Source organism: Tachyglossus aculeatus, chromosome 8, assembly GCF_015852505.1.
Source record: "Tachyglossus aculeatus isolate mTacAcu1 chromosome 8, mTacAcu1.pri, whole genome shotgun sequence".
Lineage (NCBI taxonomy): Eukaryota > Metazoa > Chordata > Mammalia > Monotremata > Tachyglossidae > Tachyglossus > Tachyglossus aculeatus.
The window spans coordinates 35,959,291-36,100,418 of record NC_052073.1 but is presented as its reverse complement, the minus strand read 5'-3'; the positions used below and the strand labels follow the sequence as shown (position 1 = coordinate 36,100,418).

Here is a 141,128-nt window from a genome sequence, read left to right as displayed (position 1 = left end):
GAACAGTGCTTTTGCACATGGTAAGTGCTTAATCAATGCCATTATCATTATTATTATTCTCTATGTCCCAGTTCCCTCATCTGTAAAATGGGGATGAGGACTGTGAGCCCCCCGTGGGACAACCTCATCACCTTGTAACCTCCCCCAGCGCTTAGAACAGTGCTTGGCACATAGGAAGCGCTTAATCAATGCCATCATTATTATTACTATTATTCTCTGGGCCTCAGTTCCCTCATCTGTAAAATGGGGATGAAGACTGTGAGCCCCCCGTGGGACAACCTGATCACCTTGTAACCTCCCCCAGCGCTTAGAACAGTGCTTGGCACATAGGAAGCGCTTAATCAATGCCATCATTATTATTACTATTATTCTCTGGGCCTCAGTTCCCTCATCCATAAAATGGGGATGAGGACTGTGAGCCCCCCGTGGGACAACCTCATCACCTTGTAACCTCCCCAGCGCTTAGAACAGTGCTTTGCACATAGGAAGCGCTTAATCAATGCCATCATTATTATTACTATTATTCTCTGGGCCTCAGTTCCCTCATCTGTAAAATGGGGATGAAGACTGTGAGCCCCCCGTGGGACAACCTCATCACCTTGTAACCTCCCCCAGCGCTTAGAACAGTGCTTTGCACATAGTAAGTGCTTAATCAATGCCATTATTATTATCACTATTATTCTCTGGGCCTCAGTTCCCTCATCTGTAAAATGGGGATGAAGACTGTGAGCCCCCCGTGGGACAACCTGATCACCTTGTAACCTCCCCCAGAGCTTAAAACAATCAATCAATCAATCAATCGTATTTATTGAGCGCTCACTATGTGCAGAGCGCTGTACTAAGCGCTTGATAAGTACAAGTTGGCAACATATAGAGACAGTCCCTACCCAACAGTGCTTTGCACATAGTAAGCGCTTAATCAATGCCACCATTAACAACAATAATGATAGTACTAATATTATTAGTTAATTAGTTATTAGTTAGTAATTAGTTATTATCAGTTAATATTATTACTAATATTATTAATAATAATAATATTAGTACTATTATTATTATTTTATTATTATTATCAGCGATTGGCTGATGGCTCATAGGGCCTTCCCAAGCGCTCCAACAGTAGCACCGCCCGGGGGCGAGGAAAGGAAGGAATCAATCAATCAATTGTACTTATTGAGCGCCTACTGTGTGCAGAGCACTGTACTAAGCGCTTGGGAAGTCCAAGTTGGCAACATAGACGGTCCCTACCCAACAGTGGGCTTACAGTCTAGGAACCGATCGATGGATCGATCGATTGATCGATGGATGGATTTGGGAGGAGGGAAAACTCACGTTTGAGGGCCGAGGCCGAGGCCGCGTCCGTCTTCGCGCTCCGCGCGCCACCCGTTGGAAATTTGAACGCGGCCACCCGGGTCTAAACGGACCAATCAGAGCCCGGGGAGTCCCGCGACGCCGCCTTCTGATTGGCCGAAGCGGGGCCCCTCCGCCGGGACCCGGATGTGGCGAGGCGGCGGCGGCAGGCCGGGGCCCGCGGGGGATCCTGGGAGATGTAGTCCCGGCGGCCGGCGCCCACGGATCGACCAATCGGCGCTCGAGGAGGGTTTGACGGGCAGGGATGGGGGCGTGGCTTCAGGGGGCGGTATGCGCGCGCCCCAGATCGGCCAATAGGAGCCCGAGGAGGTTTTAACGGACAGGGGGCGGGGCTTGGTGGGGACGCGCGCCACGGATCGACCAATCGGTGCCCGAGGGGAGTTTGATGGGCGGGACTGGGGGCGGGGCTTGGGGGCGCGCGCGCACGCTACGGATCTACCAATCGGCGCCCGAGGAGGATTTCATTCATTCATTCATTCATTCAATCGTATTTATTGAGCGCTTACTGTGTGCAGAGCACTGTACTAAGCGCTTGGGAAGTCATCATCATCATCAATCGTATTTATTGAGCGCTTACTGTGTGCAGAGCACTGTACTAAACGCTTGGGAAGTACAAGTTGGCAACATCTAGAGACAGTCCCTACCCAACAGTGGGCTCACAGTCTAAAAGGGGGAGACAGAGAACAAAACCAAACAGACTAACAAAAGAAAATAAATAGAATAGATATGTACAGGTAAAATAAATAAATAAATAGAGTAATAAATATGTACAAACATATATACATATATACAGGTGCTGTGGGGAAGGGCTTCCTTCCTCTCCCCCTCGTCCCCCTCTCCTCGTCCCCCCCACATCCCATCTTACCTCCTTCCCTTCCCCACAGCACCTGTATATATGTAGATGTTTGTACAGATTTGTTATATTTATTTATTTATTTTACTTGTACATATCTATTCTATTTATTTTATTTTGTTAGTATGTTTGGTTTTGTTCTCTGTCTCCCCCTTTTAGACCGTGAGCCCACTGTTGGGTAGGGACTGTCTCTAGATGTTGCCAACTTGTTCTTCCCAAGCGCTTAGTCCAGTGCTCCGCACACAGTAAGCGCTCAATAAATACGATTGATGATGATGATGATGAGGTAAGATGGGGGGATGGAGAGGGGGACGAGGGGGAGAGGAAGGAAGGGGGTGAGTGTGGGAAGGCCTCCTGGAGGAGGTGAGCTCTCGAGCTGGTTGTGGTTGTCGGTGGACGTGGCTTGGGGGCACTCCAGCTGCGACCCAGGTGGAAGGCAGTCCCGGCTGTCCATCACGGGCCCGGTGGGCACCACTGCCTCGGGTTTTAGCTCCACGCTCAGCTGGAACAGGAAGTTTGTGGCCCCCACGTAGAGGGTACTGGAGAGTGGGTCGCGGGCCAGGGGCCGAAAGCGGGTGCCATTGTAGGAGAAAGAGGCTGGAAATGGCCGAGCCCATCATCATCAATCGTATTTATTGAGCACTTACTGTGTGCAGAGCACTGTACTAAGCGCTTGGGAAGTCCAAGTTGGCAACATATAGAGACGGTCTCCACCCCACAGTGGGCTCACAGTCTAGAAGGGGAAGATAGACAACAAAACAAAACATATTAACAAAGGGTTTGACTGGCAGGGGGCGGGGCTTGATGGGGGTGCTACAGATTGACCAATAGGAGCCCGAGGAGGGTTTGACGGGCAGGGCTGGGGGAGGGCCCTGGGGGAGGGGGTGCGTGCGCCACGGATCGACCAATCGGCGCCCGAGGAGGGTTTGACGGACAGGGGCGGGGCTTGGAGGGGGCGCGGGCCACGGATCGACCAATCGGCGCCCGAGGAGAGTTTGACGGGCAGGACCGGGGGCGGGGCTTCGGGGGGGTGGTCGCGCCCCACGGATAGACCAATTGGAGCCCCGAGGAGGTTTTGACGGGAAGGGGGCGGGGCTTGGTGTGGGCGGGAGCCACGGATCGACCAATCGGCGTCCGAGGAGGGTTTGACGGGCAGAGATGGGGGCGGGGCCTGGGGGAAGGGTGTGTGTGCGCAGCGGATAGACCAATCAGCGTCCGAGGAGGGTTTGACGGGCAGGGGGCGGGGCTTGGTGAGGGCGCGCGCCATGAATCGATCAATCGGCGCCCGAGGAGGGTTTGATGGGCAGGGATGGGGCGGGGCTTGGGGGGTGTGTGTGCGCGCGCCACGGATCGACCAATTGGCGCCCGAGGAGGGTTTGACGGGCAGGGGGCGGGGATTGGTGGGGGGATCGACCAATCGGCGTCCGAGGAGGGTTTGATGGGCAGTGATGGGGGCAGGGCTTGGTGGCGTGTGTGGGGGCACCACGGATTGACCAATGGGCGCCCGAGGAGGGTTTGACAGGCAGGGTAGGGGCGGGGCAACTGGGGGGGGGCGTGCGCGAGCGCTACGGATCGACCAATCGGCGTCCGAGGAGGTTTTGACGGGCGGGGAGCGGTGCTTGGTGGGGGCGCGCGCCACAGATCGACCAATCGGCGCCCGAGGAGGGTTTGACGGGCAGTGATGGGGGGGCAGGGCTTGGCGGGGGCGTGTGGGGGCTCCACGATTGACCAATGGGCGCCCGAGGAGGGTTTGACGGGCAGGGTAGGGGCGGGGCTTCTAGGGGGCGTGCGCGAGCGCTATGGATCGACTAATCGGCGTCCGAGAAGGTTTTGAAGGGCAGGGGGGGCGGTGCTTGGTGGGGGCGCGCGCCAAAGATCGACCAATCGGCGCCCGGGGAGGGTTTGACAGGCAGGACGGGGGCGGGGCTTTGAAAGGCGGAACTTCCCGAGACCGACGCGAGCCGCGCGCCAAGGCCAGGCCTCGCGGGGGATCCTGGGAGATGGAGTCCCAGTGGCCGTCGCGTGTGCGCGCGCCACGTATCGACCAATCGGCGCCCGAGGAGGGTTTGACGGGCAGGACGGGGGCGGGGCTTGTGAGGAGAGTACTGCACGTGCGCGCTCCGCGGATCGGCCAATCCGCGACCGAGGACGGTTTGACGGACAGGGCGGGGGCGGGGCGTAAGGGGGCGGGACATCGTGAGCCGGAGGGCTCTCAGTAATAATCATAATAATAATAAGGTTATTTATTAAGCGCTTACTATGTGCCAAGCTTAATGATGGCATTTATTAAGCGCTTTTTTGTGCAAAGCACCGTCCTAAGCGCCGTGGAGGTTACAAGGTGATCGGGTTGTCCCACGGGGGGGCTCGCAGTCTTCATCCCCATTTGACAGATGAGGGAACTGAGGCCCAGAGAAGTGGAGTGACTTGCCCAGGATCACCCAGCAGCAGAGATTTATTTATTCAATCATATTTATTGAGTGTTTAGTGTGTGCAGAGCACTGTACTAAGCGCTTGGGAAGTATAAGTTGGCACCATCTAGAGACAGTCCCTACCCAACAACGGGCAGAGAAGTGGTTGAGTCGGGATTCACTCAATCATTCAATCTTATGTATTGAAAACTTACTGTGTCTTGGGAAGTACAATCCAGCAACAAATAGAGACAATCCCAGCCCACAGCAGGCTCAGGGTCTCGCAGGGGACAACCAGCGTGGCTCAGTGGAAAGAGCCCGGGCTTTGGAGTCAGAGATCATGGGTTCAAATCCCGCCTCCACCACTTGTCAGCTGTGTGACTTTGGGCAAATCACTTAACTTCTCTGTGCCTCAGGTAGGGACCCTCTCCATATGTTGCCAACCTGTATATATGTTTGTACATATTTATTACTCTATTTATTTTACTTGTACATCCGCCAAGCTAGCTCTCTCCCTCCCTTCAAGGCCCTGCTGAGAGCTCACCTCCTCCAGGAGGCCTTCCCAGACTGAGCCCCTTCTTTCCTCTCCCCCTCGTCCCCCTCTCCATCCCCCCGTCTTACCTCCTTCCCTTCCCCACAGCACCTGTATATATGTATATATGGTTGTACATATTTATTACTCTATTTATTTATTTATTTATTTTACTTGTACATTTCTATCCTACTTATTTTATTTTGTTGGTATGTTTGGTTCTGTTCTCTGTCTCCCCCTTTTAGACTGTGAGCCCACTGTTGGGTAGGGACTGTCTCTATATGTTGCCAACTTGGACTTCCCTAAGCGCTTAGTCCAGTGCTCTGCGCACAGTAAGCGCTCAATAAATACGATTGAATGATTGATGAATGAATGAATAGAATAGAACAGAATAAATAAAAATATTTATTTTATTTGTCCATATCTATTCTATTTATCTTATTTTGTTAGTATGTTTGGTTTTGTTCTCTGTCTCCCCCTTTTAGACTGTGAGCCCACTGTTGGGTAGGGACTGTCTCTAGATGTTGCCAACTTGTACTTCCCAAGCGCTTAGTCCAGCGCTCTGCACACAGTAAGCGTTCAATAAATACGATTGATTGATTGATTGATTGAATGAATGAACAAATACCACACTTCTTCATCCTGAGAGACGGCGGCAATGCCCCCCGGGCGGTCACTTGGGGGCGCCGTCGCGCGCCCGGCGGCCCACTGGGCATGCGCGGCCTCCGACCCTCCTGCGCGCGCGCGCACGCGCGCGCGCTCGCGGCGGCACCGGAAGTGGCCGGTGAGCGAGTTCCCCCGGTGTCTTTACGTTGTGGGGGGGGGGGAGGGCGGGGCGGGGGAAACTGAGTCCCGGCCGGACGCCGCCGTTGGAGGGGAGGGGGGAGGGGAAAGGTGTGTGGAGAGACGGAGCCGCTGGACCCCCGCGTGACTGACACTGACGACGACGCCCCCTCCCTCAGGTGAGAGCGCCGCCCCTCCCCCCCGCCACCCTCAGTTTCCCGCGCGGTGACTGGCGCGCGCCTCGGCCAATGGCGGGCCGGGGGGCCCCGGGTCCCGGCTCTCCGATTGGCTGGCGGCGGGCCGGGCCCGGGCTCGGGGGCGCCCCCCGGGGGCCGGGCGGGGGGGAGGTGGCCGGGGGAAGCCGTTGCTTAGCAACGCGGCGCCGGCCTGCGCGCGCCGTGGGGGGTGGGGCGCCCCGCCCCCCCGTCCTCGCGGCCCCGTGCGCGCGCGCGTGCCCGAGGTCAGGCGCGTGACCGCCCCGCGCACCTGCTGGCGCGCGCGCGCGCCCCGTCCAGCGCGACCCTCCAGGTAAGCGCTCACTACAGAGTTCGCCTCACGGGAGGCGCCCGGGGTAGCGCTCTCCCCGCGGTAAGCGCTCAGTACAGAGCCCTCCGCGCGGGCAGCGCCCACTACAGCGCTCGCCTCACGGGAAGCGTCCGCGATAGCCCTCTCCTCAGGGGAGTCCTCGGGATAGTGGTCTCCCCGCGGGGAGCGCTCACTACAGCGTTCGCCTCAGGGGAAGCGCTCACTATAGTGCTCGCCTCACGGGAAGCGCTCACTACAGCGCTCGCCTCACGGGAAGCGTCCGTGATAGCCCTCTCCTCACGGGAGTCCTCGGGATAGTGGTCTCCCCGCGGGGAGCGCTCACTACAGCGTTCGCCTCAGAGGAAGCGCTCACTATAATGCTCGCCTCACGGGAAGCGCTCACTACAGCGCTCGCCTCACGGGAAGCGTCCGTGATAGCCCTCTCCTCACGGGAGTCCTCGGGATAGTGGTCTCCCCGCGGGGAGCGCTCACTACAGTGGTCGCCTCACGGGCGGCGCTCACTATAGCGTTCGCCTCACGGGAACCCCCGGGTTAGTGCACTCCTCGAGGGAAGCGCTCACTACAGAGCCCTCCGCGCGAGAAGCGCCCACTACAGCGCTCGCCTCACGGGAAGCGTCCGTGATAGCCCTCTCCTCACGGGAGGCCTCGGGATAGTGGTCTCCCCGCGGGGAGCGCTCACTACAGCGTTCGCCTCAGGGGAAGCGCTCACTATAGCGCTCGCCTCACGGGAACCCCCGGGATAGCGCTCTCCCCGCGGTAAGCGCTCACTACAGAGCCCTCCGCGCGGGCAGCGCCCACTACAGCACTCGCCTCACGGCAAGCGTCCGTGATAGCACTCTCCTCACGGGAGTCCTCGGGATAGTGGTCTCCCCGCGGGGAGCGCTCACTACAGTGGTCGCCTCACGGGTGGCGCTCACTATAGCGTTCGCCTCACGGGAACCCCCGGGTTAGTGCACTCCTCGAGGGAAGCGCTCACTACAGAGCTCTCCGCGCGAGAAGCGCCCACTACAGCGCTCGCCTCACGGGAAGCGTCCGTGATACCCCTCTCCTCACGGGAGGCCTCGGGATAGTGGTCTCCCCGCGGGGAGCGCTCACTACAGCGCTCGCCTCACGGGAAGCGCTCACTACAGCGCTCGCCTCACGGGAATAGCACGGGTTAGTGCACTCCCCGAGGGAAGCGGTCACTACAGCGCTCGCCTCACGGGAAGCGTCCGTGATAGCCCTCTCCTCACGGGAGTCCTCGGGATAGTGGGCTCCCCGCGGGGAGCGCTCACGACAGCAATCGCCTCAGGGGAAGCGCTCACTATAGTGCTCGCCTCACGGGAAGCGCTCACTATAGTACTCGCCTCACGGGAAGCACTCACTATAGTACTCGCCTCACGGGAAGCGCCCGGGGTAGCGCTCTCCCCGCGGTAAGCGCTCACTACAGAGCCCTCCGCGCGGGCAGCGCCCACTACAGCGCTCGCCTCACGGGAAGCGTCCGTGATAGCACTCTCCTCACGGGAGTCCTCGGGATAGTGGTCTCCCCGCGGGGAGCGCTTACTACACCGCTCGCCTCACGGGAAGCGCTTACTACAGCGCTCGCCTCACGGGAATCCCCGGGATAGTGGTCTCCCCGAGGGAGGTGGCCACTACAGAGCCCTCCGCCCGGGAAGCGTCCGTGATACCCCTCTCCTCACGGGAGTCCTCGGGATAGTGGTCTCCCCGTGGGGAGCGCTCACTACAGCGTTCGCCTTACGGGTAGCGCTCACTATAGCGTTCGCCTCATGGGAAGCGCCCGGGGTAGCACACTCCCCGCGGTAAGCGCTCACTACAGAGCCCTCCGCGCGGGCAGCGCCCACTACAGCGCTCGCCTCACGGGAAGCGTCCGTGATACCACACTCCTCACGGGAGTCCTCGGGATAGTGGTCTCCTCTCGGGGAGCGCTCACTACAGCGTTCGCCTCAGTGGAAGCACTCACTATAGTGCTCGCCTCACGGGGAGCGCTCACTATAGCGCTCGCCTCACGGGAAGCGCCCGTGGTAGTGCTCTCCCCGCGGTAATCGTTCACTACAGAGCCCTCTGCGCGGGCAGCGCCCACTACAGCGCTTGCCTCACGGGAAGCATCCGTGATACCCCTCTCCTCACGGGAGGCCTCGGGATAGTGGTCTCCCCGCGGGAAGCACTCACTACACCGCTCTCCTCTCGGGAAGCGCCCACTACAGCGCTCTCCCCACGGGAAGCGCCTGGAATAGTGCTCTCCTCACGGGAGTCTTCGGGATAGCGCTCACTACAACACTCTCCGCACAGGAAGCGTTCACTACAGGGCTCTCCTCGCGGGAAGCGCCCACTACAGCGCTTTCCTCACGGGAGTCCTCGGGCTAGCGCTCTCTTCACGGTAACCCTCGGGATAGTACTCTTCTCCAGAGAAGCGCTCACTACAGCGTTCTCCTCACGGGAAGCACCCCGGATAGCGTTCTCCCCGGGAGAACCACTCACTACACCACTCTCCTCACGTGAAGCGCCCACTACAGCGCCCGCCTCACGGGAATCCCCAGGATAACACTCTCCTCGCGGGAAACCCTCACTACAGCAGTCTCCTCACGGGAAGCGCTCACTACAGCGCTCTCCTCGCGGGAATTCTCAGTGTAGTACTCTCCTCCCGGGAGTCCTCGGTGTAGCAGTCTCCTCGAGAGAAGCGCTCACTACAGCGTTCTCATGGGAGTTCTTGGGATAGGTCTGTCCTCAAAAGAAGCGCTCACTACAGCACTCGCCTCACAGAGGGCGCCCAGTATAGCGCTCTCTTCACGGGAATCCTCGGGAAAACGCTCTCCCTGCGCTAACCACTATCTTCCAGCGCTTAGAACAGTGCTTTGTATGTAGTAAGCGCTTAACAAATACCATCCTTATTATTATTATTACAGTGGTCTCCCCGCAGGAAGCGTTCACTACAGCGCTCTCCTCATGGGAAGCGCCCAGTACAGTGCTCTCCTCAAAGGAAGCGCACACTACAGCGCTGTCCTCCCGGGAAGCGCCCGGGATAGCGCTCTTCCCTAGGGAATCCTTCAGTATAGCACTCTCCTCACGGGAAGCGCTCAGTATAGCGCTACCAGGGGAACGTTCAGTACAGCGCTCTCCTCACAGGAAGCCCCCGGTATAGCGCTGTCCTCACGGGAAACCGCCCAGTACAGCGCTGTCCCGTGCAAAAGACAGCACTCTCCTCCCATTAAGCGCTCAGTACAGAACTCTCCTCACGGGAAGCGCTCAGTACAGCCAAACACTTTTCTAAGCGCTGGGGGGGAGACAGGGTCATCGGGTTGCCCCCCGTGGGGCTCGCAGCCCTTCATCCCCATTTGGCAGGTGAGGAAACTGAGGCCCAGGGAAGTGAAATGACTTGCCCAGGGTCACACGGCAGACGAGTGGCAGGGTCAGGATTAGAATCCACGACCCCTGACTCCCTTAGTGCTGTACTAAGCCCCTCCTCTCCTCTTCTCCCACTCATTCCCCTTTTCCTCCTCCCTCCGCCCCACCCCGCTCACATCCACATCCCTAATCCGATTTATTTCTATTTACGTCCATCTCCCCCTCTAGACTCTGAGCTTGTTATGGGCAGGAAATGTGTCTGTTTATTACTATAGTGGACTCTCCCAAGCGCTTAGTACACTGCACACGGTAAATATAATTGACGGATTGCTATTAACACCCGTCTCCCCTTCTACAGACTGTGAGCTTGTTATGGGCAGGGAATGTATCTGTTTATTGTTGTGATGTCCTCTCCCGAGCGCGTAGTACAGTGCTCTGCACACAGTAAGTGCTCAGTAAATACAATTGATGGGTTGCTGTTAATGTCCGTCTCCCCCTCTAGACTGAGCTTGTTATGGGCAGGGAATGCATCTGTTTATTGTTGTAGTGGACTCTCCCGAGCGCTCAGTACAGTGCTCTGCACACTGTAAGCGCTTAATAAACGCAACTGATGGATTTCTATTAACGTCCGTCTCCCCCTCTGTGAGCTCCTTCTGGGCAGGGAATGGTTCTGTTTTTTGTTCTTTTGGACTCTCCCAAGCGCTCAGTACAGCGCTCTACGCATGGTAAGCGCTCAATAAATGCTGTGGATGGATTTCTATTAATGTCCATCTCCCCCTCTAAACCGTGAGCTCCTTGTGGACAGGGAATGGGTCTGTTTATTATTGTATTGGACTCTCCCAACCGCTTAGTACAGTGCTCTGCCCACGGTATATTGATTTCTCTTCATGTCCGCCTCCCCCTCTAGACTGTCCGCTCCTTGTGGGCAGGGAATGGGTCTGTTTATTGTTGTATTGGACTCTCCCAACCGCTTAGTACAGTGCTCTGCACACGGTATATTGATTTCTCATGTCCGCCTGCCCCTCTAGACTGTCAGCTCCTTGTGGGCAGGGAATGGGTCTGTTTAATGTTGGATTGGACTCTCCCGGGCGCTCAGTACAGTGCTGTGCACACAGCACTCAAATACAATTGAATGAATGAAGGAATTGTTGTATTATCTTCTCCCCAGTGCTTAGTCTAGTGCACTAGCACACAGTCAGTGCTCAATAAATACAATTGAATGAATGAGTTGATCTATTGTCCTCTCCCCAGTGCTTAGTCCAGTACACTGCACAGTCAGCACTCAATAAATACGACTGATTGAAATAATAATAATAATGGCATTGTTAAACGCTTACTATGTGCAAAGCACTGTTCTAAGCGCTGGGGGGGATACAAGGTGATCAGATTGTCCCACGGGGGGGCTCACAGTCTTAATCCCCATTTTCCAGATGAGGTCACTGAGGCTCAGAGAAGTTAAGTGGCTTGCCCAAGGTCACACAGCAGACATGTGGCAGAGCCGGGATTCGAACCCATGACCTCTGACTCCAGAGCCCGGGCTCTTCCCACTGAGCCACACTGCTTCCCCATATGTTGCCAACTTGTACTTCCCAAGCGCTTAGTCCAGTGCTCTGCACACAGTAAAGCGCTCAATAAATACGATTGATTGAGTGCTTTGTCCATCATCATCATCATCAATCGTATTTATTGAGCGCCTACTGTGTGCAGAGCACTGGACTAAGCGCTTGGGAAGTCCAAGTTGGCAACATCTAGAGGCGGTCCCTACCCAACAGTGGGCTCACAGTCTAAAAGGGGGAGACGGAGAACAAAACCAAACATACTAACAAAGTAAAATAAATAGAATAGATATGTACAAGTAAAATAAATAAATAGAGTAATAAATACGTACAAACATATATACAGGTGCTGTGGGGAAGGGAAGGAGGTAAGATGGGGGGATGGAGAGGGGGACACACAGTAAGAGCTCAATAAATATGATTGAATGTAAATAAATAAATAGAGTAATAAATATGTACAAACATACATACATATATACAGGTGCTGTGGGGAAGGGAAGGAGGTAAGATGGGGGGGATGGAGAGGGGGCACACAGTAAGAGCTCAATAAATACGATTGAATGAATGAATGGATGGTCATGGGTTCAAATCCCGGCTCCACCACTCCTCAGCCGGGTGACCTGACTTCTCCGCACCTCGGTTCCCTCATCTGTACAATGGGGGGGGGGTGAAGACCGTGAGCCCCCCGTGGGACAACCCGATCACCCCGTAACCTCCCCAGCGCTTAGAACAGTGCGTTGCACACAGTAAGCGCCTAATAAATGCCATCATCATCATTATTATTACCGTAATTACCATATTCTTATTACCGTAATTACCATCCATCACCCTTATTATTACCGTAATTGCCGCGAGTCGCAGCAGCGGTAACAAGGACCACAACTGTTGTTGTTGTTTTTGCGGCGGTGTAGATCCCGCGTCGACGCCCCGGAGAAAATAGAAGAAAGCGAGGAGGGGGGGGGGGGCAGGAGGAGCCCCCCCCGGCCGCCCCCTCCCCCCGAGCCGGCCCCGACCTCACCATGGACGCCCCGGCCTGAAGATGTCCCTGCGCAACCACGACCTGGTGAGAGACTTCGTCTCCTACAAGCTGGCCCAGCGCGGGCACAACTGGGGCCGGCTGGTGGACCCGGAGGCCCCGGACACGGAGGCCACGGGGGCCGAGGGAGGCCGGGCGCCGGCGGAGGCCGACGAGGCCGTGCGGCGGACCCTGAGGGAGGCCGGCGACGAGTTCGAGGTGCGGTACCGGCGGGCGTTCAGCGACCTGGCCTGGCAGCTGCACATCACGCCGGCCACGGCCTACCAGAGCTTCGAGCAGGTGGTCAACGAGCTGTTCCGCGACGGCATCAACTGGGGCCGCGTGGTGGCCTTCTTCGCCTTCGGCGGGGCCCTCTGCGTGGAGAGCGCCGACAAGGAGATGGGCCCCCTCGTCGGGCGCATCGGCCGCTGGATGGCCACCTACCTCGACAGCCGCCTCGACCCCTGGATCCGAGACAACGGAGGCTGGGTGAGGCGGGGGCGCGCGGGCGGGCCACACCGGGGGGCTGCCGGGGGGAGGGGGCGGCCCGCGCTCAGACTCACGCGCCGCTTGCCGCTGATCGGCCACTGCGGCCACCCCGAAAAGGCCTGCCTGGCTTTCACAGATCGGCTTCCCCGGCCTTCACAGACCGGCCTCTCTGGCCCTCACGGAAGGCCTCCCCAACCGTCATAAATCGGCCTCCCCAGCCCTCAGAAAGAGGCCTCCCGGGACAGACCGGACTCTCCGGCCCTCACATACTGTTATCCCTGATCCTCACAAATCGGCCTCCACAGCCCGTCCTCTCCGGCCCTCACAAACCCTCGTCCCTGATCCTCACAAATCTCCCTCTCCGGCCCTCACAGACTGTCGTCCCCGATCCTCACAAATCAGCCTCCGCAGCCCGTCCTCTCCGGCCCTCACAAACTCTTGTCCCTGATCCTCACAAATCTCCCTCTCCGGCCCTCACAGACTGTCGTCCCTGATCCTCACAAATCGGCCTCTCCGGCCCTCACAGACCGTCGTCCCCGATCCTCACAAATCGGCCTTCACAGACCGGCCTCACAGACCGTCGTCCCTGATCCTCACAAACCGGCCTCTCCAGCCCTCACAGACTCTCGTCCCCGATCCTCACAAATCGGCCTTCACAGTCCGGCCTCTCCGGCCCTCACAGACTGTCGTCCCCGACCCTCACAAACGAGCCTTCACAGGCCGGCCTCTCCAGCCCTCACAGACTGTCGTCCCCAATCCTCACAAATCGGCCTTCACTGACCGGCCTCACAGACTGTCGTCCCCGATCCTCACAAATCGGCCTCCGCAGCCCGTCCTCTCCGGCCCTCACAAACTGTCGTCCCTGATCCTCACAGTCCGGCCTCTCCAGCCGTCACAGACTGTCGTCCCCGACCCTCACAAACGGGCCTTCACAGGCCGGCCTCTCCGGCCCTCACAGACTGTCGTCCCCGATCCTCACTAATCGGCCTTCACAGACCGGCCTCACAGACTGTCGTCCCTGATCCTCACAGCCCGGCCTCTCCGGCCCTCACAGACTCTCGTCCCTGATCCTCACAAACCGGCCTTCACAGCCCGGCCTCTCCGGCCCTCACAGACTGTCGTCCCTGATCCTCACAAATCGGCCTCTCCGGCCCTCACAGACTGTCGTCCCCGATCTTCACAAATCGGCCTTCACAGGCCGGCGTCTCCGGCCCTCACAGACTGTCGTCCCCGATCCTCACAAACCGGCCTCTCCGGCCCTCACAGGCTCTTGTCCCTGATCCTCACAAACGGGCCTTCACAGGCCGGCCTCTCCGGCCCTCACAGACTGTCGTCCCCGATCCTCACAAATCGGCCTTCACAGACCGGCCTCACAGACTGTCGTCCCTGATCCTCACAAACCGGCCTCTCCGGCCCTCACAGGCTCTCGTCCCCGATCCTCACAAACTGGCCTTCACAGACCGGCCTCTTCGGCCCTCACAGACTGTCGTCCCCGATCCTCACAAATCGGCCTCCGCAGCCCATCCTCTTCGGCCCTCACAAACCCCCATCCCTGATCCTCACAAATCTCCCTCTCCGGCCCTCACAAACTGTCGTCCCCGATCCTCACAAATTGGCCTTCACAGGCCGGCCTCTCCGGCCTTCACAGACTGTCATCCCCGATCCTCACAAACCGGCCTCTCCGGCCCTCACAGTCCAGCCTCCTGGACCCCCACAGACGTCCCATTGGGAGCTACCTGGGTCTGAGCAGATATTGATGATAGATAAATGGCAGGGTGGGATGAAGAGCTCGCGTTGTGCTAAGCCCTCAGGGACGGAAGAGAAGCCATGACGGAACCAGAACCGCCCCAGTCCCGTCTGTCAGTCTGTCAGAGCCGTACTTATTGACCATTTCCTGTGAGCAGAGCACTGGACTAAGCGCTCAGCAGTGTCCAGGACAACGGAATGGGTAGACACGTTCCCTGCCCGCAACGGGCTGATAGTCTATCAGTCCGTCAGTGGTATTTATTGAGTGCTTAGTCTGTGCAGAGCACTGGACTGAGCACTTGGGAGCACCCACTAATCAATCCATCCGTCCATGGTATTTATTGAGCACCTGTGATGCACAGAGTGAGCATTCAGTGGGATCGATTGAGCGCTTACCGTGCTCAGGGCACTGTACTAAGCTCTTGGGAGAGTCCAGTAATCCATCAGTTGTATGTATTGAGTGCTTACCGTCTGCAGAACACCGTACTAAGCGTTTGGGAGAGTCCAATAATCAGTCAGTGGTATTTACTGAGTGATTACCAACTGTCGGACACTGTACTAAGCGCTTGGGAGAGTCCAATAATCTGTCAGTGGTATTTACTGAGCGATTACCATCTGTGGGACACTGTATGAAGCGCTTGGGAGAGTCCAGTAATCCATCAGTGGTATTTATTGAGCGATTACCATCTGTGAGACACTGTACTAAGCGCCTGGGAGAGTCCAGTAATCAATCAGTCAATCCATCAATCGTATTTATCGAGCGCTCACTGCATGCAGAGCACTGTACTAAGCGCTCGGGAGAGTCCAGTACAATAGAACAGACACATTCCCTCCCCTCAAGGAGCTGACAGTCGAGGCAGGGAGATGGACATTAAATTGAAATAAATTCTGGATCTGAACACAAGTTCTGGGCGAGGTTGAGGATGGGGGGGGATATCAAGGGCTTAAAGTGCGTACTATGTGCTGAACGCTGCAGTAGAAACAAGACAGTCTCCCCCACAGGGATAGAATGATAATAGTAGCGCTTACTATGTGCTGTGCACTGAGAGACTTATAAACTAATCTGAGCGGGACTCGATACTGTTCTGCGTTGACTGTGTGTTAAATGCTGGGCTAAACTCTGGGGGAGATACAAGCTTCAGCGCTGGCTATGTGCTAAGCGTTGGGCCAAGATCTGGGGGAGATACAAGCCTCAGCGCTGGCTATGTGCTAAGCGTTGGGCCAAAATCTGGGGGAGATGCAAGCTTCGCATCGACTGTGTGCTAAGAGTTGGGCTGAGACCTGAGGGAGGTACAAGCTTCAGTGTTTGACTGTGTGCTAAACGCTGGGCTAAGATCTGAGAGAGATACGAGCTTCGCGTCGACTGTGTGCTAAGAGTTGGACTGAGACCTGAGGGAGGTACAAGCTTCAGTGTTGACTGTGTGCTAAGCGTTGGGCTAAAATCTGAGGAAGATAGAAGCTAATCTGGTCAGAATCGGTCCTATCCCGCGTGGACTATGTGCTGAGCGTTGCTGTAGAGGCGATTCATTCAGTTGGGACTGCGTTAGCGGCGTTTGACTATGTGCTGAGCGTTGCTGTAGAGGCGATTCATTCAGTTGGGACTGCGTTAGCGGCGTTTGACTATGTGCTAAGCACTGGGCCAAGCCCTGGGGGAGATGCAAGCTAATCAGGTCGACTCGATCCTTTTCGGCATTCATTCATTCAGTCGGTCGTATTTATTGAGCGCTTACCATGTGCGGAGCACTGTACTAAGCCCTTGGGAGAGGACAGTCCGACGACACGGCATTGACTATGTGCTGAGCGCTGCGGTGGAGGCGGTTCAATCAGGTGGTATAAGGTTCCCGATCCAAGAGGGGAGGACAGGCGTATGACAGTCCATCCCCATTCCCACGGTGGGATTTGGGAAGCAGGCGCTCACTACGTGCCGAATCCTGGGGCGGACACCGGGCGATCAACCCAGGCCCCATCTAAGGGGGAGGGAGGGCCCGCGCCGCAGACCCATTGTACAGAAGGGGAAGCTGAGGCCCACAGAAGGGAAGTGACCGGCCCAAGGCCACGCAGCAGAAGAATTAGAACCCAGGTCCTCCTGACTCTAGAAGGACCTTTCTAGACTGGGAGCCCGTTGTTGGGTCGGGACCGTCTCTATGTGTTGCGGACTTGTACTTCCCAAGCGCTTAGTACGGTGCTCTGCACACAGTAAGCGCTCAATAAATACGATTGAATGAATGAATGACTCCCAGGCCCCCGGGCTCGAACCATTAGGCCGTGCTGCTTCCCTAAATCTCCATTTTACAGAAGACAAATCTGGGGTCTCTCCCCCTAAAACCCCCCGGCCTAGCCCCAACTTTGCCTGTCTCCACCTGTGTGTCTCTCCCTATCTCTTTGTGTCTCTGTCTCTCTGTGCCCGTCTCACTCCATCTCTGTCTTTGTCTCTGTGTGTCTCTGTGCCTCTGCTTCCCCTTGTCTCTTTCTGTCTCTGTGTGTTTCTGCCTCTCTTTGTCTCTGTCTCTCAGTCTGTCTCTGTCTCTACCTTTGTGTCTCTGTGCCTGCCTCTGCCTCTCTCAGTTTGGGTCCATCTCTGTCTCTGTCTCAATTCGTCTCTGTATTTTTGCGTCTGCCTCTGTTCTGCCTCCCTCAGTCCGTGTCCGTGAGCCCGTTGTCGGGTAGGGACCGTCTCTGTATGTTGCCGACGTGAACTTCCCAAGCGCTTAGCACAGTACTCTGCACACAGTAAGCGCTCAATAGATACGATTGAATGAATGAATGAATCTCTGTTTGTCTCTGTCAGTCTCTGTCCTGGTCCCTGTCTCTGTCTAGATTTTTTTTTATGGCATTTGTTAAGTGCTTACTATGTGCCAAGCACTGTTCTCTGTATCTCTGTGTCTGTCTCTCTCAGTGTGTGCCCATCTCTGTTTGTCTCTCTGTCTCTGTGTCATTTTGTCTCTATAACCTCTGTGGCTGTTTCTGTCTCTCAGCCTGTGAACATCTCTGTCTCTGTATCTGTGTCTCTTTGTCTCTGCCTCTGTGTCTCTCTGTGTCTTTTTGTCTATAACTTCTGTGTCTGTTTCTGTGTCTCAGCCTGTGAACATCTCTGTATCTGTCTCTTTGTCTCTGTGTCTCTTTGTCTCTGTCTCTGTGTTTCTCTGTGTCATTTTGTCTCTATAACCTCTGTGTCTGTTTCTGTCTCAGCCTGTGAACATCTCTGTATCTGTGTCTCTTTGTCTCTGTGTCTCTTTCTGTGTCTGTCTATAACCTCTGTGTCTGTTTCTGTCTCTCAGCCTGTGAATATCTCTGTATCTGTCTCTGTCTCTCTGTCTCTGTGTCTCTGTCTCCATAACCTGTCTGTTTCTGTCTCTCTGCCTGTGTCCGTGAGCCCGTTGTCGGGTAGGGACCGTCTCTGTATGTTGCCGACGTGAACTTCCCAAGCGCTTAGTACAGTCCTTTGCGCACAGTAAGCGCTCAATAAATACGATTGAATGAATGAGTGAATCTCTGTCTCTGCCCTGTCTCTGTCAGTCTCTGTCTTGGTCCCTGTCTCTGTCTAGATTTTTTTATGGCATTTGTTAAGTGCTTACTATGTGCCAAGCACTGTTCTCTGTATCTCTGTGTCTGTCTCTGTCTCTCAGTCTGTGCCCATCTCTGTTTGTCTCTCTGTCTCTGTGTCATTTTGTCTCTATAACCTCTGTTTCTGTCTCTCAGCCTGTGAACATCTCTGTCTCTGTATCTGTGTCTCTCTGTCTCTGTGTCTCTCTGTGTCATTTTGTCTCTGTGTCTCTCTGTGTCATTTTGTCTCTATAACCTCTGTGTCTGTTTCTGTCTCTCGGCCTCTGAACATCTCTGTCTCTGTATTTGTGTCTCTTTGTCTCTGTGTCATTTTGTCTCTATAACCTCTGTGTTTCTGTCTCTCAGCCTGTGAACATCTCTGTCTCTATCTGTGTCTCTTTGTCTCTGTCTCTGTCATTTTGTCTCTATAACCTCTGTGTCTGTTTCTGTCTCTCAGCCTGTGAACATCTCTGTCTCTTTGTCTCTTTTTCTCTGTCTCTTTGTCTCTGTGTCATTTTGTCTCTATAACCTCTGTGTCTGTTTCTGTCTCTCAGCCTGTGAACATCCATCTCTGTATCTGTGTCTCTTTGTCTCTGTCTCTGTGTCTGTCATTTTGTCTCTATAACCTCTGTGTCTGTTTCTGTCTCTCAGCCTGTGAACATCTCTGTATCTGTGTCTCTTTGTCTCTGTCTCTGTATCTGTGTCTCTTTGTCTCTGTGTCATTTTGTCTCTATAACCTCTGTGTCCGTTTCTGTCTCTCAGCCTGTGAACATCTCTGTCTCTGTATCTGTGTCTCTTTGTCTCTTTCTCTGTCTCTGTGTCATTTTGTCTCTATAACCTCTGTCTGTTTGTCTCTCAGCCTGTGAACATCTCTGTCTCTGTATCTGTGTCTCTTTGTCTCTGTCTCTGTGTCTCTGTCATTTTGTCTCTATAACCTCTGTGTCTGTTTCTGTCTCTCAGCCTGTGAACATCTCTGTATCTGTGTCTCTTTGTCTCTGTCTCTGTGTCTCTTTCTGTGTCTGTCTAGAACCTCTGTGTCTGTTTCTGTCTCTCTCAGCCTGTGAACATCTCTGTATCTGTCTCTGTGTCTCTCTGTCTCTGTGTCTCTGTCTGTCTCCATAACCTGTCTGTTTCTGTCTCTCAGCCGGTGAACATCTCTGTCTCCCTGTCTTTTTGTCTCTCTATCGTTGTCTCTGCATGTGTCTGTCTTTGTCTCTGTGTCCCTATTTGTCTCGATCTCTGTGTCTGTTTCTGTCTCTCTCAGCCCATCTCTGTCGTCTGTCTCTGCCTCTGTCTTTGTCTCTGTCCTTGTCTCTGATTGTCTCTGTATCCTCATATCTGTCTCTACGTCTGCTTCTGTCTCTCTCAGCCTGTGTCCATCTCTGTCTCTGTCTCTGTTTGTCTCTGTATCTCTGTGTCCGTCTCTTTCAGTCCATGCCCATCTCTGTCTCTGCCTCCTTGTCTTTCTGTCTCTGTGCCGGTCTTTGTCTCTTCCTCCACGTCTCCCTGTCTCTGGGCCCGTTTCTGTCTCTGCCTGTGCCCACCTCTGTCTCTGCCCGGCCCCGCGCCCGTCTCTGCCACCGCGTGTCTCACCGCGGAGTCTAACTCGAATCCAAGGAAACTGCAGGGACGAGGGAGGCGGGGAGGGAGGAAGGAAAAGAAAGGAAGGAAGGAAAGATGGAAGGAAGGGAGGGAAGCCGGGAAGGAGGAAGCCAAGCCGGCCCCAGGAATGCCCTCCCCCCTCTCCCTGCCCAATTCATTCATTCATTCATTCATTCAATCGTATTTATTGAGCGCTTACTGTGCAGAGCAGTGTACTAAGCGCTTTGGAAGTACAAGTCAGCCCAGTATTTGTCCAGATGCTGTGAGGACCATCCGGATTCCTCGTAGAGCCCGGGCCTGGGAGCCAGAAGGTCCTGGGTTCGAATCCCAGCCCCACCCCCGTCTGCTCTGTGACCCTGGGCCGGTCACTTCCCTTCTTCAAGAGAAGCAGCGTGGCTCAGTGGAAAGAGCCCGGGCTTTGGAGTCAGGGGTCGTGGGTTCAAATCCCGGCTCTGCCGTTTGTCAGCCGTGTGACTTGGGGTAAGTCATTTCACTTCTCTGGGCCTCAGTTCCCTCATCTGTAAAACGGGGATTAATATTGTGAGCCCCACAAGGGACAACCTGATCACCTTGTAACCTCCCAAGCGCTTAGAACAGTGCATTGCACATAGTAAGCGCTTAATAAATGCCGTCATTATTATTATCATTATGTCTGCCATGTGACCTTGGGCTAGTCATTTCACTTCTCTGAGCCTCAGTTACCTCATCTGTAAAATGGGGATTAAGACTGTGAGCCCCACGTGGGTTCACCTTGTTCACCCTGTAACCTCCCCAGCGCTTAGAACAGTGCTTTGCACATAGTAAGCGCTTAACAAATGCCGTCATTATTATTATTCTCTGGGCCTCCTCTGACAAATGGGGATGGAGCCCGGGAGCCCCACACGGGGCAGGGAATGGGTCCGACCCAATTGGCTCGTATCCACCCCGGCGCTTAGAACAGTGCTGGGCGCAGAGTAAGCGCTTAACAAATACCATCATTATTATGATGATGATTGGAGGGCTCTGTACTGAGCACCTAGGAGAGTCCGGGAGCAGCCAGGAGACGCCGCTTGGCCCAGAGCGAGCATCTGGCGGTGTCTACCCTCCATTTCCAGGGTAACGGGGATGGCCGGGGTACCCCGGCAGGCCCGGCACACGGTCCGGGGGGTGGCAGGGAGGGGTCCCCACCCACCCTGGCATCCCCGATAACCGCCCCCGGCCCCGTTATCTTCCCGGGCCAACCACTTCCTCTTCTGAAAAACAGGAGCGGCAGCCCTCGGGCCCCGGCTTCTGCCCCCGCACCCGAACCCCGACCCTAAAATAATAATAATGATGGCATTAATTAAGCGCTCACTATGTGCAAAGCACTGTTCTAAGCGCTGGGGAGGTTACAAGGTGATCGGGTTGGCTCACAGTCTTCATCCCCACTTTACAGATGAGGTCACCGAGGCCCAGAGAAGCGACTTGCCCAGAGTCACCCAGCTGACAAGTGGCGGAGCGGGGATTTGAACCCACGACCTCTGACTCCAAAGCCCGGGCCCTTTCCACTGAGCCACGCTGCTAAAATCCGAGTCATCCCCCCGCCCCCGGGGGAGGGGGCGATAACCGGGCTCCCCCCCACAGTCTTCCCCAGGAGTGGCTGGGCCCGGGCCGGGGGAGGGGGGGGAAACTGAGGCACCGGGAGGGACCGTGAGTCAGCGAGTGACGGGGCAAGAGTGTGGCACGGCGCTGATTAGGAGGCGGTGACGTCAGCCCCCCTCACCCCAGCGGTTTCCGTCCATCTTCCCGGTCCCCAAAATAACCCGGCCCTGAAGGGACGGCCCAGCCCGAGAGCGGGCAGGGGTAGGGCACGGAGCTGACTCAGTTTACCTCTCCGCTCCCCCAAGCTTGAGGAAGAGACTGGCAGTGCGGCCTAGTAGGGAGAGCCCGGGCCTGGGAGACGGAGGCCCTGGGTTCTCATCCCGGATCCGCCGCTTGTCCGCCGGGTGACCTTGGCCCAGTCATTCATTCATTCATTCAATCATATTTATTGAGCGCTTACTGTGTGCAGAGCACTGTACTAAGCGACTGAGTGACTTTGGGCAAGTCACTTAACTTCTCTGTGCCTCAGTTACCTCATCTGTAAAAATGGGGATTAAGACTGTGAGCCCCACGTGGGACAACCTGATCCCCTTGTAAACTCCCCAGCGCTTAGAACAGTGCTTTGCACATAGTAAGCGCTTAATAAATGCCATTATTATGATTATGATTATTATTATTATTACTAAGCGCTTGGGAAGTACAAGTTGGCAACAAGTTGGCCCAGTCACTTCCGCTGGGCCTCGGCTCCCTCCTCTGCTGTTGGGTAGGGACCGTCCCTATGTGTTGCCAGCTTGTACTTCCCAAGCGCTTAGTACAGTGCTCTGCACACAGTAAGCGCTCAATAAATACGATTGAATGAATGAATGAATGGAAAACCGGGATGAGGACCGGGAGCCCCACGGGGGACTGGGATTGGGTCCAGCCTGATTCTGTTGGATCTCCCCCAGCGCTTAGCACAGTGCCAGACACACAGCAGCATGGCTTAGCGGAAAGAGCCATGGGCTTGGGAGTCAAAGGTCATGGGTTCCAATTCATTCAATCTTTATTGAGCTCTTACTGTGTGCAGAGCACTGTACTAAGCATTTATCCCAGCTCCGCCACTTGTCAGCTGGGTGACTTTGGGCAAGTCCCTTCAATCAGTCAATCAATCAATCATATTTATTGAGCGCTTACTGTGTGCAGAGCACTGTACTAAGCGCTTGGGAAGTACAAGTTGGCAACATATACGATTGAATGAATGAATGTGTATGGAAGCTGGGGGATTTTATAAATATATTTATAAATATTTATAATCAAGTAATATAATGCAATTATATATATGGGTATATGCAAATATTCTCTGATACTATTAATATATTTGTAAATATAATGATATAATGCAATTAATGTAACGCAGTTTTATATAACTGAGAAGCAGCGTGGCTGAGTGGGTTTGGGAGTCAGAGGTCGTGGGTTCTAATCCTGACTCTGCCGCTTGTCAGCTGTGGGACTTTGAGCAAGTCCCTTCACTTCTCTGGGCCTCAGTTCCCTCATCCGTCAAATGGGGATGAAGACTGTGAGCCCCACCGGGGACAACCTTGATTACCTTGTATCCTCCCCAGTGCTTAGAACAGTGCGTGGCACATAGTAAGCGCTTAACAAATCCCAATATCATTATTATAATAATAATGCTAATGATGGTATTTGTTAAGCGCTTACTATGTGCAAAGCACTGTTCTTAAGCGCTGGATTATTACTATAACATAAATATGCTATTATTATAACATAAATATGCATGAATATTCATTGAATTTATACATATTTATAAGTATTTTATATATGATCATTAATAATTAATCAATCATATTTATTGAGCGCTTACTGTGTGCAGAGCACTGTACTAAGCGCTTGGGAAGTACAAGTTGGCAACATATAGAGACAGTCCCTACCCAACAGTTGGCTCACAATCTAAAAGACTGGGCTCACAGTCTAAGTTTAATAATGCAGTTTTATGACCCAAAAATACGTATCAATCCCCCAACCTGATGACCTTGTATCCCCCAAGCGCTTAGAACAGTGCTTTGCACATAGTAAGCGCTTAACAAATACCATCATTATTATTATTATCAATATTCAGTTTATGACTTATAAATTTAAATAAAAGTGACTCATGAATTTAAGTAGAAGTGAATTGTTAAGCTATAAATTCTACTAACAAAAATTATACATTGATAAACGGAAATATTTCTAAATGTTTATGCCTGTGACCTTATGACTATATAGGAAGACGTTTTGTATCACTCTTGAGAATATGTTAAACCTTGTATCCCCCCCAGCGCTTAGAACAGTGCTTTGCACATAGTAAGCGCTTAACAAATGCCATCATCATTATTATTATTATTATATAGGTATTTACAGAGATATTTATAAATGAATCATTTTATTTATTGGTATTGATGTCTGCCCCGCGCCCTCTAGACCGTGAGCTGGTTGTGGGCAGGGAATGTCGCTGTTCCTTGTTTGATGGGCCTTTCCCGAGCGCTTAGTACAGTGCTCTCCCCCTCCTACCCCTCTCCAACCCCCGCCTTACCTCCTTCCCTTCCCCACAGCACCTGTATAGATGTATATACGTTTGTACGTATTTATTACTCTATAGGTCCTTCTGAAGAGAAGCAGCGTGGCTCAGTGGAAAGAGCCCGGGCTTTGGAGTCAGAGGTCATGGGTTCGAATCCCGGCTCCGCCACATGTCTGCTGCGTGACCTTGGGCAAGTCACTTCTCTGAGCCTCAGTTAGCTCATCTGTCAAATGGGGATTAAGACTGTGAGCCCCACGTGGGACAACTTGATCACCTTGTACCCCCCCCAGCGCTTAGAACAGTGCTCTGCACATAGTAAGCGCTTAACAAATGCCATTATTATTATTATTATTATTTATTTATTTTACTTGTACATATCTATTCTATTTATTTTATTATAGAATAATAATAAATTCCGCTCCTCCGCCGCTAATCTCCTCACCGTACCTCGCTCTCGCCTGTCCCGCCATCGACCCCCGGCCCACGTCAACCCCCGGGCCCGGAATGCCCCCAATCCCTCTGCCCATCCGCCAAGCTCGCTCTCTTCCTCCCTTCAAGGCCCTGCTGAGAGCTCACCTCCTCCAGGAGGCCTTCCCGGACTGAGCCCCTTCCTTCCTCTCCCCCTCGTCCCCCTCTCCATCCCCCCGTCTTACCTCCTTCCCTTCCCCACAGCACCTGTATATATGTATATATGTTTGTACATATTTATTACTCTATTTATTTATTTATTTTATTTGTACATATCTATTCTGTTTATTTTTATTTTGTTAGTATGTTTGGTTTTGTTCTCTGTCTCCCCCTTTTAGACTGTGAGCCCACTGTTGGGTAGGGACTGTCTCTATATGTTGCCAATTTGGACTTCCCAAGCGCTTAGTACAGTCCTCTGCACATAGTAAGCGCTCAATAAATACGATCGATTGATTGATTGATTTTATTTTGTTAACATGTTTGGTTTTGTTCTCCGTCTCCCCCTTCTAGCCTGTGAGCCCACTGTGGGGTAGGGCCCGTCTCTCGATGTTGCCAACTTGGACTTCCCAAGCGCCTAGTACAGTGCCCCGCACACAGTAAGCGCTCAATAAATACGATTGATTGATCTGCCCACAGGCAGCGCCCAGTAAGTAGGATTGAATGAATGACAGACGGCAGGGCCGCCCGCCACGGCGCGTGACGTCACTGACGTCGCGAGGGCGGCGGCCGTGACGCTATTCGCGGTAACCATGGCGACCGGGCGCTTTTTTTTCCTTAGGGGCGGGGGCCGCTTGGTTCGCGGGGACGTCAGTCACCGCGGTTGCCAGGAAACCAGGCCCCGCCCCCCACTTCCGTTGCCATAACAAAAGGACTGGGCGTCGGCCGCGGGAGGCCGGAAGTCCCCGCCCCTCCCACGGGGGGGAGCAAGAGAGCGCGTTGTCCCCAAAGTCTCGCGAGACTTGAGCCCTCCCCCCCCCCCCCCCCCCCCCATCTCTAGGCTTAGCCCCCACCGTGACTGGCTGGAGAAATGGCCGCCGCGCGCATGCGCGCGCGCTCCCGATGCCGCTTCCGGCCGGGGGGGGGGCGCGATGCAGCCTGGCGGCAGCTCCGTCAGTACGACGTCACCTCCCCGCTATATTCATTCATTCATTCACTCATTCAATCGTATTTATTGAGCGCTTCCTGTGTGCAGAGCACTGTACTAAGCGCTTGGGAAGTACAAGTTGGCAACAAATAGAGACAGTCCCTACCGAACAGTGGGCTCACAGTCTAAAAGTGGGCTCACAGTGTGTCTCCCTCAGGGCTTGGCCCAGTGTTTAGCACATAGTGCTTAACACTGGGAGAGTGGCGTGGCCTAGTAATAATAATAATAATGACATTTATTAAGCGTTTACTATGTGCAAAGCACTGTTCTAAGCGCTGGGGAGGTTACAAGGTGATCAGGTTATCCCACGGGGGGGCTCACAGTCTTAATCCCCATTTTCCAGACGAGGTCACTGAGGCCCAGAGAAGTGAAGTGACTTGCCCAAAGTCACACAGCTGACAACTGGCAGAGCTGGGATTCAAACCCATGACCTCTGACTTCAAAGCCCACGCTCTTCCCGCTCAGCCACGCTGCTTCTCCAGTAGATAGAGCCCAAGCCTGGGAGTCGGAAGGACCTGAGTTCTAATCCTGACTCCGCCCCTTGTCGGCTCTGTGACTTTCATTCAGTCGTATTTATTGAGCGCTTACCGTGTGCAGAGCACTTCTGGCCAGTCACTTGACTTCAGCACTTAGAACACTACTTTGCACATAGTAAGCGCCCAATAAATGCCATCATTATTATTATTATTCTTTGGGCCTCAGTTCCCTCATCAGGAAAATGGGGAGTAAGACTGTGAGCCCCACATGGGACCACCTGATTACCTTAGGTGTACCCCAGTGCTTAGGGCGGCGTTTGGCACGTAGCAAGCGCTTAATATATGCCACTATTTCAATCAATCCATCGATCGTATTTATTGAGCGCTTACTGTGTGCAGAGCACTGTACTAAGCGCTTGGGAAGTACAAGTTGGCAACATATAGAGACAGACCCTACCCAACAGAGACAGTCCCTACCCAACTATTATTCTTTGGGCCTCAGTTCCCTCATCAGGAAAATGGGGGTTAAGACTGTGAACCCCACATGGGACCACCTGATTGCCTTGGATGTACCCCAGTGCTTAGGGCGGCGCTTGGCACGTAGCAAGCGCTAAATATATGCCACTATTTCAATCAATCAATCGTATTGAGCACTTACTGCGTGCAGAGCACTGTACTAAGCGCTTAGGAAGTACAAGTTGGCAACATATAGAGACGGTCCGTACCCAACAGTGACAGTCCCTACCCAACTATTATTCTTTGGGCCTCAGTTCCTTCATCAGGAAAATGGGGAGTAAGACTGTGAGCCCCACAGGGGACCACCTGATTGCCTTGGATGTAACCCAGTGCTTAGGGCGGCGCTTGGCACGTAGCAAGCGCTTAACAAATGCCACTATTTCAATCAATCAATCAATTGTATTTATTGAGCGCTTACTGTGTGCAGAGCACTGTACTAAGCGCTTGGGAAGTACAAGTTGGCAACATAGAGAGACAGTCCCTACCCAACAGAGACAGTCCCTACCCAACTATTATTCTTTGGACCTCAGTTCCCTCATCAGGAAAATGGGGAGTAAGACTGTGAGCCCCACATGGGACCACCTGATTACCTTAGATGTACCCCAGTGCTTAGGGCGGCGCTTGGCACATAGCAAGCGCTTAATAAATGCCACTATTATTCTTTGGGCCTCAGTTCCCTCATCAGGAAAATGGGGAGTAAGACTGTGAGCCCCACATGGGACCACCTGATTGCCTTGGATGTAACCCGGTGCTTAAAGCGGTGCTTGACACGTAGCAAGCACTTAACAAATGCCGTTATTATTATTATCATTATTATTATTTATAATCGTGGCCTGGGCCAGGCCTGGCGGGAGAGGCAGGTTCTGGGGGTCACCACCCTGGAGCTTTGCCGTTGCCGAGCTGTAGTGGACAGAGAGTGGACATCCTGTGCCCCCGGGGGCCCGGCCGCAGGCGGTGAGGGCGGTGGGACCCCCCTGACTGACCCGGGCGCCGGCCCCCGCCGTGTCCCCCGCTGCAGGACACGTTCGTGGAGCTGTACGGCAACGACGCGGCCGCCCAGAGCCGGAAGGAACAGGAGCGCTTCAACCGCTGGCTGCTCACCGGCTTCACCGTGGCCGCCGTCCTGCTGCTCGGCTCCCTGTTCGCCCGCAAGTGACCGCGGACCCCAACGCCCTGCCTGCAAGCGAGAGCATCCCCCCCCACCCCTCCCCGCAGCAGATGTCGGGAAAAGGAACCGGCGGCTCTCCCCTCACGTTAGCGCGGTGGCTCTCCCCTCGGGGAGGGGCAGCCGGGCCCCGGCCCATCTCCCCTCGAGGTGGGAGTCCGACGGCTCTCCCCTCGGGTAGGGACGATCCGGCCCCCCAGCTCTCCCCTCGGGGAGGGACTTGTTAGCCCGTCAGCTCTCCCCTCGGGGAGGGTCACTCCGGCGTGGCAGCTCTCCCCTCCGGGAGGGACATGTCAGCCCGGTGGCTCTCCCCTCGGGGAGGGACATGTTAGCCCGTCAGCTCTCCCCTCAGGGAGGGTCACCCCGGTCTGGCAGCTCTCCCCTCGGGGAGGGACATGTCAGCCCGGTGGCTCTCCCCTTGGGGAGGGACACGTTAGCCCGGTGGCTCTCCCCTCAGGGAGGGACACCTTAGCCTGTCGGCTCTCCCCTCAGGGAAGGTCACCGCAACCCATCAAGTCTCCCCTCAGGGAGGGACACCCGGACCCATCAGCTCTCCCTTCAGGGAGGGTCACCCCGGCCCGGCAGGTCTCCCCTCAGGGAGGGACACCCCACCCCATCAGCTCTCCCCTCGGGGAGGGACTTGTTAGCCCGTCAGCTCTCCCCTCGGGGAGGGTCACCCCTGCGTGGCAGCTCTCCCCTCGGGGAGGGACACCCCAGCCCGGTGGCTCTCCCCTCGGGGAGGGACACCCCAGCCCGGTGGCTCTCCCCTCAGGGAGGGACACCTTAGCCTGTCGGCTCTCCCCTCAGGGAAGGTCACCCCAGCCCATCAAGTCTCCCCTCGGGGAGGGACACCCCGACCCATCAGCTCTCCCTTCAGGGAGGGTCACCCCGGCCCGGCCGCTCTCCCCTCAGGGAGGGACACCCCACCCCATCAGCTCTCCCCTCGGGGAGGGACACGTTAGCCTGTCAGCTCTCCCCTCGGGGAAGGTCACCCCAACCCGTCAGCTCTCCCCTCATGGAGGGACACCCTGACCCATCAGCTCTCCCCTCAGGGAGGGTCACCCCGGCCTGGCCGCTCTCCCCTCAGGGAGGGACACCCCGCCCCATAAGCTCTCCCCTCGGGGAGGGACACGTTAGCCTGTCAGCTCTCCCCTCGGGGAAGGTCACCCCAACCCATCAGCTCTCCCCTCAGGGAGGGACACCCCGACCCATCAGCTCTCCCCTCAGGGAGGGTCACCCCGGTCTGGCCGCTCTCCCCTCAGGGAGGGACACCCCGCCCCATCAGCTCTCCCCTTGGGGAGGGACACGTTAGCCTGTCAGCTCTCCCTTCGGGGAAGGTCACACCAACCCATCAGCTCTCCCCTCAGGGAGGGACACCCTGACCCATCAGCTCTCCCCTCGGGGAGGGTCACCCCGGTCCGGCAGGTCTCCCCTCAGGGAGGGACACCCCACCCCATCAGCTCTCCCCTTGGGGAGGGACACCCTAACCCATCAGCTCTCCCCTCAGGGAGGGTCACCCCGGTCCGGCAGGTCTCCCCTCAGGGAGGGACACCCCACCCCATCAGCTCTTCCCTCGGGGAGGGACACCCTGACCCATCAGCTCTCCCCTCAGGGAGGGTCACCCCGGTCCGGCAGGTCTCCCCTCAGGGAGGGACACCCCACCCCATCAGCTCTCCCCTCAGGGAGGGACACCCCACCCCATCAGCTCTCCCCTCGGGGAGGGACACCCTGACCCATCAGCTCTCCCCTCAGGGAGGGTCACCCCGGGCCGGCCGCTCTCCCCTCATGGAGGGACATTCCGCCCCATCAGCTGTCCCCTCGGGGAGGGACACGTTAGCCTGTCAGCTCTCCCCTCGGGGAAGGTCATCCCACCCCATCAAGTCTCCCCTCAGGGAGGGTCACCCCGGCCCCGGCCGCCCTCCCCTCAGGGAGGGACACCCCGGCCCGGCCGCTCTCCCCTCAGGGAGGGACACCCCGCCCCATTAGTTGTCCCCTCAAGGACGGACACGTTAGTCTGTCAGCTCTCCCGTCAGGGAGGGACACCCCAAACCATTAGCTCTCCCCTCAAGGACTGACACGTTAGCCTGTCAGCCCTCCGGTCAGGGAGGGACGCCCCGACCCGACAGCTCTCCCCTCAGGGAAGGACACCCCGGGCCGGACAGCCGTCCCCTCAAGGAGGGACCTGTCAACCCGTCCGCTCTCCCCTCAGGGAGGGAGAGCCCCGTCCCAGGGCGGGGGCCTCCGCGCCCCCAGACGAGCCGCCCGGCCGCCTCAGAGACGATTAAAAGGATCTTTAGGGCTCGGGTCCCTGGAAAAAGAATAAACCAGCTTTGTTTTCCTCCAGCGTGACCAGGATAAGTCATTTCCCACCCCCCTCCTACACACAGGCCTGCCTTTCCCACCGCCCCTTGCTGACCCCCCTCCCCGCCCTCAGCAGCTCCGGGAAGAGCTGGGATGAGGATGGAGGGCGGCGAATTGCGCTCGTTGCAGCGAGGAGGAGGAAGAGGAGGCGCGGAGGGTCTGCCCTGACCTCCCTCGAAGCGGCGGGGGGCTCGGGGCAGACCCTCTCGCCTCCCCTCTTCCGTCCCCGGGGGAACGAGACGAAGACCCGGGGCGGGGTCTCTGAATCGCGCCCCAAGCACCGAAGGAGACCCAGTCGGGTCAAAGGAGCGCCCGGGGACCGGACCACGGAGGAGGAAACTGAGGCCCGGGGAAGACAAGCGACCCGTCCGAGGTCGGAACCCGGGGGGCTGTCCTGAGGACCCTCGGATGCGGGGCCGAGAAGCAGCGTGGCCGAGCGGGCAGAGCCCGGGCAGGGGAATCGGAGGTCGGGGGTTCCCATCCCGGCTCTGCCCCTTGTCTGCTGTGTGACCCTGGGCCGGCCGCTTCACTTCTCTGGGCCTCGGTGCCCTCCTCCGTGAAACGGGGATGGAGACCGTGAGCCCCACCGGGGACGGGGACCGTGAGCAACCCGATTAGCCTGCATCCACCCCAGCGCTTAGAACGGCGCTTGGCACATAGTAAGTGCTTAATGTGTACCATAATTATTATTCTGAAGGGGATGATGATGATGCTTCCCGGCCACGGATCCCAGCGACGCCTGGGGCAGCGCTCCCGACGCTCCGGGTTGTCTTGACTGGTCCAACAGCCGGCCCCCCAGGACCCCAGCCCCAAATGGGATGGGGGGCGCACGGCCAGCTCCGCCCCCCAGCCTCCTCCCCACTGCCCCCCATAATTCCCTCCCTCCCTCCCCCACCACCTCCCCCATTCCCGGGAGAAGCAGGGACGATTCCCGTCCCCCCGGATCCCTCAGCGGCCGGAGAAGCAGGACCGCTCCCGCCCAGGCTCCGGAAACCGGTAGACCCCCTCCCTGACCTCAAGGAGCTTACGATCAATCTATCCGAGCTATTTATTGAGCACCCACCAATTGCGCGTCTCTGGGCTGGGCTCCTGGGGGAGTCCAAGAAAGTTAGTAATAATAATAATGGCGTTTATTAAGCGCTTACTATGTGCGCTGTGAGCCCACTGTTGGGTAGGGACTGTATATGTTGCCAACTTGTACTTCCCAAGCGCTTAGTCCAGTGCTCTGCACACAGTAAGCGCTCAATAAATACGATTGGTTGATTGCAAAGCACCGTTCTAAGCGCTGGGGAGGTTACAAGTTGATCGAGTTGTCCCACGGGGGGCTCACAGTCTTCATCCCCATTTTCCAGATGAGGTAACTGAGGCCCAGAGAAGTGAAGTGACTTGCCCAGAGTCACACAGCTAATTGGCGGAGCTGGGATAGTAGACACGAGGCCCTGCCTTCCGGGAGCTCACGATCCAACCGTGCTATCTGTTGAGCGCCTGCTGGGTACTGAACAGTAGACTGAGCGCCTGGGAGAGTCCGATCGAACTAATCCAAGTCACTTCTCTGAACCTCAGTGACCTCATCTGTAAAATGGGGATTATGACCGTGAGCCCCACGTGGGACAACCTGATCACCCTGTATCCCCCCCAGCGCTTAGAACAGTGCTTTGCACATAGTAAGCGCTTAACAAATGCCATTATTATTATTATTATTATCATCCAATCCCTGCCCTCAAGGAGCTGACGGTCCGCTGTGTGCCGAGCACTGTACTGAGCGCTCGGGAGAGCATTAGAGCTGGTAGACGTGGTCCCTGCTGCCCTGATGGAGCTTACGGTCTATCCATCAATACTATTTATTGGGCGCCTTCTGCCTGTGCGGCGCAGCGTACTAAACGCTTGGGAGAATGCGGTAGAGCCGGTAGACACGATTCCTGCCCCCAAGGAGCTTACTATAAGTGCTATTTATTGGAGCTTATCAGTGCTATTTATTGGGCGCCTTCTGTGTGCAGAACCCCGTACCAAGCGCTTTGCCGGGGAGTACGGTAGATTACAAGACAGGATCCCTGCCCCCAAGGAGCTTCCCGTCTATCCAACAGTACTATTTATTGGACGCCTTTCGAGTTCAGAGCACCGGACTGGGCGCTTGGGGGGAGTCCAAGAGAGCCAGTAAGCACGACCCCCGCCCTCCAGAATCGTACCATCTATCAATCGTTGGTATTTATTAAGCGCTTAGTACAGTGCTCTGCACATAGTAAGCGCTCAATAAGTACGATTGATGATTCATTGAGCGCCTCCCGGGTGCCAAGCGCCGTGCTAAGCGCTTGGGAGAGTCCAAGATAAGAGCCGGTAGTCACCTTCCCTGCCCGCGACGAGCTGACGGTCTAGGCCGTGCTACTTGCTGAGCGCCTCCTGGGTGGGGAGCACTGTACTGAGCTCCTGCCCGTCCCGCCCCCGCCCCTACCCCGGAGCAATCCTGGGATCAGGGAGGGAAGACGAGGACCGGAGGAGGGAGAGGGAGGATGGAGCCGGAAGGATAAAAGTCACGGCCAAAAGAGAAGCGGCGCGGCCTAATGGGTCAAACCCGGGGCTGAGAGGATCTGGGTTCTAATCCTGACTCTGCCCCTTATCTGCCGGGTGACCTTGGCCCAGTCACTTCCCTCCTCCGGGCCTCAGTTCCCTCCTCTGTCAAATGGGGATGAAGACCGGGAGCCCCCACGTGGGACAGGAACCGTGTCCGACCCCATTAGCTTGGCTCTCCCCCGCCGCTTAGTACAGTGCCCGGCACCTAGTAAGCGCTTAACTACCATAAAATGAAAAAATCTCCCCCGCCGCCCCCACTCTCCCCGCCACTACTCCCTGTGCTATTTGTGGAGCACTTACTCCGTGCCAAGCACTGTGCTAAGCGCCGTGGGGAGGATGGCGGGCCTGATCCCCGTCCCATACGGGCCCCCCCCCTCCCAACCCATTGGACAGAGGAGGAAACGGAGGCCCAGAGAAGGGCAGTGACTGGGCCAAGGTCACCCGGCGGGGCGGCGGCGGGATTAGAACCCGGACCCTTCCCGCGCCCACCCCCGGCCCGCTTCTCCCGTGTACCACGGCCTCGTCTTCGCTGTACATATTTGAGACTAGTTTTTATTCCATGTGAATACGATATACTATTTTTGTTAAGCGTGTGTCTGTATTTATGTGTGAAGCCAACCAGGTGGGACGCGGGACAGGTAGTTCCGGGGGCGGGGAGGGGGGGAAACTGAGGCAGGCCGGGAGCGGCGGCCATCGCGGTCGGTCCCCCCCATCTCCCTTCCCACCCCCGACTCTTTTTGGAATAGTTTGTGTGCCGGTGAAAATGCAGATTCTCTAATAAACCGTGTTGGATTCGCAGCGACCGCGTGTGTCTCGCGTGGCTCTTCCGGGGGGGAAGCGGGAATGAAGACCCCCCGACGATGAGGGTAATTGTGGGGCGCTTACTACGTGTCAAGGACTGTTTGAAGCGCCGAGGGAGATCGATCCAAACTTCTAAGCTCACTGTGGGCAGGGGATGCGTCGGTTATATGGTTGTATTGCAGACTCACGGCGCTCTGCACCCGTGAAGCGCTCAATAAATCAATCAATCCTATTTATTGAGTGCTTACTGTGTGCAGAGCACTGTACTAAGCGCTTGGGAAGTACCAGTTGGAAACATAAGTACGATGGAATGAATCAGGTTGGACCCAGACCCCGTCCTAGTGAGTAGAGAAGCAGCGTGGCTCAGTGGAAAGAGCCCGGGCTTTGGAGTCAAGAGGTCGTGGGTTCAAATCCCGGCTCCGCCAGGTGTCAGCTGTGTGACTTGGGGCAAGTCGCTTCACTTCTCTGGGCCTCAGTTCCCTCATCTGGAAAATGGGGATGAAGACTGGGAGCGCCCCGGGGGCACAACCTGATCACCTTGTAGCCTCCCCAGCGCTTAGAACAGTGCTTGGCATAGAGTAAGTGCTTAATAAATGCCGTCATCATCATCATGGGTTCGAATCCTGGCTCTGCCACCTGTCAGCTGTGTGACTTTGGGCAAGTCACGTCACTTCTCTGGGCTTCAATCAATCAATCACTCAATCGTATTTATTGAGCGCTTACTGTGTGCAGAGCACTGTACTAAGCGCTTGCACTGTACTAAGTGCTTCAGTGACCTCATCTGGAAAATGGGGGATGAAAATTGTGTGAGCCCCTCCGTGGGACAACCCGATCACCATGCAACCTCCCCAGCGCTTAGAACAGTGCTTTGCACATAGTAAGCCCTTAACAAATGCTAGTAGTAGTAGTAGTAGTAGTAGTAGTAGTAGTAGTAGTAGTAGTAGTAGTAAGCGCTGAACAGAGACCATCATCTTTGTTGGCATTATTATTGGAGGCCCGAGGGGCCGGGGGCCGGGCAGGATTTTATTGAGGAGGGGGTCCGGGCCGGACGGGGGGTCCCGTCCCCGGTGGACCCCGTCACTACTTCTTCTTCCACTGGTCGCGGTGGTAATCCCACTTGGAGGCGAGGCCCTGGATGGGATTGGCCTTCATGTCCAGGCTCCGGCGCAGCTGCTGGGCCTTCCACGTGGCCGACAGGGTCGGGGGCTTCTCCGGGGACACTGTTACAGCAGGACAACACGGGGAGCCCTGCCTCTCTGCCTTCCCATCACCCCCAAGGGCACCCCCTCTCCAGCCTCCCACAATCCCCCAGGGCACTGCCCCTCTGCCTTCCCATCACCCTGCCCACCCTTGGGGTACCCCCCTCCATCCTCCCACAATCCCCCGGGGCACCCCCTCTCCATCCTCCCACAATCCCCCAGGGTGCTACCTCTCTGCCTTCCCATCACCCTGCCCACCCTTGGGGTACAGCCTCTCCATCCTCCCACAATCCCCCGGGGTGCTGCCCCTCTGCCTTCCCATCACCCTGCCCACCCTTGGGGTACCCCCTCTCCATCCTCCCACAATCCCTCGGGGCACCCACTCTCCACCCTCCCACAATCCCCCCGGGCACCTCCTCTCCATCCTCCCACAATCCCCCGGGGCGCTGCCCCTCTGCCTTCCCATCACCCTGCCCGCCCTTGGGATACCCCCCTCCATCCTCCCACAATCCCTCGGGGCATCTACTGTCCATCCTCCCACAATCCCCCGGGGCACCCACTCTCCATCCTCCCACAATCCCCCGGGGCACCCACTCTCCATCCTCCCACAATCCCCCGGGGCACCCCCTCTCCATCCTCCCACAATCCCCTGGGGTGCTGCCCCTCTGCTTTCCCATCACCCTGCCCACCCTTGGGGTACCCCCTCTCCACCCTCCCACAATCCCTCCGGGCACCCATTCTCCATCCTCCCACAATCCCCCTCTCCACCCTCCCACAATCCGCAGGGGCACCCTCTCTCCATCCTCCCACAATCCCCCGGGGCGCTGCCCCTCTCCACCCTACCACAATCCCCCGGGGCACCCACTCTTCATCCTCCCACAATCCCCTGGGGCGCTGCCCCTCTGCCTTCCCATCACCCTTCCCACCCTTGGGGTACCCCCTCTCCATCCTCCCACAATTCCTCGGGGCACCCACTCTCCATCCTCCCACAATCCCCCTCTCCATCCTCCCACAATCCCCCGGGGCCCTGCCTCCCTGCCTTCCCGTCACCCCCCGGGGCAAATCCCTGCCCTCCATGGGGCTGCCAGTCTAAGCGCTGAGCACCGCGCCTGGCATGCAGTAAGCACTTAACGGACACCAGAAGAGAAGGCGGGGAGGAGAAGTCCATTTTACAGATGAGGAAACCGAGGCCTAAGGAATGCTGATGATGACCAGGCCTCTCCCGTCACCCCTCATCCGTCCTCCTGCAATCCCCGCCCCCCAGGGTACCACCTCTCCCCTTCCCATCACCCCCGGAAGGTTTGGGGGGGGTCACCCCTCCTCCGCCCCCCGGCTCACCGTACACTCGCTGCCACGCCATCATGAGCGCCGTGAGGCCCAGGAAGAAGAAGAAGCCCCCAAGGACGGCCTTCCACTCGCCGGACGGCCTCTTCGCCTCCGCCAGGGTCTGCGGGAACTGGAGGCGATACACTGCGCGAGGCGTGGGGGCAACTTAGAGGACGCCCCCCCAGCCCCCAGCCCACCCACCCGCATCCCAACCCCCTGCCCAACAACCCGGAGCGGCCTAGCGGGACTGGGATTCGGAGAAGCTGGGTTCTCATCCCGGCCACGCTACTAGTCCGCTGGGTGACCTTGGGCGGTGCGTGTCTTTTGGGTAGGGACCGTCCCTAGATGTTGCCAACTTGGACTTCCCAAGCGCTTAGTCCAGTGCTCCGCACACAGTAAGCGCTCAATAAATACGATTGAGTGAATGAATGAATGAATGAACCCAGGTGATCTGTCTCCTAGGCCGTGCTGCTTCTGTGGTGGCCGGAGCTGGGGGGCGGTTCGGGCCCCCCGGACCCTCCCGTACGCTATGGACCCCCACCCAGTCTACCCCCAATCCACCCACGAGTCCACCCCCCGGCCCGGCACATACGGACAACTTTCTCCTCGCGGCTGAGCTGAGTCCAGGCCCCCTTCTCCTTCTCCTTGAGCACCCGCTCCTCGGGCCGGAGGTCCCGCCGCCAAGGCTCCTGGGGCAGGGGGTAGCTGCGCCTCGTGGGGGGCGGCGGGAAGCCTGGGTCCCCCTCACCGGGCCCTGGGGGGTCGGGAGGGGGGAAGCGAGAAACAGCGCGGCTCAGTGCAAAAAGAACCCAAACTTTGGAGTCCGAGGTCATGGGTTCAAATCCCCGCCCCGCCAACTGTCAGCTGGGTGACTTTGGGCCAGTCGCTTCACTTCTCTGGGCCTCAGTTCCCTCATCTGGAAAACGGGGATGAAGACTGGGAGCCCCCCATGGGACAACCGGATCACCTTGTAACCTCCCCAGCGCTTAGAACAGTGCTTTGTACATAGTAAGTGCTTAACAAATACCATCATTATTATTATTATTATTATCCACCGATACACCCCCAGGTCCACCCCTACCAGGCTTGAGGGGTACAGGAGGGGGTCTTTTTTTTTTTGAATAATAATTATGATAGCATTTGTTAAGCTCTTACTATGTGCAAAGCACTGTTCTAAGCCCTGGGAAGGATACAAGGTGAACAGGTTGTCCCACATGGGGCTCACAGTCCTCATCTTCACGCTGAGAAGCAGCGTGACTCCGTGGAAAGAGCCCGGGCTTTGGAGTCCAAGGTCATGGGTTCAAACCCCCGCTCCACCAACTGTCAGCTGGGTGACTTTGGGCCAGTCGCTTCACTTCTCTGGGCCTCAGTTCCCTCATCTGGAAAACGGGGATGAAGACTGTGAGGCCCCCGGGGGACAACCTGATCACCTTGGAACCTCCCCAGCGCTTAGAACAGTGCTTTGTACATAGTAAGTGCTTAACAAATACCATCAGTATTATTATTATTATTATCCACCAATACACCCCCAGGTCCACCCTTACCAGGCTTGAGGGGCAAAGGAGGGGGTCTTTTTTTTTTGAATAGTACAGTGCTCTGCACACAGTAAGCGCTCAATAAATACGATTGATGATGATGATGATGAATAATACTTATGATGGCATTTGTTAAGCTCCTACTATGTGCAAAGCACTGTTCTAAGCACTGGGAAGGATGCAAGGTGATCAGGTTGTCCCACGTGGGGCTCACAGTCCACCCTTACCAGGCTTGAGGGGCACAGGAGGGGGTCTTTCTTTTGGAATAATAATTATGATGGCATTTGTTAAGCTCCTACTATGTGCAAAGCACTGTTCTAAGCGCTGGGAAGGATACAAGGTGATCAGGTTGTCCCACATGGGGCTCACAGTCTTCATCTTCACGTTGAGAAGCAGCGTGGTCTTTTTTTTGGAATAATAATTATGATGGCATTTGTTAAGCTCCTACTATGTGCAAAGCACTGTTCTAAGCGCTGGGAAGGATACAAGGTGATCAGGTTGTCCCACATGGGGCTCACAGTCTTCATCTTCACGTTGAGAAGCAGCGTGGTCTTTTTTTTTTTTTGAATAATAATTACGATGGCATTTGATAAGCTCCTACTATGTGCAAAGCACTGTTCTAAGCGCTGGGAAGGATACAAGGTGATCAGGTTGTCCCACATGGGGCTCACAGTCTTCATCTTCACGCTGAGAAGCAGGGTGGCTCCATGGAAAGAGCCCGGGCTTTGGAGTCAGAGGTCAGGGGTTCAAATCCCAGCTCCGCCAATAGCCAGCTGTGTGACTTTGGGCGAGTCACTTCACTTCTCTGGGCCTCAGTTACCTCATAAGCGCTGGGGAGGTTACAAGGTGATCAGGTTGTCCCACGTGGGGCTAACAGTCTTCATCCCCATTTTACAGATGAGGGAACTGAGGCCCAGAGAAGTGAAGTGACTTGCCCAAAGTCACCCAGCTGACAATTGGCGGAGCTGGGAATTATAATAATAATAATGGCATTTATTAAGTGCTTACTATGTGCAAAGCACTGTTCTAAGTGCTGGGGAGGTTACAAGGTGATCAGGTTGTCCCACGTGGGGCTAACAGTCTTCATCCCCATTTTACAGATGAGGTAACTGAGGCCCAGAGAAGTGAAGTGACTTGCCCAAAGTCACCCAGCTGACAATTGGCGGAGCTGGGAATTATAATAATAATAATAATGGCATTTATTAAGCGCTTACTATGTGCAAAGCACTGTTCTAAGCGCTGGGGAAGGTTCCAAGGTGATCAGGCTGTCCCACCGGGGGCTCCCGGTCTTCATCCCCATTTTCCAGATGAGGTCACTGAGGCCCAGAGAAGTGAAGCGACCTGCCCCAAGTGACCCAGCTGGCAGTTGGCGGAGCCGGGATTTGAACCCGTGACCTCCGACTCCAAAGCCCGGGCCCTTTCCACTGAGGCAGGCTGCTTCTAGGCCGCACTGTTTCCCTTACCTGGACCCCCGGGGCCGTGGACCGCTCGGAGGATGACGAAGGACCCCCGCCGTCCTCCCTTCGCCAGGGTTCGCCATGCGGAAAACATCTGCACAGCTTTAATTCTTTAATAATAACAATAACAATATTATTAATAATATAATTATCATAATTATTTATACTATAATTATAATAATTTATTATTATATAATAAATAATAGTGCCTAATAATAACAGTAATAATGTTGGCTTATTTTATTTTGTGAATATGTTTTGTTTTGTTCTCTGTCTCCCCCTTCTAGACTGCGAGCCCGCTGTCGGGTAGGGACCGTCTCTAGATGTTGCCAGCTTGGACTTCCCAAGCGCTTAGTACAGTGCTCTGTGCACAGTAAGCGCTCAATAAATATGATTGGTGATGATGATGAGCCCACTGTCGGGTAGGGGCCGTCTCTAGATGTTGCCAACTTGGACTTCCCAAGCGCTTAGTACAGTGCTCTGCGCACAGTAAGTGCTCAATAAGTACGACTGATTGATAGATTGATTGGCATTTGTTAAGCGCTTACTACGTGCCAGGCACTGTTCTAAGCGCTGGGGAGGATGCAAGGTGATCCCACGTGGGGCCCACCGTCTTCCTCCCCATTCGAGAAGCAGCGCGGCTCAGTGGAAAGAGCCCGGGCTTTGGAGTCGGAGGTCATGGGTTCGAATCCCGGCTCCACCGCATGTCTGCTGTGTGACCTTGGGCGGGTCGCTTCACTTCTCTGAGCCTCAGTTCCCTCATCTGGAAAATGGGGATGAAGACTGGGAGCCCCCCGTGGGACAACTTGATCACCTTGTATCCCCCCCAGCGCTTAGAACAGTGCCCTGCACATAGTAAGCGCTTAACAAATGCCATCATTATTATTATTATTATTACGATTGAATGAATGAATGAGTGAATAAATGAATGAATGAGTGAATGAATGAATGAATGACTGGTTATTTGCTAAGCGCTTACTATGTGCTAGTCGCCGTCTGCTGGCCGAATAGAGCACTGCAGGCGCAAGAGCCCCAGGCCTCTTGACCAAAGGCGAGAGCCTTTGAGTGGGGAGGGTGGGCGGCTGGATTACAGTTATAATAATAATATATAATAAACACGATCATTTATTAATATTTATTTATTTATTTATTATTTTAAATTAATTAATTCGTTATTAGTGATCGTATTCATTAATAAGTACGATTATTATATAATAATAATGTTGGTATTTGTTAAGCGCCTACTATGTGCCAAGCACTGTTCTAAGCGCTGGGGGAGATGCAAGGTAATCAGATTGTCCCCCCCGTGGGGCTCCCGGTCTTCATCCCCATTTTCCAGATGCGGGAACTGAGGCCCATCATCATCATAAGACTGTGAGCCCCACGTGGGACAACTTGATCACCTTGTATCCCCCCCCCCAGCGCTTAGAACAGTGCTCTGCACATAGTAAGCGCTTAACAAATGCCATTATTATTATTATTATTTATTTATTTTACTTGTACATATCTATTCTATTTATTTTATTATTGAATAATAATAAATTCCGCTCCTCCGCCGCTAATCTCCTCACCGTACTTCGTTCTCGCCTGTCCCGCCGTCGACCCCCGGCCCACGTCACACCCCGGGCCTGGAATCATCATCATCATCATCAATCGTATTTATTGAGCGCTTACTGTGTGCAGAGCGCTGGACTAAGCGCTTGGGAAGTACAAGTTGCCAACATATAGAGACAGTCCCTACCCAACAGTGGGCTCACAGTCTAAAAGGGGGAGACAGAGAACAAAAGCAAACATACTAACAAAATCAAATAAATAGAATAGATAGGTACAAGTAAAATAAATAAATAAATAAATAGAATAACAAATATGTACAAACATGCGTACATATATATGGCCCAGAGAAGTGACTTGCCCAAAGTCACCCAGCTGACCAGTGGCGGAGCCGGAATTTGAACCCACGACCTCTGACTCCAGAGCCCGGGCTCTTTCCACTGAGCCACGATAATAATAACGAGAATAATAATAATGACATTGTTAAGCGCTTACTATGTGCCAAGCACTGTTCTAAGCGCTGGGGAGGTTACAAGGTGATCAGGTTGTCCCATGGGGGGGCCCACAGTCTTCATCCCCCTTTTACAGATGAGGAAACTGAGGCCCAGAGAAGCGAAGTGACTTGCTCAAAGTCACACTGTAGCTGACAATTGGCAGAGCCGGGGTTCGAATAATAATAATACTGATAATGATAATTAATTATAATTAATGATAATGGCATTTGCTAAGCATTTACTCTGTGGCAGGCATTGTACTAAGCGCTGGGGGAGATAGAGACGGTAGGGACCGTCTCTAGATGTTGCCAACTTGGACTTCCCAAGCGCTTAGTCCAGTGCTCCGCACACAGTAAGCGCTCAATAAATACGAATGAATGAATATATATGTTTGTACATATTTATTACTCTATTTTACTTGTACGTATTTATGTATCTTATTCTGTTAAAATGTTTTGTTTTGTTGTCCATCTCCCCCTTCTAGACTGTGAGCCCGCTGTCGGGCAGGGACCGTCTCTAGATGTTGCCGACTTGGACTTCCCAAGCGCTTAGTCCCATGCTCTGCGCACAGTAAGCGCTCAATAAATATGATTGATTGATTGATTGATTGATTGATTGATTCTAGACTGTCAGCCCGCTGTCGGGTAGGGACCGTCTCTAGACATTGCCAACTTGGACTTCCCAAGTGCTCAGTCCAGTGCTCTGCACACAGTAAGCGCTCAATAAATACGATTGAATGAATGAATGAATATATATGTTTGTACATATTTACTACTCTGTTTTACTTGTACATATTTATTCTATTTATCTTATTCTGTTTTAATGTGTTTTGTTTTGTTGTCCATCTCCCCCTTCTCGACTGTGAGCCCGCTGTTGGGGAGGGACCGGCTCTCTAGGTTGCCGACTTGTCCTTCCCAAGCGCTTAGTCCAGTGCTCTGCACACAGTGAGCGCTCAATAAATAGGATTGAATGAATGAATGAATATATATATATATATATATTTGTACATATTTATTACTCTATTTTCCTTGTACATATTTATTCTATTTATCTTATTCTGTTAATATGTTTTGTTTTGTTGTCCATCTCCCCCTTCTCAACTGTGAGCCCGCTGTCGGGTAGGGACCGTCTCTAGATGTCGCCGACTTGGACTTCCCAAGCGCTTAGTCCAGTGCTCTGCGCACAGTAAGTGCTCAATAAATACAATTGAATGAATGAATGAATATATATGTTTGTACATATTTATTACTCTAATAACTTTATCGTATTCTGTTAATATGTTTCGTTTTGTCGTCCATCTCCCCCTTCTAGACTGTGAGCCCGCTGTCGGGTAGGGACCGTCTCTAGATGTTGCCAACTTGGACTTCCCAAGCGCTTAGTCCGGCGCTCCGCACACAGTAAGCGCTCAATAAATACGATTGAATGGATGGATGAATCCCAGTGGGCCCCCCCGGAGGGGATGGTGGGCGTGCGAGGGACACCGGCCGAGGAGGACCAGATGTTCCCGTCTGGTTTCCATCATCCGCTGCTACTGATGTGACAGGCTACGTGTGCCAGGCCACCCACGGCCCCCCGAGCCCGGGGACCAGAAGAAGCGCTTAGCAAATAGCACGGCCTAGCCGGGAGAGCCCCGGCCTGGGAGCCAGAGGGACCCGCTTTCTCCTCCCGGCTCCGCCGCCTGTCTGCCGTGTGACCTTGGACCGGTCACTTCCCTTCTTTAGGCCTCAGTTCCCTCCTCTATCCCCCTTGTAGACTGTGAGCCCACTGTTGGGTAGGGACTGTCTCTAGATGTTGCCAATTTGTACTTCCCAAGCGCTTAGTACAGTGCTCTGCACATAGTAAGCGCTCAATAAATACGATTGGGTAGGGACTGTCTCTATATGTTGCCAATTTGTACTTCCCTAGCGCTTAGTACAGTGCTCTGCACATAGTAAGCGCTCAATAAATACGATTGGGTAGGGACTGTCTCTATATGTTGCCAATTTGTACTTCCCTAGCGCTTAGTACAGTGCTCTGCACATAGTAAGCGCTCAATAAATACGATTGATGATGATGATGATGATTGATGATGATGATGATGAGGAGGATGAATGTATATATGAATACATTCATATATATGAATTCATATGCATTCATATATATGAATGTATATATATGTTTGGACATATTTATTACTCTATTTATTTATTTATTTATTTTATTTGTACATATCTATTCTATTTATTTTATTTGGTTAGTATGTTTGGTTTTGTTCTCAGTCTCCCCCTTTTAGACCGTGAGCCCACTGTTGGGTAGGGACTGTCTCTAGATGTTGCCAACTTGTACTTCCCAAGCGCTTAGTACAGTGCTCTGCACACAGTAAGCGCTCAATAAATACGATTGATGATGAGGAGGAGGATGAATGTATATATGAATACATTCATATATATGAATTCATATACATTCATATGCATTCATATATATGAATGTATATATGTGTTTGGACATATTTATTACTCTATTAATTTATTTATTTATTTTACTTGTACATGTCTATTCTATTTATTTTATTTGGTTAGTATGTTTGGTTTTGTTCTCTGTCTCCCCCCTTTTAGACTGTGAGCCCGCTGTTGGGTAGGGGCTGTCTCTAGATGTTGCCAATTTGTACTTCCCAAGCGCTTAGTACAGTGCTCTGCACACGGTAAGCACTCAATAAATACGATTGATGATGATGATGATCAATCATATTTATTGAGCGCTTACTGTGTGCAGAGCACTGTACTAAGCGCTTGGGAAGTAGTAGTAGTAGTATCTCCTCCAGCACTTAGTACAGTGCCAGGCACATCGTAAGAACTTAACAAATACCACCACCATCATTATTATTATTATTATTATTATTATTATTATTATTATTATTATTGCCATCTCCTCCAGCATTTAGTACAGTCCCTGGCACATAGTAAGTACTTTAAAAATACCTCAATTATTAGAGAAGCAGCCTGGCCTAGTAGGTAAAGCCCGGGTCTGGGAGCCAGAGGTCGTGGGTTCTAATCCCGGCTCCGCCACCTGTCTGCTGGGTGACCTTGGGCAAGTCACTTCACTTCTCTGGGCCTCAGTTCCCTCATCTGTAAAATGGGGATGAAGACCAGGAGCCCCACGTGAGACAGCGACTGGGTCCAACCCGATTTGCTTGGATCTCCCCCAGCGCTTAGTACAGTGCCTGCCACATAGATACTATTAGATTATTACTGTTATGATTATAGTGAGCACTTCATAAATACCACAGTGTGACTTTGGGCAAGTCGCTTCACTTCTCTGGGCCCCAGTGACCTCATCTGGAAAATGGGGATGAAGACTGTGAGCCCCCCGTGGGACAACCTGATCACCTTGTAACCTCCCCAGCGCTTAGAACGGTGCTTTGCACATAGTAAGCGCCTAATAAAATACCATTATTATTATCATTATTATGATGATGATGAAATAGCTTCCATCTTCTCGCAGTTGGGGGGTCTCCCGAGGCCTCAGCCCCCATCAGACCGCGTGGCTCAGTGGAAAGAGCCCGGGCTTTGGAGGCAGAGGTCACGGGTTCAAATCCCGGCTCCGCCAATTGTCAGCTGGGTGACTTTGAGCAAGTCACCTCACTTCTCTGGGCCTCAGTGACCTCATCTGTCAAACGGGGATGAAGACTGTGAGCCCCCCGTGGGACAACCTGATCCCCTTGTAACCTCCCCAGCACTTAGAACGGTGCTTGGCACATAGTAAGTGCTTAATAAATGCCATTATTATTATCATTATTATTATCATTATCATGAGCATCATCATCATCATCATCAATCATATTTATTGAGCGCTTACTATGTGCAGAGCACTGTACTAAGCGCTTGGGAAGTACAAATTGGCAACATATAGAGACAGTCCCTACCCAACAGTGGGCTCACAGTCTAAAAGGGGGAGACAGAGAACAAAACCAAGCATACTAACAAAATAAGATAAATAGAATAGATATGGACAAATAAAATAAATAAATAAATAAATAGAGTATCATTATCATTATCATTATTATTATCAGACGGCCTGGAGCCCCCAGCCCCGTTAGCCGGTCCCTTTCCTGACCCCCCGCCCTACAGGGTCACTGTGGAGACCCCCAAAAGTGGATGTCTCCCCCTTCTAGACTGGAAGCCCGTTGTTGGGTAGGGACCGTCTCTAGATGTTGCCAACTTGGACTTCGCCAGTGCTCTGCATCATCATCATCATCATCATCATCATCATCATCGATCGTATTTATTGAGCGCTTTCTGTGTGCAGAGCACTGCACTAAGCGCTTGGGAAGTACAAGTTGGCACACAGTAGGCGCTCAGTAAATATAACTGAATGAACGAATGACCGCCTCTAGATCATCATCATCATCGATCGCATTTATTGAGCGCTGACTCTAGATCATCATCATCATCATCAATCATATTTATTGAGCGCTTTCTGTGTGCAGAGCACTGGACTAAGCGCTTGGGAAGTACAAGTTAGCACACAGTAGGTGCTCAGTAAATATAACTGAATGAACGAATGACCGCCTCTAGATCATCATCATCATCAAACGTATTTATTGAGCGCTTACCGTGTGCAGAGCACTGGACTAAACGCTTGGGAAGTACAAGTTGGCACACAGTAGGCGCTCAGTAAATATAACTGAATGAACGAATGACCGCCTCTAGATCATCATCATCATCGATCGTCTTTATTGAGCGCTGACTCTAGATCATCATCATCATCAATCATATTTATTGAGCGCTTACCGTGTGCAGAGCACTGCACTAAGCGCTTGGGAAGTACAAGTTGGCACACAGTAGGCGCTCAGTAAATATAACTGAATGAATGAATGACTGTCTCTAGATGTTGCCGCCTTGTCCTTCCCAAGCGCTCAGTCCCCTCTGCTCCTCCGCCGTCCACCCCATAGTCACTCACTGTGGTCTGGGGGAGACGCGGGGGTCCGGAGGGACCACCGATGGACGGACGGACGGACGGATGGATGGGATGACCGTCTCGCCAGCTGCACAGCAGGACTGGGGGGGACTCCAGCCCGCCTCCTGGGCCCGGCCCCCCTGCCCAGAGACGGCGGAGGAGGAGGAGCGGGTGGTCACCAGCTGGCCCCTGGGGCGGGCGGAGGGATGGGGAGGGGGGCGTCCACAACACAGCCCATCCCCGCCGTCCCCCCCGGCCAGATGGTCCGGGCCGTGAGAGCCCAACATCTGGAAAGCAGCTGACCCTTCACCCCTGACCCCTGACCCCACCCTAGCAGCTCCGCTGAAGTTTGCAGTCTTGGGGGGGACCGTCCTACTAGTACCAATAATAATAAATGCCATCATCATCATCATCATCATCATCATCATCTAGCTTTTTTTCTATTTATTCTGATGACTTGACACCCGTCCACATGTTGTGTTTTGTCGTCAGTCTCCCCCTTCTCGACCGTGAGCCCGCTGTCGGGTAGGGACCGTCTCTAGATGTTGCCAACTTGGACTTCCCAAGCGCTTAGTCCAGTGCTCTGCACCCAGTAAGCGCTCAATAAATACGATTGATTGATTGATTGGACTTCCCAAGCGCTTAGTCCAGTGCTCTGCACCCAGTAAGCGCTCAATAAATACGATTGAGTGAATGAATGAATGAATGAAGCACAGCCCCTGCCCTGGAGGGGTGTACAGTCTGGATTCTGGTTGATTTTTCCTCCTTAAATGCTCTTGAGACCCTCCCCCCGAGGCCCCCGACCCCTGACCCCTGACCTCTGACCCCTAGGGTGTGTGTTTGGGAACGGGGGGGACAAGGAGGTGTCGTCCAGGGCCCTGGAAGGAAGCAACCGGAAGAAACGACATTCCCAAATTCCCTTGGGGATGGAGGGGGAGAGGGGCGGAGGGAGAGAGGGAGGAAGGGGGAAGGGAATGGGGGAGGAGGGAAAGGGGAGGAGGAAGAGGAGAAAGAGGGAGGGGGAGGAAGAGGAAGAAAATCAATCAATCAATTAATCGTATTTATTGAGCCCTTACTGTGTGCAGAGCACTGGACTAAGCGCTTGGGAAGTCCAAGTTGGCAACATCTAGAGACGGTCCCTACCCAACAGCGGGCTCACAGTCGAGAAGGGGGAGACAGACAGCAAAACAAAACATATTAACAAAATAAAATCAATAGAATAGTAAATATGTACAAGTAAAATAGAGTAATAAATCTGTACAAACATATATACATCTATACAGGTGCTGTGGGCCCTACTGAGAGCTCACCTCCTCCACGAGGCCTTCCCAGACTGAGCCCCTTCCTTCCTCTCCCCCTCGTTCCCCTCTCCATCCCCCCCATCTTACCTCCTTCCCTTCCCCACAGCACCTGGATATATGGATATATGTTTGTACGGATTTATTACTCTATTTATTGATTTATTTTACTTGTACACATCTATTCTATTTATTTTATTTTGTTAGTATGTTTGGTTTTGTTCTCTGTCTCCCCCTTTTAGACTGTGAGCCCACTGTTGGGTAGGGACTGTCTCTAGATGTTGCCAACTTGGACTTCCCAAGCGCTTAGTACAGTGCTCTGCACACAGTAAGCGCTCAATAAATACAATTGATGATGATGATTCCTGTCCAGTCCACAGAGGGGAACCCCAGGGACATTTCAATGGAAAGAGCCCGGGCTTTGGAGTCAATGGTCATGGGTTCAAATCCCGGCTCCGCCAATTGCCAGCTGTGTGACCTTGGGCAAGTCACTTAACTTCTCTGTGCCTCAGTTCCCTCATCTGTAAAATGGGGGTGGACTGTGAGCCTCCCCGTGGGGCAACCTGATCACCTTGTATCCCCCCAGCGCTTAGAACAGTGCTTTGCACATAGTAAGCGCTTAATAAATGCCATCGTTATTATTATGTTACTTGTCCATATCTATTCTATTTATTTTATTTTGTTTAATATGTTTTGTTTTGTCGTCTATCTCCCCCTTCTAGACCGTGAGCCCGCTGTTGGGTAGGGACCGGCTCTAGATGTTGCCAACTTGGACTTCCCAGGCGCTTAGTCCAGTGCTCTGCACACAGTAAGCGCTCAATAAATACGATTGATTGATTGATTGATTATATGTTGCCGACTTGTACTTCCCAAGCGCTTAGTACAGTGCCCTGCACACAGTAGGCGCTCAATAAATACGATTGAATGAACGTAGCAGGGATGGGTTGACTGATGGGCGGGAGAGCTCCGCCGGGCTGCAGTCTCGTATTCAGCCACGAGAGGGCGCCCCGGCCCTGGTTTAGCGCGCCTTCGTCCCCCGTACTGAGCGGTGCCCGCCACCAGGGGGCGCCAACAGGACGAGAGGTGGGGGAGACACCGTCTCTCATTCATTCATCCATCCATCCACCTATTCATTCATTCATTCATTCAATCGTATTTATTCATTCATTCAATCAATCAATCAATCAATCGTATTTATTGAGCGCTTACTGTGTGCAGAGCACTGTACTAAGCGCTTGGGAAGTACAAGTTGGCAACATAGAGAGACAGTCCCTACCCAACAGTGGGCTCACAGTCTAAAAGGGGGAGACAAGGTTCATTCATTTACTCATTCATTCATTCATGCATTCATTCAATCGTATTTATTCATTCATTCAATCGTATTTATAATAATAATAATAATAATAATAATAATGGCATTTATTAAGCGCTTACTATGTGCAAAGCACTGTTCTAGGCGCTGGAGAAGTTACAAGGTGATCTCACTGTTGGGTAGGGACTGTCTCTATATGTTGCCTACTTGTACTTCCCAAGCGCTTAGTACAGTGCTCTGCACACAGTAGGCGCTCAATAAGTACGATTGAATGAACATAGCAGGGATGGGTTGACTGATGGGCGGGAGAGCTCCGCCGGGCTGCAGTCTCGGATTCAGCCGCGAGAGGGCGCCCCGGCCCCGGCTTAGCGCGCCTTCGTCCCCCGTACTGAGCGGTGCCCGCCACCAGGGGGCGCCAACAGGACGAGGGGTGGGGGGACACCGTCTCTCATTCAATCATCCATCCATCCATCTATTCATTCATTTACTCATTCATTCAATCGTATTTATTCATTCAATCGTATTTATAATAATAAAACTAATGGCATTTATTAATCAATCAATCAATCAATCGTGTTTATTGAGCTCTTACTGGGTGCAGAGCACTGGACTAAGCGCTTGGGAAGTACAAGTTGGCAACGTATAGAGACAGTCCCTACCCACCAGTGGGCTCACAGTCTAAAAGGGGGAGACAGAGTTCATTCATTCATTCATTCATTCATTCATTCATTCATTCATTCAATCAATCGTATTTATTCATTCATTCAATCGTATTTATAATAATAATAATGATGGCATTTATTAATCGCTTACTATGTGCAAAGCACTGGTCTAAGCGCTGGGGAGGTTACAAGGTGATCCCACCGTTGGGTAGGGACTGTCTCTATATGTTGCCGACTTGTACTTCCCAAGCGCTTAGTACAGTGCCCTGCACACAGTAAGCGCTCAATAAGTACGATTGAATGAACATAGCAGGGATGAGTTGACTGATGGGCGGGAGAGGTCCGCCGGGCTGCAGTCTCGTATTCAGCCGCGAGAGGGCGCCCCGGCCCCGGCTTAGCGCGACATCGTCCCCCGTACTGAGCGGTTCCCGCCACCAGGGGGCGCCAACAGGACGAGGGGTGGGGGGGACACCGTCTCTCATTCATTCATCCATCTATCCACCTATTCATTCATTCATTCATTCAATCGTATTTATTCATTCATTCAATCGTATTTATAATAATGGCATTTATTAATCAATCAATCAATCGTATTTATTTATTCATTCAATCGTATTTATAATAATAATGGCATTTATTAATCAATCAATCAATCGTATTTATTGAGCGCTTACTGGGTGCAGAGCACTGGACTAAGCGCTTGGGAAGTCCAAGTTGGCAACATCGAGAGACGGTCCCTATCCAACAGCGGGCTCACAGTCTAGAAGGGGGAGACAGAGAACAAAACATATTAACAAAATAAAATGAATAGAATAAATATGTACAAACTTATTGAGTGCTTACTGTGTGCAGAGCACTGTACTAAGCGCTTGGAAAGTACAAGTCGGCAACATCTAGAGACAGTCCCTACCCGACAGCGGGCTCACAGTCTAGAAGGGGGAGATGGACAACAAAACAAAACATATTAATAAGATAAATAGAATAAATATGTACAAGTAAAATAGAGTAATAAATATGTACAAACATATATATATTCATTCATTCATTCAATCGTATTTATTGAGCGCTTACTGTGTGCGGAACACTGTACTAAGCGCTTGGGAAGTACAAGTCGGCAACATATAGAAACGGTCCCTACCCAACAACGGGTTCAGTCTAGAAGGGGGAGATGGACAACAAAACAAAACGTATTAACAAAATAAGATAAATAGAATAAATATGCACGAGTAAAATAGAGTAATAAATATGTACAAACATATACATTCATTCATTCAATCGTATGTATTGAGCGTTTACTGTGTGCAGAGCACTAAGCGCTCTGCCCCTGCTCTCTCCCCCTCCCTCCAGGCTCGCATCTCCTCCTGCCTTCAGGACATCTCCATCTGGATGTCTGCCCGCCACCTAAAGCTCAACATGTCGAAGACTGAGCTCCTTGTCTTCCCTCCCAAACCTTGTCCTCTCCCTGACTTTCCCATCTCTGTTGACGGCACTACCATCCTTCCCGTCTCACAAGCCCGCAACCTCGGTGTCATCCTCGACTCCGCTCTCTCATTCACCCCTCACATCCAAGCCGTCACCAAAACCTGCCGGTCTCAGCTCCGCAACATTGCCAAGATCCGCCCTTTCCTCTCCATCCAAACCGCTACCCTGCTCATTCAAGCTCTCATCCTATCCCGTCTGGACTACTGCACCAGCCTTCTCTCTGATCTCCCATCCTCGTGTCTCTCTCCACTTCAATCCATACTTCATGCTGCTGCCCGGATTATCTTTGTCCAGAAACGCTCTGGACATATTACTCCCCTCCTCAAAAACCTCCAATGGCTACCGATCAATCTGCGCATCAAGCAGAAACTCCTCACCCTGGGCTTCAAGGCTGTCCATCACCTCGCCCCCTCCTACCTCACCTCCCTTCTCTCCTTCTCCAGCCCAGCCCGCACCCTCCGCTCCTCCACCGCTCATCTCCTCACCGTACCTCGTTCTCGCCTGTCCCGCCATCGACCCCCGGCCCACGTCATCCCCCGGGCCTGGAATGCCCTCCCTCTGCCCCTCCGCCAAGCTAGCTCTCTTCCTCCCTTCAAGGCCCTGCTGAGAGCTCACCTCCTCCAGGAGGCCTTCCCAGACTGAGCCCCTTCTTTCCTCTCCCCTCGTCCCCCTCTCCATCCCCCCGTCTTACCTCCTTCCCTTCCCCACAGCACCTGTATATATGTATATATGGTTGTACATATTTATTACTCTATTTATTTATTTATTTATTTATTTTACTTGTACATTTCTATCCTACTTATTTTATTTTGTTGGTATGTTTGGTTCTGTTCTCTGTCTCCCCCTTTTAGACTGTGAGCCCACTGTTGGGTAGGGACTGTCTCTATGTGATGCCAATTTGTACTTCCCAAGCGCTTAGTACAGTGCTCTGCACATAGTAAGCGCTCAATAAATACGATTGATTGATTGATTGATTGATTGGGAAGTCCAAGTCGGCAACATATACAAATGGTCCCTACCCAACAGCGGGCTCACAGTCTAGAAGGGGGAGACAGAGAACAAAACAAGTTAACAAAATAAAATAAATAGAATAAATATGTACAAATAAAATAGAGTAATAAATATGTACAAGCATATATACATATATATATAGGCGCTGTGGGGTTGTATGTATGTATGTGTGTATGTATGTGTATGTATGTATCGTATGTGCCTGCCACATACTCAGCGCTTAACAAATACTTTGTATCTCCCCCAGCGCTTAGTACAGTGCCTGCCACATACTCAGCGCCTAACAAGGACCACCCTAAGGAGGATTCATTCATTCAATCGTATTTATTGAGCGCTTACTGTGTACAGAGCACTGTACTAAGCGCTTGGGAAGTACAAGTTGGCAACATATGATTAGTTGGGGGTGGGGTTGGGAGCCTGAGTCACAGGGTGGAGGAGGGGGGGAGTCTGCAGCTGGGCTGGGGGGAGGGGGAGTGTAGTGGACCCCTCCCCCCGGGGTGGGGCGGGGGTCTGCAGCTGGGGAGGGAGGGGGGGGGGTTGCACAATGAGCCCGTGATGCAATTTCCTTCGGCCTGCAAAGTTCGAGTTTGCAAGTTTCACAGCAAGTTTTGCAACAACGCGGGCGGAAATGCAAGAGCCCCCTCCCCTCCTCCCCCTCACCCGGGGGAGCCCCGGACTCCTGGGTCATAATAATAATAATAATAATAATAATAATAATAATAGTATTTGTGAAGCGCTTACTATGTGCCAAGCACTGTGCTGAGCACTGAGGGAGATGCAAGGTACTTTGTGTCACTGTCCCCCTCCTTTCTGCATCTCTCTTTTCTCTGTGTCTCTCTGTCTCTTCTTTGTTTCTCTCCTTTCTGTCTCCCTGCCTCTCCTTTCTCTGTCTTTTCTGCATCTCCCTGTCTCTCCTTTCTGTCTTTGTTTCTCTTTTTTGTGTCTCCCTGTCTCTCCTCTCTCTGTCTCTCCCTCTTTCTCTGTCTCTGTCTCTTTTCTGCATCTCCATCTCTCCTTTCTGTTTTCTTGTCTTTCCTTTCTGTCTCTCTGTCTCTCCTTTCTGTCTCTTTTCTGCATCTCTCTGTCTTTCCTTTCTCTGTGCCTGTCTCTCCTTTATCCGTCTCTGTTTGTCTTTTTCTGTCTCTCCGTCTCTTTCTCTGTGCCTCTGTCTGTCCTTTCTGTGTCTCCCTGTCTCTCCTTTCTGTCTCTCCCTGTCTCTTTCTCTGTCTCTATCTCTTTTCTGCATCTCCATCGCTCCTTTCTGTTTCTCTCCTTTCTGTCTCCTTGTCTCTCCTTTCTGTCTCTCCATCTCTCCTTTCTGTCTCTTATCTGCATCTCCCATCTCTCCTTTCCCTGTGCCTGTCTCTCCTTTATCCATCTCTGTTTCTCTTTTTCTCTCTCCGTCTCTTTCTCTGTGCCTGTCTGTCCTTCTGTGTCTCCCTGTCTCTCCTTTCTGTCTCTCCTTGTCTCTTTCTCTGTCTCTATCTCTTTTCTGCATCTCCATCTCTCCTTTCTGTCTCCTTGTCTCTCCTTTCAGTCTCTCTGTCGTCTTTTCTGCATCTCCCTGTCTCTCCTTTCTCTGTGCCTGTCTCTCCTTTATCCATCTCTGTTTCTCTTTTTCTGTCTCTCCGTCTCTTTCTCTGTGCCTCTGTCCGTCCTTTCTGTGTCTCCCTGTCTCTCCTTTCTGTCTCTCCTTGTCTCTTTCTCTGTCTCTATCTCTTCTCTGCATCTCCATCGCTCCTTTGTCTGTTTCTCTCCTTTCAGTCTCTCTGTCGTCTCTTTTCTGCATCTCCCTGTCTCTCCTTTCTCTGTGCCTGTCTCTCCTTTATCCTTCTCTGTTTCTCTTTTTCTGTCTCTCCGTCTCTTTCTCTGTGCCTCTGTCTGTCCTTTCTGTCCCCCTGTCTCTCCTTTCTGTCTCTCCTTGTCTCTTTCTCTGTCTCTATCTCTTTTCTCCATCTCTCCTTTCTCTGTCCGTTTCTCTCCTTTCTGTCTCCTTGTCTCTCCTTTGTCTCTTTTCTGCATCTCCCTGTCTCTCCTTTCTCTATGCCTGTCTCTCCTTTATCCGTCTCTGTTTCTTTTTCTGTCTCTCCGTCTCTTTCTCTGTGCCTCTGTCTCTCCTTTCTGTCTCTCCTTGTCTCTTTCTCTGTCTCTATCTCTTTTCTGCATCTCCATCTCTCCTTTATGTCTCGTTGTCTCTCCTTTGTCTCTCTGTCTCTTTTCTGCATCCCCCTGTCTCTCCTTTCTCTGTGCCTGTCTCTCTTTTATCTGTCTCTCTTTTTCTGTCTCTCCGTCTATTTCTCTGTGTCTCTGTCCTTTCTGTGTCTCCCTGTCTCTCCTTTCTGTCTCTCCTTGTCTCTTTCTCTGTCTCTATCTCTTTTCTGCATCTCCATCGCTCCTTTCTGTTTCTCTCCTTTCTGTCTCCTTGTCTCTCCTTTCTGTCTCTCCATCTCTCCTTTCTGTCTCTTTTCTGCAACTCCCTGTCTCTCCTTTCTCTGTGCCTGTCTCTCCTTTATCCGTCTCTGTTTCTCTTTTTCTGTCTCTCCGTCTCTTTCTCTGTGCCTCTGTCTGTCCTTTCTGTGTCTCCCTGTCTCTCCTTTCTGTCTCTCCTTGTCTCTTTCTCTTTCTCTCTTCTCTGCATCTCCATCGCTCCTTTCTGTTTCTCTCCTTTCTGTCTCCTTGTCTCTCCTTTCTGTCTCCGTCTCTCCTTTCTGTCTCTTTTCTGCATCTCCCTGTCTCTCCTTTCTCTGTGCCTGTCTCTCCTTTATAATAATATTGGTATTTGTTAAGCGCTTACTATGTGCAAAGCACTGTTCTAAGCGCTGGGGGGAATACAAGGAGATGAGGTTGTCCCATGTGGGGCTCACAGTCTTCACCCCCATTTTAGAGACGCTCTACCCCGCCGTAATAACGACAGTGATCTTGACTCTGTGCCAAGCACTGTGCTAAGCGATGCGGGAGATTCCAGATGATCAGGTTGGACGCGGTCCTTGTGCCACGCGGGGCTCAAATCCCCATTTTACAGACAAGGGCAACTGAGGCCCGGAGAAGTGAAGCGATTTACTAAGATAAGCAACGATCGTGATAATAATAATGCCAGTGACCGTATTTGTTAAGCGCCGAGCACTGTACTAAGCGCTGGGGGAGATCCAAGGTCATCGGGTCGGACACAGTCCCCGCCCCCCGTGGGGCTCACGGTCTTCATCCACGTTTGACAGAGGAGGGAACTGAGGCCCAGAGGAGGGAAGTGACTTGTCCAAGGTCACACAGCAGACGAGGGGTGGAACCAGATTGAGAACCCGGGACCTTCTGACTCCGGCTTCTACCCCCTTTCCCAGAAGGACTTTTTTACCGCCCCCCGTCCCTTCTCTCTTTGTCTCTCTCCCCTTCTCTGTCTCTCTTTTCTGTGTCTCTGTCTCTCTCCCCTTCTCTGTGTCGCTGTCTCCCTTTCTGTGTCTCTCCCATCTCTTTGTCTCTCTCCCTTTCTCTGTCTCCATCTCTCTCCCCTTCTCTGTCTGTCCCCTTCTGTGTCTCTTCATCTGTCTCTCTCCCCTTCTCTTTCTGTCTCCCCATCTCTCTCCCCTTTCTGTGTCTCTGTCTCCCTTTCTGTCTCTCCATCTGTCTCTCTCCTTTCTCTGTCTTTGTCTCACTCCCCTTCCCTATGTCTGTGTCTCTCCATCTCTCTCTCCTTTGTCTTTGTCTCTCTCCCCTTCTCTGTCTCCCTGTGTCTCTGTCTCCCTTTGTGTCTCTCCATCTGTCTCTCTCCTTTCTGTGTCTGTCTCATTCCCCTTCTCTGTGTCTCTCCAGCTCCTTCTTTGTCTCTCCTTGTCTGTCTCCTTTTCTGTGTCTCTTCATCTGTCTCTCTCCCCTTCTGTCTCTCCATCTCTTTCAGTGTCTCTCCCCTTGTCTCTCTCCCTTTCTGTGTCTCTCCATCTGTCTCTCTCCTTTCTGTCTTTGTCTCACTCCCCTTCTCTGTGTCTCTTTCTGTCTCTATGTCTCTCATCTCTCTCCTTTCTGTGTCTCCTCATTTGTCTCTCCATCTCTCTCCTTTCTGTGTCTCTTCATCTGTCTCTCCATCTCTCCTTTCTGTCTCTGTCTCCCTTTCTCTCTCCATCTCTCTCCTTTCTGTCTCATTCCCCTTCTGTCTATCCATCTCTCTCCTTTCTTTGTCTCTCTTCTCTTCTGTCTCTGTCTCCCCTTCTGTCTCTTCACCTCTCCTTCTGTCTCTCTCCTCTCTCCTTTCTCTCTCCCCTTGTCTCTGTCTCCCTTTCTCTGTCTCTCTCCTTTCCCTGTCTTTGTCTCACTCCCCTTCTCTGTCTCTCCTTCTCTTTCTGTCTCAGTGTCTCTGTCTCTATCTCTGTCTCCCTTCCCTTCTCTGTGTCTCTCCATCTCTGTCTCTCTCCTTTCTGGGGCTCAGTGGAAAGCAGTGCGACTCAGTGGCAAGAGCCTGGGCTTAGGACTCAGAGGTCATGGGTTCTAATCCTGACTCCGCCACTTGTCAGCTGTGCGTGACCTGGGGTGAGTCACTTCACTTCTCTGGGCCTCAGTGACCTCATCTGGAAAATGGGGATGAAGACTGTGAGCCCCAAGTGGGACAACCTGATCCCTTTGTATCTCCCCCAGCACTTAGAACAGTGCTTGGCACATAGTAAGCGCTTAACAAATACCATCATCTTTCTGTCTCTCCTGTGTCTCTGTATCCCTCTGCCACTTTCTCTCAGTTAATCATATTTGTGGAGCGCTTACTGTGCACCAAAGGCTGTACTGAGCACTCTCTGTCCCCTGACTCAGTGGAAAGAGCCCGAGCTTAGGACTCACAGGTCGTGGGTTCTAATCCCGCCTCCGCCACTCATCAGCTGTGTGACTTTGGGCAAGTCACTTCCCTTCTCTGGGCCTCAGTTCCCTTATCTGTAAGATGGGGATGACGACTGGGAGCCCCACGGAGGGACAACCTGATCACCTTGTATCCACCCCAACGCTTAGAACAGTGCTTGGCACATAGTAGGTGCTTAATAAATACCATCATCATCACAAACACCATTATTATTATTCTTCATTCAACCATTCAATCGTATTTATTGAGCACTTACTGTGCGCAGAGCACTGTATTATTACTTACTGCATGCATAGCACTGTCCTGAGCACTCAAGAAGCCTGGATAATAATAATAATAATAATGGTATTTATTAAGCGCTTACTACGTGCAAAGTCCTGAGCACTCAAGAAGCCTGGATAATAATAATAATAATAATAATGGTATTTATTAAGCGCTTACTACGTGCAAAGTCCTGAGCACTCAAGAAGCCTGGATAATAATAATAATGGTATTTATTAAGCGCTTGCTACGTGCAAAGCACCGTCCTAAGCGCTGGATGAGGTTGTCCCAGTCTTCACCCCCATTTTCCAGATGAGGTCACTGAGGCCCAGAGAAGTGAAGCGACCTGCCCAAAGTCGCCCAGCTGACGAGCGGCGGAGCCGGGATTTGAACCCACGACTTCTGACTCCAAAGCCGGGGCTGTTCGCACTGAGCCGCGCGGCTTCTCCAAGGCGGGGGGCTACGAAGGCGACCCCCCTTTCCTCGTCCGTAAAAATCGCAAACCACCTCTTCCGGCTGCCCGCCCCGTCTAAGATATAAAGGACGCCCCCAATTTTATAATCAGCATTTATTTAATAACAAAAAGAAAAACAAAAACACCCGGCAACCTATTGTAAAAAACAATATTCTCGGTCGGCAGTCATTGTAATATACAATACGGGTAATCGGTATTTGGTCCGCTTTTTTCTCAGAAATCTGAGAAGGCTACGACGTGACCCCATTTTTTAGTAGCCCACTGTCGGGTAGGGACTATGTTGCCAATTTGTACTTCCCAAGCGCTTAGTACAGTGCTCTGCACATAGTAAGCGCTCAATAAATACGATTGATGATGATGATATTTAAAAAATAAAACCGCCCACCAGTCCGGCGGCCCGACCGGCCTCGGATCCCCCCCCCGCCCCGGGGGGCTCTACGGCAGGGGGATGGCCTCCCTGGAGGTATTTATTGTTGCCAATTTGTACTTCCCAAGCGCTCAGTACAGTGCTCTGCACATAGTAAGCGCTCAATAAATACGATCGATGATGATGATGATTTATTGGGTGGTGGAGGGAGAAAGGGGGGGCGTCCAGTTCGGGTGGCTTTTAGTCCGGCCGGAAACGGGGCTTGGGGCCACTACTTCTTGGCCGCCCCCCGGGCCTTGCTGGGGAAAGGACGAGGAGGGGTCTTGGGGGGTGGGGGGGTCTCCTCTTCAGCGGCACGGGATTCGGTCGTCGGCTCCGACGCGGGTAGCCTGAAACACAGGAAAGAGCGGCAGATAATGGGAATAATAATAATAATAATAATAATAATAATGATGATGATGATGATGATGATGATGATGAAACACAGGAAAGAGCGGCGGATAATGGGAATAATAATAATAATAATGATGATGATGATGATGAAACACAGGAAAGAGCGGCGGATAATGGGAATAATAATAATAATGATGATGATGATGATGATGAAACACAGGAAAGAGCGGCGGATAATAATAATAATAATAATAATAATAATGAAACACAGGAAAGAGTGGCGGATAATAATAATAATAGCATTTGCTAAGCGCTTACTATGTGCAGAACACTGTTCTAAGCGCTGGAGAGGTTACAAGGTGACCAGGTTGTCCCCCGTGGGGCTCCCGGTCTTCACCCCCATTTGACAGATGAGGGAACTGAGGTGCAGAGAAGTGAATAATAATATAATAATAATAATAATGAAACAGGAAAGAGCGGCGGATAATGGGAATAATAATAATAATAATAATGATGATGATGATGATGATGATGATGATGAAACACAGGAAAGAGCGGCGGATAATAGGAATAATAATAATAATAATAATGAAACACAGGAAAGAGCGGCGGATAATAATAATAATGGCATTTACTAAGCGCTTACTATGTGCCAAGCCCTGTTCTAAGCGCCGGGGGGAGGGATACAAGGTGATCAGCTTGTACCACGTGGGGCTCCCAGTCATCATCCCCATTTGACAGATGAGGGAACTGAGGTGCAGAGAAGTGAATAGTAATAATAATAATATAATAATAATAATGAAACACAGGAAAGAGCGGCGGATAATAATAATAACGGCATTTACTAAGCGCTTACTATGTGCCAAGCACTGTTCTAAGCGCCGGGGAGGTTACAAGGTGACCAGGTTGTCCCCCGTGGGGCTCCCAGTCTTCACCCCCATTTGACAGATGAGGGAACCAAGGCACAGAGAAGTGAATAATAATAATAATAATAATAATATAATAATAATAATATAATAATAATAATAATGAAACAGGAAAGAGCGGCGGATAATAATAATAATAATGGCATTTACTAAGCGCTTACTCTGTGCCAAGCACTGCTCTAAGCGCCGGGGAGGTTGCAAGGTGACCAGGTTGTCCCCCGTGGGGCTCCCAGTCTTCACCCCCATTTGACAGATGAGGGAACTGAGGCCCAGAGAAGTGAATAATAATATATTAATAATAATAATGAAACAGGAAAGAGCGGCGGATAATGGGAATAATAATAATAATGATAATAATAATGATGATGATGATGGTGATGATGATGAAACACAGGAAAGAGCGGCGGATAATAGGAATAATAATAATAATGATGATGATGATGATACACAGGAAAGAGCGGCGGATAATGGGAATAATAATAATAATAATAATAATGATGATGATGATGAAACAGGAAAGAGCGGCGGATAATGGGAATAATAATAATAATAATAATAATAATGATGATGATGATGATGATGAAACACAGGAAAGAGTGGCGGATAATAGTAATAATAATAATAATAATAATAATAATAATAATAATGAAACAGGAAAGAGCGGCGGATAATAATAATAATGGCATTTACTAAGCGCTTACTATGCGCCAAGCCCTGTTCTAAGCGCTGGAGAGGTGACAAGGTGACCAGGTTGTCCCCCTTGGGGCTCCCAGTCATCATCCCCATTTGACAGATGAGGGAACTGAGGTGCAGAGAAGTGAATAGTAATAATAATAATATAATAATAATAATGAAACACAGGAAAGAGCGGCGGATAATAATAATAATGGCATTTACTAAGCGCTTACTATGTGCAAAGCACTGCTCTAAGCGCCGGGGAGGTTACAAGGTGACCAGGTTGTCCCCCGTGGGGCTCCCAGTCTTCACCCCCATTTGACAGATGAGGGAACCGAGGCACAGAGAAGTGAATAATAATAATAATAATAATAATAATAATATAATAATAATAATAATATAATAATAATAATGAAACAGGAAAGAGCGGCGGATAATAATAATAATAATGGCATTTACTAAGCGCTTACTCTGTGCCAAGCACTGCTCTAAGCGCCGGGGAGGTTGCAAGGTGACCAGGTTGTCCCCCGTGGGGCTCCCAGTCTTCACCCCCATTTGACAGATGAGGGAACTGAGGCCCAGAGAAGTGAATAATAATATATTAATAATAATAATGAAACAGGAAAGAGCGGCGGATAATGGGAATAATAATAATAATGATAATAATAATGATGATGATGATGGTGATGATGATGAAACACAGGAAAGAGCGGCGGATAATAGGAATAATAATAATAATGATGATGATGATGATACACAGGAAAGAGCGGCGGATAATGGGAATAATAATAATAATAATAATAATGATGATGATGATGAAACAGGAAAGAGCGGCGGATAATGGGAATAATAATAATAATAATAATAATGATGATGATGATGATGATGAAACACAGGAAAGAGTGGCGGATAATAGTAATAATAATAATAATAATAATAATAATAATAATAATGAAACAGGAAAGAGCGGCGGATAATAATAATAATGGCATTTACTAAGCGCTTACTATGCGCCAAGCCCTGTTCTAAGCGCTGGAGAGGTGACAAGGTGACCAGGTTGTCCCCCTTGGGGCTCCCAGTCATCATCCCCATTTGACAGATGAGGGAACTGAGGTGCAGAGAAGTGAATAGTAATAATAATAATATAATAATAATAATGAAACACAGGAAAGAGCGGCGGATAATAATAATAATGGCATTTACTAAGCGCTTACTATGTGCAAAGCACTGCTCTAAGCGCCGGGGAGGTTACAAGGTGACCAGGTTGTCCCCCGTGGGGCTCCCAGTCTTCACCCCCATTTGACAGATGAGGGAACCGAGGCACAGAGAAGTGAATAATAATAATAATAATAATAATATAATAATAATAATAATAATATAATAATAATAATGAAACAGGAAAGAGCGGCGGATAATAATAATAATAATGGCATTTACTAAGCGCTTACTCTGTGCCAAGCACTGCTCTAAGCGCCGGGGAGGTTGCAAGGTGACCAGGTTGTCCCCCGTGGGGCTCCCAGTCTTCACCCCCATTTGACAGATGAGGGAACTGAGGCCCAGAGAAGTGAATAATAATATATTAATAATAATAATGAAACAGGAAAGAGCGGCGGATAATGGGAATAATAATAATAATGATAATAATAATGATGATGATGATGGTGATGATGATGAAACACAGGAAAGAGCGGCGGATAATAGGAATAATAATAATAATAATAATAATAATGAAACACAGGAAAGAGCGGCGGATAATAATAATAATGGCATTTACTAAGCGCTTACTATGTGCCAAGCCCTGTTCTAAGCGCCGGGGGGAGGGATACAAGGTGATCAGCTTGTACCACGTGGGGCTCCCAGTCATCATCCCCATTTGACAGATGAGGGAACTGAGGTGCAGAGAAGTGAATAGTAATAATAATAATATAATAATAATAATGAAACACAGGAAAGAGCGGCGGATAATAATAATAACGGCATTTACTAAGCGCTTACTATGTGCCAAGCACTGTTCTAAGCGCCGGGGAGGTTACAAGGTGACCAGGTTGTCCCCCGTGGGGCTCCCAGTCTTCACCCCCATTTGACAGATGAGGGAACCGAGGCACAGAGAAGTGAATAATAATAATAATAATAATAATATAATAATAATAATAATATAATAATAATAATAATGAAACAGGAAAGAGCGGCGGATAATAATAATAATAATGGCATTTACTAAGCGCTTACTCTGTGCCAAGCACTGCTCTAAGCGCCGGGGAGGTTGCAAGGTGACCAGGTTGTCCCCCGTGGGGCTCCCAGTCTTCACCCCCATTTGACAGATGAGGGAACTGAGGCCCAGAGAAGTGAATAATAATATATTAATAATAATAATGAAACAGGAAAGAGCGGCGGATAATGGGAATAATAATAATAATGATAATAATAATGATGATGATGATGGTGATGATGATGAAACACAGGAAAGAGCGGCGGATAATAGGAATAATAATAATAATAATAATAATAATAATGAAACACAGGAAAGAGCGGCGGATAATAATAATAATGGCATTTACTAAGCGCTTACTATGTGCAAAGCACTGTTCTAAGCGCTGGGGAGGTTACAAGGTGACCAGGTTGTCCCCCGTGGGGCTCCCAGTCTTCACCCCCATTTGACAGATGAGGGAACTGAGGCCCAGAGAAGTGAATAATAATAAATAATAATAATGAAACAGGAAAGAGCGGCGGATAATGGGAAGAATAATAATAATAATAATAATAATAATAATAATAATGATGATGATGGTGATGATGATGAAACACAGGAAAGAGCGGCGGATAATAGGAATAATAATAATAATAATAATAATAATAATGAAACAGGAAAGAGCGGCGGATAATAATAATAATGGCATTTACTAAGCGCTTACTATGTGCCAAGCACTGTTCTAAGCGCCGGGGAGGTTACAAGGTGACCAGGTTGTCCCCCGGGGGGCTCCCAGTCATCATCCCCATTTGACAGATGAGGGAACTGAGGTGCAGAGAAGTGAATAGTAATAATAATAACGGCATTTACTAAGTGCTTACTATATGCAAAGCACTGTTCTAAGCGCTGGGGAGGTTACAAGGAGATCAGGTTGTCCCCTCACAGTTGCTCACAGTCTTCATCCCCATTTTCCAGATGAGGTCACTGAGGCCCAGAGAAGTGAAGTGACTTGCCCAAAGTCACACGGCTGACAATTGGCAGAGCAGGGATTCGAACCCATAACCTCTGACTCCAAAGCCCGAGCTCTTTCCACTGAGCCACGCTGCTTCTTCTAGCCTGTGAGCCCGCTGTCGGGTAGGGACCGTCTCTAGATGTTGCCAACTTGGACTTCCCAAGCGCTTAGTCCAGTGCTCCGCGCACAGTAAGCGCTCAATAAATACGATTGATTGATTGATTGATTCTCACCCTCACCCGTGCTACTTTCTGAGCGCCTACTCTGCGGAACACTGCGCTGAGCGCACGGCCTAAGCAGCCTGAAATAGAGTTGCCATCACCCGCACTGTTGCTTCTAGACTGTGAGCCCGTTGTTGGGTATCTGTCACCGACTTGCACTTCCCAAGCGCTTAGTACAGTGCTCTGCACACAGTAAGCGCTCAATAAATACGATTGAATGCTGGGCACCTACTCCACGCAGGGCACTGTAATAATAATGGCATTTGCTAAGCGCTTACTATGTGCAAAGCACTGTTCTAAGCGCTGGGGTGGGGGTTCCAAGGTGATCAGGTTGTCCCACGGGGGGCTCACAGTTTTCATCCCCATTTTCCAGATGAGGGAACTGAGGCCCAGAGAAGTGAGGTGCCCAAAGTCACTCAGCTGACAGTTGGCGGAGCCGGAATTTGAACCCATGACCTCGGACTCCAAAGCCCAGGCTCTTTCCACTGAGGCCCCGACACAAGCAGCCTAAAGCCGATAGCATCATCATCAATCGTATTTATTGAGCGCTTACTGTGTGCAGAGCACTGTACTAAGCGCTCGGGAAGTCCAAATTGGCAACATATAGAGACGGTCCCTACCCAACAGTGGGCTCACAGTCTGCTACTTGTTGACTACCTACTCTGCGCAGAACACTGTAATAATAATAATAATGACTGCATTTATTAAGCACTTACTATGTGCAAAGCACTGTACTAAGCGCTCGGGAAGTCCAAATTGGCAACATATAGAGACAGTCCCTACCCAACAGTGGGCTCACAGTCTGCTACTTGTTGACTACCTACTCTGCGCAGAACACTGTTAATGATAATAATAATGACGGCGTTTATTAAGCGCTTACTATGTGCAGAGCACTGTACTAAGCGCTTGGGAAGTACAAATTGGCAACATATAGAGACAGTCGCTATCCAACAGTGGGCTCACAGTCTGCTACTTGTTGACTACCTACTCTGCGCAGAACACTGTAATAATAATAATAATGACGGCGTTTATTAAGCGCTTACTATGTGCAGAGCACTGTACTAAGCGCTTGGGAAGTACAAATTGGCAACATATAGAGACGGTCCCTACCCAACAGCGGGCTCACAGTCTGCTACTTGTTGACTACCTACGCTGCGCAGAACACTGTAATAATAATAATAATGACGGCGTTTATTAAGCGCTTACTATGTGCAAAGCACTGTTCTAAGCGCCGGGGAGGTTACAAGGTGATCGGGTTGTCCCCACAGGGGCTCACAGTCAATCCCCATTTTACGGATGAGGGAACTGAGGCCCGGGGAAGTGAAGGGACTTGCCCAAAGTCACACAGCTTGACAAGTGGCGGAGCCGGGATTTGAACCCATGACCTCCGACTCCAAAGCCCGGGCTCTTTCCACTGAGCCATGCTGCTTCTCTGTACTGAACACTCAGGGAGGCGCCGACCCAAGCAGCCTGAAACAGAAAATTGAGCTTCGCCTGTACTACTTGTTGAGCGCCTGCTCTGCGTGGAACACTGTAATGAGCTCCAAGGGAGCCCCCCCCAACACCCCCCACCAAAAGGCATCATCATCATCATCAATCGTATTTATTGAGCGCTTACTATGTGCAGAGCACTGTACTAAGCGCTTGGGAAGTACAAATTGGCAACATATATGCAGCGCAGCCTGGAAAGAGAGGAAGGAACAGCGGGTCAGTCATCATCCTCTTGGCTACTTATTGAGCGTCTAGTCTGGGCGGGGCATTGTACTGAGCGCTCCGGGTGGCCCTGATAGGTGGCCTGGAGTAGAGAGGAAGGGGCAGGCGAGTCAGTCACCGTCCCCTGGGCTACTTATTGGGCGTCTAGCCTAGGCAGAGGACTGTACTGAGCACTCAGGGAGGCCCCGACAGTAGGCCTGGAAACGGGAGGAAGGAACAGGCGGGTCAGTCCCCGTCCCCTGGGCTACTTATTGGGCGTCTAGCCTAGGCAGAGGACTGTACTGAGCACTCAGGGAGGCCCCGACAGTAGGCCTGGAAGCGGGAGGAAGGAACAGGCGGGTCAGTCCCCGTTCCCTGGGCTACTTATTGGGCGTCTAGCCTGGGCAGAGGACTGTACTGAGCACTCAGGGAGGCCCCGACAGTAGGCCTGGAAACGGGAGGAAGGAACAGGCGGGTCAGTCCCCGTCCCCTGGGCTACTTATTGGGCGTCTAGCCTGGGCAGAGGACTGTACTGAGCACTCAGGGAGGCCCCGACAGTAGGCCTGGAAACGGGAGGAAGGAACAGGCGGGTCAGTCACCGTCCCCTGGGCTACTTATTGGGCGTCTAGCCTGGGCAGAGGACTGTACTTTGAGAAGCAGCGTGGCTCAGTGGAAAGAGTCCGGGCTTTGGAGTCAGAGGTCATGGGTTCAAATCCCGGCTCCACCAACTGTCAGCTGTGGGACTTTGGGCAAGCCGTTTGACTTCTCTGGGCCTCAGTCACCTCATCTGTAAAATGGGGATGAAGACCGTGAGCCCCCCGGGGGACAACCTCATCACCTTGTAACCTCCCCAGCGCTTAGAACAGTGCTTGGCACATAGTAAGCGCTTAATAAATGCCATCATTATTATTATTATTACTGAGCAATGGGGGGGGCAGAGGACTGTACTGAGCGCTCGGGGGGGGGGGCCCCGACGGGCAGCCGGGAGCACAGTGGAAGGAAGAGGCGGGTCAGTCACCGTCTTCGGGGCTACTTATTGGGCGTCTAGCCTGGGCAGAGGACTGTACTGAGCAATGGGGGTGGGGGGGGCCCCGACGGGCGACCTGGAACACAGTGGAAGGAGCAGGCAGGTCAGTCACCGTCCTTGGGGCTACTTATTGGGCGTCTTATCTGGGCAAGGGACTGTACTGAGCACCCGGGGAGGCCCCGCCAGGCGGCCTGGAAACGGGAGAAAGGAACAGGCGGGCCAGTCACCGTCCCCTGGGCTACTTATTTGGCGTCTAGCCAGGGCAGAGGACTGTACTGAGCGCTCGGGGGGCCCCCGACGGGCGGCCGGGAACACAGTGGAAGGAAGCGGCGGGTCAGTCATCGTCCTCGGGGCTACTTATTGGGCGTCTAATCTGGGCAAGAGACTATACTGAACACCAGGGGAGGCCCCGCCAGGGGCCTGGAAACGGGAGGAAGGAACAGGCGGGCCAGCCACCGTCCCTCGGGCTACTTATTGGGTGTCCAGCCAGGGCAGAGGACTGTACTGAGCACTCGGGGAGGCCCCGACGGGCGGCCGGGAACACAGTGGAAGGAAGAGGCGGGTCAGTCACCGTCCTCGGGGCTACTTATGGAGTGTCTAGCCTGGGCAGAGGGCTGTACTAAGCGCCCGGGGAGGCCCCGACGGGCGGCCGGGAACACAGTGGAAGGCGCAGGCGGTTCAGTCACCGTCCTCGGGGCTACTTATTGGGCATCTAATCTGGGCAAGGGACTATACTGAGCGCCCGGGGAGGCCCCGCCAGGCGGCCTGGAAACGGGAGAAAGGAACAGGCGGGCCAGTCACCGTCCCCTGGGCTACTTAGTGGGCGTCTAGCCTGGGCAGAGGACTGTACTGAGCGCTCGGGGAGGCCCCGACGGGCGGCCGGGAGCACAGTGGAAGGAGCAAGCAGGTCAGTCACCATCCTCGGGGCTACTTATTGGGCGTCTAATCTGGGCAAGGGACTGTACTGAGCGCTCGGGGAGGCCCCGCCAGGCGGCCTGGAAACGGGAGGAAGCAGCAGGCGGGTCAGTCACCGTCCCCTGGGCTACTTATTGGGCGTAGGACTATACTGAGCGCTCGGGGAGGCCCCGACGGGCGGCCGGGAACACATTGGAAGGAACAGTTGGGTCAGTCACCATCCCCTGGGCTAATTATTGGGCGTCCAGCCTGGGCGGAGGACTGTACTGAGCGCTCGGGGAGGCCCGACGGGCGGCTGGGAACACAGTGGAAGGAACAGGCCGGCCAGTCACCGTCCCCCGGGCTAGAGAAGCAGCGTGGCTCAGTGGGAAAAGCCCAGGCTTGGGAGTCCGAGGTCACGGGTTCAAATCCTGGCTCCGCCGCTTGTCGGCTGTGTGACTTTGGGCAAGTCACTTCACTTCTCTGTGCCTCAGTTCCCTCATCTGGAAAATGGGGATGAAGACCGTGAGCCCCCCGTGGGACAACCCGATCACCTTGTATCCTCCCCAGCGCTTAGATCAGTGCCTTGCACATAGTAAGCGCTTAACAAATGCCATCATTATTATTATTACTTGTTGGGCGTCTAGCCTGGGCGGAGGACTGTACTGAGCGCTCGGGGAGGCCCGACGGGCGGCCGGGAACACAGTAGAAGGAAGAGGCGGGTCAGTCCCCGTCCTCGGGGCTACTTACTGGGCATCTAGCCTGGGCAGAGGACTGTATTGAGCGCTCGGGGAGGGCCCGACGGGCGGCTGGGAACACAGTGGAAGGAAGCGGCGGGTCAGTCACCGTCCTCGGGGCTACTTACTGGGCGTCCAGCCTGGGCAGAGGACTGTACTGAGCACTCAGGGAGACCCGACGGGCGGCTGGGAACACAGTAGAAGGAAGAGGCGGGCCAGTCACCGTCCCCTGGGCTACTTATTGGGCGTCTAGCCTGGACGGAGGACTGTACTGAGCGCTCGGGGAGGCCCCGACGGGCGGCTGGGAACACAGTGGAAGGAACAGGCGGGCCAGTCACCGTCCCCTGGGCTACTTATTGGGCGTCCAGCCTGGGCGGAGGACTGTACTGAGCACTCAGGGAGGCCCGACGGGCGACTGGGAACACAGTGGAAGGAACAGGCGGGCCACTCACCGTCCCCTGGGCTACTTATTGGGCGTCTAGCCTGGGCAGAGGACTGTACTGAGCGCTCGGGGAGGCCCGACGGGCGGCCGGGAACACAGTGGAAGGAACAGGCGGGCCAGTCACCGTCCCCTGGGCTACTTATTGGGCGTCTAGCCTGGGCGGAGGACTGTACTGAGCGCTCGGCGGGGGGGGGGGGGGCAGTCCCCGTCCTGGGGGCTACTCGTGGAGCTTGGAGCTGACCTGGTCGTGTCCCGGGTCGGGGGCCCCGGGGTCCCGGGCGCCGGGCCCGTCGTCGTGCCGGGCGTGGGCGCTGTCGTGGACGCCCAGCTCCAGCTGCAGGTCCCAGATGTAGTCGATGACGTGCTGCAGGAGCTCCACGCGGCTCACACGCCGGCCCTGCGGGAGGGTGGGCACCAGCTCCTCCAGACGCGAGTAGCAGCCCTTCATGTCCGACGGGGACGCGCCCGGGCTCGTGCCCGCGCCCGGGCTCGCCTTCATGGCTCCGGCTCCGAATCGGGAGGGCGCTAGGACCCCGCGGGCGACGGCGGCCGCTGGCCGACGCCGAGACGACGACTGCGCCTGCGCGGGGACCGGCCGGAGGCGAGCGAAGCGGCCAAGCGGCGCCGCTCCTATTTATAGACGATCCCGGGCGGGCGCGGAGGGGCGCGTGACGTCACCCGAAACCGACCAATGGGAGGGCGCGGACCCGCCCGAGGGGCGTGGCCTCCTACGCGGGCCACGCCCCCTCCCCGCCCTCGGTGTTAAAGGGCCAGAGACGCACGAGCTCCTTCATTCATTCATTCAATCGTATTTATTGAGCGCTTACTGAGTGCAGGGCGCTGGACTGAGCGCTTGGGAAGGACAAGCTGGCAGCATATAGAGATACTTGTACATATTTACTGTTCTCTCTATTTTATTTCCCTTCAAAGCCCTTTTATATGTTTTGATTTGTTGTCTGTCTCCCCCTTCTAGACTGGGAGCCCCCCGTGGGACAACCTGATCACCCTGTATCCTCCCCGGCGCTTAGAACAGTGCTTTGCACATAGTAAGCTCTTCATAAATGCGATTATTATTATTATTATTATTATTATTATTATTATTACTGAGACCTCACCTCCTCCAGGAGGCCTTCCCAGACTGAGCCCCCTCCCCATCCCCCCCCCCGCCTTACCCCACAGCATCATCAGCATCATCATCAATCGTATTTATTGAGCGCTTACTATGTGCAGAGCACTGGACTAAGCGCTTGGGAAGTACAAATTGGCAACGTATAGAGACGGTCCCTACCCACCGGTGGGCTCACGGTCTAAAAGGGGGAGACAGAGAACAAAACCCAACATACTGACAAAATAAAATAAATAGAATAGATATGCACAAGTAAAACAAATAAATAAATAGAGTAATAAATCTGTACAAGCATATATCCATATATAAAGGTGCTGTACATATCTATTGTACATATCTATTCTATTTTATTTTGTTAGTAATCAATCAATCAATCAATCGTATTTATTGAGCGCTTACTATGTGCAGAGCACTGTACTAAGCGCTTGGGAAGTACAAATTGGCAACACATAGAGACAGTCCCTACCCAACAGTGGGCTCACAGTCTAAAAGGGGGAGACAGAGAACAGAACCAAACATACCAACAAAATAAAATAAATAGGATAGAAATGTACAAGCAAAATAAACAAATAAATAAATAAATAGAGTAATAAATATGTACAACCATATATACATATATACAGTATGTTTGGTTTTGTTCTCTGTCTTCCCCTTTTAGACTGTGAGCCCACCGTTGGGTAGGGACTGTCTCTATATGTTGCCAACTTGTACTTCCCAAGCGCTTAGTCCAGTGCTCTGCACACAGTAAGCGCTCAATAAATACGATTGATTGATTGATTGATTGATTGCTGTGGGGAAGGGAAGGAGGTAAGATGGGGGGGATGGAGGGGGAGACGAGGGGGACACAGCACCTGTATAGATATATAAATGTTTGTACGGATTTATTACTCTAGTTATTTATTTTACTTGTACATATTCTATTTATTTTCTTTTGTTAATATGTTTTGTTTTGTCGTCCGTCTCCCCCTTCTAGACCGTGAGCCCGCTGTCGGGCAGGGACCGTCTCTAGATGTTGCCAACTTGGACTTCCCAAGCGCTTAGTACAGCGCTCCACATCATCATCATCATCATCATCAATCGTATTTATTGAGCGCTTACTATGTGCAGAGCACTGGACTAAGCGCTTGGGAACTACAAGTCGGCAGCATATAGAGACAGGGCCTACCCAACAGTGGGCTCACAGTCTAAAAGGGGGAGACAGAGAACAAAACCAACCATACTGACCAAATAAAATAAATAGAATAGATATGGACAAGTAAAATAAATTAATCAATAGATAGAGTAATAAATATGTACAAACACGTATACATATATACAGGTGCTGTGGGGAAGGGAATGGCTGGGGGTCCAGGCCTGGGGAAGGGAAGGGGGAGGGAGGGGGCCATCCCATCCCATCCCATCCCATCCCATCCCATCCCATCCCATCCCTTCCCATCCCTTCCCCGTCCTCCAACCCCCCCGTTGTCCATACCCGTGGCACACAGTAAGCGCTCAATAAATTCATTCATTCATCCAATCGCGCGCTTAGTCCAGTGCTCCGCACACAGTAAGCGCTCAATAAATTCATTCACTCAGTCAGTCAACGGTGCGCTTAGTCCAGCGCTCCGCACACAGTAAGCGCTCAAGAAATTCATTCAGTCAGTCAGTCAGTCGTATTTATTGAGCGCTTACTGTGTGCAGAGCACTGTACTGAGCGCTTGGGATGGACAAGTTGGCAACATAGAGATACTTGTCCATATTTACTGTTCTATTTTATTTCGTTTTGTCGTCCGCCTCCCCCTTAGACTGCGAGCCTGCTGTTGGGTGGGGACCGTCTATGTTGCCGATTTGTCCTTCCCAAGCGCTTAGTACAGTGCTCCGCACACAGTAAGTGCTCAATAAATTCATTCATTCATTCATTCAATCGTGCGCTTAGTCCAGTGCTCCGCACACAGTAAAAGCTCAATAAATACGATTGAATGAATGAATACTCACTGGGCGCTTCCTATCCTGATCACCTTGTAACCTCCCCAGCGCTTAGTACAGTGCTTTAGTAAGCGCTTAATAAATGCTATTATTATTATTATTAAATATTAAATTATTTATTATTTTAATTTCATTTATTTTACTTGTACATATCTATTCTATTTATTTTATTTTGTTAGTATGTTTGGTTTTGTCTCCCCTTTTTAGACTGTGAGCCCACTGTTGGGTAGGGACTGTCTCTCTATGTTGCCAATTTGTACTTCCCAAGCGCTTAGTACAGTGCTCTGCACACAGTAAGCACTCAATAAGTACGATTGATGATGATGATGATGTGCTGAGCGCCCGGGAGAGGCCAACGCAGCCACAGGCGGTAGACATCTTCCCAATCAGTCAACGGTGTTAATTGAGTCCTTCCTATGGGCAGGGCGCTGTGCTGAGCGCCCTGGAGAGGCCAAGACGGCACAACTGGCAGACCAAAGGAATGTACTGAGGGCTTCCTGCGTGCAGGGCGCTGTACTGAGCGCCCGGGAGAGTCCAACGCAGCCCAATTGGCAGACCAAAGGAATGTACTGAGGGCTTCCTGCGTGCAGGGCGCTGTACTGAGCGCCCGGGAGAGTCCAAGAAGGCACAATTGGCAGACCAAAGGAATGTACTGAGGGCTTCCTGCGTGCAGGGCGCTGTACTGTTGCACATAGTAAGCGCTTAATAAATGCCATTACTATTATTATTATTACTATTATTATTATTATTATTACTGAGCGCCCGGGAGAGTCCAGCGCAGCACAATTGGCAGACCAAAGGAATGTACTGAGGCCTGCATGCGTGCAGGGAGCTGTATTGTTGCACATAGTAAGTGCTTAATAAATGCCATTATTATTATTATTATTATTATTATTATTATTATTATTATTATTATTATTACTGAGCGCCCGGGAGAGTCCAACGCAGCTGAATTGATAGACCAAAGGAATGTACTGAGGGCTTCCTGCGTGCAGGGTGCTGTACTGTTGCACATAGTAAGTGCTTAATAAATGCAATTATTATTATTATTATTATTATTATCATTATTACTGAGCGCCCGGGAGAGTCCAACGCAGCACAATTGGCAGACCAAAGGAATGTACTGAGGGCTTCCTGCGTTCAAGGGGCTGTACTGTTGCACATAGTAAGTGCTTAATAAATGCTATTATTATTATTATTATTATTATTATTATTATTATTACTGAGCGCCCGGGAGAGTCCAACGCAGCACAAGTGATAGACCAAAGGAATGTACTGAGGGCTTCCTGCGTGCAGGGCGCTGTACTGTTGCACATAGTAAGCGCTTAATAAATGCCATTATTATTATTATTATTATTGTTATTATTACTGAGCGCCCAGGAGAGTCCAACGCAGCCCAATTGATAGACCAAAGGAATGTACTGAGGGCTTCCTGCGTGCAGGGCGCTGTACTGAGCGCCCGGGAGAGTCCAAGGCAGCACAATTGATAGACCAAAGGAATGTACTGAGGGCTTCCTGCGTGCAGGGCGCTGTACTGTTGCACATAGTAAGCGCTTAATAAATGCCATTACTATTATTATTATTACTATTATTATTATTATTATTATTATTATTACTGAGCGCCCGGGAGAGTCCAACACAGCACAATTGGCAGACCAAAGGAATGTACTGAGGGCTTCCTGCGTGCAGGGGGCTGTACTGTTGCACATAGTAAGCGCTTACTAAATGCCATTATTATTATTATTATTATTATTATTATTATTATTATTATTATTATTATCATTATTACTGAGCGCCCGGGAGAGTCCAACGCAGCACAATCGATAGACCAAAGGAATGTACTGAGGGCTTCCTGCGTGCAGGGCGCTGTACTGTTGCACATAGTAAGCGCTTAATAAATGCCATTATTATTATTATTATTATTATTATTATTATTATTACTGAGCGCCCGGGAGAGTCCAACGCAGCACAGTTGACAGACCAAATGAATGTACTGAGGGCTTCCTGCGTTCAGGGTGCTGTACTGAGCGCCCGGGAGAGTCCAAGAAGGCACAATTGGCAGACCAAAGGAATGGACTGAGGGCTTCCTGCGTGGAGGGCGCTGTACTGTTGCACATAGTAAGTGCTTAATAAATGCTATTTATTATTATTATTATTATTATTATTATTATTATTATTATTCCTGAGCGCCCGGGAGAGTCCAACACAGCACAATTGGCAGACCAAAGGAATGTACTGAGGGCTTCCTGTGTGCAGGGGGCTGTACTGTTGTACATAGTAAGCGCTTAATAAACGCTATTATTATTATTATTATTATTATTATTATTATTATTATTATTATTATTACTGAGAGCCCGGGAGAGTCCAACGCAGCACAATTGGCAGACCAAAGGAATGTGCTGAGGGCTGCCTGCGTGCAGGGCGCTGTACTGAGCGCCCGGGAGAGTCCAAGGCAGCACAACTGGCAGACCAAAGGAATGTACTGAGGGCTTCCTGCGTGCAGGGGGCTGTACTGTTGCACATAGTAAGCGCTTAATAAATGCCATTATTATTGTTGTTGTTATTATTATTATTATTATTATTATTACTGAGCACCCGGGAGAGTCCAACGCAGCACAGTTGATAGACCAAAGGAATGTACTGAGGGCTTCCTGCGTGCAGGGCGCTGTACTGTTGCACATAGTAAGCGCTTAATAAATGCCATTATTATTATTATTATTATTACTGAGCACCCGGGAGAGTCCAACGCAGCACAATCGATAGACCAAAGGAATGTACTGAGTGCTCCCTGCGTGCGGGGCGCTGTACTGAGCGCCCGGGAGAGTCCAACGCAGCACAATTGGCAGACCAAAGGAATGTACTGAGGGCTTCCTGCGTGCAGGGGACTGTACTGTTGCACATAGTAAGCGCTTAATAAATGCCATTATTATTATTGTTGTTATTATTGTTATTATTATTATTATTATTATTATTACTGAGCGCCCGGGAGAGTCCAAGGCAGCCCAATTGATAGACCAAAGGAATGTACTGAGGGCTTCCTGCGTGCAGGGGGCTGTACTGTTGCACATAGTAAGCGCTTAATAAATGCCATTATTATTATTATTATTATTATTATTATTATTACTGAGCGCCCGGGAGAGTCCAACGCAGCACAGTTGATAGACCAAAGGAATGTACTGAGGGCTTCCTGCGTGCAGGGCGCTGTACTGTTGCACATAGTAAGCGCTTAATAAATGCCATTATTATTATTATTATTATTATTACTGAGCACCCGGGAGAGTCCAACGCAGCCCAATCGATAGACCAAAGGAATGTACTGAGGGTTGTCTGCGTGCAGGGCGCTGTACTGAGCGCCCGGGAGAGTCCAAGAAGGCACAATTGGCAGACCAGAGGAATGTACTGAGGGCTTCCTGCGTGCAGGGGGCTGTACTGTTGCACATAGTAAGCGCTTAATAAATGCCATTATTATTATTATTGTTATTATTATTATTATTATTATTATTATTATTACTGAGCGCCCGGGAGAGTCCAAGGCAGCCCAATTGATAGACCAAAGGAATGTACTGAGGGCTTCCTGCGTGCAGGGGGCTGTACTGTTGCACATAGTAAGCGCTTAATAAATGCCATTATTATTATTATTATTATTATTATTATTATTACTGAGCGCCCGGGAGAGTCCAACGCAGCCCCATTGATAGACCAAAGGAATGTACTGAGGGCTTCCTGCGTGCAGGGCGCTGTACTGAGCGCCCGGGAGAGTCCAACGCAGCACAATTGGTAGGCAGGGTCCGGGCCTACCAAGAGCTGTGACCGAAAAAGACGGTCCCCCCCGGGGGGCGATCAGAAAAGTCCGGTCTCTTTTTTGGGGGCCCGCCCCCTCCCCTTTGCAGATGGGGAAACTGAGGCCCGAACGAAAGAGGCGGACTGTCCCAGGGCCCCCGCAGCGGGGCAGGATTAGAACCCGGGTCCCACATGCCCGCGGGTAGCCCCCTGACCCCAAATATCTGGGGGATCCCCTGGAATCGCCCCCTCCTTCTCCTCCCCTTGTATATATTTGTACAGATTTATTACTCTATTATTTTATTTGTACATATTTCAATCAGTCAATCAATCAATCGTATTTATTGAGCGCTTACTGTGTGCAGAGCACCGGACTAAGCGCTTGGGAAGTCCAAGTTGGCAACATATAGAGACATTTCCTCTATTTTATTAATGATATATAGCTATAAATATAAATATATAATAGGTATATAGCTATAATTCTATTTATTCTGATGGCCTTAACGCCTGTTTGCATGTTTGGTTTTCCTGTCCGTCTCCCCCTTCTAGACTGTGAACCCGCTGTTGGGTAGGGACCGTCTCCAGATGTCGCCGACTTGGACTCCCCAAGCGCTTAGTACAGTGCTCTGCACACAGTAAGCGCTCAATAAATACGATTGAATGCATGAATGACTGCGTCTCCCCCTTCTAGACGGCGAATTGTCTCTAATTGTTGCCGATTTGTCCTTCCCAAGCGCTCAGTACAGTGCTCTGCACACAGGAAGCGCTCAATAAATGCAATTGAATGAATGAATGAATGTGTGTCTCCCCCACTCTAGACTGCGAGCCCGTTGTTGGGTAGGGATTGTCTCTATTTGTTGCTGATTTGTCCTTCCCAAGCGCTCAGTACAGTGCTCTGCACTCAGTAAGCGCTCAATAAATACGATTGAATACATGTGTGTCTCCCCCTTCTAGACTGTGAGCCCGTTGTCGGGTTGGGACCGTTCGTATTTGTTGCCAACTTGTACTTCCCAAGCGCTTAGTATAGTGCTCTGCACACAGGAAGCGCTCAATAAATGCGATTGAATGAATGAATGAAGGACTGTGTGGTAGGAATTGTCTCTGCACACAGGAAGCGCTCAATAAGTGCGATTGAATGAATGAAGGAATGTGTGGTAGGAATTGTCTCTGCACACAGGAAGCGCTCAATAAGTGCGATTGAACGAATGAATGAATGAATGTGTGGTAGAAATTGTCTCTATTTGTGGCCGATTTGTCCTTTCCAAGCGCTCAGTCCAGTGCTCTGCACACAGGAAGCGCTCAATAAATGCGATTGAACGAATGAATGAATGAATGTGTGGTAGGAATTGTCTCTATTTGTGGCCTATTTGTCCTTCCCAAGCGCTCAGTCCAGTGCTCTGCACACAGGAAGCGCTCAATAAATGCGATTGATTGAATGAATGAATGTGTGGTAGGAATTGTCTCTATTTGTGGCCGATTTGTCCTTTCCAAGCGCTCAGTCCAGTGCTCTGCACACAGGAAGCGCTCAATAAATGCGATTGAACGAATGAATGAATGTGTGGTAGGAATTGTCTCTGCCCACGGGAAGCGCTCAATAAATGCGATTGAATGAATGAATGAATGTGTGGTAGAAATTGTCTGTCTCTGACTTGTCCTTTCCAAGCGCTTAGTACAGTGCTCTGCACACAGGAAGCGCTCAATAAATGCGATTGAATGAATGAATGTGTGGTAGGAATTGTCTCTATTTGTGGCCTATTTGTCCTTTCCAAGCGCTCAGTCCAGTGCTCTGCACACAGGAAGCGCTCAATAAATGCGATTGAATGAATGAACGAATGTGTGGTAGCAATTGTCTCTATTTGTGGCCTATTTGTCCTTTCCAAGCGCTCAGTCCAGTGCTCTGCACACAGGAAGCGCTCAATAAATGCGATTGAACGAATGAACGAATGAATGTGTGGTAGAAATTGTCTCTGTCTCTGACTTGTCCTTCCCAAGCGCTTAGTACAGTGCTCTGCACACAGGAAGCGCTCAATAAATGCGATTGAATGAATGAATGTGTGGTAGGAATTGTCTCTATTTGTGGCCTATTTGTCCTTTCCAAGCGCTCAGTCCAGTGCTCTGCACACAGGAAGCGCTCAATAAATGTGATTGAACGAATGAATGAATGTGTGGTAGAAATTGTCTCTATTTGTCTCCGACTTGTCCTTTCCAAGCGCTTAGTACAGTGCTCTGCACACAGGAAGCGCTCAATAAATGCGACTGAATGAAGGAATGTGTGGTAGGAATTGTCTCTGCACACAGGAAGCGCTCAATAAATGCGATTGAATGAATGAATGAATGTGTGGTAGGAATTGTCTCTATTTGTGGCCTATTTGTCCTTTCCAAGCGCTTAGTACAGTGCTCTGCACACAGGAAGCGCTCAATAAATGCGATTGAACGAATGAATGAATGAATGTGTGGTAGAAATTGTCTCTATTTGTCTCTGACTTGACCTTTCCAAGCGCTTAGTACAGTGCTCTGCACACAGGAAGCGCTCAATAAATACTACTGAACGAATGAGTGTGTGATAGACTGAATGAATGTGATAAATTCAATAAATACGACCGAATGAGTGACTGTACATATTTGTTACTCTATTTATTTATTTTACTCGTCCATATCTATTCTATTTATTTTATTTAGTTAATATGTTTTGTTTTGTTCTCCGTCTCCCCCTTTTAGACTGTGAGCCCACTGCTGGGGAGGGACCGTCTCTAGATGTTGCCGACTTGTACTTCCCAAGCGTTTAGTATAGTGTTCTGCACACAGTAAGCGCTCAATAAATACGATTGATGATTGATGAATGAATGAAAGGAAGCGCTCAATAAATACGATGGAATGGATGGATGGATGGATGAATGAATGGCAGCCTATCTGGGGGAGTGGGGGGGGGTCTCTGCACCCTAGTTTGCATGGCCGGAGGGGAGACGTCCAGACAGTTCCATCATCATCATCAATAGTATTTATTGAGCGCTTACCACCCGCCCCCGTTTTCGGGGGGCTCTCTGTCCCCCCCACCCCCGCCCCCTCCGGCGCCTCATTGCGGTCCCGGGGGTCCCGGGGTGGGGGATGGGAAGCCCGGCGTCCCCCCCGCCCCCCCCCCGGCCCGGGGCGGCGTCCAAACAAGCGGCTCAGACCGTTAGACGCCAGGCCCGTGACGTCACCCATTCATAAAAGCCGGGCGGGCTGTCAGGGTGGCGCCGCCAGGGCGGTCGCCATGGAGACCCCAAACAGCAGCCCCCCTGCCCGCCCCTCCCCCCGCTCACCTGCAGCCCCCCGCTCCTCTCTCCCGGGGGGCATCGGGGGGCTCCGCCGCCCCGCACCTGCAAACCCCTTCCCCTCCCCCCAACTTCAACGCCCAGGCCTGGAGGGGAAGGGGGGCCCCCTCCCCGTCCTCACACGCATCCCCCGGGGGGCTCCTGAGCCCCCCACATCCCACCATCCAGGCCTGGAGGGACTGGGAGGCCCCCTCCCCCTCCTCACACACACCCCGAGGGTCATCCTGAACCCCCAAATCCCACTATCCAGGCCTGGAGGGAATGGGGAGCTTCCTTCCCCCCCTCTCCCACATACCCCTAGGGTCTCCTGAGTCCCCCAATCCCACCATCCAGGCCTGGAGGGAATGGGGGCCCCCCTCCCCATCCACACATACCCCGAGAGTCCCCTAAGCCCCCCCAATTCCACCATCCAGGCCTGGAGGGAATGGGGAGCTTCCTTCCCCCCCTCTCCCACATACCCCGAGGGTCTCCTGAGCCCCCCAAATCCCACCATCCAGGCCTGGAGGGGATGGGGGGCCCCCTCCACATCCACACATACCCCGAGGGTCCCCTGAGCCCCCCCAATCCCACCATCTAGGCCTGGAGGGAATGGGGAGCCCCATCCCCACCAACACATCCCCCGAGGGTCCCCTGAGTCCCCCAAATCCCACCATCCAGGCCTGAAGGGAATGGGGAGCCCCCTCCCCCTCCTCACACATACCCCAAGGGTCTCCTGAACCCCCAAATCCCACTATCCGGGCCTGGAAGGAATGGGGAGCTTCCTTCCCCCCCTCTCCCACACACCCGTAGGGTCTCCTGAGCCCCCCAAATCCCACCATCCAGGCCTGGAGGGAATGGGGGGCCCCCTCCCCATTCACACATACCCCGAGGGTCCCCTGAGCCCCCCCAATTCCACCATCCAGGCCTGGAGGGAATGGGGAGCCCCATCCCCACCAACACATCCCCCGAGGGTCCCCTGAGTCCCCCAAATCCCACCATTCAGACCTGGAGGGAATGGGGGGCCCCCCTCCCCATCCACACATACCCTGAGAGTCCCCTGAGCCCCCCCAATTCCACCATCCAGGCCTGGAGGGAATGGGGAGCTTCCTTCCCCCCTTCTCCCACATACCCCTAGGGTCTCCTGAGCCCCCCCAAATCCCACCATTCAGGCCTGGAGGGAATGGGGGGCCCCCTCCCCATCCACACATACCCTGAGAGTCGCCTGAGCCCCCCCCAGTTCCACCATCCAGGCCTGGAGGGAATGGAGAGCTTCCTTCCCCCCCTCTCCCACATACCCCTAGGGTCTCCTAAGCCCCCCAAATCCCACAATCCAGGCCTGGAAGGGATGGGGAGCCCCCTCCCCACCCACACATCCCCCGAGGGTCCCCTGAGTCCCCCAAATCCCACCATCTAGGCCTGGAGGGAATGGGGAGCCTCCTCCCCCTCCTCACACACACCCTGAGGATCTCCTGAGCCCCCCGAATCTCACCATCCAGGCCTGAAGTGAATGGGGAGCCCCCCCACATACCCCGAGGGTCTCCTAAGCCCCCCAAATCCCACCATCCAGGCCTGGAGGGAATGGGGAGCCCCCTCCCCACCCACACAACCCCTGAGGATCCCCTGAGTCCCCCAAATCAAACCATCAAGGCCTGGAGGGAATGGGGAGCCTCCTCCCCATTCCCACCAACACCCCAAGGGTCTCCTGAACCCCCAAATCCCACCATCCAAGCCTGGAGGGAATGGGGAACCTCCATCCTCCTCCTCACACACATACCCCGGGGGTCTCCTGAGCCCCCCAAATCCCACCACCCAGGCCTGGAGGGAATGGGGAGCCCCCTCCCTCTCCTCACACACACCCTGAGGGTCTCCTGAGCCCCCCGAATCTCACCATCCAGGCCTGGAGGGAATGTGGAGCCCCCTCCCCCTCCTCACAATCCCCCCCCCAAGGGTCTCCTGAACCCCCAAATCCCACCATCCAAGCCTGGAGGAAATGGGGAACCTCCATCCTCCTCCTCACACACATACCCTGGGGGGTCTCCTGGGCCCCCCAAATCCCACCATCCAGGCCTGGAGGGAATGGGGAGCCCCCTCCCTCTCCTCACACACACCCCGAGGGTCTCCTGAACCCCCAAATCCCACCATCCAGGCCTGAAGGGAATGGGGAGCTTCCTTCCCCCCCACCCCCACATACCCCTAGGGTCTCCTGAGCCCCCCACATCCCACCATCCAGGCCTGGAGGAAAGAGAAGCCCCCTCCCCACCCCCACTCACACAAACCCTGAGGGGGGGGGGTCCCCTCTGCCCCCACCCAGCAAGGAGAGCCCCCCAGTTTCACCACCCAGGCCTGGAGGGAATGGGGAGCCCCCATCCTCCTCCTCACATACATACCCCGGGGGTCTCCTGAGCCCCCCAAATTCCACCACCCAGGCCTGGAGGGAATGGAGAGCCCCCTCCCCACCCACACATACCCCGAGGGTCTCCTGAGCCCCCCGAATCTCACCATCCAGGCCTGAAGGGAATGGGGAGCCCCCCCCACATACCCCAAGGGTCTCCTAAACCCCCCAAATCCCATCATCCAGGCCTGGAGGGAATGGGGGGCCCCCTCCCCACCCACACATCCCCCGAGGGTACCCTGAGTCCCCCAAATCCCACCATTCAGGCTTGGAGGGAATGGGGAGCCCCCATCCTCCTCCTCACATACATACCCCAGGGGTCTCCTGAACCCCCCAAATCCCACCGCCCAGGCCCAGAAGGGATTGGGGAGCCCCCTCCCCACCCTCAGCCCCCCCCCCCCCCCGCCCCCCAGGGGGGGTGGTAAAGGCAATGCCAAGTCCTGGGCGAGGAGTGACCCCCTTTTCCTCTCCCCGCCCCGGGGCCCTTGTTTGGCTCCAACATAAAGAGAGCGATTCTCAGAATTGCACAAAATCAGGCCCCCCCCCCGCCCCCGCCCCCCTTGTGTCGTCCCCCCCACCATTTCCTGAGACTTGGGGTGACGCCAAAGCCTTCCTGGACAGGAAAAGCCTTAGAGGGAACCTCCCTCCCACCCCAGCCCGGCCAGCCCCAGGCGCCGATGTTCCTATTTATTGAGCGCTCACTAATAATAATAATAATAATAATGATGACGGCATTTATTAAGCGCTTACTATGTGCAAAGCACTGTTCTAAGCGCTGGGGGGGGACACAAAGTGATCGGGTTGTCCCATGTGGGGTTCACCGTCTTAATCCCCATTTTGCAGACGAGGTAACTGAGGCTCAGAGAAGTTAAGTGACTTGCCCAAGGTCACACAGCAGACATGCGGCAGAGCTGGGATTCGAACCCATGACCTCTGACTCCAAAGCCCGGGCTCTTTCCACTGAGCCACGCTGCTTCACTAGGCCCGAAGCCTCCAGGGGTCAATCAATCAATCGGATTTATTGAGCGCTTACTGTGTGCAGAGCGCTGGACTAAGCGCTTGGGAAGTACAAGTTGGAGAAGCAGCGTGGCTCAGTGGAAAGAGCACGGACTTTGGAGTCAGAGGTCATGGGTTCAAATCCCGGCTCCGCCAATTGTCAGCTGGGTGACCTTGGGCAAGTCACTTCACTTCTCTGGGCCTCAGTTCCCTCATCTGTAAAATGGGGATTAAGACTGTGAGCCCCCCGTGGGGCAACCTGATCACCTTGTAACCTCCTGAGCGCTTAGAACAGTGCTTTGCACATAGTAAGCGCTTAATAAATGCCATTATTATTATTATTATTACAAGTTGGCAACATCTAGAGACAGAACGGACACCATCCCAGACCAGTTTTAGAGAGGGGGAAACCGAGGCCTCGGAGGAGTCTAATAATTGGGGTCTGGGTTCCTCACGGGGGGATTTGTTAAGCGCTTACTCGGTGGCAGGCACTGTACTAAGCGCTCGGGGGTGGGGGGGGGAGACAAGCCAATCGGGTGGGACGCAGCCCCCTGCCCCGCCGTGGGGCTCACGGTCTCCATCTCCATTTGACAGATGAGGGAACTGAGGCCCAGAGAAGGGAAGCGACTGGCCCAAGGTCACACGGCAGACAAGGGGCGGAAACGGAATCAATCAATCAATCAATCGTATTTATTGAGCGCTTCCTGTGTGCGGAGCACTGGACTAAGCGCTTGGGAAGTACAAGTTGGCAACATAGAGAGACGGTCCCTACCCAACAGTGGGCTCAATCGGAACCCAGGTCGTTCCTTCTCCCAGGCCCGGGCTCTAACCACTGTACCACACTGCTTTTCTGTTCTTCCCTTCTCATTCTGACGACCCTTGGGCGCTCACTACAGTCTTTTAGACTGTGAGCCCACTGTTGGGTAGGGACCGTCTCTATATGTTGCCAACTTGTACTTCCCAAGCGCTTAGTACAGTGCTCTGCACACAGTAAGCGCTCAATAAATGTGATTGATTGATTGATTACTACGTGCAGAGAACTGTACTGAGCAGTCGGCAAGGAGCTGACAGTCTACAGGGGGAGACGGCCATTGATCTAAGCAGGAAAGACACCCCCCCCCCCCGCCCCAGCACAGGTGATATAAATCAATCGATCGTATCAATCGAGCGCTGACATGCATGGAGCACTGTACTAAGCGCTCGGGAGAGTTCGAGCCCACAGAATTAGCAGACCCCATCTTTGATATATGTATATATCATATACATCCATACATATATATCTCAAATATAATATACATATCATATACATATACATACATATATATATACAGGTGTGTATATATATACACCTGTATATATACAGGTGGGGTTGTATATATATATATATATATATTGTATATATGTTGTATATATGTTGTATACTATATATATTGTATATATACATATATATATGGGGCTGTGTGTATATATATATGTATGTATATGTATATGTATATACACCTGTATATATGTCTATACATATTTATTACTCTATTTATTTATTTATTTTACTTGTACATATCTTTTCTATTTATTTTATTTTGTTAGTATGTTTGGTTTTGTTCTCTGTCTCCCCCTTTTAGACTGTGAGCCCACTGTTGGGTACGGACTGTTGCCATCTTGTACTTTCCAAGCGCTTAGTACAGTGCTCTGCACACAGTAAGTGCTCAATAAATACGATTGATTGATTGATTGATATCCACTTCTCTCCCCCTCTCCATCCCCCCGCATCTTACCTCCTTCCCTTCCCCACAGCACCTGTGTATATGTATATATGTTTGCACGTATCTATGACTCTATTTATTTATTTTACTTGTCCATATCTATTCTATTTATTTTATTTTGTTAATATGTTTTGTTTTGTTCTCTGTCTCCCCCTTCTAGAGCGTGAGCCCGCTGTCGGGTAGGGACCGTCTCTAGATGTTGCCAACTTGTACTTCCCAAGCGCTTAGTACAGTGCTCTGCACACAGTAAGCGCTCAATAAATACGATTGATTGATTGATTCTGATCCCTGAACGAAGCCCACCCCCACTGCCCCCAACTCCCACAGAAAAGCAGAATCTTTTCATCAGCGAAAAGACGCTGCATTTTTCTTTATGGTATCTGTTAGGCGCTTACTACGTGCCAGGCACCTTGTGGCTCAGTGGCAGGAGCCCGGGCTTGGGAGTCAGAGGTCGTGGGTTCTAATCCCGGCTCCGCCAATTGTCAGCTGGGTGACTTTGGGCGAGTCGCTTCACTTCTCTGGGCCTCAGTTACCTCTTCTAGACTGTGAGCCCACTGTCGGGTAGGGACCGTCTCTATACGTTGCCAACTTGTCCTTCCCAAGCGCTTAGTACAGTGCTCTGCACACAGTAAGCGCTCAATAAATACGATTGATGATGATGTTGCCAACTTGTACTTCCCAAGCGCTTAGTACAGTGCTCTGCACACAGTAAGCACTCAATAAATATGATTGAATGAATGAATGAATGAATCCATAAAATGGGGATTAAGACCGTGAGCCCCCCGTGGGGCAACCTGATCACCTTGTAACCTCCCCAGCGCTTAGAACAGTGCTTTGCACATAGTAAGCGCTTAATAAATGCCATTATTATTATTATTATTATCTGGGCCTCAGTTCCCTCATCTGTCAAATGGGGATGAAACCGTGAGCCCCACGGGGGACAACCCGATCACCCTGTATCTCCCCCAGTGCTTAGAACAGTGCTTCGCACAGAGTAAGCACTTAACTAAGCACTTAACTAATATGTTGCCAATTTGTACTTCCCAAGCGCTTAGTCCAGTGCTCTGCACACAGTAAGCGCTCAATAAATACGATTGATTGATTGATTGAACTAATGCCATCATTATTATTAATATCTCCCCCAGCGCTTAAAACAGTGCTTGGCACATAGTAAGCGCTTCACAAATACCATCATTACTATTATTATTACTACAAAGCGCGGGGGTGGTTACAAACAAATCGGGTTGGACACACTGTCCCCGTCATCATCATCAATCGTATTTATTGAGCGCTTACTATGTGCAGAGCACTGTACTAAGCGCTTGGGAAGTACAAATTGGCAACATAGAGAGACAGTCCCTACCCAACAGTGGGCTCACAGTCTAAAAGGGGGCTCACAGTCTAAAAGTCCCCGTCCCCCGCGGGGCTCACGGTCTCCAACCCCATTTTGCAGATGAGGGAACTGAGGCCCAGAGAAGTGATGTGACTTGTCCAAGGCCACACAGCAGACGAGGGGTGGAACCGGGATGAGAACCCAGGTCTTCCTGAGTCCCAGGCCATTAATAATAATAAATGATAATAATGACGGCTTTGGTTAAGCGCTTACTATGTGCAAAGCGCTGTTCTAAGCGCTGCGGGAGGATAGAAGGTATTACTTCTATCTATTACTTCTATCTATTACTCTATTTATTTATTATTACTCTATTTATTTATTTATTTTACTTGTACATATCTATCCTATTTATTTTATTTTGTTGGTATGTTTGGTTTTGTTCTCTGTCTCCCCCTTTTAGACCGTGAGCCCGCTGTTGGGTAGGGACCGTCTCTATGTGTGGCCAATTTGTACTTCCCAAGCGCTTAGTACAGCGCTCTGCACATAGTAAGCGCTCAATAAATACGATTGATGATGATAGAAGGTGATCAGGCTGTCCCATGTGGGGCTCACAGTCTTAATCCCCATTTCACAGATGAGGGAACTGAGGCCCAGGGAAGTGAAGTGACTTGCCCAAAGTCACCCAGCTGACAGTTGGGGGAGGCGGGATTTGAACCCATGACCTCGGACTCCAAAGCCCGGGCTCTTTCCACTGGGCCACGCTGCTTTTTCTTCTGGGTTATATTTTTACACTCCCCAGTTTTATCTTCTGCATCTTTACTGCGTGACAAGGAGTTTAAATAAAGAGACAGTGTTTATTTATCAAAGTCCACGGTGGCGGGGGAGATATTTTTCCTTTTTTTCGGGGAGATATTTTTCCTTTTTTTCTTTTTTGCAGTAGGGGATTTTTTTTCTTTTGGTATTTGTTACGCGCTTACTATGTGGCAGGCCCTGTACTAAGTGCTGGGGGAGATAAAAGCAACTCAGATTGGACCCGATCCCTGTCCCACATGGGGCTCCCGGCCTCCATCCCCATTTTACAGATGAGGGAACTGAGGCCCAGAGAGGTGAAGTGACTTACCCAAGGCCACACAGCAGACAGGCGGTGGAGCCGGGGTGAGAACCCAGGGCCTTCTGACTCCTGGCCCCCAGACTCTTTCTGCTAGGCTGCACTGCCTTTCTATTACTACTACTAATAATAATGATGGTATTTGTTAGGCGCTTACTATGTGCCAAGCACTGTTCTAAGCGCGGGGGTAGATACAAGGTGATCGGGTTTTCCCAAGTGGGGCTCGCAGCCTTCATCCCCATCATCATCAATCGTATCTATTGAGCGCTTACTATGTGCAGAGCACTGTACTAAGCGCTTAATTTGACAGATGAGGGAACTGAGGCCCAGAGGAATGAATATAATAAAAATAGCAGCCTTCTTCCCCATTTGACAGATGAGGGAACTGAGGCCCAGAGGAGTGACTGTAATAAAAATAATAATGATAGCATTTATTAAGCGCTTACTATGTGCCAAGCACTGTTCTAAGTGCTGGGGGGATACAAGGTGATCAAGTTGTCCCACGGGGGGGGGGGGGGGCGTTCACAGTCAATCCCCATTTTACAGATGAGGTAACAGGCCCAGAGAATAATAATAATAATGATAGCATCTATTAAGCGTTTACTATGTGCCAAGCACTGTTCTAAGCACTGGGGAGGTTACAAGGTGATCAGGTTGTCCCACGGGGGGCTCACAGTTTTAATCCCCATTTTACAGATGAGGTAACTGAGGCCCAGAGAATAATAATAATAATGATAGCATTTATTAAGCACTTACTATGTGCCAAGCACTGTTCTAAGCGCTGGGGAGGTTACAAGGTGATCAGGTTGTCCCACGGGGGGCTCACAGTTTTAATCCCCATTTTACAGATGAGGTAACTGAGGCCCAGAGAATAATAATAATAATAATGATAGCATTTATTAAGCGCTTACTATGTGCCAAGCACTGTTCTAAGCGCTGGGGAGGTTACAAGGTGATCAGGTTGTCCCACGGGGGGCTCACAGTTTTAATCCCCATTTTACAGATGAGGTAACTGAGGCCCAGAGAATAATAATAATAATAATGATAGCATTTATTAAGCGGTTACTATGTGCCAAGCACTGTTCTAAGCGCTGGGGAGGTTACAAGGTGATCACGTTGTCCCACGGGGGGCTCACAGTTTTAATCCCCATTATACAGATGAGGTAACTGAGGCCCAGAGAATAATAATAATAATAATGATAGCATTTATTAAGCGCTTACTATGTGCCAAGCACTGTTCTAAGCACTGGGGGGATACAAGGTGATCAAGTTGTCCCACGGGGGGGGTTCACAGTCAATCCCCATTTTATAGATGAGGTAACTGAGGCCCAGAGAATAACAATAATAATAATAATGATAGCATTTATTAAGCGCTTACTATGTGCCAAGCACTGTTCTAAGCACTGGGGAGGTTACAAGGTGATCAGGGTGTCCCACGGGGGGGGGGGGGGGGGGGCTCACAGTCAATCCCCATTTTACAGATGAGGTAACTGAGGCCCAGAGAATAATAATAATAATAATGATAGCATTTATTAAGCGCTTACTATGTGCAAAGCACTGTTGTAAGCGCTGGGGAGGTTACAAGGTGATCAGGTTGTCCCCCGGGGGGCTCACAGTCAATCCCCATTTTACAGATGAGGTAACTGAGGCCCAGAGAATAATAATAAAAATAATGATAGCATTTATTAAGCGCTTACTATGTGCAAAGCACTGTTGTAAGCGCTGGGGAGGTTACAAGGTGATCAGGTTGTCCCCCGGGGGGCTCACGGCTTTAATCGCCATTTTACAGATGAGGGAACTGAGGCCCAGAGAAGTGAAGTGACTTGCCCAAAGTCACAATTCCCCCTCCTCCCCCTCTCCATCCCCCCCCGCCTTACCACCTTCCCCTCCCCACAGCACCTGTATATATGTATATATGTTTGTACATATTTATTACTCTATTAATTTATCTATTTTACTTGTACTATCTATTCATTTTATTTTGTTAATTCATTCATTCATTCATTCAATCGTATTTATTGAGCGCTTACTGCGTGCAGAGCACTGGACTAAGCGCTTGGGAAGTCCAAGTTGGCAACATCTAGAGACAGTCCCTACCCAACAGTGGGCTCACAGTCTAGAAGGGGGAGACAGACAACAAAACAAAACATATTAACAGAATAAAATAAATAGAATAAATATGGACAAGTAAAATAAATAAATATATTTTTTTTATGGTTTTGTTGTCCGCCTCCCCCTTCTGGACTGTAAAAACAAAACATATTAACAGAATAAAATAAATAGAATAAATATGTACAAGTAAAATAAATAAATATATATTTTTTTAAATGGTTTTTTTTGTCCGTCTCCCCCTTCTAGACTGTGAGCCCACCGTTGGGTAGGGACCGTCTCTCGATGCTGCCAACTTGGACTTCCCAAGCGCTTAGTCCAGTGCTCTGCACACAGTAAGCGCTCAATAATTACGATTGACTGATTGACAATTGGGGGAACTAGGATTTGAACCCATGACCTCTGACTCCAAAGCCCGGGCTCTTGGGGGAGAGCGCTGTACGGAGCCCCACATGTGTGGTGAGCACTGGAGTGAGGGTCTTCTGGACTGTGAGCCCGTTGTTGGGTAGGGACCATGTCTCTATGTTGCCAACTTGGACTTCCCAAGCGCTTAGTACAGTGCTCTGCACGCAGTAAGCGCTCAATAAATACGATTGAATGAAAATTACCCCGCCCCCGTTGCCCACCTCAGTGCCCAGACTCCCCTCTCCCCTTCCCGCAGGGCACGGTCCCCCCCTTCCTCCCTCTCTCCCTTCCTTCAATCAATCAATCGTATTTATTGAGCGCTTACTGTGTGCAGAGCACTGTACTAAGCGCTTTGGAAGGACAAGTTTTTTCCCACTCCGTCTTTCCCTCCCCCTCCCTCCTTATTTCACTGTGGCTCAGTGGGAAGATCCCGGGTTTGGGAGTCAGAGGCCGTGGGTTCCAATCCCGGCTCTGCCACTTGTCTGCTGTGTGACTTTGGGCAAGTCGCTTCACTTCTCTGGGCTCAGTTCCCCCATCTGGAAAACGGGGATGAAGACTGGGAGCCCCACGTGGGACAACCTGATTGCCTTGTATCTCCCCCAGCGCTTAGAACAGTGCTTGGGATATAGTAAGCGCATAACAAATACCATCATTATCATTCTTTCCTTCCCTCCACTCTCCCGTCCTTTTCTCCCGTCTTTCCCTCCCTCCTCTCCTTTTCTCCCTCCTCCTCTCCTTCCCTTTCTCCCCTCCCTCCTTTCCTTTTTCTTTCCCCCATTTTCCTTTTCTCCCCTTCCTCCCCTCCCTCCTTTCCTTTTCCTTCCCTTTCTTTCCCTCCCTTTTCTTTCTTTCTCTCCTCCCTCTCCTTTCCTCCCCTCCCTCCTTTCCTTTTCCTTCCCTTCCTCTTTTCCTTCTTTCTCCCCTCCCTCTCCTTTCCTTCTCCCTTCCTCCCCTCCCTCCTTTCCTTTTCCTTCCCTTTCTTTCCCTCATTTTCCTTCTTTCTCCCCTCCCTCCTTTCCTTTTCCCTCTTTTCCTTCTTTCTCCCCTCCCTCTCCTTTCCTTCTCCCTTCCTCCTTTCCTTTTCCTTCCCTTTCTTTCCCTCCCTTCTCCCCTCCCTCTCCTTTCCTTCTCCCTTCCTCCCCTCCCTCCTTTCCTTTTCCTTCCCTTTCTCCTTTCCTTCTCCCTTTCTTCCCTTTCTTTCCCTCCCTCTCCATTTCCCCCTTCTCTCCCTCTTTTCATTCTCCCTTCCCTTTCTCCTTTCCTTCTCCCTTTCTCCCCTCCCTCCTTTCCTTCTCCTTCCCTTTCTCCCCCCCCATTTCCCCCTTCTCTCCCTCTTTTCATTCTCCCTTCCTTCCTTCTTTCACTCTCCCTCCCTCTTCCTCCTCTCCCTTTTTTCTCCCTCTTCCCGTCTTCCTCCCTCCCTCTCTCCCCCCTTCTTTTCCTCCCTTTTCCCTTCCCCTCCCTCCTTCTACTAATAATCACAATAATAACGATGGGACAACCTGATGACCTTGGATCTCCCGCAGCGCCTAGAACAGTGCTTAGCACATAGTAAGCGCTTAGCAAGTACTATTATTATTATTATGACTGTGAGATCGTTGTGGGCAAGGAATGTGTCTTTATTGTTGTATTGGACTCTGCCAGACTGAGCCCCCTCCCCACAGCACCTGTATATATGTTTGTATGGATTTATTACTCTATTTTACTTGTACATATTTATTTTATTTATTTTATATTGTCAATATGTACTCTATTTTACTTGTACATATTTATTCTATTTATTTTATTTTGTTAATATGTTTTGTTTTGTTGTCTGTCTCCCCCTTCTCGACTGTGAGCCCGCTGTTGGGTAGGGACTGTCTCTGTATGTTGCCAACTTGTGCTTCCCAAGCGCTTAGTCCAGTGCTCTGCACACAGAAAGCGCTCAATAAATACGAACGTTCTGCACGCAGTCGGCGATCAAGAAATTAATTCATTCATCCATTCAATCGTATTTATTGAGCGCTTACTGTGTGCAGAGCACACGATTGAATGAAAGGACCCCCCACACCCAAGACGGCCCCTTGGGCGCAAGGGGCAAGAAGGAAATCGACACCCACCACTGCAGGCCTTCAGAAGCATCTACGATGTGCCAAGCCCTGTGCTAAGCACTGAGACACATCAGGAGAGAAACTGAGGCAGTTTTGGAGCCAAGCGTCGGGCTGGATAATGAGATCCTCTGGGGTTATTTGTTCAGCGCTTACTAGAGAAGCAGCTTGGCTCAATCAATCAATCATATTTATTGAGCGCTTACTGTGTGCAGAGCACTGGACTAAGCGCTTGGGAAGTTGGCAACATAACGGAAAGAACCCGGGCTTTGGAGACAGAAGTCGCGGGTTCAAATCCCGGCTCTGCCACTTAATAATGGCATTTATTAATCGCTTACTATGTGCAAAGCACCGTACTGAGCGCTGGGGAGATTACAAGGAGATCAGGTTGTCCCACGGGGGGCTCCCAGTCTTCATCCCCATTTTACAGATGAGGGAACCGAGGCTCAGAGAAGTGAAGTGACTCGCCCAAGGTCACAGCGGACATTTGGAGGAGCCAGGATTCGAACCCATGACCTCGGACTCCAAAGCCCGGGCTCTTTCCACTGAGCCACGCTGCTTCTTCCGAGCTTGACACACAGCCGGCGCTTCGCAAATAATAATAATAATGGCATTTATTAAGCGCCTATGTGCAAAGCACTGTTCTAAGCGCTGGGCACTGTTCTAAGCGCTGGACATACCACCATCACTACTGCTGTGACACCCCGGGGGAGCCGCCTAACCTCTCCGGGCCTCGGTTTCCCCCCTCCCTCGCGGACAGGGAGCCCCGTAGTTTTGGGGAGGGGGGGGGCTGCACCAGTCTTATCAATCAATCAATCAATCGCATTTATTGAGCGCTTACTGCGTGCTGAGCACAAGTTGGCAACATACAGCGACGGTCCCCTACCCACCAGTGGGCTCACACTCTTCCGTTCTCCCTCCCTTCCAACCTCCCCGCCGCTCAGTACATAGTCCCGACACCACAATGACTCTTATTCCTCATTATTATTACTGGCGTTATTCTCCGTCCCCTGGAGGGGGTGGGGAAACCGAGGCAGGGGGGGACGACGACGGCTGAGATGGGGGTCTTTAATGCGAGAGGAAAGCGAGTCCACGATACAAAATTTAAAAACCGGCCCCGGGGCGGGTGACGGGGGGGGTCTCGGGGGGCTGGGGGAGACGGCGTGGGGGGGGGGGGGTGGGGGGTCCCCCCCACCCCCAAATCACTTGTCCTTCTTGTCGGGCTCCTCCGCGGCCCCGTCCCCGCTGGGGCAGCCTCCGCCTCCGGCCTCCGTGGGGTTCGTCTCCTCGTAACTGGGGGGGACAGAGACGGAGGGGGAGCGGGGAAGGGGATGGGAGGGTGAGCGGGGTGACCCTCCCCCCCAAAGCGCCGCCGGCCTCAGTTTCCCCGCCTGTCAACCGGGGGAGAAGAGAGAGGCGATCTTCCCACTAGTCCTGAGCGCCCCCCCGCCATCGCTCTGGGCCTCGGTTTCCCTCCTCCGAGAAAGCAGCGCGGCTCCGTGGAAAGAGCCCGGGCTCTGGGGTCCGGGGTCATGGGTTCGAATCCCAGAGCTGGGGGACTTTGGGCGAGTCGCTTCACTTCTCTGAGCCTCACCTGGAGAACGGGGATGAAGACTGGGAGCCCCCCCGGCGTGGGACAACCTGATCACCCTGCGCTTAGAACAGTGCTTTGCACATGGTAAGCGCTTAATAAATGCCATCAAGCGCTTAGTACAGTGCTCTGCACACAGTAAGTGCTCAATAAATGCGACTGATGATGATGATCATGTATTATTATTATCCGTCCAACGAGGGTGAAGTCCCCACCTCTGTCCCCCCCCCACCGGGCCTGGGTTCGAGTCGATCCCACTCCTCTCCCGGGGGCTTGGCACAGTGCTAGGCACATAGTAGGTGCCTTGGGGGCGGGGGGGGGATTATAACCCAGGTCACCCACAACCTCCTCAGCGCAAGAGGACAACCGGAGGGCGGCTAGGAGGGTCTCGGGGGTGGAGACTCGAACCCGCCACCCGGCTGAGGCGGCTCAGACCAGGGGCTGTCCCCAGCCCCCCAGGACAAGCCGCTGACCGCGTCTCTGCCTCAGTTTCCCCACAGGCAGGGGTTGAGACCTTCCGGGAGGTGCTTCCCGTCAGTTCCTCGTGGGCAGGGATAATAATAATAATCATAATGACGGCATTTGTTAAGCGCTTACTATGTGCAAAGCCCTGTTCTAAGCGCTGGGGAGGTAACAAGGTGATCGGGTTGTCCCATGGGGGGCTCACAGTCTTAATCCCCATTTTCCAGATGAAGGAACTGAGGCTCAGAGGAGCGAAGTGACTTGCCCAAGGTCACCCAGCTGACACGTGGTGGAGCCGGGACTCGAACCCATGACCTTTGACTCCATCAATCGCATTTATTGAGCGCTTACTATGTGCAGAGCACTGGACCAAGCGCTTGTCCCACGTGGGGCTCACAGTCTTAATCCCCATTTTCCAGAGGAAGGAACTGAGGCCCAGAGGAGTGAAGTGACTTGCCCAGGGTCACCCAGCTGACACGTGGTGGAGCCGGGATTCGAACCCATGACCGTTGACTCCGGGCTCTCTCCCCCGGGCCGCGCTGCTTCTCTCAAAAAGTCGGGGGAGGAAAGCGGGGGTCTCCCCGGCGGGATGGGGTCTGCACGGTCTAGTGGACTCTCCCAAGCGCTCAGCGCAGTGCTCCGCACGCAGAAGGTGCTCAACAAATACTACCGATCGGCACACATCGGCTCCTACCCGCTGGACGCTCCCCAAGCGCCCGGCACCATAGGCCCACCGTAGGCGCTCCAATACTATCGGGCTCTCCCGGGCGCTCAGTACAGTGCCCCGACCCCGAGGCGCTCAAAACAGGGCGCCGAGTGGTCCATGGAGGGGTGGAGGATAACGTGGGCTTCTTGGGGAGGGCGGGGGGCTACAAGGCGGCGGCGGTCGGGTGGGGCGGGGGGCGGTGGCGGCGGCGGCGGGGGGCGGAGGAGGAGGGGGCCCGCCGGGGCCGCATGGCCTCCGCGAGGCTGGCGGGGCACCCCGAAACCGCCGGGAATTCCCGGATCCTCCTCCTGGGAGGCAGGGACTCCCACGCCCAAGACTCGAAGCTGCGCCCCGGGATGGACGGTGGGAAGGCCGAGGAAGGGGGAGAGAGAGAGAGAGAGAGGCCAGAGGGAGGAGGAGGCCGCCACGCACGCGGAGAGGCCGGAAAGGTAGGAATTTCCCAGGCGGGAGGTGGGAGAGACGGGAAGGGGGGAGGAGACAGAGGGAGAGAAAAAGAGAGAGAGAGAGAGATTTATTTCCCCAAGGGTGGTGCTCTGCTGGAGGCCGGGAGGCCATGAGTTCAAACCCTGCCTCCGCCCACTGTCAGCTGTGTGACTCTGGGCAAGTCACTTCTCTGCGCCTCAGTGGCCTCATCTGTCAAATGGGGATGAAGACCCCATCGCCTTGCGACCTCCCCGGCGCTTAGAACGGTGCTTGGCACGTAGTAAGCGCTTAATGAACGCCATCGCGATTAGTAGGCTCCCCCCACCCACCCCCGGGGACCCCCAGGTTTCAGCTCCCGGAATCCCCCCGGGCCCAGCCCAGCCCGGGGTCGCGGCAGCTCCGGGGTGAAGGAGGTGGGGGGAGACGGCGCGGATGGGACTGTGAGCCCACTGCTGGGTAGGGACCGTCTCTCTATGTTGCCGACTTGGACTTCCCAAGCGCTTAGTACAGTGCTCCGCACGCAGTAAGCGCTCAATAAATACGATTGATGATGATGATTGATGATGGGGGCGGGGGTGTGACCCCGAGCCGGTCCGTAGAGAGGTGAGGGGGCGGCCGCTGCGTCCCACTGCCACCCCACCCTCTCCTCCGGGAGGCCTTCCGGGGTTATCCCGGTTCCCCGCCAACCCGGCGCCCCCCGAGATGTTCTCCCTTCTTCCCTCCCGGATCCCGAGGCCTGGGTCTCCGCCCTGCCTCCGTTTCCCCTTTCCCTTCTTCTCCCCGTCGGCTATCACCCTGCCCGCCGGCCTCCCTGCGGGACTGGCATCCGCCGGAGGGCAGGGATGGCGCCTACTATCAGGCTGTCCCGAGCGCTCCGCACGGCCCCCTGCCAACGCTCCGGGCCGAGGGCGGCAGGGAGCGGAAGGCGAGGAGTCCGAGGGACCCCGGGGCCCATCCCCGCGGGGCGCGGGGAGCCCCCCGCCCGCTCACCTGAACATCTCCGTGACCTCTCCCTTGGCCAGGGCCACCAGGAGGGGAAAGCCGATGCAGGCGGGGACCAGGTAGAGGAGGGCCGGCTGGTGTTGGACAGAGACAGACAGAGACGGACAGAGACAGGGAGACCTTCCGCTCAGAGACAGCCCCGGAATATTTGCCCTCCCCCTACTCCGGTCACGTGCCCCCCCCGCGGGCCTCGGTTTCCTCCTCGGTACAAGGCGGGGCCCGCCGCCTGGCCTCCCGATCCCCTCGGGTCAGTGCTCGGCCCCCGGGGAGTGGGGCGGAGGCAGGAGGGGGCTCCGGTCAGGTCCGGTGGGGTTCCGGGGAGGGGGCGACGGACCGGGTGCCGAGAGGGCGTCTTCCCCCGGCCGGAGCCGGAGTGCCGGGAACCCTGGGTCTGAGTGCGAGAGACGGGGGACCGAGGCCCAGGGCGCCACCTGCTGGACGCCCGTCCCACCGGGCCGGGCCGGGCCCTTTTGGGGAGGACGGAGGATGGGGGAGAGGGGTGGAGGAGGGATAGAGGGAGAGGAAGGGCAGAGGGGGAGGAGGGATGGGAAAAAAGAGCAATACAGGAAGAAAACAGATGGGGGATGAGGGGGGGAGAGGGATGGGGAAGAGGGATAAAGGGGGAGGAAGGACAGAGGGGGAGGAGGGATGGCAGGAGAAGAGGGATGGAGGGGGAGGAGGGATGGCAGGAGAAGAGGGATGGAGGGGGAGGAGGGATGGGGAAGAGGGATAAAGGGGGAGGAAGGTCAGAGGGGGAGGAGGGATGGCAGGAGAAGAGGGACGGAGGGGGAGGAGGGACGGGAAAAAAGCAATGGGGGAAGAAAAGGTATGAGGGGCAAGTGCGATGGAAAGAGAGGAGGGATGGGGAGGAAAGGGGGATGGGGAATACAGAGGGTGGAGAAGAGATAGAGGGGAAGGAAGGATGGGAGAAGAGGGATGGAAAGGGAGGAGGGAGGGAAAAAGCAATGGGGGAAGAAAAAGGATGAGGGGGAAGGGATGGAGGGAAAGGAGGGATAGGAGGAAAGGGGGATGGGGAATAAAGAGGGCGTAGGAGGGATAGGAGAAGAGGGATGGGAGAAGAAGAGGGATGGAAGGGGAGGGGGGGGAAAGAGCAATGGGGGAAGAAAAGGGACGAGGGACAAGTGGGATGGAGGGAGAAAGAGGGATGGGGAAGAGGGGTGGAGGAGGGATAGAGGGGAGGAGGGATGGAAAAAAGAGCAATGGGGGAAGAAAAGGGATGAGGGGGAAGAGGGATGGAGGAAGAGGAGGGATAGGAGGAAAGGGGGATGGGGAATAAAGAGGGTGGAGGAGGGATAGAGGGATGGGAGAAGAGGGGGACGGAGGAAGGATAGAAGGAGAGGAGGGATGGGAGAAGAGGAGGGATGAGAGGGATGGAGAAGGAAGAGGGATAAAAGGGGAAAGAGAAGGGTGGAGAGGAAAGAAGAGGGATGGAGGGGGTGGTCAGACCTGGGCGTGCTTGAAGACGTGCATGATGAAGATGGTGAGGCCGAGGCCGAAGATGTAGGCCGCGAAGCTGGTGTAGAAGTACGTGTGCGTGTTCTTCTTCAGGCTGGGGGGGGGGGGGGGGGGGGGGGGTAGGGGAGACACGCGAGCATGGGGGAGACGTCCGTTACCGTGGTGACCAGACCCACCGGCTCGCCCGCCCGGGCAGGTGGGGGTCGGGGCGCCCATGTGGGATTTGGGGGTGACAATGGGCACCTGGAGCGGGTTCTGGGAGGGGGAGTCCTGCCCATCCACGAGGCCAGACCGGCAGCTCTTCGAGGGCGGGGATGGCGTCTGCTCACTCTACTGGACTCCCCTGAGCGCTCTGCACAGTGCTCTGCACACGGGAGACCGGCAGCTCCTTGAGGGCAGGCAGCGCGTCTCCCAACTCTCCCCGGCGCTCAGTCCAGTGCTGGGCACCCGGCGGACTGGCAGCTCCCCGAAGACAGCCATCGTGTCTTCCGACTCTACCGGCCGCTCCCAGGCGCTCAGATCCGTGCCGCAGGGCAGAGGGCCGAAGCGGCGGCGGGCGTGTCCCGAGTTACGGTGGGTGCCCCCGGTGGGGGGGGGGGGTGCAGGGAGCGGACGCCCCCCAGGGAGGGTCGCGTGGGGAGGACCCCTGTGCCCACCCCCTGCCCCCCGCTCACCTGATGTCAAAGCGCAGCAGTAAAGCGATGAAGATTCCTGGCACAGAGAAGTGGGGAGGGGGCCCGGCGTCACACAGCGCCAGACAAGCTTTTTTTGGGGGGGCCCTCATCACCCTATACGACCGCCCTCCCAGTCCCCCCGCCCCCCCATATCCCTCCCATTCCCCTCGGATCCCCCCACACACTTCCCACACCCCTTCCATTCTCCCCCATTTCCCTCTCACCTCCTCCCATTCCCCCCAGTGCACCCCCACACTCCTCCCATCCCCCCTCCCACCCCAGGTCCTCCTCTTAACTCCTCCCAGCCCCCCAATATCCCTCTTACCCCTCCCATCCCCCCCACCCAGTGCTCCTCACTTCCTCCCATCCTTCCCCGCCCAGTGCTCCCCGCTTCCTCCCATCCCTCCCCACCCAATGCTCCCCGCTTCCTCCCATCCCTCCCCGCCCAGTGCTCCCCACTTCCTCCCATCCCTCCCCCGGCCCCCAACTGCAGCAAGGTTGACCCCAACCCCTTCCCCTGGACTCCCCCTCACCAGGAATGACGATGTCGCCGAGCCCTAGCATGGCGAAGTTGTTGGCGGCCAAGCCTTTCTCCAGCAGATCCTGGGGGAACACCACTGGCCGGGCGGGGGCAGAGGACGTGAGTCCCGGGCAGCCCCCAGCCCCGTCCCCCCCACACCCCACCCGGGGGCCTCAACCTCAACCGTCACCCCGTTTTTTGGCAGGGAGGAAACTGAGGCCCAGAGAGGTGTGGTGACGTGCCTGAGGTCACACAGCAGGCCGGGGCTCGGGGGGGCACCCCCAGGGTCGAGCTGACGGCAGAAGCAGAAAGAGAGAAGCAGCGTGGCTCAGTGGAAAGAGCCCGGGCTTTGGAGTCAGTGGTCATGGGTTCAAATCCTGGCTCCGCCAATTGTGTGACTTTGGGCAAGTCACTTCTCTGGGCCTCAGTTCCCTCATCTGTAAAATGGGGACTGACTGTGAGCCAACCTGATCACCCTGTAACCTCCCCAGCGCTTAGAACAGTGCTTTGCACATAGTAAGCGCTTAATAAATGCCTTCCAAAAGAAAGCAGTGCGGCCCAATGGGTAGAGCCTGGGGGTCGGAGGTCGTGGGTTCTAATCCCAGCTCCGCCGCTTGCCGGCTGGGTGACCTTGGGCCGGTCACTTCACTTCTCTAGGCCTCAGTTCCCCCCTCCGTCAAAGGTGGGTCAAGTCTGTGAAACCCACGTGGGGACAGGGACTTGCTTGTTTCCTCCCTCCCTCAGTGCTCAGCACAGTACCCGACGCCTAGTAAGTGCTTAGTACAAGCCACGGTTATTATCATTACTATATTATTAAAGCAGGACAGCTGCTAGACTATCAGCTCCCTGTGGGCAGGGAATGGGTCCGTTGATGGCTCTATTGGACTCTCCCAAGCGCTCGGTCTGGTGCTCTGCACACAGTAAGCGCTCAGCAAATAGGAATGAATGAATGAGCAGCTGCCTGCAGCTGTCCCCGTCCCCCAGGTCCGGGGGGTGGGGGGGGGGGCTGGGAGGGCCGAGGGTGGTGGTGAGACGGGGGTCCCCGGAGGGGAGAAGATGGGGTGGGGGTGGGGAACCCCGGGGACATTGACTCTCACGTTTTATCGGCGCCTCGAACGAGCGGGCCACGGTCACCATCACGTTCGTCCCGAAGACCTGCGGGGGTCGGGGGGTGGGGAGGGGGCTCAGCATAAAGGAGGTGGGGATGAGGGACAGATCGGACACCGGGGGTCCTGGGCGGGGGGCAGGGTCTGGGAGTACGGCCTCCACCTCCTCCTTCGCTGTAACTCCCTTCTCCTCGACCACCACAACCACCTCCGCCTCCTCCTTCACAACTCTCTCTACTACCTCCTCCTCTCTCCTCCACCTCCACCAAAATCTCCTCCTCCACCACCCCAACCATCTCTACCCCCTCTTCCTCCACCATAACCACTTCCTCCCTCCTCCTCCATCACGACCACCTCCTCCCTCCTCCTCCATCACAACCACCTCCTCCCTCCTCCTCCTCCCCCACAACCACCTCTACCTCCATCATAACTCCCTCCTTTCTCCTCCACCACAACCTCCTCCCTCCTCCTCCATCACAACCACCTCCTCCCTCTTCCTCTCCTCCACCTCCACAACCACCTCCTCCTCCCTTCTCCTCTCCATCACAACCACCTCTACCTCCACCATAACTCCCTCCTTTCTCCTCCACCTTCACCACAACCTCCTCCCTCCTCCTCCTCTCAGCCACCTCCTCCCTTCTCCTCTCTCCTCCTCCTCCACAAGCACCTGTACCTCCACAACTCCCTCCTCCTGTCTCCTCCACCACAATCACCTCCTCTCTCTTCCATCATAACCACCTCCTCCCTTCTCTTCTCCTCCTCAACCACCTCCTCCCTTCTCCTCTTCAACCACTTCTACCTCCATCATAACTCCCTCCTTTCTCCTCCACCACAACCTCCTCCCTCTTCCTCTCCTCCACCTCCACAACCACCTCCTCCTCCCTTCTCCTCTCCATCACAACCACCTCTACCTCCACCATAACTCCCTCCTTTCTCCTCCACCTTCACAACCTCCTTCCTCCTCCTCCTCTCAACCTCCTCCTCCCTTCTCCACGCTCCTCCTCCTCCTCAAGCACCTGTACCTCCACAACTCCCTCCTCCTTTCTCCTCCACCACAATCACCTCCTCTCTCCTACATCATAACCACCTCCCCCCTTCTCCTCTCTCCTCTTCAACCACCTCTACCTCCATCATAACTCCCTCCTTTCTCCTCCACAACCTCCTTCCTCCTCCATCACAACCACCTCCTCCCTCTTCCTCTCCTCCACAACCACCTCCTCCTCCCTTCTCCTCTCTCCATCACAACCACCTCTGCCTCCACCATAACTCCCTCCTTTCTCCTCCACCTTCACAACCTCCTCCCTCCTCCTCCTCTCAACCACCTCCTCCCTTCTCCACACTCCTCCTCCTCCACAAGCACCTCTACCTTCACAACTCCCTCCTCCTTTCTCCACCACAATCACCTCCTCTCTCCTCCATCACAACCACCTCCTCCCTTCTCCTCGCTCTTCAACCACCTCTACCTCCATCATAACTCCCTCCTTTCTCCTCCACCACAACCTCCTCCCTCCTCCACCTCCATCACAATCACCTCCTCCCTCTTCCTCTCCTCCACCCCCACAACCACCTCCCTCCTCCTCCTCCTCCTCCTCCACCCTAACCCCCTCACTCCTCGACCTCCCTCCTCCTCCTCCCCCCGCACAACCCCGGCGGTCCTCCCCCGGGGTCCTCCCGCTCACCCAGAAGACGTCGTAGACGAAGAGCCCCCCGAGGAGGATGCAGCCGGTGCTGACGTTGTTGAGGTGCAGCAGCTCCACGCCGTTGAGGGAGAAGGCCAGGCCGAAGAGGTTGTTGGCGATCCAGTGCTGCCCGGGGGAGGGGGACGCTCAGCCGGGGGTGGGGTGGGGGTGGGGGGTCTTCCCGGGCTCGGGGACGCCCCCACCCCCCCAGGGGACCCCCGCCGACCCCTCACCTTCCTCAGCAGGTACCAGACGCCCACGACGCTGCTCAGAGCCAGGCACACCAGGTCCTTCGTGTCAAACTCGTAGTTGACGATTTCTGGGGTGCAGGGGGAGCGGGGGGGATCCCCGCCGGTGAGCGTCCCCTCCCCTCCCCCTCGGGGGTCCCACCCCGAGGCATCCGCGGGGGTCTCAACGCCGGGAGGGAGGCTCCGAGCCGAGGCTCCTGGGAAACGGGAAGCCCTAACCACCCCCGGAGACAAGGGGCGGAGTCGCCGGCTATGGGGAAACTGAGTCACCGGCCGGCCTCTGGGCCTGGGGTGAGGTCGGGGGGCCAAACCGACATCGCAACCTGACCTCGGGCGTCCAACAACCGAGTCCGTCCGACCTGATTAACCTGTGCCGCCACAAACGCTTAGAGCAGTGCTCTGCACGTAGTAAGCGCTTAACGAGTACCGTCATTATTATAACAGCAACCCGACTGGAAGTCCCTGAGCGCTCAATACAGCGCCCAGCACACCACTCATCGACCGACTGCGAGGTAGGGAAACTGTCCGGCCACCAGCTCCGTTCCGTTGTCCCGACCGCTCGGTACAGCGCTCTGCACAAAGTAAGCGCTCGAGAGATGCTCGACTCTCCCGAGCGCTCAGCACAGAGCCCTGCACCGAATAACAACTCGAGGAATACAGCCGGCCGGACTCTCCCAAGAGCCGGGAAGAGTGCTCCACACCCAGGAGGCGATCAGTAAATAGCCCCCAGGGGCTGACGGCTGGGTCTTCCTCCCGGCCGGTGTTGGGGGGGGGGGGGGATGTCCGGGAATTGGGGGGACGGGGCGGGGGGCGCTTACTTACCTTCTTTGTTCTCCCCGGAGCCCTGGGTGAAGAGCAGCTGATATTGTTTGTTGGGAAAATTGGCCGGGAAGCATTTCGTCATGAAGGGGCTGCACAGGGGAGAGGGGTGAATGCCATCGTCATCGTAAATAATAATAATAATAATGGTATTTGTTAAGCGCCCACTATGTGCCAGGCACTGTACTAAGCGCCGGGAGGGACACAAGGTCGTCGGGTTGTCCCACGTGGGGCTCACAAGCAGCCAGGCACTGTACTAAGCGCTGGGGGAGACAGATCCAAGCCAATCGGTTTGGACACGTCCCCCGTGGGGCTCACATTCATTCATTCATTCATTCATTCAATCGTATTTATTGAGCGCTGACTGTGCGCAGAGCACTGTACTAAGCGCTTGGGAAGTCCAAGTCGGCAACATAGAGAGACGGTCCCTACCCGACAGCGGGCTCACAGTCTAGAAGGGGGGAGACAGAAAACAAGACAGAACATATTAACAAAATAAAATAGAATATGTACAAATAAAATAGAGTGATAAATCCGTACAAACATATATACATTCAATCGTAGTTATTGAGTGCTGTGTGCAGAGCACTGTACTAAGCGCTTGGGAAGTACAAGTCGGCAACATCTAGAGACGGTCCCTACCCGACAGCGGGCTCACAGTCTAGAAAGGGGGAGACAGACGACAAGATAGAACATATTAACAAAATAAAATAGAATGTGTACAAATAAAATAGAGTAATAAATCCGTGCAAACATATATACATTCATTCAATCGTAGTTATTGAGCGCTGACTGTGTGCAGAGCACTGTTCTAAGCGCTTGGGAAGTACAAGTTGGCAACACCTAGAGCCGGTCCCTACCCGACAGTGGGCTCACAGTCTAGAAAGGGGGAGACAGACGACAAGACAGAACATATCAACAAAATAGAATATGTACAAATAAAATAGAGTAATAAATCCGTACAAACATATATACATTCATTCAATCGTAGTTATTGAGCGCTGACTGTGTGCAGAGCACTGTACTAAGCGCTTGGGAAGTACAAGTCGGCAACATATAGAGACAGTCCCTACCCGACAGCGGGCTCACAGTCTAGAAAGGGGGAGACAGATGACAAGACAGAACATATTAACAAAATAAAATAGAGTGTGTACAAATAAAATAGAGTAATAAATCCGTGCAAACATATATACATTCATTCAATCGTATTTATTGAGCGCTTACTGTGTGCAGAGCACTGTACTGAGCGCTTGGGAAGGACGAGTTGGCAACACAGAGAGACGGTCCCTAGCCAACAACGGGCTCACAGTCTAGAAGGGGGGGATAGACAACAAAATAAAACGTGTGGACCGGTGTCTAGTCATCAGAATAAACAGAAATAAAGCTAAATGCACATTATTAACAAAATAAATAGAGTAGTAAATATGTGCAAGTAAAATAGAGTACAAACATATATACAGGTGCTGTGGGGAGGGGAAGTGACTGGCCCAAGGTCACACGGCAGACAAGGGGCAGAGCTGGGATGAGAACCGAACGTCCTCTCAGTCCAAACCCCAGGCTCTACCCACCATAATAATATAATAATGGCATTTATTAAGCGCTTACTACATGCCAAGCACTGTTCTAAGCGCTGGGGAGGTTACAAGTGATCAGGTTGTCCCACGGGGGGATAACCAGATGAGGTCACTGAGGCCCAGAGAAGTGAAGTGAAGTGACTTGCCCAAAGTCACCCAGCTGACAATCAATCACTCAATTGTATTTATTGAGCGCTTACTGTGTGCAGAGCACTGTACCAAGCGCTTGGGAAGTCCAAGTTGGCAACATCTAGAGACGGTCCCTACCCAACAGCGGGCTCACAGTCTAAAAGGGGGAGACGGAGAACGAAACCAAACATACTCACAAAATAAAATAAATAGAATAGATATGCAGAAGTAAAATAAGTAAATAAATAAACAGAGTAATAAATATGTATAAACATACATATTTACATATTCCCGGGCCTGGAATGCCCCCAATCCCTCTGCCCATCCGCCAAGCTCGCTCTCTTCCTCCCTTCAAGGCCCTACTGAGAGCTCACCTCCTCCAGGAGGCCTTCCCACACTGAGCCCCTTCCTTCCTCTCCCCCTCGTCCCCCTCTCCATCCCCCCATCTTCCCTCCTTCCCTTCCCCACAGCACCTGTATATATGGATATATGTTTGTACAGATTTATTACTCTATTTATTTATTTACTTATTTTACTTGTACACATCTATTCTATTTATTTTATTTTGTTAGTACGTTTGGTTTTGTTCTCTGTCTCCCCCCTTTTAGACTGTGAGCCCACTGTTGGGTAGGGACCGTCTCTATGTGTTGCCAATTTGTACTTCCCAAGCGCTTAGTCCAGTGCTCTGCACATAGTAAGCGCTCAATAAATACGATTGATGATGATGATATGTACATATATACAGGTGCTGTGGGGAAGGGAAGGAGGTAAGATGGGGGGGGGGGATGGAGAGGGGGACAAGCGGCGGAGCCGGGATTTGAACCCATGACCTCTGCCTCCAAAGCCCGGGCTCTTTCCACCGGGCCACGCTGCTTCTGATGAGGGTGCTTGGGGCCCGTGGGCATCTCCCTCCCCGCCAGGATGTGACCACCGTCCTCTCCCGATCCCTCCCCAGAACTTTGGCTGGGAAGGGGAGGGGGATGACTCGGTTTCTCCTTGCCTCAGTTTCCCCCCCCGCCGCGCGGAAAACGGGACCAGCCGAGGGAGAAGACGGGAGGGCGCGGGGGCGGCGGTTACCTGATGGTGTGGGAGAGCGCCAGGATGCCCAGGACGAAGAAGTACATGGACAGCAGGAGGTTGATGTATTCCTGGGAAAAGATCTGCGGGCACAAGGGTACACGGGAAGGGAGGGCGGGCAGTGGGGGGTGGGATCCGCCCGGAGCCCGCCTCGCACCCAGACCCGCCCCGCTCGGCGCTCCTTTCCGGGCAGAGAGCGTGTCTGCCGGCTCGGTCCTCTGTCCTCTCCCCGGCGCTTAGCACAGTGCTCTGCGCGCAACAAATACGACCGAATGACTGCTCCGCACGCCGTAAGCGCTCAATAAATATGACTGAACGGATGAACGCTCTGCGCAAAGTAAGCGCTCAGGAATGACGGCCGACTGGCTCGACTCTCCCGAGCGCTCGGCACAGTGCCCTGCACAGTGCTCTGCACTGGATAAGCGGGGGGAGGAGGGTCATGATGATGACGATGGCAGGTACTAAGCGCTTACTATGTGCCAAACACCGTTCTAAGCGCTGGGGAGGATACCAGGTGATGAGGTTGTCCCACAGGGGGGCTCACAGTCTTCACCCCCATTTTACAGATGAGGTCACTGAGGCCTAGTGAAGTGACACGATAATAATAATAATGGCATTTATTAAGCGCTTATTATGCGCCAAGCACCGTTCTAAGCGCTGGGGAGGTTACGTATTTATTATTTAATTTAATTCACTTATGTTGTTTGTACGTATTTATTCTATTTATCTTGTTAATGTGCCTTGTTTTGTTGGCCGTCTCCCCCGTCTACACTGTGAGCCCACTGTTGGGTAGGGACCGCCTCTATTATGTTGCCGACTTGGACTTCCCAAGCGCTTAGTCCAGCGCTCTGCACACAGTAAGTGCTCAATAAATACGACTGAATGAATGGATAAGCGCCCAAGAAACAGGACGGGCTGACTGGACTCTCCCAAGCGCTCAGCGCAGTGCCGCGCACCCGGCGGGCGGCCAGTAAGTAGTCGCAAGTGACTGACGGCTGGCGCGGGGGCCCCGGGGGGTGGGTTCTGACCTTGAAGAAGAGGTAGAGGCCGAGCAGGGTGCAGCTGGCGATGATGGGGAAGCGGGCGGCGTCACGGCTGGTGATGGTCTCGGGCATGTCCGTCGCGTTCTGACGGACGATAATAATAATAATAATTAATAATAATGACATTTATTAAGCGCTTACTACGTGCCAAGCACCGTTCTAAGCGCTGGGGAGGTTACAAGGTGATCAGGTTGCCCCACGGGGGGCTCACAGTCTTAATTAATCCCCTTTTTCCAGATGAGGTCACCGAGGCCCAGAGAAGTGACTTGCCCACACAGCTGACAAGTGGCGGAGCCGGGATTTGAACCCACGACCTCCGACCCCAAAGCCCGGGCTCTTTCCACTGAGCCGCGCTGCTTCTCGTCAAGGCTCACGCGGACGCCTCCGGGCGACACTTTTTTGATATCTGATTTTTTGGGGGGGGTCTCTGTGAAGTGCTTACTAAGTGCCGGGCACTGTAGTAAGCGCTGGCGGGAGACGAAGCCGGGTTCAAATCCCGGCTCCACCAATTGTCAGCTGTGTGACTGTGGGCAAGTCACTTCACTTCTCCGGGCCTCAGTTACCCCATCTCTAAAATGGGGATGAAGACTGGGAGCCCCCTGTGGGACAACCTGATCACCTTGTAACCTCCGTAGCGCTTAGAACACTGCTTTGCACATAGTAAGCGCTTAATAAATGCCATCATTATTATTATTATTATTATTATTATCGTCCATACCAAATTTTTTTAAATGGTATTTAAGTGCTTACTAAGTGCCGGGTACTGTACTAGGTACTGGGGGGATGACTACCATCAGTGGTATTTTTTTTTTTTATGGTATTTAAGCACTTACTAAGTGCTGGGCTCTGTACTAAGCGCTGAGGGAGATCATCATAATCATCGATACCGTTTTTTTTTCCGGTATTCATTAAGCGCTTTCTAGGTGCTGGGCACTGTACTAAGCACTGGGGGAAATCATCATGAGCATCAATACCATTTTTTTTTTAATGGTATTTGTTAAGCACTTACTAGGTGCCGGACTCTACTAAGCGCTGGGGGAAATTATCATAATAATAACAATAATAATAATGGCATTTGTTAAGCGCTTACTATGTGCCAAGCACTGTTCCAAGTGCCGGGGGGGATACAAGGTGATCAGGTTGTCCCCCGTGGGGCTCACAGTCTTCATCCCCATTTGACAGATGAGGGAACTGAGGCACGGGGAAGGGAAGTGACTTGCTCAAAGGCACACTGTAGGTGACAACTGGCGGAGCCGGGGTTTGAATAATAATAATGCTGACAATGATAATTAATTATAATGAATGATAGTGGTCTTTGTTAAGCGTTTACTCTGTGGCAGGCAAGGGAAGTGACTTGCCCAAAGTCACCCAGCTGACAAGTGGCGGGGGCGGAATTGGAACCCATGACCTCTGACTCCCAAGCCCACTGAACCAAGACCATTTTTTTTTTAATGGTATTTGTTAAGTGCTTATTATGTGCTGGGAACTATACTAAGTGCCGGGGGAGGGGGACAACATGATCATCAATAGGATTTTTTACCATATGTGTTAGGTGCCAGTTGTGGGGGGGGGGGGGGGGGGGGTACGTCGTCGTTATCAACAAACCCTGGGGGGAGGGGGGGTCTTGGGGGGGGGGAGGGTCCTGGGGGGAGTGGCGTCTTGGGAGGGGGAGGGGCCTGGAGGGAGGGGGGTCTTGGGGGGGAGGGGGGGTCTTGGGGGGTGAAGGTCCTGGGGGGAAAGGGAGTCCTGGGGGGGAGGGGGGTCCGGGGGGGGGTCGGGTCCTGTGGGGGAGGGGGGTCTGGGGGGAGGGCCCTGGGGGGGAGAGGGGGGTCTTGGGGGGGGAGGGTGCTGGGGGGAGGGGGTGTCTTGGGGGGGAGGGTCCTGGGGGGGAGGGGGTGTCTTGGGGGGGAAGGTGCTGGGGGGAGGGGGTGTCTTGGGGGGGAGGGTCCACCTCCTTCCCTTCCCCACAGCACCTGTTTAGATGTATATATGCTTGTACATATTTATTACTCTACTTATTGATTGATTTATCTTACTTGTACATATCTATTTTCTTTATTTTATCTTGTTGGTATGTTTGGTTTTGTTGTCTGTCTGTCCCCCCCCTTTTAGACCGTGAGCCCGCTGTCGGGTAGGGACCGTCTCTACGTGTTGCCAACTTGGACTTCCCAAGCGCTTAGTCCAGTGCTCTGCACACAGTAAGCGCTCAATAAGTACGATTGATTGATTGATTGACCGGGGGGAGGGTCTTGGGGGGAGGGGGGTCTTGGGGGGGAGGGTCCTGGGGGGAAGGGGGGTCTTGGGGGGGAGGGTCCTGGGGGAGGGGGATCTTGGGGTGGAGGGTCCTGGGGTCAGGGGGGTCTTGGGGGGAGGGTCCTGGGGTCACGGGGGTCTTGGGGGGGAGGGTCCTGGGGTCAGGGGGATCTGGGGGGGGAGGGTCCGGGGGTCTTGGGGCGGAGGGTCCTGGGGTCAGGGGGTCTTGGGGGGGAGGGTCCTGGGGTCAGGGGGGTCTTGGGGCGGAGGGTCCTGGGGTCAGGGGGGTCTTGGGGGGCAGGGTCCTGGGGTCAGGGGGGGCTTGGGGGGCAGGGTCCTGGGGTCAAGGGGGTCTTGGGGGGGAGGGTCCTGGGGTCAGGGGGGTCTTGGGGGGGGAGGGTCCTGGGGTCAGAGAGGTCTTGGGGGGGAGGGTCCTGGGGGTTTTGGGGAGGGAGGGTCCTGGGGGGGAGGGGGGGTTTGTGGGGGGAGGGTCCTGGGGTCGGGGGGGGTCTTGGGGGGGAGGGTCCTGGGGGGAGGGGGATCTTGGGGGGGGAGGGTCCTGGAGTCAGGGGGGTCTTGGGGGGAGGGTCCTGGGGTCAGGGGAGTCTTGGTCCTGGGGGGAGGGTCCTGGGGTCGGGGGGGTCTTGGGGGGGAGGGTCCTGGGGGGAGGGGGATCTTGGGGGGGTCGGGTCCTGGGGGTCAGGGGAGTATTGGGGGGTCTGGAGGGGAAATGTCCGTCCTTTCGTTGGCGGGGTCAGACCTTGTTGTTGGCGCAGCGCACGGAGCGCAGGGCCCCGAAGAAGATGGGCAGCAGCGCCATGAGCAGCAGGCCTCCGTACGCCAGGGCGGCGCCCTCCGGGGTGGCGGCGGGACGCGACGTGCCGTTTCCGGGGAGACCGACGGGGTCGGGCGCGGGCACCGGGAGGCCCCCGGGGGCCGCCGCGCCGCTGGGGGGGGACGACGCCGCCGACATCGCCACGCCGCCGCCGACGACGACGCCGGGACCACGGCCCAAGGCCACGTTCCCCTACGCCCGCCCGGACGCACGTCACGGCCGCGCGCGCGTGCGCACACCCCCCGCCCGCCCCTCCGCCCGGCCTCGCCGACGCCACCGCGCTTGCGCGAGGGGGACGCCGGATGAGCGGGGAGGGAGGAGGAGGAGGAGGAGGGAGCGTTGCTAGGAGACCGGAGGCGGGGACCCCGCCCTCTCCGGCCGGGCCGCCGCGCTTGCGCGGTGCGAGGCCGGAACTGCGGGGAGGGAGGAGGGAGCGTTGCTAGGAGACCGGAGGCGGGGACCCCGCCCTCTCCGGCCGGGCCGCCGCGCTTGCGCGAGGCGAGGCCGGAAGTGCGGAGGGAGCGTTGCTAGGAGACCGGGGGAGGGGGACCCCGCCCTCTCCGGCCGGGCCGCCGCGCTTGCGCGACGCGAGGCCGGAAGTGCGGAGGGAGCGTTGCTAGGAGACCGGGGGAGGGGACCCCGCCCTCTCCGGCCGGGCCGCCGCGCTTGCGCGACGCGAGGCCCGAAGTGCGGGGAGGGAGGAGGGAGCGTTGCTAGGAGACCGGAGGCGGGGACCCCCGCCCTCTCCGGCCGGGCCGCCGCGCTTGCGCGACGCGAGGCCGGAAGTGCGGAGGGAGCGTTGCTAGGAGACCGGAGGCGGGGACCCCCGCCCTCTCCGGCCGGGCCGCCGCGCTTGCGCGATGCGATGCCGGAAGTGCGGAGGGAGCGTTGCTAGGAGACCGGGTGAGAAGGACAGGAAGAGAAAGAAAGAAAATGGCGGGCGCGGGCCTCAGCCCTGAGGGGCTGGGACGGGCGAGGGAGAAAGGGAGAGGGAGAGGAGGAAAAGTAGAGTTAGTTAGTCAGGGAAGGAGGGCCTTCCATAGGTTATCGACAAGTAGGGTGCAAAATAGGTTAACTCGGTGTAGAAGAGAGGGAGAGGAGGAAAAGTAATAATAATAATAATAATGTTGGCATTTGTTAAGCGCTTACTATGTGCAAAGCACTGTTCTAAGCGCTGGGGGGGGGATACAAAGTGATCAGGTTGTCCCACGTGGGGCTCACAGTCTTAATTCCCATTTTACAGATGAGGTAACTGAGGCTCAGTGAAGTGACTTGCCCAAGGTCACACAGCAGACATGTGGCGGAGTCAGGATTCGAACCCATGACCTCTGACTCCAAAGCCCGGGCTCTTTCCACTGAGCCACACGCTGCTTCTCAAGCAGGGTTAGTTAGTCAGGGAAGGCCTCTGGGAGGAGGAGGAGGAGGGCCTTCCATAGTCTTCCACAATCTTCTAGACTTGAGCCCCTTGCTGGGTAGGGACCGTCTCTCTATGTTGCCAACTTGTGCTTCCCAAGCGCTTAGTCCAGTGCTCTGCACACAGTAAGCGCTCAATACAATTGATTGATTGATTGTCCTTCCCAAGCGCTTAGTCCGGTGCCTTGCACACAGTAAGCGCTCAATAAATACGACTGAATGAATGAGCCACCAAGCAGCATGGCTCAGTGGAAATCAATCAATCGATCGTATTTATTGAGCGCTTACTGTGTGCAGGGCACTGGACTAAGCGCTTGGGAAGTCCAAGTTGGCAACAGAGACGGGCTTAGGAGTCAGGGTCACGGGTTCAAATCCCGGCTCTGCCACTTAGCTGCGTGACTTCGGGCCACTTCACTTCTCTGGCCCTCAGTTCCCTCACCTGGAAAATGGGGATTAAGACTGTGAGCCCCATGTGGGACAACCTGATCACCTTGTATCCCCCCCAGCGCTTAGAACAGTGCTTTGCACATAGTAAGCGCTTAACAAATACCATCATTATTATTATTAATAAGGCTTTGAAGGGGAGAGAGCGATCAATCAATCAATCGTATTTATTGAGCGCTTACTGTGTGCAGAGCACTAGACTAAGCGCTTGGGAAGTACAAGTCGGAAGTACAAGTACAGCGATGGTCTGTGGGCCGTGAGGTGGGAGGGGGGTCAGGGGAAAGACAGGAGGCCGATAATAATAATGGCATTTATTAAGCGCTTACTATGCACGAAGCACTGTTCTAAGCGCTGCGGAGGTTACAGGCTGATCAGGTTGTCCCACGGGGGGCTCCCGGTCTTCATCCCCATTTGACAGATGAGGGAACTGAGGCTCAGAGAAGTGAAGCGACTCGCCCAGGGTCACCCAGCTGACAATTGGCCGAACGGGGATTTTGAACCCATGACCACCGACTCCGAAGCCCGGGCTCTTTCCACTGCGATATAGTCATCAGGGCGGGAGAGGACGAGCGCTTGGATTAGTGTGGGAGCCGTTTGGATGGAGAGGAAAGGGCCGATTTGAGCCACGGGGTGAAGGCCCAGCTGACGGGATTTAGTGAGGGATCGACTATGGGGGTGGAATGAAAGACTTATTACTCTATTTATTTATTTATTTTATTTGTACATATCTATTCTATTTATTTTATTTTGCTAGTATGTTTGGTTTTGTTCTCTGTCTCCCCCTTTTAGACTGTGAGCCCACTGTTGGGTAGGGACTGTCTCTGTATGTTGCCAATTTGTACTTCCCAAGCGCTTAGAACAGTGCTCTGCACATAGTAAGCGCTCAATAAATACGATTGATTGATTGACTGGAGTCAAGGAAGAAGGCTGAGGTTCATTCACTCATTTAATCGTATTGATTGAGCGCTTACTGTGCGCAGAGCACTGGACTAAGCGCTTGGGAAGTACAAGTCGGCAACATCTAGAGACGGTCCCTACCCAACAGCGGGTTCACAGTCTAGAAGGGGGAGACGGGCAACAAAACAAAACGTGGACAGGTGTCAAAACCATCATAATAAATAGAATTATAGCTATATGCACATCATTAATAGAGTAATAATGATAATGATGGCATTTATTAAGTGCTTACTATGCGCAAAGCACTGTTCTAAGCGCTGGAATAAATTTGTACAAATATATACAAGTGCTGTGGGGAGGGGAAGGAGGTAGGGCAGAGGGGATAATAATAATAATGATGGTATTTATTAAGCGCTTACTATGTGCAAAGCACTGGACTAAGCGCTTGGGAAGTCCAAGTTGGCAACATCTAGAGAAGGTCCCTAACCAACAGCGGGCTCACAGTCTAAAAGGGGGAGACAGGGAACAAAACCAAACATACTAACAAAATAAAATAAATAGAATAGATATGGACAAGCACTGGGAAGCCTAGTGGGTAGCCTAGTAGAAGCACGGCCTAGTGGGTAGAGCCCGGGCCCGGGAGTCAGGAGGTCCTGGGTTCTAATCCCGGCTCCGCCACCCGCCTGCTGTGTGACCTTGGCCAGGTCACTTCTCCGTGCCTCAGTTCCCTCCTTTGTAAAAAGGAGATGGGAGACTGAACCCCACTTGCGACAGGGACTGTGTCCATCCAGGTTTGCTCGTCTCCACCCCAGTGCTTAGTACAGTGCCTGGCACATAGTAAGCGCTTAGCAAATACCATCATTACTTATTATTACTCCACACACAGCGCTCCGCCCCTTCGGGTCCTCAACCGCAGGAGCGCACACTGCTCAAGCACAACAGAGCCCAAGGGTGCTCACCCCCGTCTAGTACAGTGCTCCGCACCCGGGGGCTGTCCTGAACGGTCAGTGGGAGGGTCTCCTCGTCCCGGGGTCGGCGTTCCGGAGAGGAGGCCGGTACCTTCCGTTCTTGGATGGGGTCTCTGGACCGTGTCCACTCTGGTCATCTCGCCACCCGTGTCCGCGTCGGACGGATCGCACTCGCCTCCCGGGAGGCTGGACGTCCTCTCCACAGAGATCTCCCCGCTGGCTTTTCCGCAGAGACACCCTCCCTCCCCTCTTCCTGCATCCATGAGGGCCCTGGCCTGGATCTCCGTGTCTCTCCTGGCCCTGGCTATCTCTCCTCCAGGTAATAATAATAATAATAATAATGGTATTTGGTAAGCGCTTACTATGTGCAAAGCACTGTTCTAAGCGCTGGGGAGATACCAGGTCATCAGGTTGTCCCACGTGGAGCCCACAGTATTAATCCCCATTTTATAGATGAGGCAACTGAGGCCCAGAGAAGTGAAGTGACTTGCCCAAAGTCACCCAGCTGACAGTTGGCAGAGCCGGGATTTGAACCCATGACCTCTGACTCCAAAGCCCAGGCTCTTTCCACTGAGCCATGCTGCTTCTCTAATAATAATAATAATGGTAACAAATGCCATTATTATTATTATTATTATTATTATTTAATAACAATAATAATTGTTAAGCGCTTACTATGTGCAAAGCACTGTTCTAAGCGCTGGGGAGATACAAGGTCATCAGGTTGTCCCACGTGGGGCTCACAGTCTTAATCTCCATTTTCCAGATGAGGCAACTGAGGCCCAGAGAAGTGAAGTGACTTCCCCAAAGTCACCCAGCTGACAGTTGGCAGAGCCGGGATTTGAACCCACGACCTCTGACTCCAAAGCCCGGGCTCTTTCCACTGAGCCACGCTGCTTCTCTAATAATAATAATAATAATAATGGTAACAAATGCCATCATTATTATTATTATTATTTGTTAATAATAACAACAATAATTATTAAGCACTTACTATGTGCAAAGCACTGTTCTAAGCGCTGAAATAATAATAACGACGGCATTTATTAAGCACTTACTATGTGCAAAGCACTTAATGACGGCATTTATTAAGCGCTTACTATGTGCAAAGCACTGTCCTAAGCGCTGGGGAGGCTACAAGGTGATCAGGTTGTCAGGTTGGGCTCACAATCAATCCCCATTTTCCAGATGAGGTAACCGAGGCCCAGAGAAGTGAAGCGACTTGCCCAAAGTCACCCAGCCGACACGGGCGGAGCCGCCGGGATTTGAACCCACGACCACTGACTCCGAAGCCCGGGCTCTTTCCACTGAGCCGCGCTGCTTCTCGTCATAGTGATAGCATTTGTTAAGCGCTTGCCACGTGCCAAGCACTGTTCTAAGCGCTGGGGAGATACAAGGTAATTAATTAATTTAATGATGGCATGTGCTAAGCGCTTAATCCATCAATCAATCGTATTTATTGAGCGCTTACTGTGTGCAGAGCACTGGACTAAGCGGCATTTATCGAGATCGGAGGCTTCTGGGAGTCGGGTTCCCCGGGCGCCGGGGACGGGGACTCGAACTCGCGGCCCACCCCGCCGACCGTGTCCCCACAGGGCGGTGTGACCTGAATCCCTCCCGCTGCTGGAACGCCAAGGGGAAGTGCAAGGACAGGTGTTCGGGCCTAGAGAACGTCATGTCCCTCTGCCGAAATCAACACCTGTGCTGCGTCCCGTCCAAGTACACCCCGCTACTGTCTGGGCGCACCCCGAAACCCACGCCGCCACGGCCAGAGTAGCCCCCGCACCCGGGGCCCACCGGGAGGGGACGGGAACCGCGTCCGAGCGCTCAGTACAGCGCTCAGCGCCCGGCGGGGCGCTCAATAAACACCCTGGGTCGGCTGAGCGGCCCCGAGCCTGTCTGTGCTTGGTTGGGCGGGGAACGCGGGTACCCACTCTGGGGTGCTGGATGCTCGTTCGCTCAGTTGTATTTATTGAGCGCTTACTGTGTGCAGAGCACTGTACTGAGCGCTTGGGAAGGACGAGTTGGTGACATCTAGAGACGGTCCCTACCCGACAGCGGGCTTACGGTCTAGAAGGGGGAGACGGACGACAAAACAAAACACGTGGACGGGGGTCAAGTCGGCGCCGCAGGCGGGAGGCGCTCAGTAGATTCATTCAGTCGTATTTACTGAGCACTTACTGTGTGCAGAGCACTGTACTGAGCGCTTGGGAAGGACGAGTCGGTGACTTATAGAGACGGTCCCTACCCAACAGCGGGCTCAGGGTCTAGAAGGGGGAGACGGACGACAAAACAAAACATGTGGACGGGGGTCAAGTCGGCGCCGCAGGTGGGAGGCGCTCAGTAGATTCATTCAGTCGTATTTACTGAGCACTTGCTGTGTGCAGAGCACTGTACTAAGCGCTTGGGAAGGATGAGTCGGTGACATATAGAGACCGTCCCTACCCCACAGCGGGCTCACGGTCTAGAAGGGGGAGACGGACGACAAAACAAAACACGTGGACGGGGGTCAAGTCGGCGCCGCAGGCGGGAGGCGCTCAGTAGATTCATTGTCGTATTTACTGAGCGCTTACTGTGTGCAGAGCACTGTACTGAGCGCTTGGGAAGGACGAGTCGGCGACGTATAGAGACGGTCCCTACCCAACAGCGGGCTCACGGTCTAGAAGGGGGAGACGGACGACAAAACAAAACACGTGGACGGGGGTCAAGTCGGCGCCGCAGGCGGGAGGCGCTCAGTAGATTCATTCAATCGTATTTACTGAGCACTTACTGTGTGCAGAGCACTGTACTGAGCGCTTGGGAAGGATGAGTCGGTGACATATAGAGACGGTCCCTACCCAACAGCGGGCTCACGGTCTAGAAGGGGGAGACAGACGGCAAAACAAAACATGTGGACGGGGGTCAAGTCGGCGCCACAGGCGGGAGGCGCTCAGTAGATTCATTCAGTCGTATTTACTGAGCACTTGCTGTGTGCAGAGCACTGTACTGAGCGCTTGGGAAGGACGAGTTGGTGACGTATAGAGACGGTCCCTACCCAATAGCGGGCTCACAGTCTAGAAGGGGGAGACAGACGACAAAACAAAACATGTGGACGGGGGTCAAGTCGGCGCCGCAGGCGGGAGGCGCTCAGTAGATTCATTCAGTCGTATTTACTGAGCACTTACTGTGTGCAGAGCACTGTACTGAGCGCTTGGGAAGGACGAGTCGGCGACGTATAGAGACGGTCCCTACCCGACAGCGGGCTCACGGTCTAGAAGGGGGAGACGGACGACAAAACAAAACACGTGGACGGGGGTCAAGTCGGCGCCGCAGGCGGGAGGCGCTCAGTAGATTCATTCAATCGTATTTACTGAGCACTTATTGTGTGCAGAGCACTGTACTAAGCGCTTGGGAAGGATGAGTTGGCGACATATAGAGACCATCCCTACCCAACAGTGGGCTCACGGTCTAGAAGGGGGAGACGGACGACAAAACAAAACACGTGGACGGGGGTCAAGTCGGCGCCGCAGGCGGGAGGCGCTCAGTAGATTCATTCAATCGTATTTACTGAGCACTTACTGTGGGCAGAGCACTGTACTAAGCGCTTGGGAAGGACAAGTCGGCGACGTATAGAGACGGTCCCTACCCAACAAGGGGCTCACGGTCTAGAAGGGGGAGACGGACGACAAAACAAAACACGTGGACGGGGGTCAAGTCGGCGCCGCAGGCGGGAGGCGCTCAGTAGATTCATTCAGTCGTATTTATTGAGCACTTAATGTGTGCAGTGCATGGACCGATATTAATAATAATAACGGTTGTTGTTAAGCACTTACTACATCCCACGTTTATGACGGTAATATCGAGAAGCGGCGTGGCTTAGTCAAGAGGCTTGGGAGTCAGAGGTCGTGGGTTCTAATCCCAGCTCCCCCACTTCTCAGCTGTGTGACCTTGGGTAAGTCACTTCACTTCTCTGGGGCTTCAGTTACCTCATCTGGAAAATGGGGATGAAGACTGAGCCCCACGTGGGACCACCCGATTACCCTGTAGCTTCCCCAGCGCTTGGCACGTAGTAAGCGCTTAACAAACACCGTCATTATTATTATTGCCGTTATTAATAATGGTGGTGTCCGTTAGAACAGCGCTTGGCACGTAGTAAGCGTTTAACAAACACCGTCATTATTATTATTGCTGTTACGGTGTCCATTAAGCTCTTGGTATGTGGCAGGCACTGTACTAAGCGCTGGGGTGGATCCAAGCCAGTCGGGTTGGACACGGCCTCCGTCCCGCATAGGGCTCACCCTCCCCATCCCCTTTTTACGGAGGAGGGAACCGAGGCCCAGAGAAGGGAGGTGACTTGGCCAAGGCCACACAGCAGACACGGGGCGGAACCGGGATTAGAACCCAGGACTTTCTGACTCCCAGCGTGCCTTGCTGCTCGCTGACGGGTGGCGTTTTGGGCTTTGATAGCCCGCCACGAGCATGGAAATTGGGGGAAATCTCATGAATTCTGCCGAAGGATCGCTAGACTCTACTGTATTGGATGCTCCCAGGCGCTCAGTCCAGTGCCCCGCACGCTGCGTCGCTTACAGCGCACGGGCAGTAGATAAGACGGAATGAGTGAACGAACGAATGCGTCCGTTGATAATAATAATAATAATGATAATAATGATGATGGTATTTGTTAAGCGCTCACTATGTGCCAAGCACTGTTCTAAGCGCTGGGGGGGGAATACAGGGTGATCAGGTTGTCATTCCTTCATTCAATCATATTTCATCATCATCATCAATCGTATTTATTGAGCGCTTACTGTGTGCAGAGCACTGTACTAAGCGCTTGGGAAGTCCAAGTTGGCAACATCTTGAGACAATCCCTACCCAACAGTGGGCTCACAGTCTAAAAGGGGGAATGAGTGAATGAACGAATGCATCCGTTGATAATAATAATAATAATGATGATGGTATTTGTTAAGCGCTCACTATGTGCCAAGCACTGTTCTAAGCGCTGGGGGGGAGAATACAGGGTGATCAGGTTGTCATTCATTCATTCATTCAATCGTATTTCATCATCATCAGTCGTATTTATTGAGCGCTTACTGTGTGCAGAGCACTGTACTAAGCGCTTGGGAAGTCCAAGTTGGCAACATAGAGAGACGGTCCCTACCCAACAGTGGGCTCACAGTCTTAAAGGGGGAATGAGTGAACGAACGAATGCGTCCGTTGATAATAATAATAATAATGATGATGGTATTTGTTAAGCGCTCACTATGTGCCGAGCACTGTTCTAAGCACTGGGGGGGAATACAGGGTGATCAGGTTGTCATTCATTCATTCATTCATTCAGTCATATTTCATCATCATCATCATCATCAATCATATTTATTGAGCGCTTACTGTGTGCAGAGCACTGTACTAAGCGCTTGGGAAGTCCAAATTGGCAACATATACAGTCCCTACCCAGCAGTGGGCTCACAGTCTAAAAGGGGGAATGAGTGAACGAACGAATGCGTCCGTTGATAATAATAATAATGATAATGATGATGGTATTTGTTAAGCGCTCACTATGTGACAAGCACTGTTCTAAGCGCTGGGGGGGGGGAATACAGGGTGATCAGGTTGTCATTCATTCATTCATTCAATCGTATTTCATCATCATCATCTATCGTATTTATTGAGCGCTTCCTGTGTGCAGAGCACTGTACTAAGCGCTTGGGAAGTCCAAGTTGGCAACATAGAGAGACGGTCCCTACCCAACAAGGGGCTCACAGTCTTCACCCCCATTTTCCAGATGAGGTCACTGAGGCCCAGAGAAGCAAAGCGACTTGCCCACAGTCACCCAGCTGACAAGTGGCGGGGCCGGGATTAGAACCCACGACCTCTGGTTCCCAAGCCCGGGCTCTTTCCCCTGAGCCACGCTGCCACTCCTGATGATGACTGGACTGGACTCTCCCGGCACTCTGTGGGCAGTGAGCGCTCAATAAATACGGTCGACTGAGTGTTAGGCGCTCAATAAATACCACGGGTCGACGGAGGGAGTGAAGAGAAGTGGTTTTATTGGTGCTCGGCCCGGCCCCGTCCCGTCCGCTGCCCCCGTCCCGTCTTCCAGCTAGAAAGGGAGTCGCTCTTCCCGGGGGAAATCGAGGCAGACGTCCGTGTCCGGCTCGCACCTGGGGGACAACGACAGGGAAAGTCGGGGTGGGTGGGGGGCTCGGGGGTCGGGCCGGCGATGGGGTCACCTAACCAACCACGATGGTATTTTTTAAGCGCTTATTACATGGCAGGCCCTGTACTAAGCGCCGGGATGGATCCAAGCAAATCAGGTTGGACGCGGTCCCCTGTCCCACGTGGGACTCACCGTCTCCATCCCCATTTATCAGAGGATTAAGGCCCAGAGAGGTAGAGTGACCGGCCCGAGGTCACACAGCAGACATCTCCATCCCCGTTTGACAGAGGAGGGAACTGAGGCCCAGAGAGGTAAAGTGGCCGGCCCAAGGTCACACAGCAGACATCTCCATCCCCGTTTGACAGAGGAGGGAACTGAGGCCCAGAGAGGTAAAGTGGCCGGCCCAAGGTCACACAGCAGACATCTCCATCCCCGTTTGACAGAGGAGGGAACTGAGGCCCAGAGAGGTAAAGTGGCCGGCCCGAGGTCACACAGCAGACATCTCCATCCCCATTTGAGAGGGAACTGAGGCCCAGAGAGGTAAAGTGGCCGGCCCAAGGTCACACAGCAGACATCTCCATCCCCATTTGAGAGGGAACTGAGGCCCAGAGAGGTAAAGTGACCGGCCCGAGGTCACACAGCAGACATCTCCATCCCCATTTGAGAGGGAACTGAGGCCCAGAGAGGTAAAGTGGCCGGCCCAAGGTCACACAGCAGACATCTCCATCCCCGTTTGACAGAGGAGGGAACTGAGGCCCAGAGAGGTAAAGTGACCGGCCCAAGGTCGCACAGCAGACACGTGGTATTTCCCGAGGGTCCCCTGGGAGCTGTACTGGACGCCCGGGAAGGACAAGACGGAGAAGTGGCCTGATTCTCGCCCCCAAGGCGCTTCCACTCTAGCGGTCTAGGCGTCGGCATGGGGTTTATGGAGCGCTCACGGGTGCGGGGCACTGTACTGAGCGCCGGGGAGAGGAGGAGACGGAGAAGGGACCCGCTCCTTTCCCACAAGGGGCTGCCGCTCTAACGGTGTAGTCGTCCTCGTGGGACTTACTGAGCACCCACCCAGCGCTCGGAAGAGGACGAGACGTCGTGGCACTGACCGAGCGCCCGCAGAGCGCTGTACTGAGCTCTCGGAAAAGAAGAGGCCCGTTCCCTGCCCTGGAGGAGCTTCAAAACCGTATGTATTGAGCGCTCGCCATAGAAAGGGCACTGTACTAGGCGCACCCCCCCGTTTGAAGGAGAAGGGCGAGAACGGGGGAGGGATCGGGGGGTCCCCGTACTTTGGTTTTCTCAGGAGGACGTCCGGGAAGATCTCCTCCCGTAGGAGTCCGGGGGTCTGGGACTGTAATGTCTTCACTTCCATCTCCAGCCGGGGGACTTCCTCCTCCAGGGTGGCCACCAGCTGCCGCGGGGGGCCGGGGGGAAGGGGACCGCCGAACGTCAGCTCCTCAATCAATCAATCAGTCAATCAATCGTATTTACTGAGCGCTTACTGTGTGCAGAGCACTGGACTGAGCGCTTGGGAAGTACAAGTTGGCAACATAGAGAGACGGTCCTCACCGCCCCCGGCAAGGGGACCAAGTGCTGGAGGATGAGTTATTCATTGGCAATAATAATAATAATGATAATAATAATAATAATAATAATAAAATACTATTTGTAATAGTATAATAACAATAATTTTAGTATAATAATAACGGTATTTGTGAAGCGCTTACTATGTTTCAAACACTGTCCTAAGCGTGGGGGGAGATGCAAGCTAATAACAATAATTTTAGTATAATAATAACAGTATTTATGAAGCGCTTACTATGTTTCAAACACTGTCCTAAGCGCGGGGGGAGATGCAAGCTAATAATAACAATAATTTTAGTATGATAATAACGGTATTTGTGAAGCGCTTACTATGTTTCAAACACTGTCCTAAGCGCGGGGGGAGATGCAAGCTAATAATAATAATTTTAGTATGATAATAACGGTATTTGTGAAGCGCTTACTATGTTTCAAACACTGTCCTAAGCGCGGGGGGAGATGCAAGCTAATAACAACAATAATTTTAGTATAATAATAACGGTATTTGTGAAGCGTTTACTATGTTTCAAACACTGTCCTAAGCGCGGGGGGAGATGCAAGCTAATAATAACAGTAATTTTAGTATAATAATAATGGTATTTGTGAAGCGCTTACTATGTTTCAAACACTGTCCTAAGCGCAGGGGGAGATGCAAGCTAATAATAACAATAATTTTAGTATAATAATAATGGTATTTGTGAAGCGCTTACTACGTTTCAAACACTGTCCTAAGCGCGGGGGGAGATGCAAGCTAATAATAACAAATAATTTTAGTATAATAATAACGGTATTTGTGAAGCGCTTACTATGTTTCAAACACTGTCCTAAGCGCGGGGGGAGATGCAAGCTAATAATAACAATAATTTTAGTATAATAATAATGGTATTTCTGAAGCGCTTACTATGTTTCAAACATTGTCCTAAGCGCAGGGGGAGATGCAAGCTAATAACAACAATAATTTTAGTATAATAATAACGGTATTTGTGAAGCGCTTACTATGTTTCAAACACTGTCCTAAGCGCGGGGGGAGATGCAAGCTAATAATAACAATAATTTTAGTATAATAATAACGGTATTTGTGAAGCGCTTACTATGTTTCAAACACTGTCCTAAGCGCGGGGGGAAATGCAAGCCTAATAACAACAATAATTTTAGTATAATAATAACGGTATTTGTGAAGCGCTTGCTATGTTTCAAACACTGTCCTAAGCGCAGGGGGAGATGCAAGCTAATAACAACAATAATTTTAGTATAACAATAACGGTATTTGTGAAGCGCTTGCTATGTTTCAAACACTGTCCTAAGCACGGGGGGAGATGCAAGCTAATAACAACAATAATTTTAGTATAATAATAATGTTATTTGTGAAGCGCTTACTATGTTTCAAACACTGTCCTAAGCGCGGGGGGAGATGCAAGCTAATAACAACAATAATTTTAGTATAATAATAACAGTATTTATGAAGCGCTTACTATGTTTCAAACACTGTCCTAAGCGCGGGGGGAGATGCAAGCTAATAATAACAATAATTTTAGTATAATAATAACGGTATTTGTGAAGCGCTTACTATGTTTCAAACACTGTCCTAAACGCAGGGGGAGATGCAAGCTAATAATAACAAATAATTTTAGTATAATAATAACGGTATTTGTGAAGCGCTTACCATGTTTCAAACACTGTCCTAAGCGCGGGGGGAAATGCAAGCCTAATAACAACAATAATTTTAGTATAATAATAACGGTATTTGTGAAGCGCTTGCTATGTTTCAAACACTGTCCTAAGCGCAGGGGGAGATGCAAGCTAATAACAACAATAATTTTAGTATAGTAATAACGGTATTTGTGAAGCGCTTACTATGTTTCAAACACTGTCCTAAGCGCAGGGGGAGATGCAAGCTAATAATAACAAATAATTTTAGTATAATAATAACGGTATTTGTGAAGCGCTTACTATGTTTCAAACACTGTCCTAAGCGCGGGGGGAGATGCAAGCTAATAACAACAATAATTTTAGTATAATAATAACGGTATTTGTGAAGCGTTTACTATGTTTCAAACACTGTCCTAAACGCAGGGGGAGATGCAGGCTAATAACAACAATAATTTTAGTATAATAATAACGGTATTTGTGAAGTGCTTTCTATGTTTCAAACACTGTCCTAAGTGCGGGGGGAGATGCAAGCTAATAATAACAATAATTTTAGTATGATAATAACGGTATTTGTGAAGCGCTTACTATGTTTCAAACACTGTCCTAACCGCGGGGGGAGGTGCAAGCTAATAATAACAAATAATTTTAGTATAATAATAACGGTATTTGTGAAGCGCTTACTATGTTTCAAACACTGTCCTAAACGCAGGGGGAGATGCAAGCTAATAACAACAATAATTTTAGTATGATAATAACGGTATTTGTGAAGCGCTTACCAAGTTTCAAACACTGTCCTAAGCGCGGGGGGAGATGCTAGCTAAGAACAACAATAATTTTAGTATAATAATAACGGTATTTGTGAAGCGCTTACTATGTTTCAAACACTGTCCTAAGCGCAGGGGGAGATGCAAGCTAATAACAACAATAATTTTAGTATAGTAATAACGGTATTTGTGAAGCGCTTACTATGTTTCAAACACTGTCCTAAGCGCGGGGGGAGATGCAAGCTAATAATAACAATAATTTTAGTATGATGATAACGGTATTTGTGAAGTGCTTTCTATGTTTCAAACACTGTCCTAAGCGCAGGGGGAGATGCAAGCTAATAATATATTTTAGTATTTGTTAAGCGCTTACTATGTGCCAAGCACTGTCCTAAGCCCTGGGGGAGATGCAAGGTCATGAGGTTGTCCCGCACGGGGCTCACAGTCTTCATCCCCATTTTCCAGATGAGGTCACTGAGGCCCGGAGAGAAGTTAAATGACTTGCCCAAAGTCACACAGCGGCTAAGCCAGGATTCGAACCCATGACCTCTGACTCCCAAACCCGCGCTCTTTCCACTGAGCCACGCTGCTTCTCGGAGCAGGTCGTTCCGTGTGGGGCTCACAGTCTTCAACCCCATTTGACAGATGAGGTCACTGAGGCCCGGAGAGAAGTTGAATGACTTGCCCAAAGTCACACAGCGGCTAAGCCAGGATTCGAACCCATGACCTCTGACTCCCAAACCCGCGCTCTTTCCACTGAGCCACGCTGCTTCTCCGAGCAGGTTGCTCCGTGTGGGGCTCACAGTCTTCACCCCCATTTTCCAGATGAGGTCACTGAGGCCCAGAGAGAAGTTAAATGACTTGCCCAAAGTCACACAGCGGCTAAGCTGGGATTCGAACCCATGACCTCTGACTCCCAAACCCGCGCTCTTTCCACTGAGCCACGCTGCTTCTCCAAGCAGGTTGCTCCGTGTGGGGCTCACAGTCTTCAACCCCATTTGACAGATGAGGGAACTGAGGCCCAGAGAAGGGAAGTGGCTTGCCTAAGGTCACACAGCAGACAAGTGGCGGATTAGAACCCGTGACCCTCCAAACCCCAGGCCCGGGCTCTACCCACTAAGCCACGCTGCTTCTCTTGGAACTTATTGAGTGCTTACTGTGTGCAGAGCACTGGACTGAGGGCTGGGGAGAGTCCAATAATAATAATAATGATGGTTTTTGTTAGGTGCTTACTATGTGCAAAGCACCATTCTAAGCGCTGGGGAGGTTACAAGGTGATCGGGTTGTCCCATGGGGGGCTCACGGTCTTAATCCCCATTTGACAGATGAGGTCACTAAGGCCCAGAGAAGTGAAGTGACTTGCCCGAAGTCACCCAGCTGACAGCTGGCGGAGCGGGATTTGAACCCATGGCCTGTGACTCCAAAGCCCGGGCTCTTTCCGCTGAGCGCTTCTCCAATCCAGTCGGCAGGCTCACTCATTCATTCATCCGATGCTATTTATGGAGCGCTTACGGTGTGCGGAGCACCGGACTAAACGCTTGGGAGAGTCCAGTACAGCAATAAAGAGAGACGATCCCTGTCCATGACGAGCTCACAGTCTACCCGTGAAGAGAGAGGCAGCGTGGCTCAGTGGAAAGAGCCCGGGCTCGGGAGTCGGAGGTCGTGGGTTCTAATCCCGGCTCCGCTGCTTGTCAGCTGGGTGACTTTGGGCTTGTCACTTCACTTTTCCGTGCCTCAGTTCCCTCATCTGTCAAATGGGGATGAAGACGTGGGACAACCCGATGACCTCCCCCATTCATTCATTCATTATTGAGCGCTTACTGTGTGCAGAGCACTGGACTGGACGCCAAGCTCGCTCGCTTCCTCCCTTCAAGGCCCTGCTGAGAGCTCACCTCCTCCAGGAGGCCTTCCCAGACTGAGCCCCTTCCTTCCTCTCCCCCTCGTCCCCCTCTCCATCCCCCCCATCTTCCCTCCTTCCCTTCCCCACAGCACCTGTATCTATGGATATATGTTTGTACAGATTTATTACTCTATTTATTGATTGATTTATTTTACTTGTACATATCTATTCTATTTATTTTATTTTGTTAGTATGTTTGGTTTTGTTCTCTGTCTCCCCCTTTTAGACCGTGAGCCCGCTGTTGGGTAGGGACTGTCTCTATATGTTGCCAATTTGTACTTCCCAAGCGCTTAGTACAGTGCTCTGCACATAGTAAGTGCTCAATAAATACGATTGATGATGATGATGATGATGACTAAGCTCTTGGGAAGTACACGTTTATACATATCTATTCTATTTATTTTATTTTGTTAGTATGTTTGGTTTTGTTCTCTGTCTCCCCCTTTTAATAATAATAATAATAATGGTATTTGTTAAGCGCTTACTATGTGCAGAGCACTGTTGGGTCGGGACCGTCTCTAGATGTTGCCAACTTGGACTTCCCAAGCGCTTAGTACAGTGCTCTGCACATAGTAAGTGCTCAATAAATACGATTGATGATGATGATGACTAAGCGCTTGGGAAGTACACGTTTATACCTATCTATTCTATTTATTTTATTTTGTTAGTATGTTTGGTTTTGTTCTCTGTCTCCCCCTTTTAATAATAATAATAATATATTTGTTAAGCGCTTACTATGTGCAGAGCACTGTTCTTTTAGACTGTGAGCCCACTGTTGGGTCAGGACCGTCTCTAGATGTTGCCAACTTGGACTTCCCAAGCGCTTAGTACAGTGCTCTGCACATAGTAAGTGCTCAATAAATACGATTGATGATGATGATGACTAAGCGCTTGGGAAGTACACGTTTATACCTATCTATTCTATTTATTTTATTTTGTTAGTATGTTTGGTTTTGTTCTCTGTCTCCCCCTTTTAATAATAATAATAATGGTATTTGTTAAGCGCTTACTATGTGCAGAGCACTGTTCTTTTAGACTGTGAGCCCACTGTTGGGTCGGGACCGTCTCTAGATGTTGCCAACTTGGACTTCCCAAGCGCTTAGTACAGTGCTCTGCACATAGTAAGCGCTCAATAAATACGATTGATGATGATGATGACTAAGCGCTTGGGAAGTACACATTTATACCTATCTGTTCTATTTATTTTATTTTGTTAGTATGTTTGGTTTTGTTCTCTGTCTCCCCCTTTTAATAATAATAATAATGGTATTTGTTAAAGCGCTTACTATGTGCAGAGCACTGTTCTTTTAGACTGTGAGCCCACTGTTGGGTCGGGACCGTCTCTAGATGTTGCCAACTTGGACTTCCCAAGCGCTTAGTACAGTGCTCTGCACCCAGTAAGTGCTCAATAAAAAAAAAAGTTGGCAACATACAGAGACAGTCCCTACCCAACAGTGGGCTCACCGTCTAGAAAGTGCTTAGACCAGTGCTTGGCACATAGTAAGCGCTCCACAAATACCGTCATTATTACAGCCCAATTGTATTTTCCAAGTGCTCAGTCCAGTGCCCTGCACACTGTTTAAGCGCTCCATAAATAGGATCGGATGAATGAATTGCATCATCATCATCATCCCGTCATTATTACAGCCGAACTGTATTTTCCAAGCGCTCAGTCCAGTGCCCTGCACACTAAGCGCTCCATAAATAGGATCGGATGAATGAATTGCATCATCATCATCATCATACCGTCATTATTACAGCCGAATTGTATTTTCCAAGCGCTCAGTCCAGTGCTCTGCACACTGTTTAAGCGCTCCATAAATAGGATCGGATGAATGAATTGCATCATTATCATCATCATCCTGTCATTATTACAGCCGAACTGTATTTTCCAAGCGCTCAGTCCAGTGCTCTGCACACTGTTTAAGCGCTCCATAAATAGGATCGGATGAATGAATTGCATCATCATCATCATCCCGTCATTATTACAGCCGAACTGTATTTTCCAAGCGCTCAGTCCAGTGCTCTGCACACTGTTTAAGCGCTCCATAAATAGGATCGGATGAATGAATTGCATCATCATCATCATCATCATCCCGTCATTATTACAGCCGAACTGTATTTTCCAAGCGCTCAGTCCAGTGCTCTGCACACTGTTTAAGCGCTCCATAAATAGGATCGGCTGAATGAATTGCATCATCATCATCATCATCGTCCTGTCATTATTACAGCCGAATTGTATTTTCCAAGCGCTCAGTCCAGTGCTCTGCACACTGTTTAAGCGCTCCATAAATAGGATCGGATGAATGAATTGCATCATCATCATCATCCCGTCATTATTACAGCCGAACTGTATTTTCCAAGCGCTCAGTCCAGTGCTCTGCACACTGTTTAAGCGCTCCATAAATAGGATCGGATGAATGAATTGCATCATCATCATCATCATCCCGTCATTATTACAGCCGAACTGTATTTTCCAAGCGCTCAGTCCAGTGCTCTGCACACTGTAAGCGCTCCATAAATAGGATCGGATGAACCATCATCATCATCATCAATCGTATTTATTGAGCGCTTACTGTGTGCAGAGCACTGTACTAAGCGCAAATTGGCAACTTATAGAGACAGTCCCTGCCCAACAGTGGGCTCACAGTCTAAAAGGGGGAGACAGAGAACACAACCAAACATACTAACAAAATAAAATAAATAGAATAGATATGTACAAGTAAAATAAGTAAAGAAATAGAGTAATAAATATGTACAAACATATATACATATATACAGGATGAATGAATTGTTGTTATTATCCTCGTTACCCCAGGCGACCTCCACGGACAGCCAAGCTTTTCCCGAATTCCGCGCTCCTTTTTCCCCGGATTCCCCCCGGGAAGCCGGTCCCCAACCCGCCTCCGGGGGGGAGAGATGGGGGTCCCGGGAGGGTTTTGGGGGTCCCAGGGTGGTCTCGGGAACCTCTCACCCTTTGGAAGTAGGAGATCTGCTCCACCAGCACCTTGTTGGCCTTGGTCTTCTGGGCCAGACCCTCCTCGTACGGACGGATCTTCTTCTGTGGGAACGGGAGGGCACGGACGCTTCGATCGCTCGGTCCTATCATCATCATCATCATCATCATCATCAATCGTATTTATTGAGCGCTTACTATGTGCAGAGCACTGGACTAAGCGCTTGGGAAGTACAGATTGGCAACACACAGAGACAGTCCCTACCCAACAGTGGGCTCACAGTCTAAAAGGGGGAGACAGAGAACAGAACCAAACATACTAACCAAATAAAATAAATAGAATAGATATGTACTGGTAAAATAAGTAAATAAATAGAGTAATAAATATGTACAAACATATATACATCTATACAGGTGCTGTGGGGAAGGGAAGGAGGTAAGATGGGGGGATGGAGAGGGGGACGAGGGGGAGAGGAAGGAAGGGGCTCCTACTTACTGAGCGCTTCCCGCGGGCAGGGCCCTGGACCGAGCGCTCGGGAGAGTCCCATAGTATGTCGCATCCCCTGCCCGCGACAGGCTCCCGGGCTAGAGGGGAAGGCGGACGTTAACGGAAACCCATCCGTCGTACTTATTGAGCGCTTCCTGTGTGCGCAGCGCTGTACTAAGCGCTGGGGCGAGGATACTAGAGCGATAAGCGGACGCCTCCCCTGCCCACAGCGAGTCTCGAGGGCGGCGGCAGAGTCAGGATGAGAACCCAGGTCCTCTGGCTCCCAGCCCCAGGCTCTCTTTCTTAGTTTTAATAATAATAATAATACTAATGATGGCATTTATTAAGCGCTTACTATGTGCAAAGCACTGCTCTAAGCGCTGGGGAGGTTACAAGATGATCAGTTTGTCCCCCGGGGGGCTCACAGTCTTTATCCCCATTTTACAGATGAGGTCACTGAGGCCCAGAGAAGTGAAGTGACCTGCCCAAAGTCACCCAGCTGACAATTGGCAGAGCCGGGATTTGAACCCATGACCTCTGACTCCAAAATCCGTGCTCTTTCCTCTGAGCCACGCTGCTTCTCCTTAACCAGTGGCGTTGGTTAAGCGCTTAGTACAGTGCTCTGTACATAGTAGGCGATCAATAGATACGATCGAGCGAATGAAGCGCTTACTCCGTACCGGCCACTGTACTGAGCGCTGGGGGAGATGCCAGAGCGTCACAGTGGATACGGTCCACGTCCCACACGATGACAATAATAACGGTGGTAGTCGTTAAGCGCTTAGTATGTGCCGGGCACCGTACTGAGCGCCGGGGTGGATCCAAGCTAATCGGGTCGGACCCCGTCCCCCGTGGGGCTTCATCCCCATTTGACAGAGGAGGGAACTGAGGCCGGGAGAAGGGAAGTGACCGGCCCAAGGTCCCTCAGCGGACAAGAGGAGGAGTCGGGAAGAGAACCCAAGTCCTTTTAACTCCAAGACCCGGGCTTTAAGAGAACGATAATGATGATGGCATTTATTAAGCGCTTACTATGTGCCAAGCACTGTTCTAAGCGCTGGGGGGGTACAAGGTGATCAGGTTGTCCCACGGGGGGCTCACAGTCTTCATCCCCATCCACCCCACCGCTTAGTACAGTGCCCGGCACATACGAAGCACTTCAATACCCCAGACCCACTGCCACGCTCCCATCCTGGACCTGCGGAGAAGCAGCGTGGCTCAGTGGAAAGAGCCCGGGCTTTGGAGTCAGGGGTCGTGGGTTCGAATCCCGGCCCCGCCACAAGTCTGCTGTGTGACCTTGGGCAAGTCACTTCGCTTCTCCGAGCCTCAGTTCCCTCATCTGTAAAAACGGGGATGAAGACTGTGAGCCCCACGTGGGACAACTTGATCACCTTGTATCCCCCCCAGCGCTTAGAACAGTGCTTTGCACGTAGTAAGCGCTTAACAAATGCCATCAGCCCACTGTTGGGTAGGGACTATCTCTGTATGTTGCCAATTTGTACTTCCCAAGTGCTTAGTACAGTGCTCTGCACACAGTAATCGCCCAATAAATACGATTGATGATCATCATCATCCTCATTTCCTCGCCTCCCGCCCCCTTCCGCGCTGCCCTGATTTAGTAATGATAATTACAAAATGACCTTTTAGACTGTGAGCCCACTGTTGGGTAGGGACCGTCTCTATATGTTGCCAATTTGTACTTCCCAAGCGCTTAGTACAGTGCTCTGCACACAGTAAGCGCTCAATAAATACGATTGATGATCATCATCATCATCCTCATTTCCTCGCCTCCCGCCCCCTTCCGCGCTGCCCTGATTTAGTAATGACGATTACAAAATGACCGTTTAGACTGTGAGCCCACTGTTGGGTAGGGACCGTCTCTATACGCTGCCAACTTGTACTTCCCAAGCGCTCAGTCCAGTGCTCCGCACACAGTAAGCGCTCAATAAATACGATTGACGATGATGACGACCGTAATAATGGGATCTGGGAAGCGCTTCTGGTGGTAATGATAATCCTACGTGCCGGGCACCGCACTCACTGAGCCCCCGGGGTGGAAACGAGCAAATCGGGGTGGACACAGGCCCTGTCCCAGATGGAGCTGGAAGTCTTCATCCCATTTTACAGCTGAGGGGACCGAGACCCGGAGAAGGGAAGCGAAGTGACTGGTCCAAGGTGACCCAGCCCCCTCCCCGGCTTCTCACGTTGGCCAGGCGTCTTAGGATCTTCTCCTGGGCCTCCGCGGCCTTCCGCTCCATGGATCCCAGCACTGTCCGGCGCATCAACCTCAGCTCCTCCGACTCGTCCTGCCGGGAATCCGGAGTCCGGGGGGGGCGGGGAGCTGTGAGGGCGGACGACCCTCCCCCCCCCCCCGACCTCCGGGGCCCTTGGTGGGGGGCGGCTACCTGCTGGGCGTCCTTCAGCTGCTGGACCTGCCTGAGGAGGCCGGATATCTGCACGGCCTTGAGCGGGAAGTCCTGATCCATGTAAGCGAGGAGGACATTCAGCTCCTCCTGGGACTTGCGGTTCCGGGCCCTCAGTTGGCTCAGCTGGCGTTGGAGCACTGGAGAGGGGGACGGGGGAGCGGGAGGAGGCGTCCGATAGACGTAGGAGACGCAACCCCTGGCCCTGAGGGGGCCGATACGCTACCCTCCGAGCTCGCCCTGGCCAGGGTTTGCATCTCTCTGTCGTATTGGACTCTCCCGAATGCTCTGCACACAGTGAGCGCTCAATAAATAGCACCGAATGAATTCCCTTGGCGGTTCCGGGCCCTCAGTTGGCTCAGCTGGAGTTGGAGCACCGGCGAGGGGGACGGGGGAGCGGGTGGAGGCATCCGACAGACGTAGGGGATGCAACCCCTGGCTCTGAGGGGGCCGATACGCTACCCTCCAAGTTCGCCCTGGCCAGGGTTTGCCTCTCTTTGTCGTATTGGACTCTCCCGAATGCTCTGCACACAGTAAGCGCTCAACAAACCTTGTCCTGTCCCTGACTTTCCCATCTCTGTTGACGGCACTACCATCCTTCCCGTCTCACAAGCCCGCAACCTTGGTGTCATCCTCGACTCCGCTCTCTCATTCACCCCTCACATCCAAGCCGTCACCAAAACCTGCCGGTCTCAGCTCCGCAACATTGCCAAGATCCGCCCTTTCCTCTCCATCCAAACTGCTACCCTGCTCATTCAAGCTCTCATCCTATCCCGTCTGGACTACTGCACCAGCCTTCTCTCTGATCTCCCATCCTCGTGTCTCTCCCCACTTCCATCCATACTTCACGCTGCTGCCCGGATTGTCTTTGTCCAGAAACGCTCTGGGCATGTTACTCCCCTCCTCAAAAATCTCCAGTGGCTACCTGTCAATCTGCGCATCAGGCAGAAACTTCTCCCCCTGGGCTTCCAGGCTGTCCATCCCCTGGCCCCCTCCTACCTCACCTCCCTTCTGTCCTTCTCCAGCCCAGCCCGCACCCTCCGCTCCTCCGCCGCTAATCTCCTCACCATTAGGCCTCGTTCTCGCCCGTCCCGCCGTCGACCCCCGGCCCACGTCATCCCCCGGGCCTGGAATGCCCCCAATCCCTCTGCCCCTCCGCCAAGCTAGCTCTCTTCCTCCCTTCAAGGCCCTGCTGAGAGCTCACCTCCTCCAGGAGGCCTTCCCAGACTGAGCCCCCTCCTTCCTCTCCCCCTCGTCCCCCCTCTCCGTCCCCCCATCTTACCTCCTTCCCTTCCCCACAGCACCTGTATATATGTATATATGGTTGTACATATTTATTACTCTATTTATTTATTTATTTATTTATTTTACTTGTACATTTCTATCCTATTTATTTTATTTTGTTGGTATGTTTGGTTCTGTTCTCTGTCTCCCCCTTCTAGACTGTGAGCCCACTGTTGGGTAGGGACTGTCTCTATGTGTTGCCAATTTGTACTTCCCAAGTGCTTAGTACAGTGCTCTGCACATAGTAAGTGCTCAATAAATACGATTGATTGATTGATTGATTGATTGAATAAATAGCACCGAATGATTTCCCTTTGCGGTTCTGGGCCCTCAGTTGGCTCAGCTGGCGTTGGAGCACCGGCGAGGGAGACGGGGGAGCGGGAGGAGGCGTCCGACAGACGTAGGAGACGCAACCCCTGGCTCTGAGGGTGCCGATACGCCACCCTCCGAGCTCGCCCTGACCAGGGATTGTCTCTCTTTGTCGTATTGGACTCTCCCGAATGCTCTGCACACAGTAAGCGCTCAATAAATAGCACCGAATGAATTCCCCTCTCCTGGAATCCCCCCAACCCGGGCCCTGAAGACTACAGGATTGATTGAGCGCTTACAGTGTGCAAAGCACCGTACTAAGCGCTTGGAAGAGTCCAGTACAATAGCAAGCGGACACATTCCGGCCCACAACGTCTGGAGGACTCTCCCAGGCGCTCAGTCCGGTGCTCTGCACACAGTAAGCGCTCACTAAATGCAAAATGAGTGAAGGAGACGGCTGCCCCACCTTCCATCTTGGCCTTCTCCCTCTCCTCCGTCTCTGCCAGTTGGCGCTTGGCGATGTGGAGCTGCATCTGATTGGACGATTCCAGGGTGGCAATCATGGTCTGGTGGAGGGTCAAAGGCCAGAGGTCACCGGCTGCGACCCCCCCGACCCCCGGACCCCCGCAAGAATCCCTGCTGAGACTGCCGGTACTCCTCCCGCCCCCCGAAAACGCACTCCCTGACCTCCTCTAGACTGTCAGCTCGTTGTGGGCAGGGAATGTGTCTGCTTATTGTTCTGCTGAACTCTCCCAGGCGCTTAGTCCAGTGCTCTGCACACGGTAAGTGCTCAATAAATAGGATTGAACGAATGAATGAGTGAATAAATGAATGAATAACTGGATGGATGGATGGAGGGATTGTGGTTGGATGGATGGACTGTGGATGGATGGATAACAGTAACGATGGTATCCCGGCTCTGCCGCTTGTCAGCTGTGTGACCTTGGGCAAGTCACTTAACTTCTCTGAGCCTCAGTGACCTCATCTGTCAAATGGGGACTAAGACTGTGAGCCCCCCGTGGGACAACCTGATCACCTTGTAACCCCCCCCAGCACTTAGAACGGTGTTTTGCACATAGGAAGTGCTTAATAAATGCCGTCGTTATCATTATTATTATTGTCTGTGAAGCACTTACTATGTGCCAAGCACTGTGGGAGATACAAGGTCGTCAGGTTGTGTCCCCCATGGGGCTCCCGGTCTTCAACCCCATTTGACAGGTGAGGTCACTGAGGCCCAGAGGAGTGAGGCGGCTCGCCCAAAGTCACGCCCTCCCAGGCCCAGGCTCTGGCCAGTAAAGTCCGCTGATGGGTGGATTGTGGATGGGTGGAGGGGATGGTGGGTGGATCCATAGATGGATGGATGGATGGATGATTTCCCTAGTGCTTGGTCCAGAGCCCTGCCGGCAGCGGGCGCTCAGTAGGTAGCAGGGTTGGGCAGGGGGTGGGCGGTGTCTCTGACCCCAAACAGGTCCTGCTGCTGGAGCAGCTCCCGCACGTGATCCACCAGCAAGGTCTCCGTGCGGCGCGTGCTCTCAGCCAGGGCCCGGTTGGCCTTCCTCAGGACGCGCGCCTGCCCCTTCACCTCCTCCAGGGAGCTTTGCCGCGCCTTCAGCATCAACTGCCGGGCCCCACGCCGCAGGCGTCCAGGACCGGGACGAGGAGGAGGAGGAAGACGGATGTAGGAGAACGGAGGAGGATGAAGAGGATGAACATGAAAAGGAAGAAGAGGAGGAGGATAAAAAGAAGGAAAAGGAGGAGGAAGATGAGGAAAAAGGAGGATGAACATGAAAAGGAAGAAGAAGAGGATGAAAAGAAGGAAAAGGAGGAGGAGGATCAAGATAAAGAAGAGGATGAAGATGAAAAGGAAGAGGAGAAGGAAAAGGTGGAGAAAGATGAGGAAAAAGGAGGATGAAGGTGAAAAAGAGGATGAAAAGAAAGAAGAGGATGAAGATGAAAAGGAAGAAGCGGAGGTTGAAGAGGAAAGGGAGGAGGATGAGGAAAAAGAAGAGGATGAAGAGGAAAAGGAAGAAGTGGATGAAAAGAAGGAAAAGGAGGAGGAAGATGAAAAAAGAGGATGAAGATGAAAAGGAAGAAGAGGAGGAAAAGGAAAAGGAGGAGAAAGATGAGGAAAAAGGAGGATGAAGATGAAAAGGAAGGAGGAGGAAAAGGAAAAGGAGGAGGAAGATGAAAAAGAAGAGGGTGAAGATGAAAAGGAAGAAGAGGATGAAAAGAAGGAAAAGGAGGAGGAAGATGAGGAAAAAGAAGAGGATGAAGATGAAAAGGAAGAAGAAGATGAAAAGGAGGAGGAAGATGAGAAAAAAGCAGAGGATGAAGATGAAAAGGAAGACGAGAAGGGTTAAACGGAGGAAGATGAAGAGGATGAAAAGAAGGAGGAGGAAGATGAAGAGAAAGAAGAGGATGAAGATGAAAAGGAAGAAGCGGAGGTTGAAGAGGAAAGGGAGGAGGATGAAGAAAAAGAAGAGGATGAAGAAAAGGAAGAAGAGGATGAAAAGAAGGAAAAGGAGGAGGAAGATGAAAAAGAAGAGGATGAAGATGAAAAAGAAGAAGAGGATGAAAAGGAGGAGGAAGATGAGAAAAAAGCAGAGGATGAAGATGAAAAGGAAGACGAGAAGGGTTAAACGGAGGAAGATGAAGAGGAAAAAGAAGAAGAGGATGAGAAGAAAAGGAGGAGGAAGATGAAGAAAAAGAAGAGGATGAAGATGAAAAGGAAGAGGAGGATGGAAAGGAAAAGGAGGAGGAAGATGAGGAAAAAGAAGAGGATGAAGATGAAAAGGAAGAGGAGGATGGAAAGGAAAAGGAGGAGGAAGATGAGGAAAAAGAAGAGGATGAAGATGAAAAGGAAGAAGAGGATGAAAAGAAGGAAAAGGAGGAGGAAGATGAAGAGGAAAAAGAAGAGGATGAAGATGAAAAGGAAGATGAAAAGAAGGAAAAGGAGGAGGAAGATGAGAAAAAAGCGGAGGATGAAGATGAAAAGGAAGAAGAGAAGGGTGAAAAGGAGGAAGATGAAGAGGAAAAAGAAGAGGATGAAGATAAAAGGAAGAAGAGGAGGATAAAAAGGAAAAGGAGGATGAAGAAGGAAGAAAAAGAAGGGGAAGATGAAAAGGAAGAAAAGGAGGATGAAGGTGAAAAGGAAAATGAAGAGGAGGATGAAAATGAAAAGGAGGAACAAGGAGAAGAGGAGGATGAAGATGAAAGGAAAAGGAGAGGAAGAGGCAGAAAGAGGAGCAGGAGGGAAAGGAGAAGCAGTTAGGATTTGAATTCATTTCAGCGTCCGTCTCCCCTTCTGGAGTGTCAGCGTCTCGAGGTCGCGGATGGCGTCTGCTCACTCTACTGGACGCTTCTCTGCGCTCACTACAGTGCCCGGCCCCCAAGCCAACCGTCCGCTCCTCCGGGCCCGGGACCGTGCCCGCCAACTGTCCCGGTCTCCCCCCAGCGCCCGGTCCGGTTGCCCCGGCCCCAGCCGACCCTCAGTTCCTGGAGGGCGGGGAGCGTGCGGCCTAACTGTCTTGGACTCCCCCGACCGCTCAGTCCAGTGCCCGGGGTCCCGGCGTCCACCGACCCTGAGGATCTGGTTGGCTTCGTGAAGTCGGACGGGGTCCAGGTCGGCGCCGGCGAGGGCCTTGGGGTGAGTTCTGCGGCCGGAGGGGGCCGGGGGGCCTGTCCGGGCGGGAGAACGGGCCCTCTGCACAACCCAGCCAGCCGGGGAATCATCATCATCATCGTCATCAATCGTATTTATTGAGCGCTCACTGTGTGCACAGCACTGGACTAAGCGCTTGGGAAGTCCAAGTTGGCAACACATAGAGACGGTCCCTACCCAACAGTGGGCTCACAGTCTAAAAGGGGGGAACATCATCATCATCATCAATCGTATTTATTGAGCGCTTACTATGTGCAGAGCACTGGACTAAGCGCTTGGGAAGTACAAATTGGCAACATCTAGAGACAGTCCCTACCCAACAGGGGGCTCGCAGTCTAAAAGGGGGAGACAGAGAACAAAACCAAACATACTAACAAAGTAAAATAGAATAGATATGTAGAAATAAATTAAATAAATAACAAAACCAGACATACTAACGTACAACGGTCTCTGTGGAGCGCTTACTGAGTGCAGACCGCTGTACTGAGCGCTTGGGACCGTCCAGTAGACCAATAGAACAGACACGTTCCCTGCCCACAACGAGCCGACGGTCCAAAGTGGGGAGAATCGGTGTGGGGCACCCAGTATAGTCATCATCATCATCATCATCAATCGTATTTATTGAGCGCTTACTATGTGCAGAGCACTGGACTAAGCGCTTGGGAAGTACAAATTGGCAACATCTAGAGACAGTCCCTACCCAACAGTGGGCTCACAGTCTAAAAGGGGGAAAATCAATGGTATTATTGAGCGCTTCCGGCGTGCGGAGCACTGTACTAAGCGCTTGGGAAGTACAAATTGGCAACATTTAGAGACAGTCCCTACCCAACAGTGGGCTCACAGTCTAAAAGGGGAAAATCAATGGTATTATTGAGCGCTTCCGGGGTGCGGAGCACTGTACTAAGCGCGTGGGAGAGGACAAGACGCCACATTCAACAGACACGTTCCCCGCCCATGAGCAGCGGGAAGCAGCGTGGCTCAGTTGCAGGAACCCAGGCTTGGGAGTCAGAGGTCGTGGGTTCTAATCCCGGCTCGGCCCCTCGTCTGCTGTGTGACTGTGGGTAAGCCACTTCACTTCTCTGGGCCTCAGCTCCCCCATCTGTCAAATGGGGATGGAGACTTTGAGCCCCACGTGGGACAACCTGATGACCCCGTGTCTTCCCCAGCGCTTGGCACATAGTAAGCGCTTCACAAATACCATCATCACCATCATTATTATTATAAGGAGCTTTTGTCCCCCTCCTGTCAGGGGTCCCTCTCCCCCCCTTGGGGGCTGGGATCCCGGCTCACCTGCATTGTGGTGGGGGGCGGCGGCGGTCCTCCCTCCTGGGCGGGCATGGCCGGCGTGGATGGGCGGCAAAGGCGGACGCCCCGGGACCTTGGGCTCCGGACTTGGGTGCGGATCCTGCTCCAGGCCCAGGCTCAGGGACAACCATGGCCGCTGCACCCGCACAGTGAGGGGAGGGGCAGAAGAGGTGAGACGCTCCCCCCCCCCCAACCGCCCCAGACTGTCAGCTCCTCCTGAGCAGGGATTCTCACTCTTAGTACTGTACTGGACTCCCTCAGGCACATAGTCCAGTGCTGTGCACGCAGGAAGCGCTCCATACACACCATTGATGAGTGAATGGACTCCCTCAGGCACATAGTCCAGTGCTGTGCACGCAGGAAGCGCTCCATACACACCATTGATGAGTGAATGCAACCCCCCCCCCAATGGACCTGGGGGAGGGGGGGAGGGATTCCCAAGCGCTTAGTGGTCATTCATTCATTCAGTCGCCTTTACTGAGCGCTTCCTGGGTGCAGAGCACTGCACTTTTAGACTGTGAGCCCACTGTTGGGTAGGGACTGTCTCTAGATGTTGCCAATTTGGACTTCCCAAGCGCTCAGTACAGTGCTCTGCACACAGTATGCGCTCAATAAACACGATTGATGATGATGATGATGATGATGTCAGTGCTTGGGAGAGTCCAATACAGCAACAGAGAGAGACAATCCCTGCCCACAACGGGCTGACAGTCTGGGGGGCGGGGGAGAGACAGGCAGCAAAACCGGTCCAGCGCCCCGCACACGGGAAGCGCTCAATAAATAGGACTGAGTGAGTGAATGACTGGATGGGGGGGCAGGGGGAGGGGTTTGTGTCTCACCGGCGGGTTGAGTCCCGGGGCTCCGCGGTCCCGGGGCCGCCGGAAGCCCCCGAGGTTCCTGCGGGGGGCGGAAGGGAGCGGCGGGGTAAGATTGGAACCCAGCACCCGGGCCTCGGCCCCCCGGTGGAGCCGCACGAGACTCACCCGATGCGCGCCTCCATCGGGGGCCGACAGGGGGCGCCCCCGGGGACGCGGATCCCGGCTCCTAGCAACGGGGCGCGCGGCCGCGCCCTCTGGTGGGCGGGCGGGGTCAGGCCAGGGGCGGGGCCGGGCGGCGGCGCCCTCTGGTGGACAGGCGGGGTCAGACCAGGGGCGGGGCCAAGCGGCAGCGCCCCCTGGTGGACAGGCGGGGGCGGGCTGCAGCGCCCTCTGGTGGACAGGCGGAGTCAGACCAGGGGCGGGGCCGGGCGGCGGCGCCCTCTGGTGGACAGGCGGGGTCAGACCAGGGGCGGGGCCAAGCGGCAGCGCCCTCTGGTGGAGAGGCGGGGGTCGGGCTGCAGCGCCCTCTAGTGGAAAAGCGGGGTCAGGCCAGGGGCGGGGCCAGGCGGCAGCGCCCTCTGGTGGAGAAGCGGGGCCAGACCTGGGGCGGGGCCGGGCGGTAGCGCCCTCTGGTGGAGAGGCAGGGGCCGGGTGGCAGCGCCCTCTGGTGGAGAGGCGGGGGTCGGGCTGCAGCGCCCTCTAGTGGACAAGTGAGGTCAGGAGGGGCGAAGCCGGGCGGCAGCGCCCTCTGGTGGAGGGGCGGGGTTAGGAGGGGCGGGGCCGGGCTGCAGCGCCCTCTGGTGGGGAGGCGGGGTTAGGAAGGGCGGGACCTGACTGCAGCGCCCTCTGGTGGAGAAGCGGGGCCAGGCCAGGGGCGGGGCCAAGCGGCAGCGCCCTCTAGTGGAGAGGAGGGGTCTGGAGGGGCGGGGCCGGGCTGCAGCGCCCTCTGGTGGGGAGGCGGGGTTAGGAAGGGCGGGGCCTGACTGCAGCGCCTTCTGGTGGAGAAGCGGGGCCAGGCCAGGGGCGGGGCCAAGCGGCAGCGCCTTCTAGTGGAGAGGCGGGGTCATGAGGGGCGGGGCCGGGCGGCAGCGCCCTCTGATGGAGAGGCGGAGGTCGGGCTGCAGCGCTCTCTAGTGGACAAGTGGGGTCAGGAGGGGCGAGGCCGGGCGGTAGCGCCCTCTGGTGGGGGGGCAGGCCCGGGCGGCAGCGCCCTCAGGTGGAGAAGCGAGGCTGGGGCGGGGCCGGGCGGCAGCGCCCTCTGGTGGAAGAGCGAGGCTGGGGCGGGGCCGGGTGGCAGCGCCCTCTAGTGGAAAGGCGGGGGCCGGGCTGCATCGCCCTCTAGTGGAGAAGTGGGGTCAGGAGGGGCGAGGCCGGGCGGTAGCGCCCTCTGGTGTTGAGGCAGGGTTAGAAGGGGCGGGGCCGGACTGCAGCGCCCTCTGATGGAGAGGCGGGGGCCAGGCTGCAGTGCCCTCTAGTGGACAAGTGGGGTCAGGAGGGGCGAGGCCGGGGGTAGCGCCCTCTGGTGGAAGGGCGGCGTCTGAGCGGCGGCGCCCTCTGGTGGACACAGGAGGGTGTTACCCGAAGTTGAAGCCGTCGGACTTGACGAGTTGCGGCAGGGATCGGGTAAGATCTAATTAGAATAATAATAATGATGGTTTCTATTAAGCGCTTTCTATGTGCCAAGCACTGTTCATTCATTCATTCATTCATTCAATCGTATTTATTGAGCGTTTACTGTGTGCGGAGCACTGGACTAAGCGCTCGGAAAGTACAAGTCGGCGACAGATTCATTCATTCAATCGTATTTATTGAGCGCTTACTGTGTGCAGAGCACTGTACTAAGCGCTTGGGAAGTACAAGTTGGCAACATAGAGAGACGGTCCCTACCCAACAACGGGCTCACAGTCTAGAAGGGGGAGACAGACAACTAAACAAACAAAACAAGTAGACAGGCGGCTATACCATCAAAATGGATAAATAGAATTATAGATTCATTCATTCATTCAATCGTATTTATTGAGCGCTTACTGTGTGCAGAGCGCTGTACTAAGGGCATGGGAAGTACAATTCACCAATAGAGACAATCCCTGCCCACAACAGGCTTATAGTCTGGGGGGGAAGGGGGGGCTTATGACAGGCATCAAAACTAGTCAACAGGCATCAATAGCATCAGTATAAATGGATAGAATTATAGCTATATACACCACCACTTGTCAGCTGTGTGACTTTGGGCAAGTCACTTGATTTTTCTGGGCCTCGGTTCCCTCATCTGTAAAATGGGGATGGAGCTTGTGAGCCCCACAGGGAACAACCTAAGGACCTTATATAATAATAATAAAATAATGGTATTTGTTTGGCCCTTACTATGTGCCAAGCACTGTTCTAAGCGCTGGGGGAGTTGCAAGGCCATTAGGTTGTCCCACGTGGGGCTCACAGTCTTAATCGCCATTTTACAGAGGCAGTGACTGAGGCACAGAGAAGTGAAGTGACTTGCCCGAGGTCACACAGCTGACAAGTGGTGGAGTCAGAATGAGAACCCATGACCTCTGATTCCCAAGCCGGGGCTCCTTCCACTGAGCCACGCTGCTTCTCTGCTATCTACCCCAGTACTTAGAACAGTGCTTGGTACATAGTAAATGCTTAACATCATCATCATCATCATCAATCGTATTTATTGAGCGCTTACTGTGTGCAGAGCACTGTACTAAGCGCTTGGGAAGTACAAAATTGGCAACATAATAGAGACAGTCCCTACCCAACAGTGGGCTCACAGTCTAAAAGATACAGATACAGATACCATCATTATTATATATACACATCAAAACAAGTAAACAGGCATTAATATAAATAAAATATATAATAAATAAATAGAGTTATAGATATGTACATATATACCCAAGTCTATAGTCTAAGCGCCGGGATAGATCCATGCTAATCAGGTTGCCCCTCGTGGGGCTCACCGTCTCAATCCCCATTTCCAGATGAGCCAACTGAGGCCCAGAGAAGTGAAGTGACTCGCCTAAGGTCACACAGCTGACAAGTGGCGGAGCCGGGATTAGAACCCACAACCTCTGACTCCCAAGGCCGGGCTCTGTCCACTAAGCTCCGCTGCTTCACATCACGTTGTATCTGCCCCTTGTAGGTAGCAAGCATTTACTGATCAATCGTATTTATTGAGCGCTTACTGTGTGCAGAGCACTGTACTAATCAATCAATCGTATTTATTGAGTGTTTACTGCGTGCAGGGTTCATGACCCCTTACTCCAAAACCCGGGCAGATTTGTTTTATTTTGTTAGTACGTTTGGTTTTGTTCTCTGCCTCCCCCTTTTAGACTGTGAGCCCACTGTTGGGTAGGGACCGTCTCTAGATGTTGCCAATTTGTACTTCCCAAGCGCTTAGTACAGTGCTCCGCACACAGTAAGCGCTCAATAAATACGATTGATGATGATGATGATTTGGCACGGTGGCCTCCTTCCAGCCCCGCCCCCTCCCGCGTCATCGGTTGCCGGGCAGATTTGGTACAGTGGCCTTTTCCAGCTCCGCCCCCTAATGCGTCATCGGTTGCCGGGCAGATTTGGCACGGTGGCCTCTTTCCAGCTCCGCCCCCTATTACGTCATAGGGGGCGTAATGAATGAATGAATGAATACGATTGAATGAATGAATGAATGAAAGAGGAGTGCCAAATCTGCCCGGCAACCGATGAAGCCTTCCCAGACTGAGCCCTTTCCTTCCTCTCCCCCTCGTCCCCCTCTCCATCCCCCCCATCTTACTTCCTTCCCTTCCCCACAGCACCTGTATATATGTATATATATTTATTACTCTATTTATTTATTTATCTTACATGTACATATCTATTTTATTTATTTTATTTTGTTAGTATATTTGGTTTTGTTCTCTGTCTCCCCCTACTAGGCTGTAAGCCCACTGTTGGGTAGGGACTGTCTCTATATGTTGCCAACTTGTGCTTCCCAAGCGCTTAGTACAGTGCTCTGCACACAATAAGCGCTCAATAAATACGATTGATGATGATGATGATGATGATATGTATATATGTTTGTGCGTATTTATTACTCTATTTTATTTGTACATGTTTATTCTTTTTTATTTTGTTAATATGTTTGGTTTTGTTCTCTGTCTCCCCCTTCTAGACTGTGAGCCCACAGCTGGGTAGGGACCGTCTCTATAGGTTGCCAACTTGTACTTCCCAAGCGCTTAGTACAGTGCTCCGCACACAGGAAGCGCTCAATAAATACGATTGATTGATTGATTTTACAGACTTGTTCTCCCAGCCTGCAGAAATGGAGGGGCACGGTCAGCTTATACAAAATGGAGTCAGTCATGTCAA

General features: G+C 52.7%; 6 protein-coding genes across 13 annotated transcripts; 2 read left to right on the top strand and 4 right to left on the bottom strand.

Annotated features, from left to right (window-relative positions):
* Positions 1-6,035: 6,035 nt before the first annotated feature.
* Positions 6,036-27,762, top strand: BCL2L1 (BCL2 like 1). Its single transcript, XM_038750505.1, has 3 exons — positions 6,036-6,123; positions 12,300-12,892; positions 27,520-27,762. Exons 2-3 carry the CDS (start codon positions 12,428-12,430, stop codon positions 27,655-27,657), a joined length of 603 nt encoding a protein of 200 aa, XP_038606433.1. The 5' UTR covers positions 6,036-6,123; positions 12,300-12,427; the 3' UTR covers positions 27,658-27,762.
* A 6,648-nt stretch (positions 27,763-34,410) lies between these two features.
* Positions 34,411-45,913, bottom strand: LOC119931812. The gene is made up of 5 exons (XM_038750713.1): positions 45,897-45,913; positions 38,920-39,023; positions 36,514-36,675; positions 35,934-36,065; positions 34,411-34,616 (listed from the first exon to the last, which is right to left on the bottom strand). The coding sequence occupies exons 2-5, from the start codon at positions 39,005-39,007 to the stop codon at positions 34,477-34,479; spliced, it is 522 nt and encodes a 173-aa protein (XP_038606641.1). The 5' UTR covers positions 39,008-39,023; positions 45,897-45,913; the 3' UTR covers positions 34,411-34,476.
* Positions 45,914-57,317: 11,404 nt separating this feature from the next.
* On the bottom strand, positions 57,318-68,342 carry ID1 (inhibitor of DNA binding 1, HLH protein). The gene is made up of 2 exons (XM_038750566.1): positions 68,041-68,342; positions 57,318-57,981 (listed from the first exon to the last, which is right to left on the bottom strand). Exons 1-2 carry the CDS (start codon positions 68,296-68,298, stop codon positions 57,940-57,942), a joined length of 300 nt encoding a protein of 99 aa, XP_038606494.1. The 5' UTR covers positions 68,299-68,342; the 3' UTR covers positions 57,318-57,939.
* A 22,988-nt stretch (positions 68,343-91,330) lies between these two features.
* Positions 91,331-107,971, bottom strand: HM13 (histocompatibility minor 13). The gene is made up of 12 exons (XM_038750594.1): positions 107,720-107,971; positions 104,692-104,790; positions 103,664-103,746; positions 100,887-100,975; positions 100,050-100,135; positions 99,817-99,942; positions 98,129-98,186; positions 97,045-97,128; positions 96,512-96,548; positions 95,829-95,931; positions 94,350-94,435; positions 91,331-91,449 (listed from the first exon to the last, which is right to left on the bottom strand). Exons 1-12 carry the CDS (start codon positions 107,930-107,932, stop codon positions 91,359-91,361), a joined length of 1,155 nt encoding a protein of 384 aa, XP_038606522.1. The 5' UTR covers positions 107,933-107,971; the 3' UTR covers positions 91,331-91,358.
* Positions 107,972-111,232: 3,261 nt separating this feature from the next.
* On the top strand, positions 111,233-113,394 carry LOC119931741 (beta-defensin 36-like). Its single transcript, XM_038750621.1, has 2 exons — positions 111,233-111,835; positions 113,112-113,394. The coding sequence occupies exons 1-2, from the start codon at positions 111,778-111,780 to the stop codon at positions 113,291-113,293; spliced, it is 240 nt and encodes a 79-aa protein (XP_038606549.1). The 5' UTR covers positions 111,233-111,777; the 3' UTR covers positions 113,294-113,394.
* Positions 113,395-117,527: 4,133 nt separating this feature from the next.
* Positions 117,528-137,032, bottom strand: C8H20orf96 (chromosome 8 C20orf96 homolog). Of its 8 annotated transcripts, none has more exons than XM_038750510.1 (11): positions 136,947-137,026; positions 136,803-136,860; positions 135,949-136,099; positions 134,578-134,675; positions 132,457-132,615; positions 131,464-131,563; positions 129,387-129,544; positions 129,186-129,287; positions 126,516-126,602; positions 118,936-119,102; positions 117,528-117,659 (listed from the first exon to the last, which is right to left on the bottom strand). In XM_038750510.1, exons 1-11 carry the CDS (start codon positions 136,961-136,963, stop codon positions 117,599-117,601), a joined length of 1,158 nt encoding a protein of 385 aa, XP_038606438.1. In that variant the 5' UTR covers positions 136,964-137,026; the 3' UTR covers positions 117,528-117,598. The 8 variants fall into 8 exon arrangements, 7 of the variants coding, with proteins under 7 accessions (XP_038606438.1, XP_038606439.1, XP_038606440.1 ...); XM_038750511.1 differs by having other exon boundaries at positions 118,936-119,057; positions 136,947-137,021; XR_005452145.1 differs by having other exon boundaries at positions 117,571-117,659; positions 118,936-119,057; positions 126,516-126,643; positions 136,947-137,028.
* Positions 137,033-141,128: the final 4,096 nt, after the last annotated feature.

What these genes read in the sequence shown, in the direction of transcription:
- BCL2L1 (XM_038750505.1), top strand. Translation starts at nt 12,428, where the DNA reads ATGTCCCTGCGCAACCACGACCTGGTGAGAGACTTCGTCTCCTACAAG. An exon ending in TCCGAGACAACGGAGGCTGG is followed by an intron (nt 12,893 to 27,519) that starts GTGAGGCGGGGG and finishes CCCCCGCTGCAG; the next exon opens with GACACGTTCGTGGAGCTGTA.
- LOC119931812 (XM_038750713.1), bottom strand. Translation starts at nt 39,007, where the DNA reads ATGTTTTCCGCATGGCGAACCCTGGCGAAGGGAGGACGGCGGGGGTCC. An exon ending in CCGCGAGGAGAAAGTTGTCC is followed by an intron (nt 36,066 to 36,513) that starts GTATGTGCCGGG and finishes CGCCTCGCGCAG; the next exon opens with TGTATCGCCTCCAGTTCCCG. An exon ending in GGCGTGGCAGCGAGTGTACG is followed by an intron (nt 34,617 to 35,933) that starts GTGAGCCGGGGG and finishes CTGCTGTAACAG; the next exon opens with TGTCCCCGGAGAAGCCCCCG.
- ID1 (XM_038750566.1), bottom strand. Translation starts at nt 68,298, where the DNA reads ATGAAGGCGAGCCCGGGCGCGGGCACGAGCCCGGGCGCGTCCCCGTCG. An exon ending in CCGACCCGGGACACGACCAG is followed by an intron (nt 57,982 to 68,040) that starts GTCAGCTCCAAG and finishes CCTGTGTTTCAG; the next exon opens with GCTACCCGCGTCGGAGCCGA.
- HM13 (XM_038750594.1), bottom strand. Translation starts at nt 107,932, where the DNA reads ATGTCGGCGGCGTCGTCCCCCCCCAGCGGCGCGGCGGCCCCCGGGGGC. An exon ending in GCCTCTACCTCTTCTTCAAG is followed by an intron (nt 103,747 to 104,691) that starts GTCAGAACCCAC and finishes TTGTGCCCGCAG; the next exon opens with ATCTTTTCCCAGGAATACAT. An exon ending in TCTGGTACCTGCTGAGGAAG is followed by an intron (nt 99,943 to 100,049) that starts GTGAGGGGTCGG and finishes TCCCCCGGGCAG; the next exon opens with CACTGGATCGCCAACAACCT.
- LOC119931741 (XM_038750621.1), top strand. Translation starts at nt 111,778, where the DNA reads ATGAGGGCCCTGGCCTGGATCTCCGTGTCTCTCCTGGCCCTGGCTATC. An exon ending in CCTGGCTATCTCTCCTCCAG is followed by an intron (nt 111,836 to 113,111) that starts GTAATAATAATA and finishes GTGTCCCCACAG; the next exon opens with GGCGGTGTGACCTGAATCCC.
- C8H20orf96 (XM_038750510.1), bottom strand. An exon ending in CGCCCCCCACCACAATGCAG is followed by an intron (nt 134,676 to 135,948) that starts GTGAGCCGGGAT and finishes CCGCCCGGACAG; the next exon opens with GCCCCCCGGCCCCCTCCGGC. An exon ending in AGATCTCCTACTTCCAAAGG is followed by an intron (nt 119,103 to 126,515) that starts GTGAGAGGTTCC and finishes TGATTGATTGAG; the next exon opens with GAGCTGACGTTCGGCGGTCC.